The 144,179-nt window shown below is 34.2% G+C and overlaps 1 protein-coding gene across 1 annotated transcript; it reads right to left on the minus strand.

Moving 5' to 3' along the window:
• Nucleotides 1-3,653: 3,653 nt before the first annotated feature.
• Nucleotides 3,654-56,656, minus strand: LOC145680978 (GS homeobox 1-like). The gene is made up of 2 exons (XM_081752219.1): nt 55,674-56,656; nt 3,654-8,799 (listed from the first exon to the last, which is right to left on the minus strand). Exons 1-2 carry the CDS (start codon nt 56,167-56,169, stop codon nt 8,198-8,200), a joined length of 1,098 nt encoding a protein of 365 aa, XP_081608345.1. The 5' UTR covers nt 56,170-56,656; the 3' UTR covers nt 3,654-8,197.
• Between the last annotated feature and the right edge of the window lie 87,523 nt (nt 56,657-144,179).

The following is a 144,179-nucleotide window of genomic DNA, read 5'->3' on the forward strand; positions in this document are numbered from 1 at the left end:
TTGCCAACATTCAAATGTTGACTGTCATCAACTTCAATTCTCTTCTATTTCAGCTCTTGATGGAGTAACGGAGTAAGATGTCAAGACACCGTTCATATATTTTTGGACTTAACAAATGTTTAGAGCCAAAGTTCTCAAAAATGTGTTATAAGAAACTTTAAAGGCCATGTAATTTTTTTGGTTGTTCATTTAACAGTTAGTAAATAGTATTTATAGTATATTTGATTTATTATTTTTCCACCAATTTTCTACCAAAAATGCTCCTTTTTCCACCTTTCCAGCCACCAAATTGAGCATTTTTCTCCACTAAAAATCCGGGCCCCAGTCATTACTTTAAGATCAATTATTATTATTTTGTCCCCATGTAGGGTTGCCATCTCTGAAAAATAAAATTCCCGGCTCCCACTCATAATCCTCAAGACAGATAACAAATAATTGAACTTTAAACCTTAAAATATATAGTTGAGCCTGACTAAAAATACTGGTCAGTTGGCAACCTTATCCTCATGTCATTCTACAGCTCTTTTCAGACGAGATACATCATGAGCAGTAGCCAAAGGTACGCGATATTTAGCGCAGCGTTGCCAGATTGCGGAATCCTCTTTCCCTTCAAGCGCTTTCTCCACGTAGCGTTGTACCAAATGAGTTGACAGCATTATTCATAATATCAAAAAGTTATTCGAATAAAATTTAGAATATTCAATGTCTGAGCTGGGAATATGAATATGAACTAAATTGTCTTTTGATATATTCGATTAGAACTGATAAAAGCTTGTCGTTTATTTCATCCTCTTATCACGATAATCTGTGATAGTGTGAATTTTGTCGCTGTGTTAGCCTGACCCTTAAATGTATTATAGAGTACGTTTGTTTTATCTTGGCACGCTTCCCACCTAAAGGATGTATCTGTCTGCAATGCGTTCTTGCCACGCCGGAGGTACGTTGTGAGTTACAATACGCTAGGAAACACAGCAAAACGCTACACCACTCACAAGTCACTGTAACATACTTGTTCACGTGTGGCAACTAAGCACTTCAAATACACGCCAAATAGCAATGACCTCATTTGATGGGCTGGCTGACAACTAACGTCACCTACTCTAACAGGTTATAAATTTTGTTAATCACTATTTCATAAAATCTTCTCTTGTAATTGTTTTATACTTTGTGCAGAGGATCATCCCCAGTTTTTCTGCTACGAGGTCAGCCTCCTCCTTGGTTTAGAGAAGACTACAGATGAATCACACAAACGAAATATACTCTAAATCCCCTGCTTTTATAGTTTTGGGAAATTAAGTTTCTTTGTCCCTCTGATTTGAATTTCTTACATTTAAAGAAAAAATGAACTCTAAAAGAATTATTGGAACCACTTATAAAACTAACAACTATTTTTAAATACATTTTCTGTAGCTCACGAAAACACAATACGAATTTTATCTACTAAGAAAGAATTCGAGGAACATTATAAGATTGAAAGTAAGAAGCATTGTTCCCTCCTAATTGTATCAGTTCTCCGCATCTCGATGAAGTCAAGTTTGTTTTGGGTGCAATAATGTATGATACGATTTAGATGCCTGTGCATTTGTTCAGCAATCATGAGCTCACATGTTCAGTATAAGGAAAGAGATAGGGAGAAATGGATGATACACGTAAAATAGTCAAACGTGAAACTCGAAGAAAAAAACAACACATTGCCTATACAAGATAAATAAATATTTGTTTCAAAAAATGTTTTTCGAAAGAAACAGAATATAATTTCCTTGTTTACAGTACTTGTATTATTTTATGTATATGAAAATATTTGTTTAAACACGTAGTTACATATACATCTGCAAGTAAAGAGATTCTAAGTAGTGTTAGTAAGTTATTTTGTTTACAATCATCTCACAGGTTACGGGTTCGATTTCATATGAGAGAGAAATATTGAACAAACCTTGAATCAAAATCTGCTAGGAGCTATAAAGACAACGTACTCTAAAGATTTTTATACGGAAACATTTAAAAGTCTGTATCATAACTAGTTGATATAGTACAAACATTCGGTTTAAACATATGTATTCATAATTCATTTTTCTACTTGCAAAAGCTAACAATTAATATAGTAAAACGATATTTCTAGTCACTATATATTGTCAATTGCCACAAACTGACAACACTGTGTAACTGCGATTCGAGAAAAAAAACAGCCCACTCATGGCCAAGTAACTTATCATTTGAAAAACGCTATATCGGCTTAATTAATAGGCTTCGGATTTTTAGGTTCCAAAAAATTCAAATTAAGATTTTAAAAATTGCATTTTAGGATTTTATAGGTTTTTAAAAACACCGTTTAGGATTTTTAGCGTTATATTACTGAAAACGAAATATTACTACACTTTAAACACTTCGTTAGCTATTTCATACTTAAATGGTAACCTTAATTTAGTAAGCTTTACGCTAACCAGTATTCTGCGTAATAAAAATAATAAAACTCTTCTTGCCTTGGACTTTTTTTTGATAGCTGAAATATAGTTTAACATATGTATGGCCTGTCGTACTGTAGTAGTAGTAGTAGTAGTGCTAAAAATAAACTTGCTGCCCCGCTTATTCACAATCGCAGCCGCAAATTGCAAAGAAACATGCTGTGCGAAGGAAACCTTGTTATTGCATTGTTGAAAACTGGTTGACTACGTGTTTGAAAGTATTTTTCAAGTTAACAATAACTATAAGGAATCATTTAGGACGTTATAGGTTCTAAAAGCTAATTTAGGATTTTTTAGGTCCTAACCCCCCAATTAGGACATTTTAGGTCCTATAAAACTAATATAGTTCTACTTCTAGCAACTTGAAATGTAAAGAAAACACGAATTTTTTGCATTCACTGTACAGGAATAAAATAGGTTCGAACCTAAGAATCCGGAGCCTAGTAATTAAACATTGGTGGTTTAGTTTCCTAATAATGATTAGTTTCCTGATTCGAAATTGGTAAGTAATTGCTTCTAAACACCACGACCTGTCTCCCTGACTGATATCCTTCCCAATTGTAATAGATACTGGTATTTGATAATAATTTTAGTTTATATTCGAAGTCGGTAGATATTTGTTTTTGTTTACGGTACCGTATTTTTTAAATTTACGAATCATATCTATTACTTACGGTACCGTATTTTACCAGTATCTGTTCTTTTATTAGCCTAATTCATGCAACCACTAATGGGTTTACGTTTAAGATAGTAGTGTTACTTTTTTTGGGGAGATGTGTATTGTATGATATTTTATATCAATAAAACAATTTGTAATGTTGATAATTCAGAATATCTTTTAAAAAAATTCTCAAGAAGCCTCTTGAAGAAGGAAGTTGTTTTATATTCAGAGTCACCTTATAGCAGGATAAATACGCATTTCTACACTGGCATACATTTAATGTCAATGGATTAGGATTTGGTTACAGCAATATTTTTTTTTCTTCCGAAAACTTGACATATTGCAATACTAATGACGAAATATCATAGCAGCAAATTTTCTAATAAATTGTACAAGTTTATTTTCAATAAAAATTTGACAGTGTATGTTTAAAAACACACTACTTTTATGATTGCATCATATACACTGTATTTGATAATCAAATGTACTTTCTTTATTTTAGGATTTTGGAAATAAAAAGAACTCCTTAATTACTTTCTAAATGTGCTTCTAATTTTTCGTGTCAAAAATATCAATTTACATATAATATAAATACAATACATAAAAATATGATTTTCATCTTAAGATTTATGTAATCCCTGTACAAAGGAAAAGTCATTATTATACATTCATGAGAACATCTAAAGGCCACTAAATTTACAAGCACTTCAACAAGGCCTCTAAATAATGCTATTGTTTAAGAATCTGCCAAATTGCAGGCTCCTATGTAAGACTTTAAAGTTACAATTTCATGTCATTATTCATAGTATAAACATGATTAAAGGATTGTTCGCACGAGTATTACTAATGGCTTTATCAATTATTATTGGAAATGTTATCTAGTACCATCATAAAGAAAAGTATACGGTGTAATTAATAGAATTTCTTACAGTCCATTTAATAACTTAATCATTAACACAAATTATCTCATTGCAGTATTTACAAAATTGCAGGAAACGGCATGAATATTTCAATGATTGATTTTGTATGTGTGTTCAATTGTGTTTTATCTTATTTTAAATCCACCAGCTTACGTTTCGAAGAATCATGACTGTTTAGAACTTTGACCAGTGGCGTATTTAAGGGGGCTTCCGGGCTTAAGCGCCCCTCGAAATGTTATTTACTATTTTAAGTAAATGAAATATTTTGCAAATTTTCACACTTCCTAGAATAAAGTTAATAAATCCCCCCCGAAATAAAATCGTAAATACCCTACTGACTTTGACGATAAACGCAGTTAGTGCGTTTTGAACGTAAGTTATAATAAAATAAGTAAGACACGGTAGAATACCAAAAACTGATTTTATTTAATTATAGATGTTGAACTTGTTTAAGATATTAAAAATTTCAATTACGCAATTGTTAAACAACAAACATCTGATAAATTATCAGCGATACAATTTCAAGAATACGTAATAATTAGTGACTATTACATAACTATGGTGTCATAAATTATTAGGTTTAATCCTCCTCCTTTGTTCAATATACAAGTATACATTTTGATCCGAATTATTTCACGTATTAGTTTATTATATGATTTCGTAGTTTTCTGTATTACTGATTAAATGAACCAGCAATAGACAAAACAACGAAAATCTTATGAATTAGTAAGATTTTATCAGTTATCTTAAGAATAGGTAAGAATCTTGGGAATGTGTCTTCTTGTGAACATTTAGGTATATCTTCAATATTCCTTGGACCTATTTTGTTTTGTGCGGTTTGTTTGCTATTATGTTGACTAATTTTCCTCTGTTCTTCACTGAACATTTTCGTAGGTAACATACAGATATATTTTACAATACGAGTATATTGCTCATTGATAGTTTTCCGAAACGTAAGCATATAAATTTAAAATTAATTAGAAACACAGATAGAACATAGAAGTCATGTCAATTATTAAATTATTATTTCCGTGAAAAGTTTACAAACCATATTATGCTTTTCTCATTCATTTAAAATTTTTATAGTAAATTGAACAGTGTTCGTACATTTCTCAGTATTACATTATTCATCAAATTTAAGCTTTAAAAATAGTATTAGATCCTTCTATTTTCGTATAGTATTTGTAACTATAAACGGTGCCGGCCAAAACCAACACAGTTCAAAAACTTGAAAGATCCCTGAGAATAGAACAAAAAAACATTACTTTTAAAAAAGATCTTTAATAAATTGTTATTATTGAGTGATTGTTTCCCTTTTCTAGTTGCTATATTTAAAATTTCCTATGAAAACATTGGAATGCTATTATATAATCTGCATCACAATTTTTGGACTATGTTGGTTTGTGCCGTATCTTTCAAATATCCTATATTAATGATTGGTTGAAACCTTAAACGATGTATTTGGTGTTCTATTCCAGTACTACGTGAGAATTAGTCATTTAGTCATCACTTCAAATTGATATAAGCTTTACATCTGTGCAAAAGTTGTCTAACATTAAGAAAGAAGAAAGCAGTTGCTATGGTTCATACATAATAATAATTATACGTAAAAATGTACATTATGAAACAAATTGTAGTTTAAATATTATTTTGAATGTTTTATATCAACCTAATTGGAACATCATTTCGTTAAATGATACAGTCCATATTATTTGTATGTAAATTATTCTCTGGTACAATTGAAATTTCCGGGGAAATGACTTACCTAACAAATGACCGATATAAAAGTATTTTAATATTTTCCTAGAACTCCTTTGACAAGTAAGTAAACAGCTTACAATTACATTTCGGCTTAAAGTTCAACAAATAAACAGAAGTACGACAATGCTAAATAAAATTATGAGTACATTCAAAAATCATAACTGTTTTGTCGTTTCTTGCTTATCTTATAATTAATATTATTCTAAGATATGCACTAAAATATAGTTGTCTTGTGATGTGATAAATAACGATACAGTCCACATTATTCATAAGAAGATTCTTAGTCCTGAAGACTATTGATAATAACTTTCTTACGTGTTTATCTGGTTGCTAGAGAGCTAACGAAAATAGTAAAAATATTATTCTTATCGTTTGCATGTTATCTAAATACAATTTGTTACACCACAGACTAAAGAATAGTTTTATTATCTAGTTTATAGCTTCAAGATATCACAGACAAGTGAAAAACTACTTTGTTTCAATTTAATATGAAAATACTAATGAATTTGCGATTAATATTTCCATTCACTCTAAGTCCAGGAAGAATGAAACACTTTTTCGAGCATTCTGTACTCTCACTTTGTAGCTCTAAACATAAGTCACAGAATAAGAGCCCCAATCAATCTTGAAGATCATTTCAAATAATTACATAAAAGAAACCCAAACTGAAACATACATTTGAATAGTGGTAGTATCAATAAATTTCTCGACGAAAAGGATATATAGACTCAGTATTGAATGGCTTTTAAACATACAGATAACAGAAATTCTCACGTTTACAATTATTGCTATATTTCTTCATACAAATTACATCGGTGAATCGCATGTCACAAAAACTATGAAATTGCTATACAAAAGAAACAATAATTATTACTTATCTTTAATTTAATTTCAATTTAAAAGATATAGTATAAAACTGATTCTTTTAAATTTTAACAGCTTAATTGAAAGTGCCTTCAGTTCTTATCAGCGATAGATCTTTCATAGTCGAGAACCATCCCTGACGGTGATTTTAAATTCTGTCTAAATGTATAAATTGAATTTAGTCATTGAAAACTATACAACTCAAATAATTTGGCTACATGAAATTAATTTTGATAATATCAATTTGGTAGCAACTTCTGCTGATTTATTTCCTTTGTTTACCATTAATTGTTTGCTACACAATCTCTTTCTGAAGAACGATAAAGGCTTCCTCAAGATATTTGCTCCCTTAACTTTGAAATAAAATCTATAAAAATTATTTGTAATTTCATTACATTAATAAGGGTGTTTTCATCTTATATTCTATTACATTTGTTCGTGTAACATAAGCTTCATTTCTTTGGAACGGAACAATAAGGTTGTATTTGGGAAAAGCACGGAAGAATGGAATAATATCGGATGTAATATAAAAAAAGAGAGACTCTAGTTAAAAGACTGAGAAAAAATGTATTTAAAGGTACGTGATGAAAGGTACAATGAAAGAAAAGTATTAAAACTGGTAGAAGTGAGATTGTTAGTGGTAACGGAATCATAAATGCCTTAGGAATAGAAGCAAAACACATTCCGACATATTGTTTCTGTTCACAAAACTGAAAACTATATTTCGTTTCGAAATTAAAATTAAATATTTCAGTTTCACTCTTACGGTTATGCTATAGGCTAAAGGAGACAGTGATGATGACAATGAATAAAATGGTAGAATGATGAAAGTAGGAGGGAATGGGAGAACCGCGAGAAAATCCACGCACATACGACGATGTCCACCACAAAGTCAATTTCGAGCGAGCTAGGGTCGAACCAGGGATCCCATGCGTCAGAGGTGAATACCGTATTCTACCACTGAGCTACCGTGGCCCCTCGATGGGTTTCGAGGAGAGAATTGAAACACATTTTGACATCATTATTTGCCAAAATTGTTACATTCTACAAATGATGTTGAGTACAAAACCTAGTCCGCTCTTCTCTATATTTTTGCTTCCATTTTAATTCCAATATATTGCTTCCGTTTCAATTCCATTTTCTCACAAAACCAATTTTGGTTACAAGGTTGAATTTCTCGGAAAATTGGTTTTACTACAGAGATTGAAAAGGTTTGTGTTTAAATCTATTTTGGTTTCGATTCCAGAACCGAAACTCAATTCGATCTATTTACGCTAACAACCCTGAGAAGTAGAGGATACTAAAAAATATAATTGTTACATCAGGACGAAGAGATTAGAAAGGACAACAGTTCCTCAGTAACTTCTCGATTTTGGAGGCGAGAGATTTGTTAGTAACGGCAAAATTCTTACGATTATGATATGTTTTCGTACTTTTGATTATGTTTAATTAAAGTGACTAGCTCCCACGTGCGTACATCCTTTCTTTCAGTCTTTGTTTCAATTTTGTAGAATATTGTAGTTTCATTATCACGGTTTCATTGAAGATTGACTAATAAGGAAGTCTCGCCTTTGCAGTTTATTGTCACTCGCTTCTTGTTCACTCATTGTAAGAGCACTTATAGTATGAGCACTTGTGGTGACAGTGCTTCTGTCCGTATCACTTGTGCTACTGGCAAAAGTTGTAGCTAATTTTTGTAACAACATTGAGTTCGGAGAATTTTCCACTGGTGAACTTAATCCTTTTGGAAGTTTTTGAATACAATTTTCACTTTTACACTCATCATCTTCCATTGGTTGGCTTTGGTCTTCCTGTTTTGTTAGAGCTTGTTGTTGGGATCTTCTAGAAGATGAGCATGTTCTTAGACAACAACATTTCTCACGGCCAATTCCTGTCTCTTCTTTCTTGTATTTTACTCTTCTATTTTGGAACCAAATTTTGACTTGTTTCTCCGATAAGTTGAGGTACGTGGCGATCTCAATTCTTCTTAGCCGTGACAGGTACATGTTACATGCAAATTCTCGCTCCAATTCCAAAAGCTGCGTGCTGGTGAAAGCGGTGCGAATTCTCTTAGAACTGGATGGATCTTCGGGACTACCAGGGAGGCTAACATCACTTGAACGTTTGGAATCTGTAAAATAAATTAAGCAAAATACATTGTTAAGCTTAAGTAGTTATAATTGAACAAGTTATATAAGGAAAGCTAATGTTATGTTTAAAATAGCAATATCTTTGAATTGTAAGTTAAAACCAAAGCTTGAAGTTAAAAAGTACATAGGGATGTATCATATACTGTATATGTTATTTATGTTTTCTTATGACTACACATTTCAATGTGAATAGTGTGTGAACAGTTTGTGTACAATATTATTTTTACACTTCAAGGAAATGAAATGAAGTCTAACGTCCCACGATCATGTCCTGTAGGCTATGGGAGACAGATTATAATGTAAGTGAGTGATGATGAAATAATTGGTGGAATGAGAGTGTGGGAGGGAGTACCCCGAGAAAAGCCAGACACGATGTTATCCATAACCAGGGCCGTGCGGTGGGGGGTGAGTGGGGCGACGGCCCCGGGCGCCAAAGTAAGGGGGCGAAAAATTCAGGAGAGAAAAGGAAAAAAGATAGGAAAAAATGCTTGGAATATATGTATGGGGGCGCCGTCGTATACTCCCGACCCAGGCGCTGATTTTCCAAGGCACGGCCCTGTCCACAACAAACTTTCTTGGTTGGTCATGGACCTAGGGAACCCACATTAGAGGTAAGTGCTCTACCACTGAGCCCCCGTGTCCCCATTATTATACAGTTCACTAACTGAATTATGTGTGTACGGTGGCTGAGTGATAGAACGCTCACCTTTGGTGCGAGGGATCCCTTATTCTTTCCCGGAACACTCGAAAATTGTGTTGAATAACATTGTACTTTTTTCGAGTTTTCACGCTTCCTCCTACATTCTCATTCCACCAATTATTTCATAAGCATTCACTTTCACTAATTATTCGCATCCTTTAACTTAAAGATCATAATCTTTGGTTGCAAAACTTGAAATTTCATTTTAATTATGAATAGTGAAATGATTGATAATGTTTTGTACCTTAAAAATAAAGATATTGTTACTTTTATATATAAGATATTTTGGAATATTATTTATGAATATTTCGCTATTAAATATATATGTATATTGAAATAAAAGGGATGATAAAATGTTAGCTAATAAATTTATTGCATAATATTAAAATAATAATACAGTTAACACATTTTGCTCTTTACTATTTCAAGGCACAAGTAAAGGGGAATGTTTAATCCTATTAATAAAATTAGTTCCATTAGCTTATGCAAAAGATTATTTACATAGTTAAAACAATAAACACAACGTTATTGATGGGAGCCTTAACAATTTAATAATTTTAAAGCAATTTAGTGATTTTAAATAAATTTAATTAATGTATAACTAATAATACAAATGGGTAGTAATAGTGGAGTATCAAATTTACACATTTTGGTGTAATAATAAATTATTGATTGTCGAAAAAAAAAACATCCTAATCACAATCAACCATGTCTAAATCAAAATATCAGTCCACAAACATCTAAAAAAAAAAACACGTTATGCCAAATAAAAAGTCCATAATGGTGGTAACTATTCTTGTGCGTTCTAAAAACAATTCGCTAAAAACCAAAATGCAAGCTCTACCTTATGATCTCTAAGCTCAGTATTTATATAACAAGGCTACGCACTTTTACTTCCTTATTCTATACATCACATGTTATTGTTACGTTTCAATATTCCTATCTGTTTTTAACTTTACATATTTTATTTTCTGGCTATAAATTATTTTTTTATAAAAAAATATTTTTTTTAATATTACAAATAATTATTTTAAATCACATCATACTTATATTAAACATAACAATAAGTTAACTTCTCTCACAGCATCCTTACTGTTTTGGCATGTTTCTCACTCTTGAGTAATTCATCGTCTGGATGTATAAAGACATAATTCATCTAAAGAGAACTTCTGAACTTCATGGATACATTTTGAAGATTCTTGATATTTCAGTCAGTACTATTTTCTAAATATTAGTAATTTGTGTATTGTAATGCTTCTTTGATTTGTGAAACACTTCCTACAGTTGTAAACAATGAGTACGGGATCAACTAGATAAAACTGACGTACTTTTAAGTTGTTGAATTTGTATCCTGGTTCATTGTGACTGCGAACAGGGCTTAAATTAGGTGCAGTTGGCGTGTGCACAGATCATCATACATAACTCTTACAGTATACTTTTTTTTTTCAATACACTATCTCACCTTCAAAAGAACCGGGTTACAGGACCAAATACAATACTCCGGAACTATGCTTGTTCTAATAATGTATTATTATTGTTATTATTAGTAGTAGTATTATTAATATTATTATTATTATTATTATTATTATTATTATTAATAATAATAATAATAATAATAATAATAATAATAATAATAATCCTTTAGAAATGAAGGAAACGGTTACAAGTAAATAGGAGACAATTAAGGCACTATTAAAATTCGTACACTATGGTCTATTTCCATATTTATACTTCCCAAATTAAAACATTTTCATTAAAACTTCTTTTCTATAATTCATAATAGACCTAATATATTTTTTATTCTTTTTTTGTTTATGTATTTACAGCGAAGTCACGTTAATCCGAACTAATTGGAACTGAACCCTCTTCGGATTACATGATAGTTCAGATTAGCCGGAAAAGAGTAAAATCGCGGTTTGAAGCGAGTGAAAGGGTTTATTATGTTGTAATACATAGTGTATGGTATTTCAGAACACGTTTTCTGTCTACAGTATATGTACTGCGCTGGAAAAATGTAAAAAATGTTGGAAAAACTTGATGCTTTATTTTCCCCCGTGTAGTACGCACAGTAGATACAAATCTTTCTGTTAGGGGTATTATTATCTTTGTGTAGTTCACTCTGCAGCGGTCGGCAATTCGTCAGCTGTTGGTCATCCTTTTAGTTATTAATTTCCTAAAACTGCATATTTTCGCAAACAATAAATAAATAAATAAAACTTTCCTCTCCGACCTGTTCGGATTAAACATGTTCCGATTACCGGATTCCACTGTATTTCTTTATTTTGCTGTAGTGAAACACATCATTCTATTTTAAAATATTATTGTTATAATTTTATATGTTCAAATGAATTGATACAAACTAGTTACATTTGTATATGCCCTTTCTTTTACTTCAATTTGTATGATTCGGTCATGAAAAGAAATGATATCTTTAAGTTTTACGTCCCACTGTTATGCCGGCTAGGCTAAAGGAGACGGTTATGATTAGAAATGAATGAAATGGTGGAATGAACAAAGTGGGAGGAAACGGGAGAATCCCGAGAAAACCTACGCACACGATTCGGTCATAAGAGCCTATTGTTCCATATAAGTTTACCTCCCTTTCACTTGAAGTTTAATTATTGAATTGCCATACTTTGGAAGTCTGCCGCAGTTTCACACTGTGAAGCAAATCTAACTTGTTTGTGGTAAATGCCTGAAGTTAATAATGCTATATACAAATCTAAGTGCATGTTCATGTTATGCTGATTGATTTAACATATCAACAAGATTTTACTACTTCTAAGTGTTAATGTGGAACTAATTAGAAAACAAAAGTAAGGCATGCCTCATGAACAATTTTCAATTCATGTACTCTGTGTATAACTAATGTAAAACTGAAGTACATCAAGAAAATGCTATCATTTCTATAATTTACTTCATATAATTAACTTCATTTAATTTACGTTTTATTTATTAACGTTTTCCTAATTCAAACAGATATAAGAACAAACAATTATCTTTCTAAGAACCCAAGTTAAAAATATTTTAACTATTTCTTTGAATGGAAGCGGCACTAAATCAGGTTTCAAACAATTTTGAATAAATTTATAGAAAAACAGTTATTGGAAGTGGGTTATTATTAAACAAAGAGAGAAAGTTTGAAATGAAAAGAATTTGACAGAGAGCGAAAGAAGAGAATCTTAAGTTTCCTATTGTATTCTTTACTAACTGCTAAGATGAAAACAGAAATTTTATCAGATACTTTTTTTTTAAAGGGACTGCAACCATAGTACAGCTTAAGCTATGGTTGCAGTAAATTATTAAGATCAAAGATAGAATCTGTTCCTCGGCGCTGAATTCATATCAAAAAGCCATTAGGCCCTACTCGCTAAGCCGTACTGTTCGTTCTATGGCGATTAGTGTTGTAAAAGAACGGATTTTTTTCTGTGATTTTTTTTCAATAAAAAACATCGTTCTTTTTTCTGTTTTTTTTTTCACATGTCTGTGTTTTTTCTGCCAACTATTATTTATTGATTTATGTTGCAGGTTATTGAAATAATCAACAGAACTTTAGGCGGAGCCCTCGTAACTTACAAATCGTTTGTTTCTTTGTACATATACGAGCAAAATTGTGCGATTATTCCTTTCGGACCCAGGTCATTTTTGGCTTTTTCCTACATTTCCTGTTAGTGACTTAGTGTTCAAAAATTATTTACCCGATTTATATGGTTAAGGCCTTGTTCTTTAGAAAAGGGATGTGGTTATTTTTTGGTGTAAGTTACATTGCAGTATTGCGAACGAGTGGTAAATTATTGAGGGAAATGTAGGGGTGAACAGAATTTCCATAACAGAATTTCAAGATTTTTTTGTATCTAGTATCACTGTTGCCATATGGGTCCAAGTAACAGAAAAATTCTTTGATGTGTTGACAAGATACAGTAAAAACCTAAAGTCACTGGTTGCCATACAAAGAGAGAAAGAGAAAAATCTCTGTCATGAAATACATGAAATTTTGACACTTTTTACGCATCAGAAGCAAAAATCAACAGATATGCCGGGGCTACAGCTTCTCTAATTATCCTATTGAAACTTTTGATGGTGCGTTCTGTAGGCCAAACAGGAGGCTTTCAGGTAGTGGTACGTTTGTTCCAATGTAGCCAGCAAGAGGGAAAAGGAAAATTTTCCGAATATTTCACCAAAAATCGGGAATTAATTGTTTTGGCTGGAAACACTGCCATCAGACAGAGCAAACTATCTGAAAATAAACCTTGGTACCCCAGGAATATATCCTACAAGTATCATAGCGATATCTAACAAAGTAAGCATGAAATTTTAAAAATATATCTCATTCTACCTCAGAAATTCACCATTTTCTTACCATTTACAGAACATCGTTTATTATAAACCTCAACTGTACTTTCCCTAATTATTCTACTGAAACTTTTTATGGTTCGGTGTGTAGGCTAAGGACAAGGCTTTCAGGCAGTGGTACTTTTGTTCTAATGTAGACAACAAGAGGGAAATAACAGAGACAAAAAGGAATGTATCTAAAATTTATAACGATATGTATTTTTAATATTATTACTTGTATTTACGGGCAATATGTGCTATTAAAATATGCACGAGCTAGCTAAAAGAAGAAGAAGAAAATATAAAAAGAAATTTTAATTAATTTCCTTCAGATATTATTATTGATGTTTTGATGTTCTGTTAACATAGCAATCTGACGATGTGTCTTATTGGTCGTCATAGCAACGAGAGATATATGATATAACAAAGGATCCATCTTGTATAATCTACATGTATATTATTTAAAATGTGTAAATGGTTCCTTCATTACGTATTATAATAAAAGGTAATATCAAGATGGAGTGTTTAAGTGAATTTTGGTAAAATAGTAAATTAGATTACAAATATTCGAACTGTGGGCTATAGTGTAACGCTATATAAAATTGACAAAATAAGTTACATTACAAATTGGTGGTTTCCGACACGAATTGCGTTACATATAAATTGGTGGTTTCCGCCGCAGGATTTCTGGAGATTTGTGAGAAGATAAGTAAGCAATCTCCTAAATAACTAACTTTAGATTGATTTTAAGATTACGTAGCAGTTTTATCAAATCCATCAACATGGAATATACCTTGTTAAGGAGTGGAACAAAAATTTTCAGAAATATCAAAATGAGTGTTAATGGAAGTGAAAATACACATGAAGCAAGTGGTAATATAGAAATGGATTTATCCTCAGAGATAGCTAATACATCCTCAAAGATAACTGAACTTTTCGAACAATTTGCTCAGCGACTGACACTGATTGAGCAAACAAACCCGCCATTAGCCCAAGAGATTGCGCAAATATTGAGGCAGGCTTTACATCAAAATTCCGTAAAAGTTGTTAAAGCTAAAGTTAATGAGCATACAGAGCAGAGTGCAATGGATCAAAACAACGAGAATGCTGAGAACGATGGTTGTTCCCAAGACAATCAACATGACTCCAGAATTTGTCTCAATATTCCATCCAGTGATAGTTCACAGACAAACAATGACTCACAGTGCTTTGATTCTGTTCCTGTTTTGCAAATCCTTGAAGCAAGTGGAAATAAAGAACTTACTTCTGATAATGTTGTTAGGCTAATCATGGAAGGCAGCGACGATGAATATGATCGCAAGCGGAGAGATAAGTTCCAGGGAAAGAGAACGAGGTACAGAAATGGAAGTCAAAACAATCGGCGAAGAGAAGAGTGGGTTGACAGAAAAGGAAAGAAGTCAGAAATTATCAACCTGACAGCGATGAGACTATTTCTAAGAAGAATGACAGAGAGACATCGGATGGCCCGAGGAAGTCTTCATGGAACAGAAACCGTGGTAAGACAAATTACCGTGATTATCGTGGAAAGAACAAGTACAGCTTTGTTAGGAGAAATGACAATTCGCCACGAGTAAAAAGAATGAGAACTGAACCTAATTTTACCGGTAATGTAACCAAACCTAATCTTAGTAGCAACAGTAATAGTAATCGTGTAACCGAACCTAATCTTAGTAGCAACAGTAATAGTAGTCGTACTATACTTAAGAAGCATGTAATCATTAGATCTAGTTTCCCATGAATTGGATTTCGTAGAAATTTCATAGATGGTAAAAATTCTCAAAATAGGAAACAAAGAACTGCGGAAGCAAATAACGCGCAATACTGTATTCCGATTTATGACTTTCAATACAATTTAAACGAATTCATTGGTCATGTAACTTAAGCTAATGCTGTGACGTCCGAAAGAATATATTCAATTGATTCTTGTTTTATTTCACTGTAAATATCGTTATGATTTCGTTTGTTATTTGCACTTTATTTGAAATCTATAAAAAAAATAATGATCATTCATTTCAGAAATGTGTGAACGAAATTTCAAATTAAATATCACTGATAAGAATTTCATAATATATAATAAAAGGATTTAGAATATGAGTAATGCTTATCAAAGTTCTGATAACTGTTAATTTTTAATGTGGTAAAAGTCCAGTGTATAAGACCATATTTATGTAGCAAACAAAATAATCCAAAAGTTTTCGAACTAATGGGCATGAAAACTGGTAAACTTTTGGGTTTACGCAATATTGATGAACTTAAGTTTTGGCGTCCTTCAAAATGTACTAAAAATAAATGGATGCAGTTAGTTAAAACATTGGTTCCTTCTGAAGTTGTTTCCAAAATAATCATGAATGACATTTAATCTTTAAAATTAATTCTTAATATAATAATTTCTTTATTTGTGTTAGTTTTTGTTATGATGTTGATTATCTTGTTTTGGTTGTAAACATTATCGATATTTCGTTTGTAATTTGAATGTTGTTTGAATATATATTTCACTGTAAATATCGTTATGATTTCGTTTGTTATTTGCACTTTATTTGAAATCTATAAAAAAAAATAATGATCATTCATTTCAGAAATGTGTGAACGAAATTTCAAATTAAATATCACTGATAAGAATTTCATAATATATAATAAAAGGATTTAGAATATGAGTAATGCTTATCAAAGTTCTGATAACTGTTAATTTTTAATGTGGTAAAAGTCCAGTGTATAAGACCATATTTATGTAGCAAACAAAATAATCCAAAAGTTTTCGAACTAATGGGCATGAAAACTGGTAAACTTTTGGGTTTACGCAATATTGATGAACTTAAGTTTTGGCGTCCTTCAAAATGTACTAAAAATAAATGGATGCAGTTAGTTAAAACATTGGTTCCTTCTGAAGTTGTTTCCAAAATAATCATGAATGACATTTAATCTTTAAAATTAATTCTTAATATAATAATTTCTTTATTTGTGTTAGTTTTTGTTATGATGTTGATTATCTTGTTTTGGTTGTAAACATTATCGATATTTCGTTTGTAATTTGAATGTTGTTTGAATATATAATGTATTTGATCCTTCCTCGTTCCAAAGAACAATTATATGAATGTCTTCATAATATCTTTTTTAAAATCTTCTTAGTTATGCTCGAGAAAATAATATAGATTTTGTTAACTTCTGACTTATGACAAGTATTAATGGCCTTGAAAGAACTTAAAAATAATAACTTTTATACCGTATTTTGAATGTGCCTTCACTTTGCATCGATGGATTGTATGAATATTTAAAATAAAATTAATTATAAGAACTAGAACAAATAAGAAAATGATATTAATATAAAGGAATATGATATATAATTGTATGAAATGTAATTTTTATATATACGAGTGTCATTCATGAACTTAAGTAATCAATATGTAATATCTAGCGGTCCAGGATTTTTTTAAATTGTAAACAAAAAAGTCCCATTGTTCGGGCGACATTATATAACGATATTCTGTATTTTTAATATTTATACTTGTATTTACGGGCAACACTGCCTACAGGCCCGTCCAATTGATGTCAACAATTAGGTATCCATTCGAGGTATCTACGTGACAAGTCTTAAGTCGGTCTCTCTACAACGAAGGAAGCTACAGGGGAAAAAGAAAATTCGAAATTCAACAATTCTCGAATGTTTGACTGGGGTCAAATTTGAGAAAGAAATTCGACACCCAGAAGAAAAAGAAACTAATATGATAAACTATGGTCCAACCATATTTGGCACAAAAAATATCCCGATATCTTAATTAGTGTCCACACAGGAGCAGATTAAAAAAGTGACAAACCCGTGGGTGCCACTTTGGCCACTGGGTCCGAAAGGGTTATTGAACATTTGATTAGTTACATTTGATAACGTACTAAATTTCTGAAGTGTCACGTGTTCATATCCTTGTCAGACGCCGGTTTTTGTATGTGGAAGATTGAATAGCAGCTTTTTCAAAATGTGCATTTTAATAATTTATCTGTCTACGAAAAATATCAGGAAAGTTTACTTCCATTTAATTTTTGTGTTTCGAACGATGAATATGAGTATAAAAATGTCGTTCCAAAACTGGTATACTATATATTTTATTACATATTATTATCTTCTGCTTCATTAGTAGACTATAGCGCAAATCAGCAACATGCATTGTCATAAAATTAAACTACTTCTATTAAAACAGAATTCAACAAGATAAGGATAATGTTATTCAGTTTAAAATATTTATATTATCTCTTAATATATTTCGACATTCTCTGTCTTGTGATGTATTTTTATTTATAATTATTATTTTTTGCTTGCATATTCAAATATATTTTTATTTATTAATAATAACCTAAATTTTATTACATGTTTACAATGATGTGATTACAAATTCCATATTTCTGCACTTATAGTTGCATTACTCTTTTTTAAAGCATTGCAAATAATAAACTACTATTTTAAACAATTAGATAATTATAGTTTTTCTTCTTAAATTAATTTATATTCTCATTAGAGAAGAAAACTCGACCTTGTTAGTTTGAACGAAATATAGAATGAATATTTATACTACTTTTATCAATACAAACTATAATTTTGCTTACTTTAGTCTGAAAAATTTCCAAATCTTCCCTATTCTTGATTTGTTCACGAGACTTAGTACTAAACCTGCTCTGAGCTTGTATAACACAACGTTGTGTTCGTGTGATTGTCTTAAAGTTGTCTGTTTCGTCCGTTCTCCATACTTAATAATTATTCCATCAGAATTTGTTTGTATCTCTCATTCGTCTACAGGGACCTCCCTAATTACTAAATACTTACTGATCCTATATTCGGTGTGAGAGATGTGGTTCGATTCTCGATGGAACTAATTCAGTTCGAATTCCTTGTTAAGTTGTATGTCAGGTCTCATAAAAACCTAGATTCAGAAAAGGAACTGCAAAAATCCACGTACTTTGCATATGAGGCACACCAATTACATGAATAAAGACTTTATTTTCCTTTGTGATTTTATATGAAAAATTCTTAAAACTGGATTTCGTAATTATATTTTCTTCTCTTTTCTTTGTAGGTTGCTTATCGGAAGAGAAGAAAAAATGTCTGGCCTATGCTTTTTAAATGTACTTGGGCTATTTTTCTTTTTTTTTTTAAAAAAAAAAACTTACTTCCGTTGGATAGGAAGTCTACTAAAAACGATGCGTGGCGTTCGACATGTCAGAAATAGCAATCTCTAAGGATTAGTATTATACTACTTTGAATTAAATGCTTCTTAATATATTTTATTGATTGATCACATGATTAGAATTTACATAACCATCTTCCAAATTTATTGTTGTTATGCCATTGAATAACAAACTTTAATCTATTGTGGTATTTATAATCTTTCTAAACACGGTATCGTTTCCGATACAATGAATGCTACATCAATTCTACTGTTTGGACTCTTTCAGTTGTTTCGATCGTGCAGTAGAGAAGAGTCCTTTGAAGAAGTAGCTTGTGTTTTAAACTTTTGTAAAGTTAAGTCTAGATTTAATTATTATTATCAACACAATACTTTAATGCTTCAACAGATTAAACACTTTACAAACCATGCAATGTACCATCATATAAAAGTTGTCATACAGTATATTTAAATCTTCAATTTTCATTCAACTATATAATAGGCCTACTATTGTTTAATCAATTTTTATTGTTTCACGGCTGAGTTATGGTTAGTACTATCTCTATATCAGCCACAATGCAATATCTTGAGATTTTATAGAATATGAGAATATATATATATATATATATATATATATATATATATATATATATATATATATATATATATATTTACAGAGATACATCATACGAATAAGGAAACCACCCTTGACGAAATTCTGCATACGTCACTGAATGTGTGCAGTAAGTTTTAATTAAAAAGAAAATAGCTGAGGTATAATAATATAATTGCTTGTTGTGTTTGAAATATACATTTCTAGATCGATATTAGCTACATACACTGAATTTATTTCACTGAGTAATGTTGTTTCACAGACATGTGGTGGAAACAAGCAATATTATGAGTAAAAAAATACTATGTTGTGATTTAGAAACAGTCTTTCGAGGTATAGTATTTATTGAATGACATTAGGAAAAAATAACCTCTGATGCTTGTTACGTAAACAATTAAAATAATCATAAGTACTTACGATATATGTTGTAATTTTATTTTAACTTCTATAATTTATCCATAATGAAATGGTATATAGAACATAGATCAAAGTAGCTTCAACAAGCAATAAACTGACAAATGAAAATGTATATTAATGACAATAAAAAATAATTATAATAATGTCCCACAGTTTTCTTAAGGCTCTTTACCACGCTCCTTACTTTTTGTTTCTGAATATTTATAAATAACTCATCAACAGCAAGTAATCAAACAATTTGGGAAAACTTTTCATTGTTAGCATTACCACTTATAATTAGTGATGAGCGCAAGAGTCTTGGTCTTGCAGTTTTTGCAAGAGTCTTGCATGCAAGACCAAGACCAAGACCAAGACCAAGACCAAGACCACGAATAGCGGTGCAAGACCAAGACCAAGACCAAGGTGTGCAAGAACAAGACCAAGACCAAGACCATACCTGCAAGACCAAGACCAAGACCAAGACTCTTGCGCAAGAGTCTTGCACAAGTACTGGTACTACTTGAATTTTTTTATACAATATAAAAAGGAGAAAATTCATCACATCTTTACTTGAATATTTTGACTTCAGTAAAAGTGACACTAGAGTGAATGTGTTCCCAGTAGTATTATGCAATCCGTGCGAGTCGATCTGCCCCTGTAGCATATAGCTACAGTATATCGTTTCCTGAATTGGTTGTTCGCGTTTTCTGTAGATATTGCTCGTTCTCAAGCCACACAGGTGTCATCTTGCGCCATGTAAGCTATTTTAGTGGACAAACATCGTGTGCGTGGGTTTTCTTAGGTTTTTTCCGTTTCCTTCTAGTTTCTTCATTCCACCATTTCAGTCTTTTTTCATCACCATTGTCTCCCTTAGCGTTGGTGCATTACTGTGGGACGTTAAACTAGATACTTCATTTCATTTCAAAGCATACTAGTGGTGTTCTTCTTCCAAAACTGAAGAGAAATGTAGTATTGAACATCGGTAATTCCGTACACCATAGGTGCTGACTACATGAGTATGGCCTTGGCTATGAGACTCAAGCATCCGTTGTAAATTTTTAATGTGTGCTCATAAAATTAATATCGAAATAACATTTTCATGACATTGACAAAAACTTAGTGCATGTGACCGCAAGTTTGATTTCATGGGCAGATGCTTATACGTTGAATAATTGTTTATTCATATAATTTTTAGCCTCCTTAGGTATACGGCACATCGGGGATTGAGCGATATAACATTACACAACAACAGTAAATCTATATTATAAAATTGAAAGTGACTATGCTTGTGACTCCCAATCTCTTGAACACTCTTGAACCACCAGCTCGAGATCGATCAAATTTTCAATATAGATCAGGTTTGGGCCTGGAATGTTATTTATCAGTTCACTTTGAAGGAGCAACGTATGGGAGGAGGAGGAGGGGGAGGTATACAAAAATCAAAATAAATAAAAATAAAAGTGACTAAGTTTGTGACTTAATAATTCTTGAACCACCAGACCGACCTTAATCAAATTTTTAACATGTATGAGGTGCCTAACTGGAAAGTTTTTTATAGTTTCATTTTGATGGTAGAACCTAGGAGAGGAGGAGGGGAGGGGGAGGTATATATAAAAATAAATAAAACTTAATAACTCTTGAAACACCCAACCGATCTCGATCAAATTTTCAACATAGATGAAGCTCAGACCTTTCACTATTTTTATCATTTTACTTTGACGGTGCAACATAGGGGATGGGGAGGAGGGAGATATATGTAAAAAATAAAAGTATAAGTGACTGTATTTGTGACTTCATCACTCTTGAACCAGCCAATCGATCTTAATAAAATTTTCAACATAGATGAGGTTCGGACTTGGGGTGTTTTGTATCATATCACTTTGATAGTAGAACTAAAGATAGGAGGAGGGGAGAGGAAGTGTACAAAAATAAATAAAACTTAATAACTCTTGAACCACCCAACCGATCTCGATCACATTTTCAACATAGATGAATTTCGGACCTGAGATGGTTTCTGTCATATCACTTTGACGATGGAGCTTAGGGGCCGGGGAGAGGAGAGATATTTAAAAATGATCGAAAATGACCGATATTAGAGTGGAGTCTATAGTTTTCGGGGTCGCTGAGATAAACAATGACACTTCCGATGCTGTTTAAATCCAAATTTAGCCCCTAGCTTGGCGGTGGGAGGAGAGATATCTAAAAATGATCGAAAATTAATATTAGTGTCGAATTCATAGTTTTTGGGGCCACGAAAGTGAACAGTGATACTTCCGATCCCGTTTAAATGCAAATTCAGCACCGCAACTTGGGGAAGGGGGAAGAAGGAGATATATAAAAATTATTGAAAATGACCATTATTATAAATGTCAAATTCATGGTTTTCGAGGTCATTGAGATGAACAGTGACACTTCCGATGCCGTGCCTTGCAACATGGGGGAGGAGGAGATATATAAATTTATTGAAAATGACCGATATTAGTGCCGAATCCATAGTTTTCGGTGTCTCTAAGATGAAGAGTGATGTTTCTGATGCCGTTTAAACCCAAATTCAGCCCCGCAACTTGGGGAGGAGGGGGAGAGAAATATAAAAATAATCGAAAATGACCGATATCAGAAAGCGCTTAGTAATAATGAAAAGTGACTGATTAACGAAACATATTATTATTATTATTATTATTATTATTATTATTATTATTATTATTATTATTATTATTATTATTATTATTATTATTATTATTATTATTATTTAAAATTTAACCCAACGAAGTTTGTAATTGATGCTAGTAATCCATATTCACAAGTGAGACTGATTTTATACAGTTATTTTAAATAACTTGTAGTTTGATGTCGTTATTTTGTATTTCTAGTATAGGTCAAAAGTATTTATACAAATTGAGTTTATAGAAAAGACATAGACAGACAGACAGATGAGTCGTTTTTAGTTTTCACTTAAATTATTCTAAAATATTAAGTTTTGATTATAATAATTATTTTATTTTTTCTCTCTTTTTTGTCGATATGCTAAACATATCATCATAACCATCACCAAAGCTATTCTGCCATTATCGGCTGGTTGCTTGCTGCAACTGAGGAACCTCGATATACAGTGGTCCTCAGATAGTCTCTTCGTCTTAATATAGCAATTTTCTTAATATCTTCCTTCAACTACAATTTCCTTTTCTCCCTCTCTCTCTTTCCTTTCACCATACCCTTTAGCACGTCATCCACAGCCAATATCCCAACCAGTTCCTCTTTCTCCTCTTATCAATATCTAAAATTCTTCTTTTTTCTCCTACTGCTAACATTTCTAACACCTTCTCATTCGTTTTCCGTTCAACACAGCTAATTCTCTCCATTTTTCTCCATGCCCAGGTTTCGAAAGTCTGTAATTTTTTCCATCGCTTTTGCGTAATGTCCATGTTTCTGCCCCATTGGAATCAGTAAAACAAAATCTCAATATTTAATTATAAGTTTGTTTAACACAAAAATTAGTTAATGTGGTTGAAAAGAAAAACCTGACGCCTTTAGAGTGTAAAAATAATTTTGCATTTCATGGTATTTCAATTATCTGTACCATTTTGATTTTCTTTCATTCGTCTCAGGGGTAGCCTCCCCAGTTTCGGAACCTGTGGAGTGTTGGATCTGTTAAAAAATGTAAAAAGATTAGCGAAGCGTGGGCACCCAATAAAAAAATAAAGGTCATCACTTATGTTGTACACTATTATCATACTTACACGAAGATAAAGTATGTTACATTTAAAAACATATATTGTATTTCCGTTACTATTGGAGCATTGTAGAATTTATTATCCCTTATATCCAGAGTAAAATTTACCTATGAAAAACATAAGATTTCTTAAAAGCAAAACTTGCAAGACTCTTGCAAGCAAGACCAAGACTGGGTGTGCAAGACCAAGACCAAGACCAAGACTGGGTATGCAAGACCAAGACCAAGACCAAGACCGAAGGTTCCAGTGCAAGACCAAGACCAAGACTGGGTGTGCAAGACCAAGATCAAGACCAAGACCACCCCGGTCTTGGTCTTGGTCTTGCATTTGCTCATCACTACTTATAATTATGTACAATAAGGTAAATAAAGATTACATTATGTCAAGATATTATGTTTCCTTTATTATCTATATTTTATACCAAAACAACGAAAAATTGAATTATTATTATTATTATTATTATTATTATTATTATTATTAGTAGTAGTAGTAGTAGTAGTAGTAGTAGTAGTAGTAGTAGTAGTAGTAGTAGTAGAAGAAGAAGAAGAAGAAGAAGTTCTAATACATCAAACTATCCCATAACAAAGAACATCATCTAGACCACTGCTTTCTTAGACTTTCCTTATGGTGAAATTCTATTCACACACATGTTTCTTGCACAACATTCATTCACTAATATTACTTATAGTACATACTTGGATATTCTATTGCAACAAAGATGGTTTATGTTAAAGAATATTAATTTTTAAAGATGGTTTCTCAAGTATAATTCAGTAAGCATATTTTCCACAGGTACAAAACTTTATACGAGTATTTGCACATTCATGACAATATTGTAAAGTTTTATCTTCATGTGACAGTTGAATGACTCATGTTGGTTTGGCGATCATTACAAACTCGTACTCTCGCGGCTCGCTTGGATGCCGAGGCTCAATAGATAGTTTTAAAAAAGTACCAATAAACACCATCAATATACAGCAATATCTAATATCATCATTGAATGTTATTCGAACAAAATCATAGAAATCAACATCTTGATCACGTTGGTAGTATATCTACTATTCAGTATAACTAAGGATTCTACAGTATCACAAACTTCAACAAAATACTCAAATTTTGAAGCCTTTATAACAGTAATAGCGCAAGTGAGACTGATGATGCAATGTCCATCCAATGTGCTTTATTGTTAATCATGATATTAGGAAATTTTAATATATACAAAGTTACAACAGATTTGAAAAATTTACTTCTTTCAAAAGGTTTCACTTAGAGAAACTACTTCGTTAAATGTAACATTCAATCACATCAACACTCTTCAATAAATGTAAAGATCATAATGCCGTTAAGAGCAATTTGATGTCTCAAACCGTTTGTAACATTATGAGCAATATTGTAAAAGTTTGTAACACTGCTTAGAATTAGGTAATTTCAATAATTTGTTGTAATCATAACTACGATAAAGTATTTCTGTAATATTTTAGAAGTAAAAAATAATAATAATAAGTTCCCACGAATGCGCCAATTTAAGCAGTATAGCAATCTCTGCTCATGTTTTTCATGTTTTCACAGTGGTTTGAGATCTCAAATTGCTGTAAGCGGCATTATGACCTTTAGGCTTATTGAAAACCATCTTTGTGATTTGATGTGAAACTTAACTAAGCACTTTTTCGAAATAAAACCCCTTGAAAACAATCAAATTTTCAAAATCCCCTAACCCTCTTTCCATGTATTCGAAGCGCATCATACTATGACCCAAGTGTATTTGATACTGAGATACTTTAGATGTACAATGCCCCGTCCATCTTACTATTGTTATTACTGTTCTAGATGTTTCCAAGCTTGAAATGTTTATGATGGAATATTAACTATTCAGTGTTACAAAGTAAGAGCGCTATAGTATCATAAACACTCTATAGCACTCTTACTTTGTAACACTGAATAGTTAATATGGTAATATAAGTTTTCATTTACTATGTAAATTTGAAATATTTAACAATATGACGTAGTGGGATTTGAAAACAATAACTTTATGTTGAGTTGGCAAGACTGTTAATCTGGTGGTATTGCAGAGCATAATAAAAATTTCCCTCTACCAATGTTTGCATCCTGTAAAATTTTAACGTTTTCTAGTTGTTATTTTAAAAGTTACAAAGGCATGTCAAGATAAACAATGCACCCTTACTTTGTATAGTTTTTATTGTGCATAACAAAGTACATTTACTTAAAGAAGAAGGTATAAAATATGATTAGGATCAAATTTAAAAATTTGAACAATTTTAAAAATTAACTAGTGCTAATAAACATAGAATGATTCCTTATTTGAGTAATAGATTCTTCAGATATTAGTTATAGTGAGTGCTAGTAAGTGCAGGACCATTTTATAAAATTACTTTTGAGTACGCTTAATTAAGCATCGTGGTTTTAAGCAGTTGGGTCCTTTTGGTTTAATTAATCAGCTTATCTTAACCTCTACAAGTACCAAAGAGGATTAATTTTGCCCGGACATTCAAATTTTCAATTTTTTAAAGGATAAAGTTTTCCTAAGTGTTATTGATCTTTAATGTTGTTTGTTTGAATGTAATGTCCAATTTTGTGAGTTTTACGTTATAATAGTATATCGTCTATGCTATTTTCATAAAATAAAAATAATTCAATTGGTGTGGATTGATTTACCGCCCACCCTTTCTTCTTCTTGATACTAAGTGTAACTAAATTTTGTTTTCGCCATTTTTCTTTTCAGTTTTGTATTTAGTCCACAACTTTTTTGTCACTTTTGTCTCTTATACAAACACTCAACTTACAAGAAAATTTTCTAGTGTTAGTAATATTATTAGTTTCGTCTTATATGTAACATGTGAATGGTGTCATTTATATAACTGTTTACGATAAGTGTAAAGTAAAACTACTTAAATATTTGTTGCTAGTTTAAAATAATTTAAATTCATTAAATATACTGTAACAATCACTTGAAAATACCGCGAACAACTTTGATCCTCACCCCTCTTCCTTTGGTAGTACACGTAGCAGGTACTTCTAGGGTTAAGTGCTACAAAATTACAGTTTCTGAAGTGTTTTCAAAATTCAGACCAATACGATGTAAATTAAACGAGTAATCTAATGATTGTATTTTTCCTTACTTATGAGAATTGCCAGTTTTACATATAATGAGGTAAAGTCCTATATATCATCCCAGAAGTTGTTTCAGATATTATCGACTATAATTATAAGGGGACAAAATCAAATATCGAAATTACCGGTTCTTCACACGTGACAGAACTCTCACAGGTAAATTAGTAAGTACTAACATCTTGGATGTATTTATGTAGTGGAAATATATAACAATTAAAGGACTCCTTTATTCGTAGCAGTGGTAGCAAATAATAATTAGATATTGAGATAATTACTTGCATGCGTATTAGTTTTCTGTTTCACATATGAAATATATCCATGATGTCCTTTCTTACGATGCATACTGTTATATGACTTTGATTAGTCTATTTGCATTTATTGCATCTATAGGTTATATTGTTTCTTTGCACATTTATTGTAGTTAATTACAGCATGTGGAAAGAGTTCTCTGATATACGAATCCAGACAAAGCAATTACATTTACGCCTGGATATGTACTTTCTCTCCCATATGATAATGACCTAAATACCAATTATCAATCATTATCAACATGGTGGCACGAATGTCATGCATGTGCATAATAATCAACATAAGTTTGGAGCCTATGTAAATATACACACACACACACACACACACACACTAACCCTCGCATATATATATATTTGTTTATTAATTATCTGGTTATTAATATATACCTCCTGCACTTACCAATCCTTTCTCGCTGTCTTGGAGAGACATACTGAGAATGAATGATGCGACGCATTTAAAACCCATTTTGTACATAGAGAAAGTTCTCATTTATATGATTAAGCATGCTAGAAAGTGAATTAAGCTTCTTTTCTTCGGGAATATACTTTCTTCTTAACCAGTACTCTAGCCATGTTACTTTCATTTTCTTTAGATATTCCTAAAGTTTATTAAAATTTAATTCCTTCAGAAATTAATTTCCTAAGTTCAAAGTTTAAAACTCTAAGAAGATATAACATCATATATATCATATAGACTCAGGATGTTATATGGGATATAGTGCCCCCTTGAAATACAATTTTACGTTGGACAAAATAACATTTATCGCACTTGAGCGTACTTTACAATGTTTGAAGAACAAATGTATGTTATTAGCCCTCTCTGAATAAATTCTTGGATCCATGCCTGTAAATTGATAACTCTAAGCACTATGAGCCTTTACAAAACTTCGAAAACTAAACTTTGCTTAAAGTAGGTCTATAGTTTTAATTATATAAATATGCAATATGCATAAGGTACATGTATGCAATTAAAAGTCAAATTTTCTTATGGAAGCTCATGTGGTTCTGATCCCATGTTAAGCTGTAGATCCACGTTTCATGCAATCTCGCTGCTGAAAGGGACTGTAAACTACAATCCAAGTAACCAAATTAAAATCCTAAAACTTTATGCTAAAAATATAAGTAGATACAATATAATTCAAGACCGTAATTCTTATGTATCTTTAAGTTGTATATTGTTCTAGAAACGTCATTTGAGGAACTTCATATTTTCATGTCTTTATCCACAAAATTTGAAAAGAATATTACTGTAAAGAATTATATCAAAGTGGATATTGAATTTTCAGAATTCTTGCAAATGAATGCCATTTTTTTTATTATATGCAGTTATATATAATATATGTGTGTTAATTTTCGCTAGTGTAGTCCAGCAGTAGCACGTAATAACAGTCAAGATTTTTCCTCTTCCATGCGAATCATGCGAAAAGTTGAAACCTTGCGACAGTTTAAAACAATCTGTGAACAAATTACGCAATTTCTCGTGCTATTGCAATAAATTTGTTTTAAGTTCTTTAAATTTTGGTCTTTTGATTTATTTCTTACTCTCAACCTTTAGGGAAAACTCGGTGTCTCAATGGTAGAGCCCTTACCTCTGGTGTGTGGGGTCATTGGATCGATACCCGGCCAAGAAATTTTGTGGTGGGCAATATCGTGTCCGTGGGTTTTCTAGGGATACTCCTGTTCCCTCCCACATTTTCATTTCCCCGATTCTTTCATCATCATTCACTCGCCTTAACCATTCGTCACCCTTATGGGGCGTTTACACTTAGTCGATTTAGTCGCACGACTAAATCGACTCGCTGCATTTGCCACTAAATCGAAGCAACTAGGCCGAATCAGATTGATGGATGTGTTCAATTATTTCAACCGCAGAAAATAGAACGTCTTTTAAATCAGTTGCCAGTCGATTAGTCGCCTTCGATCAACAAGCGATTAAGTTGAAGTCCCGTTTACACGGTCGATTAAGTTGAAAGTGACGTCAATTCAACTGAATCGAACGCAAATCGACTAAGTGTAAACGCCCCATTAGTGTAAAGAACAAAATCGTGGGACGTTAAACTAAAATATTTCATTTCTGTATTTTCCACTTTCAATGTAATGCAAGATAACACACAAAAAACATGGGGATAATATAATGAATGCAGGTTTGAATGAATTCGTGTTTACGATACACTTTTTCCATTTGCTATAATAATCTTTGTAAAAAGAAGTGTATACAAAATCCAGATTGATTGAGAAGATAATCATTTTTAATATTAAGTAAATATATTTTTGATATTATTTTATTGCAGTACTCCTTTTCCTATGTTATAAGCTTTATTTCACGTTTTAAAAATTTAAATATAGTCCGAAAATGTATACGTATTATATTTTAATATTTAAATTATAAAGAATGGAACCTACTACTCAGGACCGTACTGGCTTGGCGGGAAACCGAAAAATTCCCCGGTGGGCCCTGGACGGTGAACTTTTAGTGGATCCTCCGCATCTTATCGTAAGTAACGGTATATGTACAAAAAGGCACACGTCACGCACTCCTGGCATACGGGAGTAACTGAACGGAGGATGATAACACGTTGAGTATTGGTAATATAATCAGCTAATCCCAGACCAGCGTTGCCAGCCAATGATGTTGTGAAAACAGCCTTTCACATTTTTCGTAATTCAACCCTTGAAAGGTTCCTGATTTCCCAATCTGCTTTATAACTTTGCTAATATTGAAGTATTCAGTTAAATTGAAATGTCAAATGATGCCATAACTTGAAACTAAATAATAATTTACATTTTACAGCACCGTTGTTTTCCATATAGAAAATATACAAGGTCGAATTAAGACCATTGGAGGCCCTGGAGCCGGAAAATACAAAGGGGGCTATCAAAAACTTTTATGATGGGCCCTCTCTCAACATATTAAAAAGGGTCCATGAATTATATAGGGGTGACTCATGTCATGCTTTTTAAACTTTTAGTAAAAATGTTTTCAGAAATTTTAAAAACTTTTGCGCCCCTCATTGGTCACGGAGTCCTGGAGCAAAACATGTAAACTCAACTCGATTTTTTCATTTTTTTTCAAAAAAGAGGAAAATATTTATATCTTTAGAAGAATGGGGGATTGGGCATTATGCCAGACCAGTCACTGTCAGGGGAGAAATTCCTGCCTTAAAAAAGTTTTAAATCTGCATTTTAAGACTTTTTAGCATAGTTGATCCAAGTGACACTTCCGAATTCCCTTTTATTGTCAGGGGAGGGGGCAATACGTACATGTGAGTGGGCTCTCTAGAAAGTACCTTCCTTGTGGACCTCTGGGTTGCAGTACGACCCAGCAACTACTATAATAAGATAACAAGTTAGTATTCCATTTTGGATTAGAAACATTATATCCGCACAAAAGACAAATTAAGGCACAAGTTAGTTTTCCTAAGCAAATTTGTAATAATTATAAGTGCCTGTTGTAAGTGTTAAAGTGTATATGATAATTGGTAAAGATTTTATTTAGATGTACGAGTGCTTCATTTTATGCGTTTTTGATGAATTTATTGAGCAACATAACTCAAGTACTACCGTAGAATATCCGTTTATCTGCATATTGAAGGATAAAACGAAAGTTCAACTTCGATAGGCCTATTAATGGTAGTTAACCCATAAGAAGTTACGGGTTGCGCCAGAAATCCTGAAGTGCAGAAGTGTCCAACTGTATTGAACATTATAAGCACAAGTTCTAAAGTTCAGATGTTCTAAAAGTGATTAACAAGGAGAAGTCCTAAAAATCATCTAACTGTAAAAGTTCTAAAAATGGTACAAATGTATGAGTTTCAAAGTGCAGAAGCCCTAAAAAATCATTTAGCTGTAGAAGTTGTAAAAGCTATAGAAGTTGTAAAAATGGTACAAATGTACAAGTTTTAAAGTGCAGAAGCCCTAAAAATCATTTAGCTATAGAAGTTGTAAAAATGGTATAAATGTACAAGTTTTAAAGTGCAGAAGTACTAAAAATCATTTAGCTGTAGAAGTTGTAAAAATCGTACAAATGTATAAATTTTAAAGTGCAGAAGCCCTAAAAATCATTTAGCTGTATAAGTTCTAAAAATCGTGCTACTGTACAAGTTTTGAAGTGCAGAAACCCCAAAAATCATTTAGCTGTTGAAGTTGTAAAAATCGTACAAATGTACAAGTTTTAAAGTGCAGAAGGCCTGAAAATATATTTAGCTATACAAATCTTAAAATACAATTCTACTGTGCAGATATTGAAGCCGTGACTTTCGTTACTGCACAAGTTCAGCTGAAAAGATATTGAGAAACTCAATAAAAACTGAATATTTGTCGGAAATGTGAACTTGGAAATCAGAATTCTTTCATACTTACACTTTGCTGAATAATAAATGTCACTAAGTATGAAAAAAAACCTGATTTCCAAGTTCACATTTCCACAACAAATATTCAGTTTTTATTGAGTTTCTCAATATCTCTTCAGCTGGACTCATGAGGTTATGGAATGCACTTCTTCAATTAAATCCTGAAGTGCCAAAGTACAAAATTTCAGAAGACTGAACAAGAATTAGAACTTGTGCTCATATTTTCAGGACTTCCGCACTTTAAGACTTATATAAACGTCATCTGTAATGTTTACTGTACGAATATTACTATAAAAGACTAAGTTAATTTCTTGAGGTGTCAGAAAAAATGCAATAATATTAGCTCTACTTGAGATGTCTGTTTGCTACTTCGAAGACATCCATAATTGGGATGCTGGAGTTCAACCTAAATATGCATTCGCTATGCAACTATCACAAAATAAACTAGTTTTTTTTTTTTTCAGGTTACCAACGAAAAGGTAAAAATTTATAAAATTCCTGCTCCAGAGTTAGTTAACCTCTTTCTGCATGATTTTTTCTTTTAGCGAAAAAAATCAGTATTGGAAATCCTCATATGGGAACTTGTAAAATGAATTAAAACTTGAATTTTATATTTTTCACTTAATTCCGACGAGAAACAAGTAAGTGCCATATATGACACACTTACAACTCACAAAGAACATGCCAGATGACACCAAAATCCCTTATTCATATACGTCAATATCTCACACAGCAGAAAAAACAGCCATTTGATGGCTTTGTTAAATCACAAAAAAGCTAAAGAGAAGAAAGGGTATGGCCCGGCATACGGTAAGGGGTTAAATAATAATAATAATAATAATAATAATAATAATAATAATAATAATAATAATAATAATAATAATAATAATAATAAATATTGCAGTTCCTTACGGAGTTCCACTTAAACAATCTACAAATTCGAATAACGTAAAATTCAAGTTACGTAAAGGTTTACGGAACGCATTGCTTGCATAAATCGAGGGCTCCTGCAATGTGTTTAGTAAAGCTTTAGACCAGAGATTCTTAACACGGTACACGCATACTTCTGGTGGTACTCCTCGGTCTTCAGTAGTGCAAAATAATAATTAGTGATTGCAAAAAATATCCTTTGATAATTTTTTACGGAACAAACCATGTATAATAATTAGAATTCGGATAACATTTTAATGATCAATGATAAAATTTTGATTAAATCAGAATGGAAATGAGTCCAAACTACCATAGATCTATCTCTACTAATTATTATACGTAATTTGCTTTTTTTATAGTATTTGGTGTGAAGCATTAAATACTGGTTTAATTGTTTAAAAAAATTTTCATCTGGACGTGCAATCTAGGATAACGCAATATATAAAAGGTTTTGAACCACTGCCCTCGATATTTATAAAATGTCATTGTTTGAATAGTTATATGTCATTCTCGAGATTAGACGGTTAGAGTTTGAAGTTTGTAGCAAACCACTACACCATAAATTATAGTGTGCTATTATTATTATTACTGATATTATTATTAAAACAAATAATAATAATAATAATAATAATAATAATAATAATAATAATAATAATAATAATAATAATAATAATAATAAATAACAATACTAATAAATAATAATAATTTCTTCCAAGAAAATGATATTTTGCTTTTACAAGTTCCCCATTGTTCATTTTTCCTTCTTTGTATGTTGTGTTTGCTAAAGATCAATATTGTCACCATTAATTGATGGATGATTTTCCTGGAAGGGGAGAAAGCGTCAAGACGATGAAAGATCAGATTAAAGTCCAAAATACAATATCAAAGGCTAACAGAATGATGATAAAAGAGAGTAAAAGCTTTAATTGAAATTGGTGTCAGTTCTTTCATTCATGATTCATTGATTCGTGTTAAATATTACAATACAATTGTGTTGATTGTAGATAACCAAAAAAGAAAAAGTCTTCCTTTTAACTTATTGTAAGATCAGGAAATACTTGTAATCCAATTCGGTCCTTTGATTGTTCATTATTTACAGTGAACTTCGGATGAGAATAATATCAGTAATGATGTTGAATACCTGCACAATCTTTGACTTAGACATTTAGACTTAGGTGGGGAACTATTTTCTTGTTGTCTTTAAAATGAGTTGAAATTTTCTTCTTCAAATCTTTTAAATGTGTTTTACTTTGTGAAAATTAAATTTTGTTAGATATAATTTCAAAACTTGATAATTAAAGGGCCTTTCTAGTAAGGTAGTGAAATCGGCCCTTGATTCAAATTGGGTCGTTATTGACCCAAAATGTTAGTTTTGAGCCAAAACCACCCCAAAAAAAGTTTCGATGCCTTACTTCCACTCCTTACTGAATTATCATATCATACAAACTCAAAATTTAAGATATATATATATATATATATATATATATATATATATATATATATATATATATATATATATATATATATATGGGCGGATTCAGGATATGATCAAGGGAGGGGCTAAACCATATTTTGCCGTTTTATCCAGTGTAAAGCAGGATTGAAGTTCATTTTATCCAGTGTATACCCGAGCGTCAAGGGAGGCTATAGCCCCTATAGTTCCTCTTGGATTCGCCACTGTATATATATATACAGTGGCGGATCCAGGATATGATCAAGGGAGGGGCTAAACCATAGTTTACCATTTTATCCACTGTAAAGCAGGATTGAAGCCCATTTTAGCCAATGTAAACCTGAGCGTCAATGGGGGCTATAGCCCCTAAAGTCCTCCCCTTGGATCCGCCACTGTATATATATTTAAATTCTGGTAGAGGTGGTCCACATAATTTGAAAGTTTGTAGATACTATGCACAAACTATGCATAGTACCTACACACAAATTGTAGATACTATGTAGATGTAAATGTGGACATGTTTTCAAAAAATCGATGCGTATTTTTTTTCTGTGTTGAAAATTTCAAAAAATCGTAAAAAAAAATGGAGGGGATACGTCCTTGATTTTTTCTTCAAAATGTTGTAATACCCTTAGGTAGAAGATATATTTTTTCAAAGTCCGAAAGTGATGGCAGCATTGTCAAAAAAAATTAAAGTGAAAAAAGTTTTTTCACAGTTTTTGACCATTTTAGGGCCCTGTTTCTGACCATTTTAGGACCCTCAGGGTGAAAACCCGAACATCTCTTCGCCAGAGTTCGCGATCTTTCTTTCTCTTTCGTCACTAATTTATTTAAAAGAGGCTCTAAATTTGAAAATATTCCAATCAACGAAGAAAGCTACCTTACGAAAATTAAATGAATTGTCGTAAATTATATTGTGTTTGGTTTTTGATTTGTTCTCATTATCACACAATATTTGTGTGTTCCTGATTGCTTTGTATGTTGAAATAAATGAACATGTATAGTAAATAAGTATATATAATATACAAAATAATATATATAACGGAAACACATTAACACAGCTATATTCCAAATATTGTTTTCTTTAGTTTTTTTTATTTAAATGTATTTTTGATTTTCAACTCAAATTTTTGTACATTAAATCTTTAATTTCGTGATTCTTGAAGTTATAAGATTAAATTGAATCTAAAATTGCAAATTGGAAAAACGCAACTGCAAGTGTATATAAAATAGATTTCAAATTGATCTTCTGTAAAAGAAGCATTATAATAAATAACAAGCAAACTTGGGGGTGGATTGCGAAACGAAGTTCGATACCCAAAAGTATGGTACAAGGAGCGTTTCAAAGTATCCTTTTTAAATATTAAGTTCGATTGAAAGTTTCGACATTGAGGGTCCTAAAATTGTAAAAAAAAAAAAAAAAAAAAAAAAATGAAAAAATGGGGGGAAAAAAGTTTTTTTCAGTTCTAATGTTTTGACAATGTTGCCATTACTTTCAGACCCTGCAAAAATATATGTCGCATTAAAGGGTATTACAACATCTTGAATAAAAAATCAGGGACGTGTCTCCCAACTTTTTACGATTTTTTGAAGTTTTCAACGCGCCAAAAACAAGAAAATACGCATCGATTTTTTGAAAAATTGTTCACATTTACAGCTACATAGTATTTACAATCTGTGAAACTTTCAAATTATTTGGACTACCCCTACCAGGGTTTTAAAAGAATAGATATTAAGTTTTGAGCATGTGTGATACGATAATTCGGTAATGCGTGGGGATAGGAGGTCGAAACTTTTCTGGGGATGGTCTTAGGTAAAAAGTAACATTTTTTGTCAGTAACGACTCAATTTGGATCTATGGACGATTTCACAATCTTTCAAGGAATGGTCCTTTAAGTAATATTAAATTTATGCATATAATGGAAATTATATTGAGAAAAGGAAGGAATATTTAACACCAGACTTAAGGAATGAATCGGTAAAAAGATATAAATAAAATTTCAGTTCATTTCAAAGAAAACAAAAAAATCATTCCCCATTTTAATGAATGAAATAAAACTCAAAGATGGCGTAGGTAGTCAACATCGTTAAGAGACAAATTACATTTCATGAATCATGAAGTGACGAGTTGAAATAGTAAGAAATAATATAACGGTTATTAAACTAAAATTTCATAAAGCCTTAAAGAAGTACTTCTTTATCTAAATGAGTAATTCTATTACTGTCTATAACAACAGATGGTGAAACGATTGGTTTCCTTCTAGATTATTGCTACGCTCATTCCCATTTCTTTTTTAAATTAGTAATTAACTTGAATGAAAGAAAAAAAACATCAAAAAATAGGCCTTGTAATATCTGCAAACTACTACTACGTGAATTAATGGTTATTTTCAGAACTTTTCATATTCTACGTATATTTGAAAGCCCAACAATTTGAGCGTTTAGAGCACAACAAAAACAAATAAAGTTGGGAGAAAATGAGATATAAAGTTTGTACAGTTCGCTTGAGTTCATGGTAAAGATAACACTGTTCGTTACATTATAGGAGTTATTTGCAATATTTGGACATGAATCTTTCAATCTCGCAAACGAGTTTAAGATAGAAACCTTAAATATGAAATATGTGCAAAATGATCAAAAATTTGACTTGATTTCCTTTTTTACTAAACACACTAGTTATAACGTGATAGATTTATAGTCCATAAGAAGAAGCCTGCAAACGGTTATTACGTTATTTATTATTATTATTATTAACTCGATGAGACATTGCCTGTCTTTACATAAGTTACTACATTTCAGAAATAACATATGTGTTATTATGTTTAGAAAGAGAATAATATCTAATCCACAACATTGTAAGCGTTTCACGAACAAATATTTTGTCCAAACATGACACATATACGAGCCGATAAATTTCATTAAATTGTACAAACTGATATAAATGAGCGTAAATCATCAAATATAGAGAAAATTGGGGAGGGGGAATTGTAAACCCGAAAATTGATGCTGTAAAATAACCACACAAAACTATTAAGATGAAACTGATACTAAAATATATATATTCTCTTCAATGTTTTCATTGTGACATTAGAGAGGCAATAGTATGCAGTGTGTTTAATGGATTTATCATGAATTGTATTTATATTCAAAGGATGGGTTCATTTATTATTTTCCGTATTTATACTGACAAGCTAGGATTTACAAGTAGTATGTGCATAAAGAGTATGTGTGTCACCGTTAGCAAATACAAACAAGAATATGTTAGCTAATAGTGTATTTGCTACATATAGCTAACTAAATGGATCAATGGCCTTTGGAACCAGGGGGTTCAATGATGGGTTCACTAAAGCTCTCCACTGACTTCTATCCTTAGCCAACTGGACCCAGTTTCTACTTCGTATTCCTATTTCTGATCTTAATATTGTCTTCCATCTACGTCTAGGTCTTCCTAATGGCCATTTTCCAATTGCCTCCTAGATTTAATGACCCTAAAATGTTTGTTAAACGATATAAATCATGTAGTTCCTCGTTATGAAGTTTCGCCATTCGCCATTCCCGTTTCTCTTGGGTCCAAATATTCGTCTCACGATTTTATTCTCAAACACTTTCAGTCTGTGTTCTTCCCTCAGAGTAAGCGATCACGTTTCGCTACTACACAGCACAACAGGCATGATAATCTTTTTATGTATTTTAAGCTTCAAATCCCACAACAGTCGACGAACAAAAGATTTTAAACTAGATAACAACACGAATTCCCTGCTTTTAGTCCATATTTAATTTCTTCGGGATTGCACTTCTGGTCCGTTAATATTTATTCTAGATATTTGAGAAGTATCCTATTTGTCGAAAAAATTATTTCATATTTTAACGCATCCATAATTTTGAGTATTGCAGTCCCGCGCAACTTCCATGTGTTTAATTATCTCTTCATTTACTTCTAAATCCGTGTCAATGCAAGCGTTTAATGAGACCTCTGCATATCTTTCTATTGTTTTCCTATCATCTCCTATTATATTTAGGTTTGTTTACATATGCATAATACATAAATAAGTAAACAAAGAATCTGTTACTACAGAATAAAAAACTAATTATTATCATTAGCAATAAACGAGATATCTTTTTAGTTAAATAAAATTTCGATTTTCTCGTTCTTACGAAATCTACGCATGAAAATTAACCCTCGAACATTTTATTTTGTTCAGCTTCATATGATCTATCATTGATATATGCCTCATCTTTGTACAATACCGGTATTATAGATGAACAAAAGTTAAAGAGTTACTTACAATTTAATGCTATGTATCATCAACCACAATGTGTAATATAACCATCTTACTAGTTTCCCCTTAACAGATGGCATACATTTTTCATTGTACAGCATCAAATTTTAGGTTTACAAAAAAAATTCCCCTTTCTCGGAAACTACGCATCCAAATTTTCATTTACCCATATTATTATATTTACACTAGTGAGTTTTATCCTTTGCATGTGTCTCATCTTCAGATGTTATTTTCAGTTAGCCCTTTTATTGGCAAGCGTTGACAACATTGCTGTTAAAATATTTAGTTTGCTTTTATGGTTGAACCATGTCTCTCTCTCTCTGACCGTAATCTCGTAATTTTTAAAGTATTTTTGTACTTTGGTTACAAAATACAGGGTGTTTATTTTAAAGCAACATTACTATAAAATATGTCTTATGTGTAGCTACTGAGCAGCATTGCCCTATTATGGTAAAATATCATAAGAATACTCTCAGTAATTAGCAAAAGTTTCGTTGAAATATTTTTTCCTACAGAGCAAGAAAGCACAAATATAAAAGTAAAAAAACTTTCGCGGAACATAGGAGATAAAGCTTCTACAATACTAAATTTGACTGTCCCCTGTTGACGAAGATTAGAAGTATCTAAAGACGCGATCCACAAATCATGTATCTAAATATTGCATGAAAGCCATAATGCCAATTAAATTATCACTGAAGTTATAATTCGTACGGATAACGCAGTAGAATGCGATGTTGCTTGAGAGCAACACTGCCCAATAGAGGATTAATGGTAATGATATTCTAAAATTTTGTTATATCGCGACACTTTTTGATCCAAGCTTTATATTAGTATGGGTAGATACAATAATTATCCCCTTTTAAAAAACTACTATACTTTCTTTGTTTTCAGAAAACAAGAAGAAAAGAAGGTCATAAAGGATAAGTTCATTTAAAAGAGGTAAACATCCTGAATCTACCTCTGCTCTCTATATGCCCAGAAATCTACTTTGAATGCTTGCCCATCTGTTTCTTCCTATGTCTTTAGGCTATATACACCCAGCGACCACTCACCCTAATCAACTTTTTTTTAAGGAACTTTTTCAAGATTTTCTTAAATTCTTTATATATATTAAAATAAATTACTTCAGCAATTGAACATAAATTGAAAATTAGTATAGTCGCAAACGGTTTCGATCAAACTTCATAAATTAATTTTTGACATTAATGATGACATACTGACACCGCTATGTCTGAAAAATCCAGAAATGGTATTTTTCTGCTGACCTAAGTTTTTTTTCTTTTCAGAGTGCTTCAAAATGAATATAAATACAGGGTGTTTCAAAACAACACCCACAACGTTTGGGAGGTAATTCCTGGCACCAAGATAAGACAAAAAGTATAGTCCAACCTGGGCACGCAAATGATTTCTTTCGGACTTATAGGCTGCCGAAAACGCGAAAAAAAATTAAATTTAGAGATCCATGGCTCTAAAATTATGAAACCTACCATAGTCGGACCAAGACTTCACTTAGGAACTAGTATGTGCCCGATACAAATATCCATGTTTCAGAATCCTGGGGTACTTCCGCAATAATTTTTATAAAGGTACGGTAGTTGGTGAGTACTTCAAATTAAATGCTCCTAGCCAAATTCCCTCTATAAAAATTGTTGCCTCAGTACCTTAAGATTTTGAAACTTGTATATTTGGATAGCGCACAAATTAGTTCCTAAGTGAAGTTTAGACTCGACTACTTTAGGTCCAATAGTTTTGTAGCTGTGGACCTTTAAAGTTCATTTTTTGTTTTCGGCAGCCTATAACTCCTAAAGGAATCAATTGTACACCCAGGTTGGTCTATATTTTTTGCCGTATCTTTGTGTCAGGAATCACTTCCCAATCGTTGTCAGTTTGTTTTGAAACACCCTGTATATTTATATTTTATGGATTAATACGGTACTAATAATTCTACAATCTGTCTTTATTATTTCTGATAAAACAAATGAAAAAAGAATAACTTTTATATGTTTGAAAAATTACAATATACTGAGAGTTATGTAATAATATAATATGTATGCGTATAATATACATAGGTTATACCGTATTCTGCTTAAATGCATTGATTATTGATGTAGCACAATATGATGTAATTAAATAAAAATAAACACTCAAAAAACACTTTTTTCTTCTTTTTATCTTCTGGTTTTCTGCGAATACGAATGAAAGGTACAAAGGAGTTCATTAAACTTTCTAGCTCCCATCTCTTAATCTGCCATCTCATGCTACGGTTTTAATTGAATTATTTATTTATGAAATATGAACAAATTAATATGAGTCGTTTTCGAGAAAATCTCCAAAAAAAGTAAAACTTTGCTGTGGATAAATGAATAATACCATATTATACGTTTGTTAATTAATCATTTATTTATGCAATATTAATCATTCATTTATGAACAAAATCGTCTAAATCTTTTTGGAAAAAAGTGTCCAAAACGAATTTACTCGAAAGAGTAAACTATCCTTTCTGGATTTTTTTACAACCATGTAGTGATTTATGAAGTATATAAACAAAAATGTTTGAGCTGTTTTTGCGAAATTCATATTTTTTTTTAAAAAAAAAATTAACCTCGAGTAAACTACCATTATTTTGGAGAGTCATAAAAAAATTCGAAATATCGATCCTCTGGAGAATCTTAATACTGAGTGCACATACTGTACATTAGGACCGACGAAGAGATGAACAGATATCTAAAAATGTATATTTTTGGTATATAAGAGCTACGAAGTGAAAATTCGTTGAAATCTCTAACACGAAATCTCTAATACGAATGTTTGCCTGATTACCATACTTTCTTGTTCCCTATTGTCTCTCGAAAGTAAAACTTAAAGAAGGCAACTAATATAGAGCATACAAAAACCAAACATATAGAAATAGAAACCTCAGCTATTACTATGGGCAATATTTTGGGCTCCCATCTCGCCCTTTGATTCTTCACTGCACGTTCTCACATTGTATTCGTTCAAATAAATGAACCAAAACGTCCTCACATACCAGAGATTGCAATAACAATAGAATTCCTATTTCTCTGAGATGCTAAACAATATGATGTTCAAAGTTTCTGCAAGTCAATGACGTGATCTTATTGTATATATCCAAAAACTGCCAATTCTAAAATTCGTTCATATATTCGTGTGTAGTGCCAATAGTAAAATTCGGAGGTGGTAGTGTTATGATGTGGTCATGTTTTTCTTGGAGCGGGCTTGCACCCCTTGTTTTGCGTGGCACTCTCATAGCGCAGGCCTACATTCATATTTTAAGCACCTTCTTGCATCCCACTGGCGATTGCATCTTTCAACACGATCGAGCACTTCTTCATACTGCACGGCCTGTGGCGGAGTGGTTACACGACCATAACATCCCTGTAATGGACTGGCCTGCACAGAGTCCTGACTTGAATCCTATAGAACACCTTCGGGATGTTTTGGAACGCCGACTTCGATACCTCTCCTCAGTTCAGCACTCCGTGAAGAATGGGCTGCTATTGCCCCAGAAACCTTCCACCACCTGATTGAAAGTATGGCTGCGAGAGTGGAAGCTTTCATCAAGGCTAAGCGTGGACCAACACCATATTGAATTCCAGCAGTACCGATGGAGGGCGCCACGAACTTGTAAGTCATTTTCAACCAGGTGTCCGGATACTTTTGATCACACAGTGTATATGTTGTTGGCTGCTCCTTCCAAGATATCACTTGTAAAATTTAGCTGATTTTAAACAAAGTTAATACCTACTTTGTTCCAATCTTCCGGAGTGAAACAATTTTTGGAATAGAAATCTGTCAAGAATATGGAATGATAGGAAGTAAAATCCGCTCCAGACACACATAATTTGTAAGAAGCTTGTGAACACATATAATGTAATAAAAAATACGATAAAAATGTTCCAGTATAACATCCCTAAAAATCATTCCATTTGGCAATATTTTTTAGGACTTGGCGATCATCCTCATTGCTTGCAATTGAAATCGGTTAATAATAAGGGGATAAGGGGGTAAGTTCCCCTGGATTTTGAAATTTTCCTCTTATAAGATTCTCCAAAGTTATTCGATTTCGATGGAATACGGCATATGTTTTCTTTATAGTTTTCCAATCATGCTTAGGTTTTCGACTTGCAGTCTGTTAAGAATGAAATGGGGAATTTATCTCCTCTGGCCGACTAAAATACGATATATATATATATATATATTGCGATAAAAAAATTTAAAAACAGTATTCGATTTAATGTAATATGGCACGTACTACTTTTAACATTTCTTCTCAATTATTCCTAGAATATAGAATTGAAATCGGTTGTAAATTAGAAGTTGAATTAACGACGAAGAAGATGTGAATTAGAAGTGCACATACGCTCGCTCATTTCTTTGTTGTTCTTTCCTTATTATTATTATTATTATTATTATTATTATTATTATTATTATTATTATTATTATTATTATTATTATTATTATTATTATTATTATTATTATTAATAATAATAATTTTTCAAGTTGTGCGATTACTTTATTAGAATTTATTCGATGTTAATGCAATATTATGCATATGTTCTTCGAGGCTCCCCAATAAAATAAATATATATCTGCAAACAAGAAGTTTAGGAATGATCTCAGAAAATGGATCAAAAGATTGCGATATTAGCCTGGATCAAGGGCCACAAAATTTTTGAAGGGCCCCTAAATCGAGTTTTCATATTTTCTACGGAATAAGAACATCATACTGAGTTAAGTGATAGTTTGGGTTAGGCTACACTAGAGACCTGCACAGGCCGAATTTTTCGGTCCGAGCCCAATCCAGCTCGAATGTACTTAGGCCCGGCCCAGCCCAAGCCCGAAAAGTTTTGGTGATTTTCGGCCCGAGCCCGGCCCGATAAGTTTTTTTAAAAAATTCTTGGCCCAAGCCTGGCCCGAGCCCGATAAATTTTAAAAGTTTCTTTTTGTAACATTTTTCACGGGCACACTTCTTCAATGTTTGCCTTTATTCTAATTATCGCCTAACGAAAGTCAATAATTACTAAAGAATTGCAATTAATCGGCCCCAGCCTGGCCCGACCTGAAGAGAAATCACTGTCGGCCCGCCTAAGCCCGGCCCGTGCAGGTCTCTAGGCTACACTATATATAGTTCTCCAGATATAAGGCGTACAAGAAAATTTTTGATTGAAATAATAATATTGGACCTTTTAATCAAAAAAAGAAAATAGAAAAAGGAAAAGAAGAAAGAAGTTAACAGCGTAATTGCTTAATATGATTTTTTTTAGCGTTCAAGGAAAGGGGGACGGAGGGATGCAAAAGCGCTTCTTTTTCCGTGTTTCTTTGATTAACCTATTTGATTTCCCTTTAGATTTAGAAAATTGGTGAAAGAAAGATTTTCATTTTAAAATACACAATACAAATTAACTAAGAATTCTTTCTGAAAAAGAAAAACTTTTCCTCCTTCTTGTGGAAGAAAGGAATGGAAATTCCCACTACTTTAGTTTAAATAAGTCAAAAATAAGGGATATATTACTCCCCCCCCCCCCCTTCAATAAGAGTTGAATTATCTCCCGGTTAAAAAAAATATATTATCCACAATAACTTTAGTAGAAAAAACATAGTATAGTTGATTTTGTTGATATATCATATATTTTTTTTTAGATTTTCCAATTGTCTCTGCTTGCGTTCAAAAGCATTCCAGAATGAAGAAGGGAATTTAACACTTCTTCCTACTTCTCCTCTCCCGATTTAAAAATATATTCACAGATAACTTTCGTAAAAATTACTCGGTTTGAATATAATACAACGTATATTTCCTTTGAGGCTTTCTCGCAATTCGCACTGTTTCGAATTGAAATTTGTGAAGTATAAGGCCTGAATTTATTATCCTCAATTTTTTTAAAAAATGTTCCAGATAACTTCTGAAAAGTAATTTTTAATGCAATATGGCTTTTATTTTTCTGAAGCTTGCCTGTCATTTCCACTGCTTGAAGCTGAAATCAAACAATAATTAGGAATTGAATTTAACTTCCCCTTCCATCCAACTGACTTTTAAAAATATATAGGGGCCTATAAGCTTATATATGTTTCGCGAAAATATCGTAAAAATTCTTCAATTTTTATTAATATAATGTGTATTTCGATTCAAATTACAGACTTAATTCCAATCTTTGGGGCTAAAATTAGTCAGCGTGAAGGGGGTATCTGATGAAAACGCATTAACCATCTCATGAAGCATATTAACCACAGATTTTTCGAAAATTTCCCAATTTTCATGAAACATTGTGTGCATTGCCTCTTAAAAGCAAAAGGTTGGAAAATTCATCTTAATTTTAAGATCACGTTTCAGGATAATTTTTATTAAAACAAGGATATGATTTCCACTAAATGATTTATGTGTTTTCTTGAAAATTTACAGTTTACTATTGGGTTGGATTGAAATTTGTGAGAGATGTAAGCCTATATAAACTTTTGCTGGAACTGTAATGCATAGGAATCACTTGTATGTTGACGGTTTTAATATTATTTGTCCGAACACAAACAAAATACTTTGTTTTCAGTTCATCTCTGCCAAGTGAGATATGAATTATTTGTCTCGATCCCAGACGCATGTATGGGAAAGGAAGGGGACTTATTGATAACATCAATCAACGCTAGCGTAATTTAGAAACAGTTTCAAAGTTTTCCGTTTTCTATTACGTAAATTCCCACTTTTGATCTACTTAGAATTTCTGTCTGGAAAAACTGAATCTGAATTGTTCCATGATAACTGCAATCCATATATTGTTGTTACATTGTGACATGGAGAAGTGGTCTCGCTGTTGACGTCCCTATCAAATATTTCAATCAATCGATTATTATTATTATTATTATTATTATTATTATTATTATTATTATTATTATTATTACTTAACGGCCAGATTGAAAAATCAACGCCAAACAGGTTAATACATACTTGTCATTAATACTGGTCAGTTAAAAAAAAAAAAAAAAGCTGTAACTTATCCGATGTTTTACTCTTTTATGTAAATCAAAAATTTAAAATTTTAATCTAACGTTAAAAGCTTATGTCCTTAAGTCAGTGATGTGCCGTAAACTATAATTTTACGTCTACTCGATTGTCTACTGTAATCTAAACGTAATCTACATTACACCTTTTCCCGTGTAGACGATGTAGACAACCACTATCAAATGTAAGGAAGAATTTCGTTGCTCGTTTGTTCATATTTCCTCATTCAGTTGTTTTGCTTCGGTGCAGCGAAAGATTAGGGAAACGACTAACATATAAAAAGTAGAGGGAATTATCTAATCTGCATGTTTACTTTGCTCTGCACATACCACTTCCTTAGATTTTTCTCTTCTAGCACAGCTTTTATAATGAAACTTACAAAACTAATTCTCACCTGTGGGCTTTCAGTCTTGAAGCTGTTGTATTTGCCAATTTTTTCTGGTATATTTTACAAAATGCATAATATTTTTCATTTTCCTTCATCAAGACGAAACGAAGTATTCGAAAGTTACTATTCGCTGGTCTAGGCATTTTATTTTGTATGCAATTTCGCAAGGTAACGACAAAAGAAAGCTCCTTTATTGCCCACGACACCATATTAAATTACGTGTTGTTGACATATTCTACATAGTCTACGTTGTTTACGTTGTCTACGCATAGTTGACACGTAAACGTAAACTATCGTTTTTTACGCGTAGACGCACATCTCTGCCTTAAGTGAATGTTTATATATAAAAAAATGATGTGATAAGAATGTTGGAGAAAATAAGAGGACCCACGGACACAGTGTTGTCCAACATAAGCTCACTGGCGTTACGATCAAACCAGGGACCCTTCACAGTACAGGTGAACGTTCTACTACTTTAAGAGTCCCTATCACTGCGAAATTAAAATACCGTTAATTTTACAATAATTATGTGATATTTTCAAATAGATAAAAGATAATCGAAAAGTGGATCAAGACCTCCCTAGATGATGTTATTTTGCATGTGGTACCATTATCATGAGTCACCTAGTAGCTTTCCGTATGCAGTTATTTAGAAACGCGAAAGTAAATACCGATTTTCTAAATGGCTGGAAATCGAAAGCAGATAAATGAGTCTTTGATAACTGTATCTCACGCAAAATAATGTTGTCTAGGGAGGTCTTGTTTTACTTTTTTATTATCTTTTATCTATTTGAAGATATAACATAATTACTGTAAAATTAGCGGTATTTTAATTTCGCAGTGATGAGGCCTCTTAAGCAAATCAATGAACACTTACTTACAGAGAAGTGAATTTAAGATTACAACCAATGTGTTTCTTCAGTAGCTTTGTTTGAGAACTTTTCTTTTAAAACAGTACAAAACGAATCATACGTTCTAACTTCCTTTTTACATGCTTTATGTTTTTTAATTCACTGTGGTTGAACTCAAATCTAGGAACCTTAATTTAATTCATTTTCCGACGTCATGCAATGAAGAAATTTTGCACAGTAACATAAGTAGGGTGGTAATACAATATTCCATTACTACATTGTTATTTTTACATATTTTTATTTTATTGATTAAGTTACTAATATTGCTGTCTACTAACTATATATTCTATATCATTATGCAACCAAAAATGACTTGGAGATGGTAAGTTCAGTAAAACGTTCAGATCTTTGTAAATTACGTTTCAGATTGTGAAAATTCGACAGACTTTAGGAACTCATTGAATGTAAAAAAATATAAAACAAACAAGTAAAAAAAAATCATCAAAAAATATGCGTAAAAAATATAAAATTAATGTTTTCATAAAATGTACACAAAAGGGAATTCTTACGGGAGTAAAACAAAGAAATGAATCTAAGACATTCTTAGCAATTAATTATAGTAGGTTATAGCAAACCACTTAAACGCCCAATGCTCTTATAGTCTTAGTGTCATTTTTTCAGTTTATTCTACCACAAAAAATCAATTTTCTATGTAATTTCTGAATATCAGCATGTAAGAAAGAAAACAAACAAAATTCTACAACTGTGAAACTGGATTTAATTATGACAAATAAGTAGAAAATAAGATAAAATAAAAAATATATTTTAAAAACGTGTTTTCTCTAAAACATTAAACAAACAAAATTAAACAAATTGTACTAAACAAGAATTTTAGGAATTGTTCAAAACAAGTGCGATCTTGGCCAATAATTAATTTTTGGATCAGGGCCCACAAAATTTGTGAACGGCCTCTAACTCGAGTTTCCTATTTTCTACGGAATAAGCACATCACATTGAGTTAACTGATAGTTTGTTTGTTTGAGTTTGACTACACTATATGTAGTTCTCCAAATATAATGCCTACAAAAAATTTTTGATTGAAATATGTTGGATCTTTTGATACATTTTTGGATCAGGAGTCACGAAATTCTTGAACGGCTTCTAAATCGAGGTTCCGTATTTTCTACGGAATAAGCACATTATACTGAGTTAAGTGATAGTTTGGGTTTGGCTACACTATATGTAGATCTCCAGATATAAGGCGTACAAAAAATTTTTTGATTGAAATATATTGGATCTTTTTATCCAAAAATTAAAAAAAAAAGTTATTCAGTTCTCATAGAAAATACTTTTAAAAAATATTTATTAAAGTTGAGTTTTAAGAAATTATCATAATATACCTTAATATATCTCAATAATAAACAAAAATGTTATAATAGTAACATTGTACTATAATACAGTGAAACCTGTCTTCAGCGGAATCGAGCGGGACTCGCAAAAATTTCCGTTAAAGACAGGTTTCCGCTTAATGGAGATAGACCTTTCCGTTAAAAAAAATATATATATGCTTATAACGGACATAATGAGAAAATATATTGATGTACGCAACTTGTTCAATTACAGTACTTTTTCCTTCTACGGATTAATACCCAAAAAAAACTTAAAATAAACACAAAATATGCTGTGCACACTTTCCTTTATTTTTCCTAATAGTCAAGCAGGATTTTTTGCATACATTGCTACTACTTGGCTGCGGTATACTTCAGGACACAGAAAAACTTTCTCTGGAATTTTGAAAGTCCTCTGAACTCTTTCCTCCTTGGTTTCACGACACGTGATGGAGATATATAACTTCTGCTTTACCTCAATTCCTTTTTTCCAGAACTTTGTTTTGTCAGTTTTCTTCTCATTTTTGTTGGCTGTCGCTAGTTGCTACACAAGCGGAACAGAAGTACGCCTACAAAGAAGACTGACAGCTGACATGCTACGTAGGACTAGCGAAAAATTGTGGGAGCTGAATATGAGTAGTGATTGACGAACGTCAACACTGCCCATAAAGATTTAACAAAAGAATGAAGTATTTATCGCAGACAGTATATGTTTACCCTCTCACAGGATGTTTAAAAATTTTCTAAACGATGTAGTCTGAAACTCAGAATTTTCCCTTAAAGGTTTATTTTGCTTTCCGTTGTCCGCATAGCACAGTTTCCGCTTAATGAAGGGACTTTTACATGTCTTTTACTCCAAAATCCATGGGACCATGAAATATTTCCCTTTAAGACAGTTTTCCGTTTAATAAAGGGTCCGTTGAAGGCAGGTTTTACTGTATTACATATTTGAAGCATTTATCAAGTGACTGTGTATCAATGCGCTCGACATGTTTCATTTTTTAAGTCATGCATAAAGAGATTTTTTAGTGTAATTTTCTTAAAAGAATCATTTTTAAACTTCTTATTATAATTTGTTTTATTTTGTTTGTCAATTTTTTGAACAAAACATTTTAATTTTTTTTATTTTTTTTTACCAGAGATGACTTTTTTCTCAACTATCTCTTGAAATAAATGTAATATTGGATTCGGCACATTAAAAATAGAAATCAATGCTTTTGCTTGATAAAATTGTGAAAGAAAATTATCATTTAAAAATATGGAATGTTACTTCATTATTCATAATATCCAATACATTAATTATATCGTTGTGTGATACACATATCGAAGGTATTGTTTACCTAATTTTTCACGTCCTTGATTTTTTTTTTTTTTTTTTTTTTTTTTTAATCTCTGAAAACCAAAACTTAATCACAGAACAGAGTATATTATCTTATGAGGTCAAACCGAACACATTCGACCTTGACCAATGAAAACATTTTAAGCTTTGTAAGCTTTTGACTTTCAAATAACTGGCCATCAAAATTCGTGTTTGGACTTCGTCAAATTTGGAAAAGGAAATCACTAATTACTATTCAGAACAACAATCAAGGGGAAATAGTTGAAACAAAGGTATTAAACGTTAACCTAAGGTTTCTTCAAATCAATGAAGGATTTTTTTCGCAATCGGTAACAAAACCACTTTCCTTACTTTATTTATTTTTTAATGCTTGAAAAGAAATGAAATGAAATCTTTAAGTTTTACTTCTCACGGCTATGCCGTCTAGGCTAAAGGAGACAGTGATGATGAGAAATAAAGGGAAAAATGGCGGATTGAAGAAAGTGGGAGAACCCCGAGGAATTCCACGCACACAGTGTTTGTCCACTACAAAGTTCACTTGGCGCGAGCTGGAATCGAACCAAGGACCACATGCACCAGAGGTGAACGCTCTACCGCTGAGCCACTGCGGTCCCCAATTTTAATACTTGGATCCCATATTACGAATTCAACTGTTTCCTCCACGGTATCCCCGACACTTCGGCTGCTCAATACTGCTTCATCATAACCTGTCTTCTGATATTTATTTTTAATCATGATATGCAGAATTTTCCAGATACAATGAAACTTGTAACGGACATCTCTTAATAACGGGCACTTCGAAATTCTCAAGCTGCTGTTTTAACACTATTATAAGTATATAACTTCAGAATAGCAACAATTCTCATTCTGAATGACGGATGCAAACGTTGAAAATTATATTCCTAGTAACATTAAAAACTTCTAGGTAATGGACATGTTGAAAAAAAACTTTTGTAATTTGCGAAAGTATAAGCAATAATGGACATGTATTACCCGATTTTATCCTCTATGCCGTGCATGTATCTAATAAAAACTCGAGTAGTAGTAGTTCGGATCTTACATGAAGCAGTAGATTCCGCCTTAGTGATAAAAAGGGGCTTTAGACTCCAAGTAACCATCAATCTGTCTTGCATGCTGTTGTTCTCAGAAGCCTATTATTTTGTGCAGCGTGTGACGTCACGCCACAAAAAAAAAAAGTTTAATGTTAAATGATCAAATGGGGAATATCACTGTGTACGGAAAGGACAAATTAGTGTTTAAGACAAGGGACCACAAAGTAAGTTGATTGATTGCAATGCCATATAGGACAAGGCGTACCACTTAAATCTGGATCAAAACCACTACTCATGTTTGTATTTAATTTAAATACCCTCACCGAGAATAAGACCCAGGACCACCAGTATTAAAAAAAAACATGCGTGTTAGCAATTTTTAAAGTAAAACAAAAGTTCGTCCCCGGAAATCTTCCTTCTGTATTGTCCTTTAATTCATCATATACTGTAGTCTACTTAATCCAATCCAACAGGGACACAAACTGAAAAATTCGAAGCTAGTTAAAATCCACCATATTCTTCACTGGGACTCGAACCCTCGATGGATTGCATCTTGCGACTTGAAACTCAAGTCCACTCGGCTATTGCTATCAGTAGACTTAGCAATCAAGAAAGGGCACTGATAAAACAAGTGTTTTCAAATGTACCGGTACATCTCATTAGTGTATTGAAATAAACACAAAAAACTTTTGTTCATAAATTTGTACTATATATTACAAGTTAGTTTCCTTTCCTTAGTACATTCTAAGGTTTTTTTCCTAAATACTGGATATTTGTTGAAAGCAGACAGCTTTATATTTCTTAAAGGCAAAATAAGACGTAAGTCAATGGATCTTTTTATGCATTTAAAAATTAGTAAGCTCTTGGACTTTTTTTTTTTTTTTTTCAGAAAATGATCAATTCTTAATCTGGACTTTGACTACTTTTTAAGAAGTTCGTTTACCAAAATCTTTTTCACATATTTACTCAGTTTGTCCGTCCGGGAGACATAACATCTCAAAAACTATTTGATAGATCACCGTCAACTTTGACGAGGGTGAAGAAGGTCAAAGGCTAGGAGGAGGTGATCTATCCAATTGATCCCAAAATATAGACAGTCAAAAAACGATTCCCATGGAATCCCTATGGAAGTGATTATGGATAGATTGTCCTTGCTTGATAGATTATCCGAAGCAGTCTTGGACTGGGGAGTATAAGGCCCCGGCAGGAGACTCACTTTGAGGGCCCCATCTTCCCTTTCTACGTAGCATGTAGGAGCATTCATGGGGCCCCAATACACATGTAATCAATACGATGCTGAAGGCCCGTTCTTCATATTGTCTAAATATATTCTTACTAGGCCACTAACAAAGGGCCCCAAGCAGGACTTTATAATACTGTTAGTTTCATTTCAATAATGGGATCCCAAGATTCAATGCTGGGGCCCACCAAACTCTGGGAACGGAACAAACTACAAAGAGTATCTATGCTCCACTTCAACACAGCAGATATGTTTTATCTTACTTTCCATGTTATTCAATATTCATTATTATATATGAAGAGGGCTCCGGCAGGCAAGGGTGCCGATTTCTCTGTAAATTTGGGGGGGGGGGCATTTAGATACAGAAGGTACCGGTATATATATGAGAATTTTAAGACAAGTTGCATTCAAATTATGCCAAATATTGTATATTCATAAATTCAATAGGAGGCCCACATGAGCTTTGAGAAACCCGCCCCCCCTGGCCCCCCAGGATCAGCGACCTTGCCGGCAGGGATTTCTGGCCTCCTGTTCTGGCCAGTCCGAGCCTGATCCGAAGTACTGTTGAGATTAGCGGGTTAGTACAATGCTCAGGATACATAATACTAATTTACCTGTGAAGTACAGTGCTAAAATCAAACTATCATAAATTACGTTCTACACAACAAATCTAAAAACTTTAAATGCTTTCTAACCAGAGTACACACACTGGTTATTATTAAAACCAGGGATGGCTTTTGAACCGGTTCAGGCACCAATAATCCATCCTAAAGATAGGAACCTGTCCGGAGCGTTTTCACAAAAATCGGTACATTTTCCAACCCTGATTAAAACTAAAATAATATGTTACAGTCTCAAACAACTTCACGTTGTCTTCCTCAGACACTCAATGAAAAACACACCTTGGAACACAGATATACATAACATTTATTTTTGATTACATCTATCTGTGTTCTAAGATGTGTTTTTCATTGAGTGTCTGAGGAAGACAACGTCCAGTTGTTTGGAACTGTAACACATTATTTTAAACAATAAAATAAAATACTTCAATTTAACATCCCACTATTATGCCCTTTCGGCTAAGGGAGACGGATGATTAAGGCAAGTGAATCATGATGGGAAAATCAGTGGAATGAAAATGAGGGAGGAAACGGGAGTACCCCTAGAAAACATGCGGACACGATGTTGTCCACCACAAACTTACTTGGCCGGGAATCGAACAAGGAACCCCGCGCACTAAAGTTAAACGTTCTACTACTGAGCCACCCTGTCCGAAAATATGCTATTTTAGCTTTAATATATAAGTGTATTACTCTGGTCAGAAAGTGTTATTTAACTAATAACTTTATGTTTTCAAATATTCATTCACCTTACTAAAGATTTTGAGTGGAAGATGGAGGATAAGAGGAAATTTTTAAAAAAACAGACTTCAGTTATATTACATTATGTAACAAACCAAAGTCCTTCACGTGGTGTATACTGCTAATTGTCATTTATTAGCAATTAATTTCAATTGATGTAAAGATTTTGAGGAAGATACTAATAATAAAAAAAAGAACACTGAAATTCTGTGTTAACACTTGATCCTTTTTGTATCAAATTGTAATCTATATAAATACAAGTGAAATTGACTATGTTTGTGACTAAATAACTTTTGAACCATTCGACCGATCTCGATAAAAATTTTCAACATAGATGAGGATAGATTTATATTTTGTTCAGATGATCGGGCCTGAGATAGTTTTTTATCATTTCACTTTGACGGTGCAACTTAAAGTAGGGGGAGGGGAAGATATATAAAAATGATCGAAAATTACCGATATTAGTGCCGAATCCACAGTTTTCGGAGTCGCTGAGAAGAACAGAGTGACACATCTGATGCCTTTTAAATCCAAATTCATATATAATCGAAATATATATAATTGAAAATGACTGATATCAGAAACTGCTTCAGTAATAGTAAAAAGTGATTGATTAAGGGCACATAAATAATTTTTCTTATTTTAACCCATTGAAGCGGGTAATTAGCGCTACCTATGTAGTTCTCTATAAAGCATTGTAAACAATCTTCGTAAAAAAACATTACTTCTTGAGTCTTACTATCACCCGACCCCACCGACGAGTTCAGATAAATTGAGATTATATTGTCGTTCTGTAAGCACGTTCTTTAACAAATAGTAACAAATAGTGTCCCCGACTCACAAAATTTTCTGGAAGAAATCCTGATTCCAAAATGCTGAGCTTTTCGCACAAAGTGACTTCTAAAATTTTGGATTACGGTACACAGCTACTAAAAAGACAACTTTTCAGTCTTTAACACCTATTATTTCTTGTTTGCATTATCAAAGTTTAAATAAAAAAAAGCAAATAGAATAATCCTAAATGTCTTTTAAAATATGACTGTCCTAGCAGCGCCTGTAGCTTGTAACTTAATTTTTCAAAAGAAATAATATTTAGGCCTTTAGAAAAATGTGAAGTTGCCCCCTAGAAAAATACGAAATTTGAATCCTCAAGTAAAACATGAAATATAAATTTTAGATCCCTAGAAAAATATAAAATATTAAATTGCCCTCCCGTGGAATTTAAAATCTTAATAAAGATTTTTATTACTTCTAGGGGCTCCATTTGGTGTTTTAAGTATGACCCATATTACATTTATATTTAATTTTAGGGAAATATATTTTGTTCATATGATGGGGCAGCAGCAGCAGCAGCACCTTAAATTATTTTCAGTTCTTTTCGAAATGGAATTGTGGGCCAATTCCATGCTTCACAAGTTAAAGTGAAGACAATTTTTAAAATAATTTGAAGTCTTACGAAATATAATATTGTTACTGGGAATCCTTATTGAAGACAATTTACTGAAATAGGCCCTAATCATGTTAATGCTTCACATAGTTTTTTTTTTTTTTTTTTTGTTTGTTTGTTTGTTTTCTTTCTTATAAGGATGTGGTGAACTTATTCCACGCTTTATTTATAAATTCATGTTCGTATAGTATTATATAGAATTAGAAATTTCTTGCATTGGACACTTGAAATTAACAAGGAGCTCAAATGAGAGGAAATTAGCTGTCCTGCCCCTCCCCCTGTAAGTTACGACATTGTTCTGAAAGCATATGGGATTTCTTTCGACATATGCTTTCAGAACAAAACATGGAAAATGACTGAAATTGTTTGCAACGTGGATATTGAGAAAAATAGAAAAAATTAACTGTGTGAAATGAAAAAGCAATGAGAAGTGTTTAGCAAACATTGGATTACAGAAGAATAATACCTATATAACTATGTTTCACTGATGTGCTTGAGAATGCATACTATTCCACTTTTATAATACAACTAGATGGAACCAATCGGACAGTAAAGTATACTTAGGGCGACCAGTTCCTTTCTCTGTTATTCAAAAAAGTGTGGCAAACTGGAAATTGTTAAAATAAAGAAATTAAATGGAAAATGAGCATTAGGAAAACTTCATATATAATAACCCCGTAATAATGGCTTCATTATACATCCTTAGGGTAGCGTACGAGGAAACAGTTGATACTATCTCGTATCGAAACAGTGTCGTGAAAATGGTGTCTTGTCGCGGAAAAGTGTAACTATTTCTATTGCGAGAATTCTGTCTCGTCTCATGATCAACCGTACTGACACACATGAACTAATATCCCTCCAGCTGCTGTTGCCTACAAGTCGAGACGAGACGAGACGAGACAGAATTATCATGACAAGATACGAGACGAGACAAAGCGTTTCTAATAGGAACATATATAGTTTTTGAGACGAGACAGCATTCTTACGACATCTTTTCGAGATAATTCCAAATATGCTTTCATAAGCAGCACTACTTTCGTCACAGTGACTTCCTAAAATGTCTTTCCAGAGGGAAGAATAATAGACCTACTGAAGGAGTAATATCTAATTTTAGAAAATAATTATAAGTTAAATAAGAAGTTGAACACATATTTCAGTTTATTATTTCTTGGTATTATTAAGATCAACTTTGCTATTAGAGTTTTACGTTTTACATTGATATATTATTATACTGTTGACTAAAAGTGTATATATCAAAGTCAGAGACCAATTGCCCCTTCACCTGTAAATGACGCCCCTGATCAAAGGATGTAATGTTTTGAGCATAGCAAAATTTAAAGTACTATACATAATATACTGTTTAATTTAATAATAAATTCATACCATACCTTTCGATATTCCTAAATTCGATCCTCTTTGTTGAAGGAAGTGGGAAGTGTCGGGCGAAGGCGAAGAAGATGCTGATTCTTTGGAAGCAACAGACGGCACGACGCCATGCGACGCCAATGCAAGATGCTGCCTAAGAGTACTTGAAGTAGTCACAGGAATTGGTTTGATCACTGGCGTTACCGTTGCCGTGGTTTGCTGGGGGCTGAGAATCGCATGTTGAGACGTAATCACAGGTGTCCTAAATGATACGCATAAAGGGCAGTTGTATAAACTCAGTAAATCAGTGTGTTTGCGGGGGTAACAAGGTGCTCCAGTTGTCTCTGGGAATGCGTGTGGAGGTCTTGGTCCAAAAGGAAATAAATAAGGTAGCGCTGGATGATCAGTGGCACATGGAAAACCAGCAGTCACAGCTGATCGAGCCGGGGGACTGCTGGATCTTCTGATGTCGGAGTTCTTGCGCGTGATCAGGGAATCCACCAGAAAAGACCTTGACATCCTCGTGGTCTCTTCTAGATGTCACTACTCATCACCTACACCACAACTGCCACCACTAAAGAAACTACGGTGTTTTCCAGCTGTATTTACTCCACCTGTCCGTCCGCCGAGCTACCCGTATTATGCGAAAAAGACGAGCGACAAAATCATTCGACCCGGAAAACCCCCGATGATCCCTCTTAGATGTCCCACAACCGACTGAACTTCAGGAGTGCTTTCCATCATCCACATTCATTGTTGAGGGGGACAAAACATCCCCCTGCCTGTCGCTCCATTATAACCCCACCACCACCGCTCTCGTCAACGCTTCCTCCGGATGATCAATTGACGAAGGTTTTTAATTCGTAGCGCTACAACCCTGAGGCCAATTCCCATTCGTTCTTCAGGAATACGTTTCCATAGTAACGGCGATAAACAGTAACGAACAAGCTTGCCTTAGTTTCGCAAAAACATCCACACATGCATACCCCCTCCTCTCCCCCCCGTGCAAACATTACCTCCTGTCTGTGTACTATGTATTTATGGAGGTTCCGTGCTAATTTGCATAAACTCTCCTAAACGTAGTTCTTTGTGTTATTCAAAAGCACTGAACCATTTAACTTTGCTTGGCGCGGTGTTGCCTGTTGCTGCTGAATCCACAAGTATCATAAGAACTTCCTGTTCAGTCATAACGGAGAAAACAATGAACAATATTGTTTCAGGTAACAGAGACGCCCCAGTTGATAAGCCAAAATCCGACAACAGTGGGAGAGTTCTAGATTGCAATTGGTCATCTGGATGAGTTTAGAGGCGGTGCTTCGCCGTTGTAGCAAAGAGGCACGCGACAGATCCCCCGCTCTTCCGTGCTGAGAACCCGTCCTCAGAGTTTGTATATGTATGCATGTGTGTGTGTGTGTGTGTGTTTTAAGAAAGAATTCAGGAGGGTTAAAAACCCTCTCCTTAGGTCAATAGGCCCTGTTTTGCCGGCTTCCGATTATCAACATAATTAAACGTGTCCGCTATTGATAGTGGGAAGCCAGTGAAAAGACTTATGAATAACTGAAAGGATAGGGACCGACATTGAATGTCTTCAAATCACGTGGTACAGTTGCAGCTGGGTATTATTATAATAAAAAAAAAGAAAAAAAGCAGAAAGAGGAAGAAGAGAAAAACATGCTCCAATGCCAGTCAACAGCGATGACCAAACAAGATTTCGCGTTCCACTATGACAAGATACTCATTTCTTCACCATCAGAACGTCACTTTGAATCTCGTCAGCCAATGGGAGATCTTCCTTTTATTTTCCTCCCTACTTTCATCCCTCCGCCTCAGTTCAATACGCATAACTTTTTTTTGGGGGGGGGGGACTTTGAACAGATAAAGTAAAAGCTTTAAAATTATTTTTACATCACATGCGGTTGCCGGTTTTCGTATCTGGTTCTCTGTATTCAGAGATTATTAACATTTAACATGATAAAAATTACCAGTAAAACGGCTCCTTGCATGAATTAAAATATTACATGATACGAGGTATTTTTAAAATTACGTACCGGTACGTTACTGCACTTGGATAAACTCATATAATCTGACTTCCATTTAAAATAAAGTATCGGCCACTGTACTAAACTTTTGTTTCCCTCAATTCTGCAACGGTAATGTTTATGTATATTTAGTTTTAGGACAACTTGGACAATAGTCCGGTACCTTATGATAACAAATCTTGTGGACAGACTTGTTTAAACTTGTTTTATATATGCTGCTAAAGATATAATAAGTGAGGAAGCCATAAGTGATTGAAGTGTATTTTTAATTTCTGCAAAATGAATGATAAGTATTACAAAGTTTAAAAGTAAAAAAATAGTTTAATTTATTGAAATAACTATTGTGATAAGTTTTGGCGAATATTAAAGTAATCTTAATCGAACTGGGACCGCAATATTTAATTATATATGTGTGTTACAACTCTTAAATTGAATCATTTATCATTCTATAGCTTTTACCCGTTTATTTATGAAATATGAACATAATTATAGGCCTAATAGGCACTTACGGAAAATTGTATCGAAGGAAACATCTTCAACAGCAAACTACCCCTTGTGGATGTTTTCATGAGAAATTATTCATGTAATTCTTTAGGATTGTTACCGAAATATTTATGTATGAAGTTATGAACAAAATTGCCTAAGATGTTCCTGAGAAAATCGTCCGTTAAAAAAAAAATCATATAAAATATAAAATTATTTATTCCTATTATAGAATCGTAAATTAAGTATTTATTACTAAAGCAAAACCAAATCAACTGAATAATTTTTGAGCAAATTGCCCCCCACCCCAGAAAAAAAAAGCTTATGTTCGAAATTAAACTACCCTTTCTGAATCTTGGAATGAAATAATGTGATTATATTATGGGACATTTATTTATGATAAATGAATAAAATTGCCTAGGAGTCATTTTTTTAGAAAAAATTAAATCTTTCAGTTTAACGTCCCACGATTATACCCATTAGGCTAAGGGAGACGGAGTAGTGCTCTGAGAAAATCCATGAGCACCATGTTATCCACCACAAACTTCCTTGGCAAATTATCGAATCAGGAATCCACGCGCCAGAGGTTAAGCGCTCTACTATTGAGCCACCGTCACCCTCCTTTTGAGAGAAGAATCCGGGCAAACTCACTCCCAAGAAAAAAATACCCCCTTGTGATTTTTAATGAAAAAGTATTTATATAATATAGTAGGCTTTTAATGCTATATTTACTATATACATAGTATTTTATATCTTTAAAGGGATCATGTAAACTAGAAATTTTACAGGAGAGGTTCTTTTTCTCCTTGGTTTCCGTATCATGTTTTACAGTCCATAGTAATTTAAATTATTATATTGGAATTCCATAGACAATCTAAATTACAGAATAGTCTATAATCAGTAACACATGGCACGAAAATCAAAAAGAAAAATCTATGCCAAAATTTAAAATTTGTTACTTAGGTCTTATCGAAATTAACCTTTCATTTGCTAACGATTTATTGTGTTACGCAGTCACTTCTACTAATGCTATCTATGTTGAAAATACTATTGGCAGAGTTAATGGTTACCTGCAAATTATAGATAAGTTAGTTTTGCAAAAATTCGTATTGGCAAATAATTAATCAAATGTTTTGCTTCTTCTTTGAATAATTGTTCGTTTATTTGATTAAAATATTCAAACAACTAGACAATTTGAAGTACGCTATGTTTTCAACATTCGAATTACAAATAGAATATTAACTAACCCTATGGACTATGGAACCAGCAAGTTCAATGCCACGTATTATATGTTTCCAAGTATTTATTCCTCTTAAAGTATAAACCCTGCTTCATTTAATTTGACGTAGGTAAGCTAGGCTTAATTTAAGCCTAGGGTTGGTAAAATTTAGCTCGTTAAGAGGTTAGGTTTACCAAAAACGAAACCAAACTTCTTCATGTGGTGTACATTGCGATACTATTACTTCCTGTTTTACGCAATACTTCCTTGTATTCTTTTCTTCTGTTGTTTCAGATTATAGAAAATTAAAAAAAAAAAAAGAATTAGGGTTAGAAAGGAAAACATTGAAAACCTACAAAATAAAGCATTACAACTTTAAAAATATATTATAAATGAATACAAATTATGCATTTTTTTAAAAAATAGGAAAAATGGAAATGCTAAGTCTTTCAAATCATTATGAAGGTAAAATTCATGTTTTTTAAACGTTTTTGAAGCTAGAGCAGCATTTCCCAACCGGTGTGCCGCGGCACACTGGTGTGCCGCGAATGGGCTGCTGGTGTGCCGCGAGGAAATGAAAACAAAATTATTAATTATATAGCAACCAAATTACAAGATAGGAAAAATTTGTATTTTTGTTTCACATTACTATGAACCTGTACAATGGAAAAAAATACTGTAATTGTAATATATTAATGTATATACATACATTACTACTACACAGACTGTATTTCGAAAACAGAATTTTATTAATATTTAAAAATTGTGACGTATATTAACCATGTTAATAAATTATAAGTTTCACACTGTGTTACTTGTCTGTACATTTTTAATGTTCAAAAAAAGTATTTATTATCGTTGTTATGACCATTATTGCTTCTTTATTGTTACAGGTTATTTCGTAACTTGAAATTTTAAAATCTCATTCTACCTTTTCGACAAAGCAAACACTCATACAAATTACCTCCATCTGTTTTAAAAGTACAAATGATTTGTTTGTTCGTTTGTTATTTAGTGATCTTCCTTAGTTAAAGGTTGGATAGTCTTCAAAAAGTAAGTTTATTTTTAAAAGCCTGAGTCCTATATTTCATTGGAATTGTTTTCTATTTTTGAATTAGAATGAAAAATAAGTATAATGATTTACGATGGAGGAAAACCAGTGATCGAGCTTTTTTCTCTGTGAAAAGGTGGTCAGTGATCACAGAAAAAATTACGACGGTATTTTCTATTTACTACTACTACTACTAATAATAATAATAATATCTATGAGTGTGCCGCGAGAATTTAAGTTACACCCGTAGTGTGCCGCAAGTTGAAAAAGGTTGGGAAACGCTGAGCTAGAGAGTATCACACTACCGATGATTTCGTATAATTATTCTGTAACCAGATGAGAATACATTTGGATTTTTCAGAGCTTATGTCAAAGTCACTAACTCATCGACAATTTATTTGTGTCCTGTCAAAATTAAAATAATTTTATATTTGAAAGTTCGAATACTAAAGTCCCGTGTAATGTAGGTTGCTATCACCACGGCATGGTGCGTTCTCATGTTTGGATGTTTGGATCGAGCGGAAGGTCTCTAGATAGAATACGCGACAAAACGTACTAGCGACAAAACGTACCATCGACAAAACGTACCATTTACCCTGAGGGCTGCTTGTGAAGGGTTTTCTAAAAACACTTTAAATAATGACAAGCGACAAAACGTACCACTTGCCTGCAGGGCTACTTGCGAAGAGTCTTCCAATCAGCCATCAAATAATGTCAGGCGACAAAACGTACCACTTGATAGGACAGCATATAAGTATATATATATATATCGGCCAAAATAAGGTTAAAAGTTGAACAGATTGGTGGTGAGAAAAGTACCGATGCAAGACCAAGACTAAGACTAAGACTACGACCATGCCTGCAAGATTCTCGCCAGACCAAGACCAGCAAGAATCTTGCATATGCAATATTTGAATATTTGCTGATTTCCATCACACTTTATTCAGGCTTTGGACCAGAGACGGATAGGCATTATTAGAGGGGCGCGGGTGCTTTCTCCCACAAGGGCCAACAGCATCTCAATGTCACAAATCATTTGCATAGTTTTCATTTTACAGGAAGTCAATAGTATTAACAATTGACAATTAAAACCTGATATTCTTTCATCAGTATATTATTCCGAATTGTTCAAAATATTATATGAAGTTCAAGGAGAACGTATACTATATTACAAAATTACCAGATGTTTTAGTGTACTAGTTTTTGATGCTATTGTATCTATCACTTTTGCATTCGAAATATTTTTTTAATAAATCTTTTTCAATAGACATCAACAAAATGTTTTCAAATGTTCCTGAGACATGGTATTCGTTAGCCTATTTTTAATGTATTTCAGTTTATTTCAATTTTGAAAAATTTCTTTCACATGTTACCTGAGTTACGGGCAAAGTCAATAAAAATTTGTATGCTGGAAATCTGGATAAGTGTTACTGCACAAATTACGATTCTGCAAAATTAAAGAGCAGCACATTGGACAATTCTGCAACATGTTTTGCATTTGCTTTCCTTGTAAATAAATGTATTTTCTCCTAATTCTGAATCACTTGCACCATCAGCACAGTTATTTTTCCTCGGTTGTGCTCGTTATCAAGACTGACTTTCAAGGATTCCACGTCCTTCAAAAGTCCAAGAGAATACATTTATAGTATCCTTGGAAACTTCTTAACTGAAGTTTTTCAGAAAATATGGAAGTTTATCGAAAGGCACGCCTGGAAGTTTTGTTACTTGGTTGAAGTGTCTAGGGTCCAAATAATCCATAAAGGAGATTGCTTCTTGAATCTTGAAAAAATACTCAAAACGACCATGTCCAATATTGTGTTGAATGTTTCGATGCAGTACCTGGTCATTGGATAGAAGCAGCTTCATCTTTATATTCACAGGAAAAATCTTTGTCCATCTCTGAAGGCGAATTGTCGACAAGTCAATAGAAAAAAAGAAATCACGTTCTTCAAATTTGTTACTGGCCCATTCTGCAAAGCTTAATGCTGCATTCTTAACGGATTCAAAATAATCTCTCTATTCTTTCAGTTGGAACAGAGTACTCTGCACCATCCGATAGGACTACATTAGCAGCACCCTCTATTTGGAGATAGTTTGACAGAGAGGTCGTCACTTGAAATATCTTAAAGAACATTTCTATTGTCCGAATTGTTTTGAACTTGAGAAGATCTTTTATATATCCTTTCGCTTTACACCTAGCATTTGGTTTGATATTTTCTGTAGAAGCAATTTTCTTAATTGTTATGGTCAACTCTATATACAAAGCACTTTTTGGGTTCGAAAACTGACCAACCTTTTTCTAAAAAACAGTGTGTTTTCTACCATCTTGTTTCCGCAATAACTGTAAGACGCCTTTGTTAACATTTGATCTTCCAAATGTACATTCGCTGATAAGACTCACGCATAAATATCGCACAGTCATTCAGCAGAACAACGACACAAAATCAATGCAATTTTTTGTCAGATCACATATGACATGATTGAGTATATGAGCGTAACACCACACGTGTAACTGAGTTTCTTAGTAGTTAAGCGGTTAGCGTATGCGCCTTTGTCGTGGGAGACCTGGGTTCGATTCCCGGCGGGAACTCATGTGCTTCGGATTTCCCATAAATCAATATGTCCCGTCTCATATAGCCTCGCTGCTAAAAGGGCCGTTAAACTCAAAATCAACTGAATCACACGTATAACCGATCATAGGTGAATTGAAAAAATCCGAATATTGTCCTTGCATGTTACTTGAGCCATCGGTTGAATTTCAAATACACTTCTTAATATCAAGGTTCAACTTCTGCAGAATATCCAGCAGTAAACCGCAAAGACACTGGTCTGTGGTAGATATGCATTTTACAGTGACAGCAATACTTTGTTTAACAACCATTTTAACAGCATACCGTAAGACAACAGAGCGCTGGCCTGAAACTACTATATCTTGAGTAGTGTCTAATAGAACAGAAAATATTGAAGCTTGAGAGACTTCTTTCGAAATATCTTCTCTGATAAGTGTGCTGATAATATTCAAAACATAATTCACCGTGTTTAGTAAAAGTTATGCGACCACTATCCTGCTTAATGCCTCGTATATGACTCTTCTCGGTGCCCTTATCTAAATTACTTTTAAGTGGAAGATCAAATTTGCTTAAGAAAAGAATAATATCCAAAAAAAAGTTTCCATGATCTATAGCTGTGTCTTTCAATTTATAGGCTGCTACATTTCCTCTGTAAATGAGCCCTCTTTTACCAATGAATTTGACAACTCGATACATTACCTGTGTGTTCTCCTCAACCTTATATTGCCGTTGTTTTACCTGTTCATGAGGAATGGTTCCTTAACATGAAGTAGTACGTTTTATCGCGGATTAAATATCCGAAATGTTTTAATTAGTCCATGACAGGTTGTAATTTATATAAGTGGTACGTTTTGTCGTGGAATAAATATCAGAAATGCTTTAATTAATCCATGATAGGTTGTCATTTATGACAGGTCGTCAAAAGTGGTACGTTTTGTCGCGAAAATTCAAGTGGTACGTTTTGTCGCTGGTACGTTTTGTCGGGACACCCTCTAGATATATAGGTTAGCTGCGAATATATTGAATAAGCAGTCGCAGATGACAAGGGGTGGTCCTCAAGCTTCAGGCCAAGGCTAACAACCTCATCGTGTAAAAAAAAAAAAAAAAAAAAAAAAAAAAAAAAAGAACTTGCTCAGAAATATTCAAAGAAACCTCGGATCAGGATTGATAACTTGACGCGACTTACGTTACCGTTAAACAGAAGCTATTTTTAATTCTATTTTTTACAAGATGGCTTGAGTGATTATCCCGGCCAATTAAGTCAATCCGTCAATATATACACGGGTAAAGGTGTTTCTACTTTTGAAGCAAAAGTAGTATAAGTTACATATTTCGTCATTAAATGGCAGCAAACATCTTCTAGCAGTTGATATCTATTTGACGACTTCTAATGTGTGTTCCTTTTCAGCGTTTATCAGTTATTATTATTATTATTATTATTATTATTATTATTATTATTATTATTATTATTATTATTATTATTGTTATTGTTATTATTATTATTATTATTATTATTATTATTATTATTATTATTATTATTATTACACTCTCAAGGTACGCTATGCTTATGTACGGTAAGTCTCTTGTCTGTTGGAAGGTATCAGAACAAAATCGGTAATAGCTCATAGCAAGAAATGGTTCTCTGAAAGGAACCTAGCGTTCTTATTTCTCTATTTCAACCAGAAGTGGTAGAATTCTACTATTTCCGGTTTTATTGTTAGTCGCAATAAAACTAAACCGATAAAAATACCGAGAAGATTTTTTTTTTCATATGGATTCAGCATCTTAAAAATATCTCCCTTACTCTACCAAAACCAGAAAGGGTAGAAAGCCACTACAACTTCAACTTTCGATATTGATCCTCATGAAGCAAAACCGATCAGAGATATCGAGAAATTGCTTCTTTTTATATAGCTTTAGAATCACATAATAGGTTCTATCTCCCTCCTTATGCTTCTATACAAACCGGAAATGATAGAAGTCTTTCACTACTGCTTCTAGTATTGAATTTTCAGAGAGCAAAAGCGGTAACAGTTACTAAGAAATTGTTTCTTAATATGGACTCATCCCAAGAGTAGGTTACATTTCTCCTTTCCTTCTCAACCTATTGTGTCTGGAACTAATTAATCTATGAGAGTAGTGCGAACGAACTGTCCACTTTGACTTCTGGTAAGAAAATCACCCCAGCAACACAACACAGGAAGGACTAAAGTCACAGTGTCTAATGTCACAAACTTAATACATATGAAGCAAACATATTGATACGCAGTCAGTCAGCAGGCAGTAAGTTGTTAAACAGAATCGTATGAAAGTGCACAAGGAGAACACACAATTACGATTGATTTTTTTTTCTTTACAAATTCAAACTAGGACATTATCCACTGCCAACCGCAAATAATACCGTAATAATAATAATAATAATAATAATAATAATAATAATAATAATAATAATAATCCATTTAAGCCATAAATAGCAAATAAATGCACGATTCGTCATTGGTTTATTAAATTCCGTTCTGGTTACACAATATTGCAAAATAATCCCCGTGAGTATCGACCAACATCATGTTGAGATAAGCTCCTCTGGAACACTGTGTAAAAGACCCTCGGATTCTGCTTCGTGATATTTCAGACCAGTTAGGTATACACTATACGATTGTCATTTGGTTTCTCAGTGCCGTAGGGACGGTTAAAAACTTTGACTCGTGGGTGCCACATTCGACCAACAAGAGTTGACATGGACCAACATGAATTACCATCTGAGTGTAATGAATAACCCAGGGTAAAAACCCTGAATCAAATGTCACTTCAGATATATATATATATATATATATATATATATATATATATATATATATATATATATATATATATATATATATATATATATATATATATATATATATAGAGAGAGAGAGAGAGAGAGAGAGAGAGAGAGAGAGAGAGAGAGAGAGAGTATATATAATATGTTATGATAATAGTAAACGATCAGTACAATGGTTGGATTGTGATCAACTGATCAACGTCCAGAGTGATTTCCTAAACCACTTCTCCACTCACAGAAGGTTTTGTTGCTGGTGTGGTTGTCTATGGTAGGAGTGGTCCATCATGTCTTTCTTAAGCGAGATTGAATTGTCTATGCAAATCGTTGCAGTGTTGAATTCTATGTAATGATCCGCAAAGTTGTACGCAAGAATCCAGTCGTGGCCCACAGACATACTGTCCTCCATATTGCACGACAATGAACGCCCACATGTACGCACGTTGTCTCCGTAAGTTGCAGAGTGAAACTCTTTGCCACTCACCTTATTCTCCTGTCATTTCCCTCACAGACAACAATCTCTTCCTGTATCTTGATCAGTTCTTGGCGAGGCACAACTTCCCTAACGGCTGGGCACGCAGAATGGCTGAACGATAACAAAAGTGTGTGTTTGCAGATGGCGCCTGACGCATCTCGGGTGGACATTTCATTTGCAATAACGTAACATGACTTCCAGTTAGGATATTGAACTACTACAATTTCATAGTTCATTGTAGTTTCAAATTATAAAACGAAATTATTATTATTTTTAATTGTCCCAGGCTTCGGAAGTCTTCGGGTTACTTTTGAACGCCCTCACCGAAGTTACTTTGTTATTTCAAACAAACTACAAAATATTCTGCAACAAAAATTCAACCCAAAACCTCCGAAGTGGAAGAAAAGTACACCACCTAGTGTGTTATTCCCACTGGACTTTTGTAATAACTACGTAATACGGAGGGAAGATTTATTTCGCGTGTGTGCCTCGACTGAAACTTACGTCAACTTGTCAGGTATTCCTTTACAACACAAATAGGCTTCCATCTAAACAGCTCTCTCTGCCCTGTTTGGGATCAATGTTTTTCTCAATGGAATCCATGACAGCTGTCAGGTGCAAAGAGATCACAGCTATACTACTGTCCTAAGGATGATGCTCACTCACAGTCAACAACATGGGAGTTGGTGTTTAGTAGTTCTGAAAAGCTTTCGGTGGATAATCTTCTTGTCTTTAAGCCTACTTACTCGGAGTCTGACTTCCAAAAGAACCTCCTGCTGACACCACCGCAGAGGGTGAGACCGAATTTTGGCACAGATGCTCTTTTGCTTCTCTTCTTCTCAATACGTAGACAAGGTGAAATGGGTGGGCTTCACAGTAGAAAATACATTTACCGCTGAATACTCTTTCTTTTACCTGGGTACTGAAAAATCTTCTACCCCCTTGGTAGTTACCTTTTCAACAAGCGTAACGAAGCAGATAGGCCAACACAAGAGGTGCTTTCTTTCAGAGGTAAGTTATACCTCTCACGTACTTCGTCAGAAACCGCAAACTGGCGGAAGCTTTGTGAAATTGTGTATATATATATATATATATATATATATATATATATATATATATATATATATATATATATATATATATATATATATATATATATATATATATATATATATATATATATACGCCATATATTTTGACTGGTGATGCATAGGAGGTCTGTTAAATAATGATTTTACGTATCAAACAAGGTTTCAAGAACCTCTTTGGAAGGTACATTGAACTACGTCGGAAGAGAAAAGTAACAAAACGAATTCTTTATGAAACTTCACTCACTGCCATCTTGATTTGATTCTTCTTTCCTAAAAAGATAAAAGAAACTCATCCTCCGACATTGGTCAAGTTGAGGATGATGGTAGGTGTTGACAAGCTTAAAAAATATCATAGTGTGAACACATTTGATTGCGGGTCATCAAAATTGTGATTTTGACTTAGTCACTTTTTACAAGAAAAAAATTGTAATCGCTATTTAGAACAAACACATATAAAGAAAAAGTGCAAGAGAAATGCACATACTTGTCCTCCACTTGAGCAGGAATAGAAGCAGGGATCTACAATAAATTTTGAATAGCAAAAACTAGTGAGTTCGTGATCCGGCGCATTCAAATTGCTAACCTTCTTACCTTTAGTGCTCAAGATTCCAAATTCAATTCTTCATGAGGTCAGTAGCATATCAAAGGAGGATTTCGAGGCTTTAACTCCCCTTTTGATTCGACTCTTGCCTGAGGTTTTGAACAAGATTTCTGCAGAAATAAACATTTATTATATTAATACCTGTATATCTATAACACTTGCAATCATACCGAAATCATATTAATTTGGGAACTTGAACCCCTTCCATGATGAACTTTCGTGTGCACCGCTAGATAAGGTTACCATTTCTGATATTAGCCCACCATCGTAAGGCAATCGGGAAAATACTTAAATTGAAGTATAAAAGTCCAGTCTAGAAAGCGAAAAATAACGGCGTCGGAAATCGATGTACTAAAGAACATAATTTCACTAAAAATAGTTTGATCGGACTTAATGGATAGTAACGGTGTGAATTTTATTAAATTAATGGAAATAGGATGAAATATTCAAATGCACGAACCACGAACAAAGTTATTCCTGCAGGCAAAAGGAGGATGAATGAAAATGAACGATTATGATAAGTTTTGTGAAATGTAATATGGGAGAAAACGGGGGAAGCTGAAGAAAATCGACGGACAGAATGTTGTCTGCTACAAACTTACATAGCCTGGGATCAATCCAGAGATCCTTTGCAGAAGAAGTGAGTGCTCTACCAGAGAGCCACCATAAAGCATTTATAGTAGTAAACCGAGTAGATTTCCAGATACTTTTGTCAAAACAATATTAATTTTGTGAAATTCTGTTGTTAGAAGTACGGTCGATAGACAGCGCACGAAGTTACAAGTTGAAATTTCAAGGTTCTTTGCAAATTATAGATAATATATCATTGTAAAATATAGATTTAAAATTATTTATATTCCTTATATGAAAGATTCAATATAGAACACATTTCAACTTATATCTATGTTTTTGATTTACTTTGAAGTTCTTCCGATGTGTTGAAGGAGATATAGTGCTAACCATAAAACGAGACAAGACAAGAAATAAGGTGTTCTCGTCTCGTCAGGTAAATTTTGAACCTAACAACTTTCTCATATTATTTTGTATGTACAAAATGTATGCTTTCTTTGTTAATTTCATTCTGAGGTGATCAGAATCCATCCTTATCCCGAAGAGTATGATATAACAACACTTAAACCATAGGCCCTATTTATTGTTGGGATTATGTAATAACTTGTGTGTCTTTAAACGTTAATAAATGTACTTTATTGTGTTCGTACAATCAGTTTATCTATTTATAGTTTTTATACTATGATTTAATTAACAAAAGAGTGTTTGAAATCTAACGTAAGACTTGGGTGACCTAGGAGACTCGTGAAAATTCTGGTTACACCTCGAAAACGAGAAGAGAATTGTAATGTTTTTCATCTTGTCTCGAATTTTAAGAAGAGTTCCCTCGTTGCTAAGTGGTTAGCGCATGCGCCTTTCGCATGACAGACTCAGGTTCGATTTCAGGCTGGAACTCATATGATTCGGATCCCTAGTTAAGCTGTAAGTCCATGTCTCATATAACCTCGCTGATGAGAGGGACGCTAAACTCAAATCAAACCGAATTTAGGAGCCGTGGAAGCTCAGTGGTAGAGCGTTCACCTCTGGTGCATAGGGTCCTTGGTTCCTTCCCAGTTCACGCCAAGTGAACTTTGTGGTATACAAACATCGTGTGCGTGGGTTTCCTCGGCGTTCTCCTGTTTCCTCTCACTTTCTTCATTCCACCATTTCATTCATTTCTCATCACAAAATGTTCATTTCATTTCATTTCATTTCAAACGCATTTAAAAAGGTATGTACTTCTCATCTCGTGGGCAACCTTAAAGACATATCATAGTAATAGTACAGTACATTATCAGTGTAAGCTGCTGAGATGCCCTTGCACAAATAACAAGTTTCAAATTAAGCCTTTCGAAGTGTGAATATGAAAAAGAATAACTAATTAAGCAAAAACAAAAAAAAAAAAATGAAAAATTGTTATGTTAGGAGGTTGAGGGTATGGAATATTGGAAAACATTTATTAAATATGTTAAATCCTCAATTTTATCTTGGGGCCACGATGGCTCAGTGATAGGGCGCTTACCTCTGGTGGATATGGTTTCAGGTTCTATCCCCGGCTAAGTAAGTTTGTGGTGCACAACATCGTAGAGACCTGCACGGGCCGAATGTTTCGGCCCGAGCCCAATCCAGCCCAAATGTACCTAGCCCCGGCCCAGCCCGGGCCCGAAAAGTTTTGGAGATTTTCGGCCCGAGGACGGCCCGGCCCGATAAGTTTTTTTTAAAATTCTTGGCCCAAGCCTGGCCCGGGCCTGATAAATTTTAAAAGTTTCATTTTGTAACATTTTTCATGGGCACAATTCTTCAATGCTTGCCTTTATTCTAATTATCGTTTAACGAAAGTCAATAGCTATTAAAGAATTGCAATTAATCGGTCCCAGCCCGACCCAACCTAAAGAGAAATCAGTGTCGGCCCGCCCAAGCCTACTTTCTCATTCTCCGCCAATTCTGCCATCATGATTCACTTGCCTAAATCATCCGTCTGTCTTAGCCTAAAGGGCATAATTATGGGATGTTAAACTGAAAGATTTCATTTCATTTTTCAATTTTACCTTAACTGGGATGGGTGAACCTATAATTCACTTCTTGTAGGCGAGATAGTGTAATGGGCCTCAATCAACTATGATATTTGATCTTGCATGGTAGTTTATGTACCGGGCAATAGCAGCAGATTCAAGCCTCCCGTCATGGTTTCAAGCCTACCTTAGTAGCAGGTCCTCATGCTGATAACGTCAATGTTGCACAAGAATGAAAAACAAAAACTCAATTTAGTTTTATCTTATTATAGGTGTGCTATATATGGTAGAAGATAAAAGAGGAGGAGAAGGCCATTGTTGAATTTGAATGAAATTTCTAGTTTTACGTCCCTTGGTTATACCCTGTAGGCTAAAGTAGACGGATGATTAATGAAAGTGAAATGATTATGAAAGAATTGTTTAAATGAAGAGTAGGAGGAAATGGAAGAACTCCCAAGAAACATACCAACACAATATTAACCACAACCACTGGCGTAATTAAGGGGGGCTACCGGGCTTAAGGCCCTCGATATTGTATATACTATTTTAAAGTAAATAAAATCTCTTGCAGAATTTTCACATTTCCAGGAATAAAGTTAACAAAGCCCCTTCCCCCGATACAAAATCGTAAATACGCCACTGACCACAACACTTGAGATGAGATTGAACTAAGTACTCCTACTACCTTACTCTACCATTTCTGAGCCAGCGTGCTCTCCAAAAGGGCCCATATGAATGCACAATATTGAGAAGGGTAATTCTAATGTCAAAGAGAAAAGATTAGTGAAAGACAGAAATGAAGTTTCTAAATTAGAAGGAAGAAGGCTCCGAGCGCTCCACTGACCACTAAAAACGGTAATAGGTAGGGAGAAGAGGTTTTCTGTAATCAATTGTGTCCCAAGAATAATGTTCCATCTCGACTCTAATCTCTTTACTAAACCAATCGTGGTATACATCTACCATTTTTGGTTTCCATACTAATTTGAAAAAAAAAATACTGGCACTATCCTCTTTATTGTCTTTAGCAGAATAATAACAGGCCTAATAATAATAATAATAATAATAATAATAATAATAATAATAATAATAATAATAATAATAATAATAATAATAATAATAATTATTATTATTATTATTATTATTATTATTATTATTATTATTATTATTATTATTATTATTAATAATAATAATAATAATAATAATATTAAATCATTAAGGAAAGAAGTAAAGACGGAAATATGTTGTTGACAAAACCAAATATATATTGAAGGGATTCTTCGTGGCTAAGTGCTTATAACTTTGCTGCCCTTGCAGGAGGCGGGTTCGATTTCCGGTGGCAGGTACTGTGGTTTGTAGATCTACGTCCCATATAGCCCAGTAGCGTAGGTGTTGAAATGAAGTTGAACTCTAAGTAATAAAAATATATAAGCAAAAATATTGGTAAGTGGAAGAGTATTACCTGCGTCTAACGAAAGAATATACATTGAAAAATTAATTAAAAAGTTTATGTTGACTTTGGAGCATGGAAATTGTATGGAAATAATATGCATATGTATATATAGTCCTTATGACAGGATTGCTCTTATGCAAATCCTCCTCTAAGACGAGCCTCTTGGCAAAAAGAGAGCCGTCCTGCGAATCTTCAGGAACCTCATTCAAGCTGGTTCAGGCCAACTGTCATCCGGGGAACCTAAAATATCCCCCTTATCTCGAACCATGAATGGCTATATGTGTGTTTCTGCGTGTTCCATGTATTTCTATGTGCCCTGGCAACACCATTCATAACTTGGGCAATAAAAGTGGGGGGGGGACAGAAAAGAAATATCTGCTGTCGGTTGCCTGTCTTTTCACAAGCAGTGACGTAACGAAGTCACGTCACTCAGTGACTGCAAGCGAAGCGACCCTTAGATATTGGCCAAAAAAGTTCGGATTTCGGGAGATTAAAGAGCCATATCTCGGGAACCGTAAGTCATAGCTATTTTGAGCATTATAATGATTAATTTCATATTCTTTAAACAGCCGTTTTACATGTTGATTATAAAATTCAACACCTAAATCTGTTTGATGTTAAAGACAGGCAACTTTTTTTTTTTTTTTTATGTTATTGGTTTTACAATTTCAGGACCTTCCTTTGTTTTAACGGAACACAATATGCGTATCGTGAAAACATATCAATACAACATAATATATTTGTAATTATTATTATACTTTGCAATATTTTGCATATCTACTAAACCCATTTGTAATGTGTTGTCGTCTTCGTAAAACAACATATCGTAGAACATTTTAACAGAACTCTTAAACAAAATACGTGGAAAAACTTTAGTACTCGAGGAAATTATAAATGAATAGATACGTTACAAGAATTGTTTAATGAGTATAATAATAAAGTACATACAGTAGGACAATTGGTATAAAGCCTGTAGAAGTTAATAAGAAAAGACAATTCTTTTTTTGAGCATTCTCAACTGGTTATACCTGTGTACGTGATGATTGATAGCTTGGAAACCTATTAAGAAACGAAAAAGCGATAAAAAGTTGAGATTTCTGATATTTTCCGGACTTAATAATGAAGGTAAATTCGTTGAAGCTTCTGACAAAGGTTGAGCTGTGTCCATCACACGTGCCACCTGTCAGATTAGAAAAAGACAATAGATGGGGGGAAAAATATGACAAATGTCTCATGGCACCCTTGCAGACAGTGAGAAAGCGGAAGTGCGATAATGCATCAAACCACCCTCACGGAACAAACATAGTTAACGATCACGCGATCTTATCGTTAATGGAAACGCTATTAATTGCCTCATCTGAATCGTCGAAAACCTGTAATTACTTTGTTATTGGACTTTAATAAAAGACTGGGACAGCCATGTTGGGAATTTGTTTTCTGAGAATTGAACCAACCGATAAATTGTTCCTAAATTACAAACTATTATATGGTAATTACATACAACGAAGGACTATTTACTCTACTTATATTGAACAACATGAATGTAAAATACTGTAGCTATATCCCTATGTTTATATATAGATAGCACGTTAGATCAAAATAGACAAAAGTACAGATTACGTATAGAACATTTATAAAACACTCTGTGAATTCACTGACACTATAGACCAATTGTTAAGTTTTTTTCTTTTTTTAAATTTTCTGTAGTACAATATTTCAGATTTCATTATATTTGATTTCTGGATTACAAAGTTGAAAAAAAAAAGAAATTTTAGGCATGAAAATATAAGTACCAAATGTATGTGAGAGTGTGAGTGGCCCCGGGTTCGATTCCCGACAGGGACATTCAGTCGAAAAAGTGTAAAACCTTTTCCAGGCCAGCCATCCTAAGTGCGTTTTTCCTGGGTTTTCTTCATTTACACCAGGCAAATGCAGAGATGGTACCTAAGGTCCCAGGCAAGGTGACCAGAATTTTCACTTGAGAAAATGGGACGCATACGAATCGTCTACGGGGGGGGTATCTGACTTCCAGATTGCATTTTGGGACTCAGCAGTGTTCTCAGTTTACAAAATACACAAGTAAGAGTGATAACACACCGTTTCTAACTTTACGTGTACCATACAACAAACAATGGTTCCCGATTGCAAGTTCTACCCAACAATTCTTTCAACTAGTTGAACACTCAGAATTCCCACTCAATTCCCACTTGAACCACGAACACTCAATTCCCATTTGAAAATTCAGAAGTTCTAGACACGGCTGAACCTTGGCAACAAGTGTTGGTATGGAAGAGAGTAGAATTTGCATTGACGATTTATATTTTGAATAATAATTACGGGACACCTAGGTCATTTTTACTTAAAAACGGGACATTTAGGCGTCCCGCTCGAGAATCAGAAAAAAAACGGGACAACGGTTGGAAAAAGGGACTGTCCCGGCTAAAACGGGACGTCTGGTCACCTTGGTCCCAGGCCACTTCCTTCCATTCCCAATCCTTTATTCCTTCTCTTACTTCGGATGGTGTGATCGAGAAGCTACGTCATCCCTCATACTAGACGGTCTAACATGGTTATAGATCCTAAAAGCCCAGAAATCTAAATTGTAATCCTAAATGTACGTGAGACAAAGTGAAATTAGATTAGTTTCGGAGCTACGCCAGTAAGTTTCAGAGTGCAGGAAGATAAAACTTTTCTACATTAGTTGAAAAAAGAAAAATAACGATAACTATGTCTCCACCAGACAATAGTTTGGAAGATGGAGCATTGGGGTCACTGCGAAAGATTTCTTTTTAACTATGAATAGGGATTTCTGTAACAATATTGAATCTAATAATAAAAAAAAAAAAATACTTTCCTTTGTCTGAATGTTCTAATTTCCTCTACGTAGCAAGACCACTAAATTAGTAAATAATAATAATAATAATAATAATAATAATAATAATAATAATAATAATAATAATAATAATAATAATAATAATAATAATAATAATAATAATAAGTGGCCAGTTTTATTTTCCTAAGATTTATAACGGTGAGTGAAGAAAACTATAGATTAAGAATTAAGGAGCAGAAAATCATGAATACCACTATACAAGAACGGTGTAGCCTACTTTTTTGTGTACAGACATTCACCTGACACGTCAATTAAAATCTTTCCAATACAAGTCAATCTAGTTTTTTTAATATTAAGAAGCTAAATCTTTCATATGGGTAAATTAAAAGCATAATAAATTGATATAGCTTTTCAAAATTCTTTTTTAAAGGTATTTCTAACTATTACAGATAAAACTCAGCGATATGAATAAATAATAGAATTTTTTGTGCTTTATTTAATTTTTCTTCAAGAAAAATAAAATCCCAAGGATGGTAGAATGGCTGCAATGAAATTGCGCACACTTTTCCAGTTTTATCAGTTTTATTTGATAAACCGTTGAGAAGCTGTCATAATATACAGGATTGCGCACAAAAAAATTAAGCAATGTTGTCAGATGGAAAATATTTAGTGGCTTTATTGACAAATGAAAGGTGTCTTATGGGAAGAAGTGTTTGTATCTTTTTTGACTTTGTGTTATGATTGCCTTGTCTTTACATGGCAATGGATAATGGCGGATTTCCGAGTAAGTATTACTGAAAAAGAAGTTACTTGTGTGATTAAAGATGGATTTAAGTATAGTCGATTTCGGGAGAATAAGAAAGGATCACAGTGGCGGTAAGTAAAGTATTTGTTAATTATTTATTTGACGAGGAAAAAAGCATAGACTAAGTATAAAAAAGCCTTTTATTGTAATTTTTAATAATATATAGCAACGTAAATTCGTTAAAGATATATCACATTTCTTTGACATCCTCGACAAAATTATTTTCCAGGTGTACGTTGAAATCATTTTGTGCCGTCATTATCTCCCATTGCAGGAGAACTGTTATTTTGGAAGAAAGAGGACAGCACAATCAGTTCAGTAACTTTTCAAAGGTTAACATGTGGATTGTAAATATAAAAACTTGGATTTTGAGGTATCTTGACTTGTATTTACTGATCAAATTATATTTAGTTAATCCTCAATATAATTTGTATTTTATTTCTAATTTATGTTTCTATCCTAGTCAAAGGAAAACCTTGTTTGCGCACAGATTTTAAAGCTACAATTGTGACAACATTGGACAAAAATCTGTGTTCAAAAAAGGTCAAAAGAGATTTGTGCGCAATTTGGGATCTAGCGTGTGCGCAATCCAGTTGCTCCCGGTAGAATACACTATTCTGTATGCGATTAATGAAATTCATCTGTTCTCAGCCAAAGTTGTCATTGTGGTGGATCCCTACCCATTCACAGGGAAGATTACATGGAAGGAAGTGGTTCACGTGTTCTAACTTCCCTATATTTTCAGTTGTTTGCACAGTGATCCGAGCTGTGTTAATAACAGTATCAGATTTTTCTCTTGTTTCTTAAGTTATCATTGTAATCGTATTATCAAGTTACCATTGTAATCCTATTATCAAGAAATTCTACTCTCATTATCTTCAGTTTTAGAAGCTATAATCACTCCCTTACAATTACCACAGTTTTTCTCACTGAGTACAAGATACTGTGTCATCTCCTAATTTCCCACAACCTTCCCATCTAACTTCTCAAATCCTTACCAAATGTAGAGTTTTTATAAAATCAATTCTTTATTATGTTTCAATTTTCCTCCCTGGAATATTGTATGTGGTTCCATGGCCTGTCCCAACTCTTTCGCTTTTTGTATAACTCCAGATAAGAGACAAGTTCTTGCTGTCCTGCTTTTCTATTTACGCGACATTAGATCCGGAGATCCGTTTCCCCCGAACTTCAAAATAAAAGATATTGTGAAATTTTCCTTTCCAGCAATCAACATTATTTTCCCCAACTTCACTATCTAGCTTTCTTGTGGTTATGTGGTTACTATATGCGCAAGGACGCGGATTTGATTCCCGGTGGGAGCTCATGTGATTCTGATTCGACGTTAAGCAATAGGTCAATGTCTCATATAATGTGGGTGCTGATGCGGGGACGTTAAACTTCAAACCAAAATGCAACTATAATAGTGGAAGATATCCTACGCAGGGTGTGAAATCATAACAGTCGAAATGGAGAGGAGATGGATATAGAACAGTTAAAAAAAAAAAAAGCGACCTCTTCTCACTGGAATGATTCAACAAAGAGAGTTCACATATTTGAACATTCTAAATTATTAAACTTTCACATATTATTTACATATGAAATATATGCTAATTACGTATGAATTATTGTGATTAATTTGCAATAGTGTCACCTTTATTCATCCCCTAGCTAACTACTAGTGGGGCGTATTTTCCTTCAAAAATATTATCCCTCCCAGGATTTTGCACCTATATCCTACCTTCTAGAATACTTTTCCGTTCAACTACTGCATTTAGGTCTATTCGAAATGGTGAACCTTTTGATAACAAGCTACTGTCGTTACAATCCTCTGCATCTTGAAAAGGGTATAACTATAATCGATGTCTGCGGCCTGTTATATATGACTATAATCGATATAATGATATTTCACTATAATCGATATCAGGGGCGGACTGGCAACCATAGGGCCCACACTGCTAAACTGAAATGAGGGCCCACTGTATAAAAATGTAAAAAATGTACTTGGCATTCTTCATATGTATTACATATAAAAGTCCATCTTCGAACCCATAAATAGTATCCCATATATTCATAAAAAAAGCAAAACATTAATTACAAAAAATCTGAAGTAGGAACATTTTAATAGTAACTCATACAATGTCTAATTGGCATTATCATTTTTTATTGTGAACACACACAATACCGGAATTGGTGCTTTCAGTTATTTATATAGTGCTATTGTTTTTTTATGTAATGAATTTAAATCATTTATTTAAACAAATGAATGTCATGTTTTAGAAAACCCAAAATATATACATGTGCAATAACTAATCTCACGTCAACTTTGAAACACTAAATAATTAAAGCACTGACAGAAATAATGTAAGTTTCTTTCCTCATAAATCAGTTCTAATATCAAATTGATTGAAACTTTCTACTGAATTGCATACTGTAACTTAATATAACATTAATATGCATGCCAGAAATGTATCCTAATATTAATACCTTCATTATGCCCCAGTTACACTCACAATTTCAAATATCTACCTAATTCTTTGGAGCTAGATACAAGATCGTCAATCATTTTGTCGTAATCAAATGTATATGATCTTTCCATGTATAAAAGAATAAAGTCTTCCAACAAATCTTGTCCAAGCGATGAACGCAACCGATCACTTTCATAATCGAGAATTTTTTTTCACATGATACTTGGTTACACGATAGAGTTAGAACATACTTATACGCTTTATACAACGATGGATATAATATACCATAAAGATTTAATTCGTGAAGCAGATGCAGTGCACAAACTAGACACACTTTACACTGTCTTGCAGATTTGCATTTCCATTCATCTTCCTCCTCACTCTCAGTTTCATTATCTTCCTCTTCTTCATTTTCCTCTTCTTCACTACTAAGCATATTACTCGCCGCCATGCTCATTTCTTAAAATATCCTGCTTTTTACATATTGGTGGAGTATAGTCCCTATAATGACGAGCAAATTGGAGCAGTTCCTCTTGAATTTGTTCTCTTTCCACTTTGCAATAATGTGGTAGAGTATTGAGAGCTGAATCAGGTAGTTCTTCTAAAGTACTTATCTCAGTCGAACCTCCTTGGGTCACAGGTCGGGTCAGGGCTGCTCTAGCCACGGGTCGGCTCGGGTCAACTTTCTTATGCGTCGTTTCGGCTAAAACCTATTCGGGTCATGAGTCGGGTCGGGTCGACGTTGAACTCGACCCGAGAAGGATTTAGCCGAAACGGCGCATAAGAAAGTTGACCCGAGCCGACCCATGGCTAGAGCGGCCCTGACCCTAATGTAGGTGACCTGAACCGACTCGTGTCTCAAGCAGGCTTGACTCGCCCCTGACCCATGAAAGCCTGATCTGACCCGTTTGAAAGCACTACGCGGCAGCAAACAGTTCAGTTAATTTCGTGTTCGCCTGTTAAAGTTGTGTAATTTCAAGTAAAAAAATGCCCATAAAAGATAAACTACAATTGACTGAAATCATCCAAAGACGTGGTATATACATTATAATTTATAAACACCTTAGACAGAAAAACAAACAAATACCCGGCAACTGTCCTGCAGTACTCGAATGAATCACATCACGCTCATTTGTTTCTTGGGGTTTCACAAATTCAAATAGCCTACGTTGTTTTGGGTCAGATGCAGCTTTTTGTAAATCACATCTTCGTTTGTGTTTTCGGTATTTAGCACCACTTTTATATTTTTTCTTTACAGTAATCTTACAATCACTCCTACCATCCATACTGACACAACCACATCTGTCTTCCACGACAAACGACACGTAACTGGTGTTCCAATAATTGAATTGCTGCTATCGGATTTGCTCTTCGATGTAATATACAAATAAAACACGAGCCGAGGGCAGCAACTTCATAGTAATTGTTTGAGGTTTGTATAAAACAATCGTTGATAGTGGCGACTAATTTCTTTTCGCTTTACCGCACAAAAAACCGAAGCCTGATCCGATTTGTTTCTTCGAAGCTTGGTCTGAGGACAATGTGAGTTCAAAAGCGTTCCGGCTCCACTTCCACTTTCCACAATAACAATATCTACGAAACTATTGTTTCTTTAAAACATCGCCACTCGCCGGCTTGTAAAAGGACCGGAGTAGGCAAATCCAATCCAATAACAGCCTGAAATCTACTGTGTTTCTTATATTTAAAAAAGTAGTAGTTAATGTGCTCGTTTTTAGCAGCTGCTGTATCACAAACCCCGCAATGTTTTAGGACCTGATTGTCTCATAGACGGAACCTTTTCAAGTCGATAAACGTGAAGAAGAAAATAAGGTCTGTTCATGAAAGTTTAACTTTACGTCTTTTTTATGCAAAACACAAGTTTGCGGGAGTTACCCTGCCATATTTTTGATGCTGGTAGGTTTAATTGAACATCTTTTTAAAATTGGTGGAGGGGGCCCACCTGTTTGGGGGGCCCACCCTGCATTTGCAGGGTAGCAGGGTGGGCCAGTCCGCCCCTGATCGATATAATCGAAAGATCATGACTATAATCGATGTGATCGAAAAGGCATGACTATAATCGATATGATCGAAAGGGCATAAGTATAAGTATGTCTAGTCATATCTTGACTAGACATAAAGTACGCGAATACTTAATGGTTCTTTTCTGTGGAAAACCGGGACGAATTGTTCGTGTCTTTCTGGAACTTTCAGGGCCAGCTAGAAACAAATCTGTGAGGGAGGTTTTGCCCTTTCCTCCGTTTCTCTGCGGACAACATTTTATGTATGTATGTATGTATGTATGTATGTATGTATGTATGTATGTATGTATTTATTTATTTTATTTTTTTATATCTACTATTGGTGTATGAATTTTCATTTTAATTGTTCCCCTTTCTGTGGATTTCAGCACTGGTTAGAAATAATTTCAGAATGGGCTTATGCCCCTTTAAACCGGTTTTCAACTGAAAGAACAATTACATGTTCGCTTATTTTGTCTACTATATGTGTGTAGGGGGGCGCGGTGGCTCAGTGGTAGAGCGTTCACCTCCGGTGCTTGGGGTCCTGTGTTCGATCCCAGCTCACACCGTGTGGACTTTGTGGTGGACAAACACCGTGCTCGTGGGTTTTCCCGGGTTCTCCCGTTTCCTCCCACTTTCATCATTCCACCATTTCACTCATCTCTCATCATAACCGTCTCCTTTAGCCTAACCGACATAAGCGTGGGACGTAAAGCTTACAGATTGCATTTCATTTCATTTTATATGTGTGTAAACTTTCGTTGAATTCAAGAGTGCACTTTTAGAGGTTATGCTAAAGATTGACGAAAGATATCACTTCGCGTGAGCTATTTGGATGGAGCCATCAACCGTTTTCCCGCAGGAAAGAAAGAAAAAAAGTGTTCACTCATTTTATGTCTACTATTCTAATATAAAACTACATGAACTGACAAAAAGTAAAGGGATACTTCTTGTTGACGTGAAAAGTTGAAACTTGGCATGATTGTAGCTTTCCGGAACTAACCGATAGGAAAATTGACAGAAGTTAATATTTTTAATTTTTAGGGAGTCTAAAGGGACAATAAAGAAATTCCCCATGTTATTTAAAGGGGCTTTTAACAGGACTCATAATCTCATATTTTAGGTACCTGGAATTGGAATAAAACTTGAACTTCGGAATGCTTGTATATTTTTGTTAGTTTTACCTAAATAAATCACACACACACACACAAATCCAACTTTAGAGTGGTTTTATGGGGAACTGAAAAATCTTTCCCACTCTCTACACCCCAAAATGTTTAGAGACTTCCGGCAGGATTAGAATGATGAGAGGCATGATTGTAGCCTTCCAGGACTAACCTACAGGAAAATTGCAAAAAGTAAATATTTTTTTAAATTTAAAGGGTCTAAAGGAGGGATGAAGAAGTTCCCGTGTTATTTAAATGGGCGTTTTCTTAGGATACAAAATCTTATCTTTTAGATAGTTGAAATACGGAAAGAAACTTGAAACTTGGTAGAATTGTGAGTTTAAGAGGTGCGAGGCCGTAGACCGAGTAAACGCGGGGGGTCAGGGGACGAAGCAACCAGCTGGGTCAAATTCAGGAAATATTAAGAGGAAATGCACGAAATTCACTCTTGATGCAAAGGAGAATACATAAAGAGACACGAGGCCGTAAGGCGAGGAAACGTGGTTGTCTGGGAGCGGAGCTCTCAGCTAGTTTGTGTATAAAATTTAATTTAAATTGTTCATGTTTTTCTGTGAATTTTAGCACGAGTTAGAAACAATTTCAGAGGGGCGTTTTCCCCCCCTTAAATCGTTTTCCGTAGAAAAGAAAAGACCCGTGTTCCCTTATTTTAGGTCTGCTCTCTACCTACAAAGTTTCAGGAAAATCATAGTGCAACATTTTGCAAAGCTTCCTTGTAAGAAAAGATTTAAAGTTCATTGTTCCCTATTTTTCATTAAATGAACTTAATTTGCACACGTCTCTCGCTCCAAATATTTACCAATGTTATTTATTTTTACTGTTAGCGTGACATAATAACCAGTAATAAATTTAAACTATTATTTGTAGGAAGGGAAGTCCATTATTCCAGATTTAGAGAAATAGTTGAAAATGTATTACGTAATTTCTTATATTTTTACCTCACTAATTTACTTACAGAAAGTTTATTTACACATCATTGGTAATAATTCTAAATTATTTACTCTTCTTGTTCGTGAGGTATTCTGTAAGTTAAAAGTTATTACCTTCAACTGTTTTGTAATCAATTTAATAACAAAGGAAAGTTGAGCGGAACGAGGATTAGAATATTTCATGAACTAAAAAAAAAAACTCCGATAATAATTTTCCACGTCAGAAACCATATTACCAGTACATTTAAGCTTCTACTTTCCATGCTACAACGCCAATTTTTATTACATTTGAAAATGTTTCTGATGTGGATCTGAAAACTTTGTAAATGTATTGTGGGAGGTTCTATATTAGCGTTCTTCGCAACCGGAAGTAAAGGGACGGGAGGATGAATATTGCATTTCCGCTTGATGATGTGAGTGTTCATACATGTAATTAAGTGTGAGGGGAAAGAGAAGAAGCTTTGTTTCTCTCTCTCTCTCTTTCTTCCTATTTAAGTATTGCTGAAAATGATGACGCTACCATATATTTGTCCATTTATAGGCAATTTCGCTTTTTTATGTGCATACACACACCTTCATATACGTGTATGTGGATTGCATACAGAGTCTGTTGTTTACCTTTCTCATGAATGGTTTTCAGGGGAGAATCACTCACTTAAACATGTACGTACGTTAGAAAGGTAATTTTGCTCATTGAAATCTGTTTTGTTCTTGAGCCAAAGTGAAAAAGAACTGTAGAAAAAAAAATATGTTTATTTAAAGAACGGAAACAAGGGCGGTATATTACGGCCCAGGCCGCAGTTACCAAGAAGGGTCCTCAGACTATAACACCAATTTCTAAAATAGTGTACAATGAACATCTGCGATGAGCCATCGCGTTATACAGTTGTAAATTCGTTGTTACTTGGTAGTTTTTGCAAGCTATGATTTGTCATTGGAAATTTGATGTCACAGCAAGCTTTAACCAAACAGCAAAGCACAGGATTTCGTGAAACATAAAATCTCGAGAGAATATTTTATAATTATTATTGTATTGCCATATAGTAGATGAAACACTAAACAAATAATAGCCAATAACTTTTTACTGTGGAATGAACAGGACAGCTTACTGAAAATTGAAACACTAAACGACTAATAATAACTTTTGACTGTGGAATGAACACGACAGTTTTACTGAAAATGGAAAACACTGCTGAAACACTAAACAACTAATAATTTTAAAATGTTAAGAGTCTTTTCAGTTCAGATGATGAACTAGAGTTCCTGAATAACTTCGTCCACAGACACTAAAAACATGTCTCTTTCCATATTCATTAGTAAAAATGTGTCCAAAACGCCTTCAGAAAAACTAGCTCTGAGATTTGTTTTCACCAACTTTAACTTTGAGAAGCACCTTTCACATGTCACTTGTGTGCATGGTAAAGACAACGCACAATGTATTTGTACACAATGTATAAATTATTAAAATAACTAGACTGACATAGAAATTGGTACAAAATTTTCCCTGCACATGACAAACAATTTTACACACGGTGTTCGCAGCATCATTATCACTCTTGCCATGAATCCCGTCCGAAGATGTACCATCTCACATAGCAACTGTATTCAGAATTTCGTTGAAGATTTTTATTCTGAATAAATCATATTCACTACATGTAAGTTCTTTCCCAGTTCATCTTCGGTAGGCCCGTATGCAAGGGGGGTCTAGGGGGCACCCTCTAAATTTTTACTGGCCCCGCCTAAAATTTTCACGATAGGCTTGCAAATGAACCATAGTATGGTGATGAAATATAATATGGTTGGATCGGCCCCCCAAACTTCTACCGTCCCCCACATTTTTGGGTTGGCTACCGCCCTGATCTTTGGCAGGCTCTCCTGGCATTTTCTTCTTCTTTGAGATACTTCTGGGCAGAAAGTCTTTTTTCATTTCTATCTGTACACCAGATTGCTCAAGCTGTTGATTTATCTTCTCACAAAATATTTTTGTATTCTCGTAAAGCATTAAACTGACAGCTTCTTTTGCGTCTATTTTCTTCTGAAGCTGCTGCTGCAAATTGTCGAAGAAGTCTCCAGGCCGTAAGATCGTCCAATCCGTGAGACTGCAGGTATTGTGAAACAGGCTCAGCTTCTGTAAACAAGTCCTGATATACAGGACACATCATTACAATGTTAAATTCTGTCCATTTAGTCAGCAAAGTCTCAGCTTGAAATTTTGATTTCGGATCAAAGTGCCTTTCTTGAACATTATTGAGGAACAATAAAAATATAAGAAATTTTGATGATGATGGACAGTCGTCCTCGTCTTAGCTTCCTGTTTCGTAGCCAGGACCGGCTCGTTCATATAGACAACCTAGGCGGCTGCCTAAGGCGAAAACATTTAGGGGCGGAATGGCAGGCTTTTTTTTTTTTTTTTTTTTTGCGTGCGGTTTATCAACATTAGGCAGAACGTGCGTGCGCCAGCGCTCTACACATTTATGAAGAGGAAGTTCATGAAAAGTGGGATTATCCAATATCAATTACCGCTCACCTATACGGAGCGGGGGAACATCTATCTGGTCATAGTACGTTTCCGTGTTCCCACTGGTCATTCTATTACTAAAAAAGATCTGCATTATCTGAATATCCAGACTCCGGATGCTCGCAGAGATGTCACTGGCTTAAAGTTTCTGCATAAGGTAGTCAATGGAAACTTAAGGTCTGAAACCCACTTCAAGAATTATTCCATCATATTCCTACCCGTGTAGCATCAAATATCCACCTTTTCCACCTTTCCTGCCCTAGACTGTCGATTATTCAAACACCCTTCTTTCACAGAGCACCAAATTTATATAATCAGATAATTAACGTGCACATGTTAAAGCTCCCCAGCTTTTGACAGAATAATTACACAAATTCAAAATAATTAAAAATGAATTAAGAAACATCATCTATGATTTGTCTTTTTTATTATTATTTTTATTTTTCTGTATTGTTAATGTTTCCCTGTGTAAGTGGCACTCATTATGCTGTATCTGAGTACCTGTTGAAATAAATAAATTAAATAAAAAATAGACCCGACAGTCCTAGTGAAAGAAAAAATGAAATACAATCTTTGAGTTTTACATCCCATGGTTAAACCATATAGGCTAAAGGAGTCGGTGATTATGAGAAATGAATGAAATTGTGGAATGAAGAAAGTGGGAGGAAACGGGAGAACCCCGAGAAAACCCACTTACACCCTAGTGAAAGACATTGCAAGTATGAAAACAAGGAATGTGAAGTTAAGGTTATAAATGCTGTTGTTCAATTTATCTCAAACAGTGGATGAGAGACTTATGGAAATATTAAAATGTACTATCCCAACATCACGAACTTTATGTTGTTTTTACACTCGTGCAAACAGAACTGATTTTCTGCGATATTTGTTTAATGTAAATAAAGCTACTGGAAACAAAAATATTTGTAAGTATAAACGTATAAATTGCCTATGTACAAAGCTGTTTATGGTGTACGTCTTAGCTTTTGATTTCCTTAAACAGGCAAAAGTTAAATTTTTGGACACATTGTAGTTACTAATCACGTTTTCTATTGAATCTTTTTAGAAAGAATTACAACTATATTTAATTTTATATTTACAACGGACATCGACATGGTTTACATTACAATTTAATTTTTTGTTGCCTTGTGGTTATATTAGTGAAATTTCATTCCAAATCCCACAGCAATATTTTTTTAAACAATTGGCTTATAGATTTTTTATTAATACCATAGAGCAGCGTTTCCCAACCTTTTTCAACTTGCGGCACACTACAGGTGTAACTTGATTTCTTGCGGCACACTCATATAGATATTATTATTATTATTATTTGTAAATATAAAATACAGTGTTATTTTTTTCTCTGTGATTACTGATCTCACAGAGAAGAAAGCTCGATCACTGGTTTTCCCCAGTGGTAAATCATTATGCTTATTTTCCATTCTAATTTAAAACTTGACAACAATTACAATGAAATATACGACTCAGATTTCTAAAAATACAATTCCTTTTTCGAAAACTGTATCCAACCTTTCACAAAAAAGGAAGATCACTAAATAATGAACGAACAAACAAATCTCTTTTACTTTTAAAACACAAATGTAGGTAATTTGTATGCATGTTTGCTTTGTCGAAAGGATTGAATGATATTTTAAAATTTCAAGTTATAAAATTGTCTGCAACAATAAAGAAACAATCATGGTCATAACAATGATAACAAATACTTTTTTCAACATTAAAAATGTACAGAAAAGTACTCAGTATGAAACTTAAAATTGTAGATTTATAGTAGAAGTTCATTGTAATGTGAAATACAAATATACATTTTTTCCTATGTCTTGCAATTTGATTGCTATAGAATTAATAATTTTGTTTCAATTTCCTCGCGGCACACCAGCAGTCCACTCGCGGCACACCGGTTGGGAAACGCTGCCATAGAGAGAGGCATTGGTAGTAAGTTTTACTTTATTTAGTGCTTAAACAAATGGTAACAGTGTGATGATGTGGTAACAATGTCAGGGACGACAAGGCTTTACTTTGGTTTAGGTTTGGGGGAGAAGGAAATTATGGGGGCGCAGACATATTTTTCGCCTAGGGTATAAAATATCCTAGAGCCGCCCCTGTTCGTAGCGAAACTCATTAGTGTCGGTTATAGCATTCAGTGCCTTGTTTCTGCTCCACCATCGTGTTTCACCAACTTTCTAAGATTTCATAGTCTGTCATGTCCCTCGAGGCTTGCATCAATCATTTTCTTCCAACCATCCATTCTTTTGTAGGATTCAGACAGGAACACAGCACTGGTTTGAACTAGTGATGAGCGCAAGAATCTTGGTCTTGCAGTTTTTGCATAGGGAGTAGGATTTAGATTTCTGGGCTTTCGGCATCTAAGGCCCGTCACGTTTTGAGGGATGACGTCCCTCGGCGAGCACACAATCCGGGGAAAGGGAAGGAAGAAAGGATTGGGGAAGGAAGGAAGCGGCCTGGGATCTATAAGTTAGGTACCACCCCGGCATTTGCCTGGTGTGAATGAGGAAAACCCAGGAAAACCTCATTAAGGGTGGCTGGCCTGAAAAAGCTCTTTTTTTTACACTTTTTCGACCAAGTGGCCCCACCGGGAATCGAACCCGCAGTTTTTGCAAGAGCCTTGCATACAAGACCAAGACCAAGACCAGGAATTTCGATGCAAGATCAAGACCAAGACCAAGGGGTGCAAGACCAAGACCAAGACTCTACTATTACTTGATTTTTTTTATAGAATGTAAACAGAAAGGGGACAAATCATCTTATCTTTCTCTTGAATTTCTTGGCTTCAGTAAAAATGCCGCTGGAGTGAATGTGTTCCCAGTAGTTTATGCAATCTGTATGAGTCGATCTGCCCCTGTAGCATATAGCTACATTATGTCGTTTTTTCAATCGGTTGTTCGCGTGCTCTGTAGTTATTACTCGTTTTCAAGCCACACAGGTGTCATTTTGCGCCATGTGAGCTTTTTTGGTGGACAAACATAGTGTACGTGGCTTTTCTAGAGTTTCCCGTTTTCTTCTACTTTTTTTATTCCACCATTTCAGTCATTTCTCATCATTCCGTCTTCCCTAGCCTTAGTGCATAATCGCGGGACGTTCAACTAAATATTTCATTTCATTTCAAAGTATATTAGTGGTATTCTTCTTCCAAAACCAAAGTGAAATGTAGTATTGAACATTGGTAATTCCGTACACCATAGGTGCCGACATGAGTATGGCCTTGGCTCCAAGGCTTAAGCATCCGTTGAAACTTGTAATGTGTGCTCATAAAATTAATATTGAAATGACATTTTCATGACGTTGACAAAAACTTAGTGCATATGACCAAAAGTTTGATTTTATGCGCGGATGCTTATACGTTGAATAATTGTTTATCAATATAACTTTTAGCCTCCTTAGGCATACGGCACATCAAGGATTGAGCACAATAATAAATAATCCATATTCACAAGTGAGAATGATTTTGCACAGTTAGTTTAAATAACTTGGAGTCTGATACCGTTATTTTGTATTTCTAATAAAGGTCAAAAGTATTTATATAAATTAAGTTTACACAAAAGACACAGACAGTTGAGTCGTTTTTAGTTTTCACTCAAATTATTCTAAAATATTAAGGGATTTGATCATGATTATTATTATTTTATGTTTTTTTCTCTCTCTCTCTCTTTTTTGCCAATATTGCTAAACATATCATCATCATCATCATCATCATCATAGCTATTCTGCCATTATTGACAGGTCACTTGCTGCAACTGAGAAGCTTCGATGTACGGTGGTCCTCAGCTAGTCTCTTGTCTTGACGTAGCAATTTTCAGTTTGAATACCTTCCTGCAACTACAGTCCCCTTCGCTCCCTCCCTCTCCTTCCACCATACCCTCTAGCATGTTCCTCTTAATACAGTTCCTCCTCAGCCAATATCCCAACCAGTTCCTCTTCCTCCTCTTAACAATATCTAAAATTCTTCTCTTTTTTTTCCCTACTGCTACTATTTCTAGCACCTTCTCCTCCGTTTTTCGTTCAACCCAGCTAATTCCCTCCTTTTTTTCTCTCTCCATGTCCACGTTTCGAAAGCCTACATTTTTTTCATCGCTTTTGCGTAATGTCCATGTTTCTGCCTCATAGAGCACAAATTGGAATCAGTAAAACAAAATCTCAATATTTAATTGGAAGTTTGTTCAATACAAAGATTAGCTAATCGTGGTTGAAAAGAAAAAAATAATCTGACGCCTTTGGAGTGTAAAATTAATTTTGCAATTCATAGTATTTCAATAATCTGTGCCGTCTTGATTTTCTTACATGCGTGTCAGGGGTAGCTTCCCCAGTTTGTGAACCAGTGAAGTGTTGAATCTGGTAAATATATATATATATATATATATATATATATAAAGATTACGAAACGTTGTTATTTACCTTATAAGTAATGAAGCGTGGGCACCCATTAAAAAAATAAAGATCATCACCTATGTTGTACACATCATCATACTTACACGAAGTTAAACTATATTACATTTAGAAACACATTGTATTTCCGTTACTCAGGCACGTATCCAAGGGGGGTCCAGACCCCCCCCTTCGAGACCAGAAATGAAAAAAATAAGGAAGGATAAAACGAAATGAAATGAGAAAAGGAAGAATTGGCGTTAAAAATTAAAAAAAAAAACTACAGAAAGATTTTGGTTACTCTTTCTTATAAGGAGATTTGTATTACTTGCAATACATGGTGGCGAGGTGAGTGGGATATCCTGTAAGAGTCAGGGAATTTGAAATTTCCGGAAGTTACGCAATTCTTAGAATTTCTGCTACTAGTCAGGGAGATTTCAAGCTTCTGAAAGCATAATGCTGGTTGTGTAACAGCGTAGACATTTTTGATCATAATTTTTCGTCACCGCATCCTTGCAGTATCAAACATGTTATTTCAAAAACAATTTTCTACTACTCCTTTAGCCTGTCATTTGGAACAGACAGTTGAAGGAATAATAAAAACAAAAATTTATGTGAAAAGAAGGTTCTGTTTACATTTGATTCAACAGAGAAAGGAACGCAGATATTGTAAAATATTTTACAAGACATTATTGAGTTTGTACACTCATGTCCAAAATTATTGTCGCATGTCTATAAATGTGTTGTTGTAGGAGTATAATTTGATAACGAATTCGCCCTTTATTTCTTACAATGTTAGTATGTGTATAATCGGCAAAGACATGTAAGTGGCAAATTTTGTCAAAAGAGCAGTAAATTAGAACAATAAAACAAATATAAAACTTTCTTGTCCATTTAGCAACATTTCGTTTTACCCACTCTAATTTTCGCATTTATAATTCTTTTCCTATGAAATTGACCACAAATAGGGTCTATATATATCCCAATTATACACATGGTATCAGTATTAAAAGTACCCTGCAAAATCATTATCAAATTTTATTCTTAAAGAAGACAGTCATAGATAATGCGACAATCATTTTGGACATGAGTTTACTTTTTATAATAGTGAATAAGTACTTTTTATAATAGTTGAGGCCGTAATGAAAAGAAAATTGAATGAACAGAGGAAGAACGTAAATATTGTAAAACCATTTTCAATACGTTTTTTTTATTATTTTCCTCAAGATTTCTTCGTAGTTTGTTATTAAAATGCTTACCAACATCAGGCCTTCACTGTTTTATGTAACTACCCCCCCCCCCCGTTTGGAAATACTGGCTAAACTAACTAGTATATGTTCCAGTAAAATAGTTTAGAATGATCGAGCCCCTGGTGTGATGACCATAGTATTTCATGTCACGTACCCCCCCCCCCTTCACGAAATCCTGGCTACGTGCCTGCGTTACTATTGGCACATTGTAGAATTTACTATCCCTTTATCCAGAGTAAAATTTACCAATGAATAACATAAGATTTCTTAAAAGCAAAACTTGCAAGACTCTTCTTACAAGCAAGACCAAGACCAAGAGTTCCAGTGCAAGACCAAGACCAAGACTGAATATGGAAGACCAAGACCCGACGGGGGACCTTCGTTCTTAAGTAGTACTAAAATCTATCTATGTGATATTACAGAGGTTGTTCAGTCTACATTTGGCCAATTTCGACTTACCTAAAAATTTAGAAGAATCCATGGCGCCAGGTCCGTAAGTGCTCGATATGTTTCCCTTGGTTCCTAACAATAGCCCGACAGCGTAATTTCCAATGTAATAGGCTTCTCTGAAGAACTGGGAGAGGAATTTTGTCCCATTCCCTTTGCACAGCTTTCCAAAGTCCTTCCACAGTTGTCACACGCCGTTTTCCCAAAGACAGCTTCAGCAATCCACATCCACAATAGTCCATGCGACTTGCACCTGGAGATTTAACAGGTACCTCATTGAAAGGTATCACCTGTATACCACTTGTCTCTATCATCTCCCTATAGAATGCGAGGGACGATCGTGTGGTATGTGATGAGGCCTTGTCCATGTGAATGTGCACCAGATTGGCGTCATTTCCGTACATTGTTGGAATCTCATGCTCGTAGATCGGACGCATGACCTGCTCCTGAAAATACTACGATTTTATTTTGCAGTTCTTCGCCACCCAACGAATCTTCAGTTTACCTCGATAACAGTAGCCAATAACGACCATGAACCCTTTTGGGAAGGATTCTTTACAGACACGGACCCACCTTCTGAAGTTCTTGGCGCCTTTCTCTCGGTACATGATGGCTCAGGTTTTGCCGCAGTCGGAAAGGTGAATCCATGCTTCATCGAGCGTTATGACGTACATCCACCTGTTTTGCCAGATGCCGTTCGTACAGCTTCCGGGCGTTACAATTTCGTTCCTTTTGGTGGGCATCTATGAGAAGATGACCGCGAGCTTTCATGACTTTTTCCAGCTTGAGTTGATGGTGTAACGTCCGGCTCACAGTCCCCAAAGACACGTCAAGACGATTAGCCTGTGTGTTGGCGGGTTTTCTTGCATTGCCATTTTGCGAAGTTTCCTCTGCATGGTGGAGGTGGCCTTGGAGCATTCCTTTTCCTAGGCAACTTCGTTGGTCTTGTACTTTTTAATAACATTTTTCATTCCACTTAAACTGGTGTTGCAACCATTTTTCTTGCACTGTTTTCTAATGACAGAAACACTAAAGTGGGGTCATAAAGAGCCGCAATATATGCCTTCCCAAAACCGGCTTAGTTTGGGCGGCATTTTGGTCACAGAGCGGAAACCCACACACTTGGAAACAAATTTAACACAACACTCACAACAATGGTCCTGTTTTGTGCGTTATTATCGTCCGCGTGGAAAAACAACTCCGTTCCCAGGAAGCCACTGCACAACAGTGCAGGACGCCACGAGCCAGGTCGGGTGAGTCCATTCTACCCGGGAGGGGGAAGGAACGAAATCGGCCAAACGTAGGCTGAACAACCTCTGTATATGATTAATACATTACTTTTCCATTTAACACATAAGTACATGCTATTAAATGTAATGAAAACTCCGTCCATGCGAATACTAGTTGGTTTTGCTCATTGCGAAAATAAAATTGTTATTGCATTAAATAAAAGTACGTTCGGCTTTCTCAAACTAAGATTACCTATTACCTGGGGCCCAGAACATATAGTGTTGATTAAAAGTGAATAGTCTACATACATGAACAAGGATTATCTTCAGTACAGGAAAACTCTTTTGCATTTGACATAAAACCGCTTAGGCCACTGTTTGTAATTTCAGAAGGTTCTTTATTTCACGATCATCGAGAGGCTTCACAACTGAAATAAGAAACAATAGAATTTATTCATATAACTAGAAAGAAATACAAATGATTGTCATTGCAACACTGATCACCAGTTGCCGATTTACGGGGCAGGAGTTTTGGTCTGAAGTCCCAAAATTTCTGGTATTTCCAAAAAAAAAAAAAAAGAAAAGAAAAAAAGAAAAGAAAAGAGAAAAAAAGAAAAAGGAAAAAGAAAAAACTAAATATAGTCATGCCTATAATGATAAACTTCAAGCGCTCCGTTTCAAAAATTCCGGAATTTCTGGAAAAGTGGAAGTATTCCCAAGCAAAGACCATTCCCAAAATATTTTCTAAATCTGCCACTGTTAGAAATGACACACAACTCAGAAATCGAAGAGAACAATTAAGATAGAAATTCCATGATTTAGTCTAATGCAACATGTTTAAGCGTGAACATTATAAAAACAAAATCTAAATTGAAATATAGCACAATATGAAGCCAATGATCAATTTGTAGGTAACTTTCTTTCCTGTGCCAACCTGAAGTTCACACAAGTATTAGATATGAATCAGACAAAATGGATTAACACTTACTTAGGTGTACATAGCTTCAAAATAATAATAATTTATTATCTGCCGTGCTTTCTTTTTAATTAGGGAAATACCTCTGGTTTCCCCCCTCCTGTCCCCCTACTCCTCCAACTTTGAAAACTAAATTTGACTTCAGCAGTAATGTAAACATTCAATAATGCGGACCCCCTAAGAGACATAAATTTGAAAGATTTTAATAATTAAATGTTACGCGTACATTAAGAAAAGTATTTATCAATTAACATTTGAAGCTCGGGAGCCAGTACCCCGTATGCCAAGCCCCCTGTATCACTACATGCTTTAAATTTGCTTTTGTATAATAATTTAATACATTTTATAAACATTTTTATTTTATATCATAAAACGGGTTATACTTTCATAAGAATTTGTATTTTATACCCGAGGTGCACGTTTTTGGACCTACACTAAACACACGTGTAGTTGAAATGCTACTATGCAGACCAAAACATATAAAATTGCTACTACTTCTAGAAGTATTAGGCACATCTCTAAAAAAAGTTTTGCCTTCAAAATATTGAAAATAATAGAAAAAAATGTTTGGCTATTTGCCTTCCGCTCCACCGGAGCCATCTTGACAGCATTCATAGAAACAAAACAAAATACATGGGAAAACAAAATCAACAAATGTGCCACAATGTGACAAAATTTTCAATTAGAGAACTCAGTAATGCGCTTTTCGCGCACAGATACCCAAGAATTACCAATGTGTAGGAGCATAACGTTCCAGAACTCAGGGTCCTGTGGAACGAAGAGGTTGTTCTTTCAGTACAGCATAATATTCAACCACTTATAAAACCAAGTTCAGGAAGTTCTTGTGGTTGATATTTCTGTCATCCAGTTTACCGCAGATTCAGTGTTTCCTATTCCCCCATAAGATAAATGTTGTCTTCCAATGAACAAAATACTATCAAATAACCGTTTAATCACAGTTCGCTTCTTCTCTACGTGTTTCTCATGCAGACTTCTTGCATTAATATCACAGAAGAGATGATATATCCTTCTTTGTTCCAACGGCTATGGCTGCCTTTGCAGCCTGAACATGGAACCACCAGGCCATTATTACTCACCATTATTTTCAATATTTTACATTAAGAGCATTATCGTCTACTGAACATGATTGTGATTGAACATTTTTATTACAGAGCTGGATAGAATTATGGTATTTATGTAATGAAAGAAGGGCCCCAACTGCCCAATATAATGAAAGACTGCCCAACATAATGAAAAAGGGCCCCAACTGCCCAATATAATGAAAGACTGCCCAACATAATGAAAAAGGGCCCAGGGGCCCAACTGCCCCACATAATGAAAAAGGGCTAATGTCCCCAACTGCTCAATGTAATGAAAGAAGGACTCCAACTGCCCAATATATTGAAAGAAGGCCCCAGGCACAAACTAAATCATAGTTTCCAATAATAGAAGACTATAGTGAAAGATAGGCCTAGCCACAAATCAAGTAACGAAGAGGCCCTAATGAAAAAGTTAACTTACTGATGGAAGGATGAAAGAGAAGGGTGTGTTGGCAGCATCCAGTGATCTACCGGATTATTTAGCTTTTCTCTCTTTATCTTTCTTTCTTCATTGTTTTCATTAATATTTTCCTGAGAGGGCCTAGCGATCCGCCCCTGAACGGAAATGAAAGCTCGTTTTCATACTTTATAAAAACATAAACTATTCCATTATTGGGCAAATTTAAGTTAAATTAACAATTAATCTGTAAATTTAATTATTAATTGCAATTAACAATTGAAGTAAGTAATAGTCAATTATTAATTGTAGTTAGCCATTAATAAATGAGAATCAATTGCAATTAATCAATCATTTGAAAGTATTTGCTGTGGAAAGTAATTGCAATTAAATTTAGTCATTCAATTGCAACTAAAATTAATTGACAATTAATCCAATTGCAATTAATTTGTACAACAATCACTTTCAATTGATTGATCAATTGTAATTGATTTTGATTTTGTGCAACACTGAACTGTTGAAGTACCGGTAGTTCCGCCTGAGTTTTAGACCCACTGTATTCTATAACCTAAAATCGTTTTTAATTTAAAGCTCTAATTGTTTACACTTAACATACTTGTTTATTTAAGTTTGCTTACTCACCTCGCTAGACTCCATACTATTTTTATACAATTATTCAAGGGCCTTCGTCATACAGGCAAACGATAACGCAGGTAGGACATCTATTAGCGTGTAGAGCTCTCTCGTAACTAAACGGTTAGAGTACGCGCATTTGGTGTGTAAAACCCGGATTCGATTCCCGGATTGAGCTCATGTGGTTCGAATTCCAAGTTAAGCTCTAAGTCCATGTTCTATATAGCCTCGCTGCTCAAAGGGACGCTAAACTATAAATAAAATAAAATCTATTAGCGTTTAATATTAGGTTTAATCTGACACAAGACTGAGATGGTTACAATTTACATATTAGAATTAGTTTCGCCAAATAAGAACAAGAAATCTTACACTCTGTCTCCGAATAAATTCTTCGATAAGATTATTTATTTTTATTTTATTTACTTAGTTAGTTAATTTAACGATCCACAAATATCTAGCGAAGCTGATGGAGAAGGTGATGATAAGATAAATGATAATGACGGAATGAAGAAATTGAAAGGAAACAAGAGAGTCGCTATAAAATCCGCTCACAGGTGTTTTTCCAGCACAAAACCTTCTTGGCAAGAGCTGGGATCGAACCAGAGACCTTACGCGCCAGATCTACCACTGAGTCATTGCGTCCCACAATAGGTATAGTTGTTTAAAATCAAAATAAAGTGTGGGATAATTGATGCGAATTTTCATTAGATCGCTTATTATAGAAGAGTCAAGTTTAATTTAATTTATATTTTTTGTTTAATGTTTTGTTATCAAACGACGAAAATTCTTTATTTCTTTTATTATTTATTTATTTTTACACTTTACTTTTATTTATTTATTTATTTATGCATTTATTTATTTATTGTATATTGAACACAACAAGTGTATACTCACTGACAGTGTTCAGCAATATACATAAATGGTTACATTACATAATATTTGTTCTGCATGCTAAACTATGTAGTCAAAGTATTCTTTTATATGTACATCAAATATATCTATTATAGGGCATTTTATTTGGACACTATTATCTATATATTGTGCACATTCTCCTAATAGGCGATATACTTAATGCATTAGTACGCTGGGGTGGTTCATGAAATGTTTGTAGCCGCGAGCGCATTTTCCTCTTCGGAACATTAAGGGACATTTCGAACAATAACATTGGCGAATGTATCTCATTATGTGTAAGTTTATGCAGAAAATACAGAAGGAAATTAGCTTTTCTTGCTTCATTGAGCAGCTTGGTAAGAGTTCAAGATATTTTTCGTATCGAGGATAGATCACGGTGTATTTATATATTAAATAGCGAACAAATTTTGGTTGAATTGCTTCTAATTGGTGTGTATATTTTTGCGCACTAGAATTCCATATTATGGACGCGTATTCCAGTTTGGTAAGTACATATGTAGCGTATAGAATTTTAGGAACATTAGTGTTCTTGAATTCACTTCCAAGTCTCATTACAAATCCCAGATTTCTAATCGAGATTTATAGTTCGATTTAGGTGAATATCAAACGAGAGATTTGATCTAATTGATACGTCAAGATCAGTTATTTGGTCAACTCTTTGCAGTGGTATGTCATTAATATGATACTCAAATTCAAGTAATTTCTTTTTCTCGTGTAAGATATTACACTGCACTTCTCAATGTTTAGTAGTAACTTGTTAATTTCACACCATTCATGAAGTGCATTGATGTCATTCTGCAAATCAATGCAGTCTCTTTCCGAATGTATGATACGGTAAATTTTTAAATCGTCTGCATATAACAGTTTGTGTGACTTTATTACTTCAGATAAATTTATTTATTTATTTATTTAACAATCACCAGATACAGCTCAGAGGCCATTTTACACTGGATATCCAACAACAACAACAACAACAACAACAATGGAAAGGATTTGGGAAGGTATCGGCCAGGACCTGTTTAGTAGGTACCATCCCGGCATTTTCCTGGTAGGACTGAGGGAAACCCTGGAAAACCTCAGTCAGGATGGTCGGCAGCGGGATTCGACCTCCCGAATGCGAAGCCAACGCTCTACCACTTGAGCTATTATTAATATATAAGAGAAACAGCAAAGGTCATAAGTTCGAGCCCTGTGGAACACCTGAATGAACTAAAAATTCAGTGGTAAGGACATTTTTGTTGCGAATATTATGTCTGCGTTCACGGAGATATGACGATAAAAATACTAGCTTGCCAAGAAGAATATCGTGATTAATAGCATCCAACGCCTTACTGAAGTCTGTATAAATTGTGTCAACTTGATTTTTATTGTCAAGTTCTCTTGCTAATAAGTGAGTGAACACGGCAAGATTAATTACTGTTGATTTTCTGGGTAGAAAACCATGCTGACTTTGCGAAATAATGGGAGAGACATGGAAATATATAATAATAATAATTTCAAATAGTTTTAGCAAGTGCAGAGATTATAGCTATTAATCTATAACTTTTTACATCAGTATTATTTCTACTGGCTTTAGGAATTGGACAGATATCAACAACTTTCCATCTTGTAAAGAAGTTAGAACTAGCTAATGATTTATTAAATATGGCCTGTAATGGATGTTTAAGTAAATGGCAGCAACCCTTAATTATAAACTGTGGGATTTCGTCAGGTCCTGGGGAGGTTCGAGGCCTAAGCCGCTTAATAATATCTACGGCTTTTTCGACTTCAACAGGAGAGAATGTGAACTGGTTAAGCAGATCAGAAATGAAATGAAATGAAATCTTTGAGTTTTACGTCCCACGGTTATGCCGGTTAGGTTAAAGGAGACGGTGATGATGAGTAATGAATGAAATGGTGGAATGAAGAAAGTGGAAGGAAACGGGAGAACCCTGAGAAAACCCATGCACACGGTGTTTGTCTTAAGCAGATCAGAGCTACCATGATGTGATAAAGGCTCCAGATAATACTCAGACTTGAAAGTATTGCATAAATGCATTAGCAATATCTATTTCGGTGTTTAATTGACGTTCTTCATAATTCAGAGTTGTATTGTCGGAATTACGGTTTTTGTTTTTAACGCAAGTCCATAAAAAAATTTTGAATTTGCAAGAATATTGGATTCGCAATCGTTTATGAATTTTTTATGATTGCTTGAAATTTCCCGTTTAGATATAGTCCGTAATTCTTTAAATTTATTTGAATGATGAGTAATATTCCGATTCCCTGTCTACATTTTCTTCGATGATACTCTTTACTCTTTATCAATTTGATCTTGTCAGGCGTGAACCAAGTAGGATATTTGTTATTAATTTTCTTACGTGGTACACACTTGTCAAAAATATTCATTATTTTATAGAAAACATCAACAACCTCGTCAGCCGTAGAACTATTAGCTACTGTTTCCGAGTTAGCATATGCCACTTCCCTATATAATTGCTCAAAATTAGCTTCGTAAAAGTTATAATCTGATTTACTACGTTCACTTTTAGTACGGGTTCCCTTACTATAGCGAAAATCAATAAACGATGCAGGCTAATGAGCATCTTCAGGTAATAAAGTTGGGATTCACATGTCACTTCAATACCATTTATATTTGCAATAACTAGATCTAACGTTCTGTTAAGTTCATTTTTAATATAATTTCGAGTTTGTAAGTTATATAAATTCATAAAATTAAATAATCCCCGACAAGTGCTTGTAGAATTAAGAAAACTAAAATCAATTCCTGTTATTTGAGGTTGATTCCAATCGCCTATTAGGAGAATATTAGCCTACTTTCCGGCTGCAAGTAGCTACATACGTAATCAATATAATTTTGATATACATTGTTATTAGATCCAGGGGGAAGGTACAGAAGACCAAGAAAGAGACAAGAGACATTATTTACAGTATTTTTTTTTTCAAGAATAGAATCCAAGGTTATATCTGGTGGTGCTGAGGGAAGTGACTGAACTTTGAAATCTTTGTTTATTGTTAATAGAACACCATTGCCTGTTCATCAATCATCATTCTAAACTGGCTAAACTGTCCTAGTTCATCAATACTTATCTCAGTAATTCCCTCATTGTAATGAACTCGCGTCGCTATACGATTAGCATACACACCTAGTCGCGAGAGAATTGATTCGATTCTTGATGGGAGCTCATGTAGTTTGGATCCCATATTAAACTCTAGTTCCATGTCTCATAAATAGCCTAGATGCTAATCGTGTTTACAAACTCCAAATCAACCAACTAACCTCTAAACTTAGAGACTGTCAAGTTAGTGGCCAGCCCGTGTACAAGACTCGGGTTTTAGAGTCAAGACAGGTAAAGCTAATGCAGATCTTCATATCAATTACTACACGCGTTAGCTCAGAGTCTGACTTCCAGTTCTGTTATCTTAATCATTTGTGCACAGTAATTTGTTGCCATCTTGCATGAGAGATCCCTAGTTCGAACCCAGAGCATGGGCGTTTGTGATGGACGGTATCGTGTTCGTGTGGTTTCTCGTAGTTCTCCAATCCCCTCAACCTTAATTACTCATCTCACTAATTCTTGTGCAATTATTTACTTGCATTAATCGTCCGTATCTTTTAGCTTAAGTACAAGGCATAAACGTAACACGCTAAAGATTGAATTTTATTCATTTTTCCATCATGTACTGCCATCTAAAATATTTTTCAGACTTCGTAAAGTTTTCCGGCTGTATAAAATTACACCAGTGTAAGATAAAATATAATAAACGCAAATGTTCTTTTTCTAACCTTCCTTACAATTGTCATAGTATTCGACTATTCCTTGTATGGCCAACATTAGAACGCATTAAGCAATTATCCGTGCTACATGTTAATTCTGTCAATATAGTTTATGAAAGGTTATGATCATCCAAACATCCTTCCATTTAATAATGTGTGGTCAGAAAATTGTAATCTTTGTCCTTCTACACTCGAGTTCACTTTCTGCTTAAAAAAAAAACTGCATCATATTAGTGTTACCAATATATGCTTTCAAAAATTAGCAACATTAAATGACCCACAGAATCTACTTAAATGATTAAACTCATAAAATAAAATTTATGGCAAACTTTATAGCTATTAAAAACGGCAAAATCTGTAGCTAACAGGAAATAACAACAAAGCAAACAGAAATTTTCATGATTCTACTGCACTTACGTAAAGCGTACTGTAATATTCTTCCTAACATCCTTAAATCTCACTGTTTCATATTTAAAGTATACTGATGTGCAAAACTTAAGCACGAAAGTAAATTTCACATGTTGTGTCACTCCCAAATGATATAGCTTCCTGAAACTCGAATCATACATAGAAAGTAGTGGTAAAGTATAATACAGGAAACAACAAAAACATAACACGTGATTACAAGAACAGAAACGGCACTTTTATACAAAGGCAATAACTTACTCTAAAAGACTGCGACTCATGATGTCGCCCCCCTGACATTACAGAAGAAGTGAAATGGCCTTTAAAATGATGTGTGATTACCATGGACAATGATGCATGCCCTGCAACAAACTCCCATATTGTTCACAAGATTGGTAATGAATTGTTGGGTGTTATGGATTTTTATTAGTGCACCAGCGCTGTTGACAACTGCTGGATGGTCAATAGTGCATCTGGACGTGCTGCAAGACGTCTTCCCACAGCATCTCAGATGTGTTCAATGGGATTCAAATCGCAGGAACAGGTAGGCCAGTGCATTCGACGAATATTCTTTCATTGCAAGAGCTGCGCCAACTGCGTTATTCGGTGCGGTCGTGCATTATCATTCATAGAGAAGAAATTGTGGCCGACTGCACCTCTGAAACGTAGCACATAGGAAAACAGTATAGTGTTTACAATAACGTTGACCGGTAAATGTACCACGTTCAAAAACTTGTAGATCTGTACGCCCACACAACATTATGTCTCCCACACAAGAACATTGGACCATCAAAATGATCATATTCGACAGTGTTCCTGGACTCATTGCGTGTTCCCCTCTCATCAAATGAGTGTGCACCCAGAAGCACTACTGAGACTGAATCTGCTCTCATCGGAGAAGAGAATGCGACCCCACTCTTTCTCGGCCCAGTCCTGGTGTTCTGAGCACCACTGCAAACGGTACCGCCGATTTTCACGTGTCAACAGAATACAATATATTTGTCGTAGGGCAAGGTGACAATCCCCATACAGTCGACGTTCCACTGCTGAGCGTGAGTTTGGGTGACTTGGAGTCTTCTTAAATGTGGTTTCAATTGCACCCTTGTTTGATGTCGGTCCCTTCTTGCCTGTTTCAAAATGCAATGGTCATCCTATGCTGAAGCTGACCATGATCGACCATCATATCTCCTTCGCATAGCATTGTCACGCACGTGAAACAATGCTGTGGGCAATACCGAAATCCTGGGTCAAACTCGCCACACACAGTTTCCAGACCATTCTTACCCGTGTGAAGTCATCCAAATGTTATCTCCAGGCCATGTAATATCACCACCACAATTTATCTTTACAGCTGTTTGACTGACAAACTATCTCGTTCCTTTCATTCAACTGCTTCGTGTTGATAAGCAGACCCATTCGGCGCTCCGATCTTGCTGACATCACGCTATGCGACGACTTGCCCTCTATGCATGTGTGGGAGACCTCTGGCGACATGCTGTGAGCTTTCATATTTCCATTGAGTACGCAGTAATTTATGTTACTTTACATATCTCGTTCATAAGTTTTGCAGACCAGTGTATTTATAGTACACTTTCTTCACTTCATTGTTTAGAGATGATAACTATCCTTTTACATATTTCCTTTGCGGCAATTCTATTATACACTACGGATCTAACACAGCATCAAAACTACACAGTTCCGGTCAAAAATACTCATATATAAATTAACTACATGTTATATGGCGAAATATCCGAGAACCACACTGCGATTCGTAAGCAAGAATTTAGACTGTAAACAAGAATTCGGTAATGTAAAAGAGCTAGAGGGTGAGTAAAATAATGTCTCATACTTATTTGTTTTAATTCAAGTTTTAATTCAAAAAATATAACTAGCGTTTAAAACAAGTGATTAGAAATAGGTAATTATGCGTCAAAAACATAGCTAATAGTTTCAAATTACATGAGTTCCACACTGAGAAAAATCCACTCGACGGACAGCGGTATATTGCACAAATATACGGATCCTCTTGCTTACTACAGAAATCAGTACGGAGCATACATTATCCGTATGCTACATAGGCACTGCCAAGATATGTAGTAGACTAGTCTAGGGAAATAAAAATTCCCTAGGAATAAGAAATAGGCAAAAGGGTTGAATTTATGGCTGTTACTAGTTTACAAGAATTGATGCTGAGCGCGGTAATAATAAGCTAAAATTCTCAAGAATAGCCATTACATTATTGAAATATATTTTTTTTAATAGTTTTCGAGGGGTTTGCTTACAAATGGACCTTTCAAAATTCTAAGATATTGATGAATCAAACATTTTTGTTTGCATTTGTTGTTCGTATATGGATTTTTCAACGCTTATTCAACGCTTCAACGCGTATTTTACTTTAGCGCTTCAACCTCATATCCATTTTCGTGTTTTTTATATTTTGTGTTATGAACGTGCTGATACTATATGACTTGATGATTTGCTTGATATGTAACGCTGTAGAAAATATGTGTAGGTATTTATTTCAAAATTATGATTTTTTTTTATTTTTCCATTATGTATGTCGCTTTTACAAGGAAATAATTGTAGGATTAGAACTTGATGGAGTATTTTAAATAAAGAATTTTACGTGCATAGTAGCCTTGGTGTAATATGTAAACATTCCAAACAGCGTGATACCTTTGTTAAATCAATAGGAACCTTTTGTATACGTAATTGAGAAGCTCTTATGTAACTGTCACGTAATTTCATCATTCTGTCATTAAAAGAAAGAAGAAACTGTCACTTAAAAGTGACATATAGATGTATGAGAATAGTCTAACCGTGGGAGGTGAGAAAAACATGTGAAATAACTTAGTTTCAAAATGTAAGCTAAGAATGGTGGGAGGGAGAGAACCCTTTGATGCGTAGTAAAGAAAGGAACATAGACACCTGTTTGTATGTGTGTGTTCCAGGGTGATGGAGGGGGCGAAGTGTGCTCTCCTGGGGAGTAAAAGACCTTGTTTAATTTGGGCTGTGACTTCTACCTTATGGAGACTGAAAATATGTGAAAAAAAAGAAATAGCAGTCATTATTCTGAGGACAGAGATTTTAAGAAACAGATAGTTAAATGTTACGTGTCATTTTGTAAAAAGTTAATGTATTGCCCCCATACTGAGGGACCGCACATAAGATTGGAGGGAACTGTGTTTTTATTTTGAGCAAAGGGTTGCTTTTAATTGGCGTGTGACATGTTACGCATTTTGTTAAGACCTTGCCACATAGAAGGAGAGAAAGACTGACCCTTCTTACCTGACTTTGAAAGGGGAAAAAGAGTGAATGAAATTTTTACGCAAGGGAACTTTCCCTTTTTTTGCTTTTGGAAGAAGTCTTCAAACAAGATTTCTTTAAGGTATTTCCGCATAAATGATTTTATCCTTTTAAAAACTAGAGTATTGAATTAATTATTTATGAATATTCATGAGATGATAATGAATATTAATGAGGTGGTAAAGAAAGGGTTACAAAGAATGATTTTTTGTGTTTTTGGTATATTTAGAGGTATATTGGGATATATGTAATATAGAGCACTACATATTGTACATAAATGTATGAGATAATGTGGGAGGGAATGGGCGCAACCCTAAGAAACATATTTTATGTATTGATATTGTATTTTCAGTAGCTGATATGTGATTTTAGCATAGAATATCATCTTTGGATACTGTATGGGTCTAATGGTGTACGAAGCTTAGACGAATGAGAAATTACATGTATATATGAATATATGATTAGTTTGTAAGTGGGTACATGTATGTGTAGCTGATATGTGATTTTAGCATAGAATATCATCTTTTGGATACTGTATGGGTCTAATGATGTACGAAGCTTAGACGAATGACAAATTGCATGTATATATGAATAGTTTGTAAGTGGGTACATGTATGTATGTATGTATATTGGTTTTTTGATATTGGGACAGGAATATATGTATCATATGGTAGACATATTATCTTTCGTTTGCATGTAAGTGTTTTAAGCATGTGTTGTTGGGTTGCGTAGCTTTAGGGGCTATACTAGGCTGGGTAGCTTGTACCTTTTGGTTGTATTGTATTAATATTGGATTGTAGCCTTATTTTATCGTAATGTAGAGCTGTATATTTTGTTCTGCTGATATGCTAGATGAATGCAAACACATGAACTGATTGTATTATATTAATATTGGATTATATTGTAGGTTTATATTCTGACTCCATATGTATATAAGTGTTTTAGATTACCTTGAATACCATGTTAGGATGTATATATTGTGATTTTTACGTACGTAGATGTTTGTTAGACATGTCCTAGTGGTATTTTAAGCATAAAGGATATCACTGTGGTATAAGCTATTTACATATAGATATCTTTTCACTAGAGTATTTTAATGTCATATATTGATATCTTTACTTACTTCTAAGATGCTTGTTCACCCTGTAGAAGACATTATGACATCAACATGGTTTTCAACTTAGAATGATTTATTGTAGGAACATAAAATATGATAAATACGTATAAATAACCTTATATGAAGCATACGTATTCTCCCTTTATCTTATATAGAATACAGATACTTCGTATTATATCAATATTTGTTTGTATATAGTCATAGGAATAAAACATAATATCGTAAATTGTAACGCTTTATTATATTTATATAGTCTACAATATTCTATTTTCAATATTGGCATATTTATATACATATATAGATAAGATATTTACTATACTTAGAATATTCTTAATAACTTATTGACATATTTACATTATATATACCTTATTATATATCATTATATAATAAGAATAATATATCATTATATAATAATATTATTATACCATTATATATTCTTGGAGTTGAATTTATTCCCAGTGAGTTTCTCAAACACGACCAGTTGGCAACCCTGTATCTCGACAACGAAGCTAAATTCGAAAACTACAAGAGAATCATTTGTCTCCTTTTGATGTCACGAATCATCTCAAAGTTTGTGGGCATCTTTCAGGTTCACCCTTAATGAAGCTTCTTTTCGAAAAGTTAACTATTAACTTTAGGCATTATCTTTTTTAAATCACAAATACCGTTATTAATTTTAAGGCAGAGAGCTATTCTGAGAGAATAGATCTTGAAAAATAATTTTAAAACTTAGACTTTTGTTTTCGAGACATTCCAGACAAGACGAGACATTTTACAAGGTATCTCGTTTCCAAAACATTTGTCTCGTCTTATCTTGGATGCCACAAAGCGCGTCGCGTCTTTCTCGAGACATGTTTTATCTCGTGCGCATTCGTTAACACTTGGAAAGGATTATCTTTCTACTCAAAGCATTGTTTTTATAATGATTGCATATTTATGATAATTGCTGTCAACATAAATTACAGTCCTTTCAGTTGAATTAATTTTTATTATTATTATTGAAATTAAAATTAAATGCAATATCTAGTTTAACATTGCACGATTATGCACCTACGCTAAGGGAGAATGATGATGAATGAAATGGTGAAATGAAGAAAGTGGGAGGAAAATGGGAAATCCCAAGAAAACCCATACCCATGCACACGGTATTTGTCCACCTCAAATTTCACTTGGCGCGAAGTGGAATCCGGACATAGTAGCTAAATTAGATTTTTAGCTAAACAAAAGTTTTATGCAGCAACATTTATGGAGAGGTAGATCGCACACTGTATATTAGTGCTAGCTACAAACTTCAAATATGAAATTACATTTACATATATGAACTTATTTGTAAAATGATGCAGCAATGCAATTTTTCTCCTTGTTTATGATTTATGACTACTTGCAAGAGAAATTTCTGAAACTAATTTTCATTTTTATAAAACACTGAATATAATATTATAACTGCTTACATGGAAAGTGCTAACGCTAACCAATACTAAATACACACATGAGTCCATCTAGTGAATAACATGAAATACCTGATATGAGGGTACAGTTAGGTTTGGTGATGTTTTTATTTATATGAAATATACACAGTTAATCGATACCAGTATTGTTTCCATTATATATATATATAGATAGATAGATACTTTACACTAGAAATAAATTAAATACTTGAACCGTCAGTTATTTTTATTTGAATTTGTTCGACCCGTGATTCAGGCTTGGGTATATAGATGTACTCAGAAGAATTTTACTTACTTGCTTTTTGTTGACTTGACCCTTCGTAACCCATATTATTTTATATAAGCTACAGGCTACTAATATTCATTAACTGCATTATATGTATGTAAAACTATACACTGACACTAGATATAAATATGGCTAACGAGCATAGGCTTTAAGAATTCATGAAAGTTACAAACATTTGATAATAGTTGGAAATATTAGATGTTGTTTAGCGATTGTATTTTGTTTTTCTTTTATTCCATTATGTACGTTGTACATACAATAGGTTGTTTTATATTTATGAAAGAAATATATGCAAATATTTATAGCACTTCCATGTTTATACTCGCAAAGTTGATATTCAAAATCGGCACAGGTAGAGATATTGTCTTCCAGACACTTACAGTGATATGATTAACCACCTATGTTTATTAACAATCGTTTGATATTTTGTGCTTCGGATTTTAATATACTACATATTGTAGACATATATGCATTTTTCCATAGAACTTTAAGTATTTCTTAATTTTTCTGACTACTATTTATGGCTGATCATTGAAACTAACTTACCCTACCATATATACACATTTTATTTCCCGTTTTATTTGCTTTAACATATATGACTATTTTCAAAATGTTCCACAGAATTTATATTGTACAGACAAGTATGATTCGACGTAAACATGAATTTCCTGCTACAGAATTGTATGTACATAGTACTGTTTAGAGGCGTAGTGCAGCATACCTTGTGATCCTATAGATGTGAATAGTTCATAAACTTTAAGTCTAGCCCACGTCTTTGCTATGTCATTTGTTTATAATTTAACTGCTCATTAAGAAACTTGTTTGAAAAATTCAAACTGTGAACAATCCATATATTTTGGCTTTTGACATTTCATTTTTGTTGCGGAAATTACTTCCCTATTTGTAATTACATTTGAGTATTTCAAGGCTTGTGCCTAATATGTTTATATTTTAAGTATGAGATTTCGCTAACCAATAGACAGTTTATTTTTTCACTGCATACCTCATTGATACTACACAGTTTTATTTTTAAACTTTGGAACGGTATCAACTTTTAACTATGATAGTCACTGGAGAAGTTTTATGAACGCACCATTGAACTTTTCGGGTTCCATAGACCATAGACTTACACCTAGTTAATTGGAACATTTCTTTAACTGAATTTTACGAATATTTCACTAATATGGCTCAGATCCAACTTTTACGTGTTGGTTTATTGATTTAAGAAACTGGCTTTATGGATATAACATTTGGGATTGTATTTTTGCATGTCTTCTGTGCTCCACCATTAAGTAAGAAATTCAGGGAAGATTCAGGGATTCAGGGTGATTGAAGACTGAGTTTGCCTAGATGTCAAACAGACTATTTGAATTTCCTTAGGATGTATATTTTGAATTTTTATATTTTAACCTAGGTGTATTTTACATACATTTTTAGGCGATCTATAGAATTTGGGAGTACCGTGTGTATTATTGATATCCGTAATTTTTTTATTACAATATATATATATATATATATATATATATATATATATATATATATATATATATATATATACGTTTGTTGACATTTCTTTGACATATAGATGGGTTACAGACCAAAAATAACAACCTTTCCACCACATATGTTAGAATTGGAAATATAACTCATTTCAGACAAAAGGATGCATTTAAACACTCCATGAATTTTACCTTCATATTGTAAATTGTAGGGCTCCCATGATTTTTTTCTGACAACTAATCATATAGAATTATGAGACATTTCTCCAGGAATAAACATCTGTATATTTAATCATGAATATAATACGGTTTGTCACTATGGTTACGTATGCTAAGGAAATACGCAGAACGTTTTTCCCATTAAATGCATGTTTGTGGATAATTTGGAAACGAGTTCTAATAATTAAACGTTGTATTTACCATACAGTTTGTTTATAGGATATGTGGAAGATATAAGAACATATCTTTTTTAATCAAGACTTACACCAGTTTTTAAAATTTAGCTATTTATTTTTGTATGCATGAAATTAATTTTATTGAATTGAACATCAAACTATCATAGGAATTTTGTTTTGAAAATCAGAGCTCCTTTTATGCATAGAGGGAAAACTTTATATGTTTTGATTAGTTGAAAAGTTTGATACTACGTTTGAATTGAATAAATGTTTTATTCTGGGATAATTATTGTCCTTGTAGATGAAATGAATATTTAGATGGACTTTACAAAACTATACGTCTTACCAATACTTTTATCAGGAACCGCACCATGAATTTTATGCGTCAGATGTTAGAACTGAACACTTAATAAAATGTTTAAGTTTAACGTTCTACGATTATGACCTTTTGGCTAAGGGAAAAAGTGAATGATGAAAGAATTGATGGAATGAGGTTGTGGTAGAAAGCGGGAGAAACCCGCAAAAATCCACACACACGGTGTTTGTGTATACAGAATTTGACTTTTTGTTTTCTGGCAGAACGATTTCATGGGAGTTGGGCTTGAACCACAGACTCTACGCAACAGAGATGTCCCTGTAACTAAGAATAATGAATAACCAAATGTTTAAAATTAATTCATTGAGAAATTGTTGAGAATTGTAGGGTTGAAATCTTATTCACCTTATGTGACAGATGTTGCTGTAGAACTATATACATAAGAGAGTAGTTAATATTTAAAATTAATTGAGGTACTAAGATTACTTATTTAAGCATACATTATAACCGAGAAGTTTTATAGAATGGTTTTCAGCAAGAAATCGTTGATGATGCATACATTAATACAGTTATGAAATATTATACTAACGATATTTGAAAACTTTTACCAGAATCGGTTTCGAGGCTAGAGCATTTTTCGATTAACAGCTGAACGCATTACTTGATTTTTATTTCCTTACCTGTTGACCCATTTTTGGTGAATATTTAAACCACTTTTGCCAGAACATTCGAAAACTTCTCGCAGCATTTCGTGTGACTTGTTTGAATATGTTATATCATAAGTTTTGGTTGTGCTGACATAAAACATTACCGAGGAAACTATATAGGACTTTGATTTGTGTAAACTTAGAATATATCTTTTTAGATAGAGTATTTGACATATATTTAATAGAAGTCAGAGGTAGAGATGTACATAATAAGACTTATTATATACACCTAAGTTCATTGTGTGGTATAGAAGTATTTTATTTTACAATATTTCAGAGATCAAAATTTTAATACCCAAGTTTGCTTAAATTATACTTATTTTGTACAGGTGTATTTCCTAGAACCAGTATATGAAGATTTTTTAAATGAACCGTCAAAGATACGATGCAACACAGAATCTACATGAAACATACACACGAGCTACATTGGATCCGAACCATATAAGCTATTGTTGACAATTGAAGAAGCGTTTTCCTAACGTTAAATGGCTAACTGATCTGAAAATGAAATGAAATCTTTGAGTTTTACGTCCCACGATTATGTCGGTTAGACTAAAGGAGACGGTAATTATGAGAAATGAATGAAATGGTGGAATGAAGAAAGTGGGAGGAAACGGGAGAACCCCGAGAAAACCCACGCACACGGGCTAACTGATATGATTTTTAGCATGAATACTATTTTTGCATTTTCTATTTCTCTTACAATATAGTGTTTAGAGTTTGAAGTAAGGAAAAATTTAATCTTTGAGTTTTACGTCCTACACTTAGGCAAAAGGAGACCATGATGAGAAATGAATGAAGAAAGCGGAAGGAAATCCACGGACACGATGTTTGTCCAATACAAACTTACTTTACTTTACCGAGAATCGGACCAATAACTTTACAAACCAAATGTGAATTATACTTAAACAAAAAGAAATAATGTTTTTGGACTGTTAACATTTAAAAGAATTGTCTGGAGGGTCTGCGATCAAATCTGTGACACCACACACCAAAGGCGAATCATACTTAAAAGAAAAGAAATATAGTTTTTGCTACTGTTAACAATTAAAAGAATTAACTCTGAAACATTGATATGAAGTGTCTTGGAAATGATAGTATAAGTGTGAAAAGGAAGGAAGGAAAGCGCACTGTTACTTGTCATGTAGGTAACCATTTCAACATTTAATTGAAGAAAAGCTAACTTGTTTTGAACTTGGGACTGCAAGCACGAAAGGCGAAAATAATTTTATTTTATTTATTTATTTAACATATTCGATATGTATTTATTATAGCATTTCTCTGGTAGAAGTGAGGAAAACTTCATTTAAGATAACATGTGTTGTAAGAAAAGAAGGAATTGAACCCCCATTATCCGAAATGTGAGACTAGTGCTATATCACTTAAGCTATTCTGCTCGAAAGTCCCAATGAATATATTCGTTAGGGAAACAAATGAATACCATTCAAAACACATGGATAAGGGGAAAACACTTTACTACTGAACTAATGCACCCTCGAAAAAATCAAGGTAAAACAGAATAATTGTACTTCGGCATCATGTTGGTGCGATACCCAATCTTATATTTGATAACTTGCACTTTATTTTAATTTTTTACCCAACAACAATTTCATAGCTCACACTATGATTTTTTAGTACTAGTACGAAACGAAACAAGATATGGATTGAATTAACACGATTTAAACTGGTTACATAAATGCATGTATGTTGCTCATGAACTTCTGAATGATTTTGTGTTATTCAATTACAGTTTTTTTTTAAAAAAACGAGGCGATCGATGTTAAAACTAAGAATGAATAAGAGATAGGAAATGATTCATTGGGTAATTTCTTACAGTGAATATTCTAACATTGTATAAAAATTGAAACTGTATTTTATTTTCAAGAGTATTATATTCAAGGAATAAATAATGTATCTGCTTCTGTTTTGAAAATACTAAGGGAATAAAGTTAATTTCACATGCATTGGAACATTCTTCAGTATCCCCCATACAGAACATATCTACCTACATTTATATATTAAAAACAACAGGTTTTTTCACAGTCCTTCTGAGAATGAAATTTCGAAAAAACCAGAAGTGTTAGGATCAATTCCGAATTTTGTGTAGATTATTTACTAGTCATTTTTAACGTCCGCTTTTGAACACATTGTTGCAGTTAACAATCATAATATTGTTAAGTAAGCACTACAGAACTTACGATTGATGGACATTGTACGAGGGCAAGTCAGGAAAGACTTGGACTGATTTTTTCCCCGGCAGTTCTGTTAACGCTGGAGCTTCATAGTTTGGCATACAAGTAGGGTGGGTTTTGCTGTGCATATATATAAAATGTTGTTAAGGAATCATTGCATGTTTGGTAACCACGACTTTTTATTGCAGGTGATGTTCTGTCGGCATTTTGAAAGGTTTGAAAACGTAATGAGGCATACTTGAACTCAAATCTTTGAGTTTTACGGTCTTTTCAAATTTTGAATGAAAGTGGTAGGAAAATCAATGCACACAATGATTGTTTTGTCATGATCTAGGATTTAACCAAAGCCCTTCTCATCAGAGACTAGCGCTATATCACATAAACTATTTTGCTGAGTACTTCTTTATACCTTTATGGAACATTTATATTACAGTTGTTTTTCACAAAAAGAAGGCTTTTAAATATGAGTTATAGGAGACTTTATAAGCTTTATATATATATATATATATATATATATATATATATATATATATATATATATATATATATATATATATATAATTTCAAATATATTCTGTTACACAACATTTCGAAGGCATCAATTTTTCATTATTTTTCTTCTATTAGAGTTCATGCTTCACATCTATACAACGCCACACTTCATGCATATGCACTCATTACTCATTACTCAGTTCTATATCGATGTTTCCAGCTTTTTTTTTCTTTGAATGCCTTTTAGCACGAGTTATTGAACCATTTATACACTGTTTTTCAACACATTTCATACACCCCTGCTTTACCACCCAGCGACTTTTACATTTTTCCTAAACTGAACGGTACCCACTATTCATTACATGAGAACATCCGCCGTGCTGTATGATCTTGGTGTTGCTTCAAACGCAGGGACGTGATGCAATGGAAAGGCTGCTTCGCCGTTGGAGTAAATGCGTGGAAGTGGATTGTGATTATGTGGAGAAATGTTCCAGAACCGAAGCCTAGATGTCAAGGTACACATTATTTTTTATTTCATTAAATTGTTTACTGTAGCCCGAGATATTCATGAGCAGGCAAAACGTTTCAACCAACCCTCATACTATAAGTAGTACTGTGAAACACAATCACACTTACAAAATGATCAATACATTGTTTATCTTCACTTCCTTCTTTCTTCTTTAGTCACTGAAATTACCTTTGATCAACAATTTCGGTATGTTTCTATTGTTTTTATCTATCAATAGTAACATGACTCAAATTCTGGTAAAATATAATTACTACTAACATGCCAAATCAACACCGCCGAATTTCGGATCCAGATTTCGAATCTAGATTCAGGTTGCATATTTAGATTCAAAGGTTCGAGATTCCGATCTCGATCCTGTTGTGAATCAGAATCCAGGATTCAGTTCGGATCAGGAACTAGGTCTTAGACCCGGGTCCGGATCCATGTTCGGATCCGCATCCTTGGGAGTTATCCAAATGTAGATTTGCCCTGCCCTTACACAGCACACTTGTCCTTTGAGCAATCCTCTCCGCTAGTCTAGTGGTTAGCGAGTGCGTCTTTGATTTATGTGGAATCACGTCCTATTACTAGTAACAGAACCCCAATATTTCAAAGCATTACGATGGTTCGGATTTCATCTTAAACTTTTAGGTCCATATCTCACATAGGTAACCTTGTAACGCTAAACTTCAACAAATAAACAAATAAAGTAGGTTTTGTGTCAGTAGTTGCGCTTGAGAGAAGTTACACCGGTAACATTCTAATTTTTACCTATTAGATAAATTAAACCTATTTAATATTCCTAACTATTGTGTATGATATGTATTGCACTTGAATGTTAATTATTTCTGACTTTCTGTCTTTTCCAATATTCAATTTAACAAAATCACAATGGTAGATCTCGAGGACCATTTGTGGTCCACAAACCACAGTTTCTTGTATCGTCGCGTTAGAAAATTTGGGAACACCGATAAACACCACTTTTACGAAGACACTTATGTGTCGGGTGGGGAGGATTGCGTGCTACAGGAAATTTAGAGCTTTAGTTCACTACCAGAAGGGCCATCCCTATCGAACTGATCTAAATGGTGTAGCCAGACGAAGAATGTTCTGGGAGAAGGCAGCAGTTCTCCAGTAGCCAAGGTAGCGGAAAACAGAGTAATTGGTATGGCAACTTGGATCTTAGTTTCAGGCTTGGTCAGAGTGACTTTATCAGCTGGGATATTGCGAGGTGGAAGGCAACGGAAAACCACACTCTCTTTGTTCCTTGTTTGCTCACAGCAGATGAAAAAGACTGGAAACTTTCGAAATGTAGGTGTGGAGAAGAATGGAAAGAATTAGCTCGGTCGAGCGGAAAGCAATGAGAGCACGTTAGAAATTGTGGGGAAGAAAAGAACAATTTTAGATATTATTAAGAAGAGGAAGAGAAACTGGTTGAGACATTGGGTAAGAATGAACTGTATCATGAGGGACGTGCTAGAGAGTATGGTAACAGAAAAGAGAGGGAGAGGGAGAAGGAGACTACAATTAATGGACGATATCAAAACAGAGAAATTGTACGTAAAGGCGAAGAGATTAGCGAAATATCGTGGAGCATGGAAGCAGCATGCAGCAGTTGCAGCAAATGACTTGCCAATAATGGCAGAATACTTATGATGATGATGAGGACGGAATTTTCTCGAGGAAGAAAACTGAAGTACAAGGACATCTAGTAACTGAGCCTTGGGAGCAACTTTCTCGTTTCCTCTCCATGGCTAACATATTGTAGCCTAGACAGATTTCCCGTACTCTTTAGTCCGAAGTATTGGAAGCTCACTGTAATTAAAACAGCACGAAATAAATTAGAAAGCAGACCAATAGTCGTGTTCTTCACAGTCATCAAATGAAATAGCTTTATGATTGTATTGGACGAATAGCTAAAAGGAAGCACCGCTGTAAAGTATTGAGTCACACTCACCCTGGAACAAGGAGAGGGGTTTCAATAAAGAAAAAGTAAAAAGGAAGATCGATGAATTTGCAATTCCTATCTCAACGGAAGTCATTTAGAACTAGAGTTCTCATCCTTTCTATCTATGCATTTTATTTCATTCCTTCTTTTTTATTTCTATCACCCGTAAACCAAAATTAGTTGCTGGGAAAAGAACTATTCAACATATTTTCCCTTCTTGATATCATTAATCACACAGCGCGCACGTGCTTAATGATGGGAGAAAATGCGGGATGCATACGGTTTACGCGCCGCAAGCAGCAGTTTGGCAGAAACGAAAGAGAGAAAAAAACGGAGAATAAAAGAATTATTTTTATTTGTTGCTCTCGTCTCTTCTCTGATTCGTTTTCCTTCGTTTCTCTTTTTGTACTTCAAGTGCCCAGCTCTACGTAAACCATCTCCCTCTTTCCCTCTTTAGTAGAAGAGCTCTGAGGCACAATCGTAAACCGCTCACCTCTAGTACTAGCGGTTCCAGGCTCGACTCCAAGCATGTGAGTTTATGGTGGGCAGATCTTGTCCATGGGCTTTTACAGGGCTCTTCCCTTTTCTCGCACATTGCCATTCCACCAATTATATTACAATCATTCATTTTCATTAACCCGTAACGGGTACACATATTTTTGTTACATTAAAGGAACAAATGGGTCCCTGGGACCTAGCATAAACTATTTATGTTTAACATAATACACATATATTCAAAAATGATCATAATACTTGTGCATGCACATGTGACTTTCTTGAAAATATTGACACTCTTGTTTTCTGAGCTTTTAACAAAATTTACAGATTAATGTTCTATAACCTATTTATTAGTACTCGAAGGAATACATAATAAAATGAAGTGATTTTGGCACCATAATTTTACTTTAGGATTTATAAAATTATTATTATTTTGAACTAGACAGTCCATTATCTCATCTTACTGTAATAGTTGAATTGAGTTCTTAATACAGTAAAACACTGTAATATGCTCCGAAAGCAAATTAAAAAGTAGTATTTGTAAGGGAGATGACAATTCTGATTTTGATATTTCAGTGCTTTTCCTATTGAACCAGGTAAATTGCATTTTATTATATTATGTTGTGGTGTTCTACCGCGGATTGAAGGCTTATTTGTCCAATTTTATCGATTCTTTTCATAAAAAAAAAAAATGTGACTCAGTAACCACTTGACTGTCGCTTTCGTCTGTCTGTACTTGTTTCAGACTCAGTTTCATGTTCACTGCACTCAAACTCACTTTTAGATCCATTAATGTCTTCATCGTCTCTTGACACTTCACGAAGTACACGTTTTACTTCTTCCCCTACATTAATCTTAGCACAAGCCATTTCTCTCAACCAGTGTTGGGAAGTAACGTAACGCAAGTAACGCGTTACTTTTAAGTAACGTTTCCTAGTAACGCGTTACATTTTTTCAAAAGTAACTGTAACGGTAACGCGTTACAAATTTTTAAGTAACGTACCTACTTTGCGTTACTTTTTCGCGTTACATTTCGGATGAGTAACTACAATATATGTATATGAATTTTTTTCGGAAACAAATGTTTCTTTCCTGTTAGTGAATTTCTCAGAATGAAACAATCGAGCATGAACTACGTACGTCAATGACCGACTGTCACAGACACAGAGAAACAGATAAGTTCGTAGTGCCACTTGCTGTTTTTTGAAGATGAGAACAGCTTTAGGGAAATCACGTGTACTGATTGCAATCACCTGGAAGATTTTGTCGCAGATTTTGACAGCTCGAAATCAATTTATTCAGTGAGTAAACAATAAATAGTGCAATGATACCGGTAGTCTATTTTACTTTGATTGATGTTGTTTTTATAAAGATGGAGAACGAAAATATTTTAAAGTTCGAACATTTGAAAGAATACTTTTTTCTTAAGAGCTGAGGATGATGGTGGACAGAATTTAAAAATAAAGTGTCTGAAGTGCCCCGGCGGAAAATATTTATCAACAACTGGGGTGCCATAATTAACGATTTACAGTAAGGGGTTAATATGAATAAACTGTGTTTTGATGAGTAGGCCTACTTTATTACTAGAAAATAGTTTGCTGATGGTATGTAATATTGGAGTTCTTTCAGATCAGTTTGCTTATTCTAGAGCCTCGTTGATTATAGAGTAGTGTAATGTTTCTCTATATTCTTTATTTTTAATTTTATATAACAAGATTGTTATTATTATATAATTAGTTTAGCAGAATAATAATAAGCAACCATCTTTTCTAACGCATAGGGATGAACACGAGTCAAGCTAAAACTCGACTCGACTCGAATTCAAGTCGAGTTTCGAGTCAAGTCAAGGGTAATATCCTCGAGTCGAGTTCCGAGCTGATTCAGTTTTGCGCGTCGAGTTTCGAATCCAGTCGAGTTTGATAAATGGCTCGTTCGTTTTAAGTCGTCTTGAAATCATGGCCTGATTACACTGGAAAACGAAAACCATGGAATACTTTTAGTGTTGCTCACGAGAGGGGACACTTCTCGCATCTCGTCTCGTCTCGATAACGAGACCACAAGAGATTTTTTTATAACAAGCTCAGCTCGGCTCGGCTCGACTCAACTGAGAAGATGGCTCGAGCCGGCTCACTTGGGGTGACCCATCGGCTCGAGCTGGCTTGATAGGGATGAGCCATTTGCTCGGTTCGGCTCAACTGAGCCGAGGTCTCTAGCCGAGTCGGTTGGGTGAGCTGTTGGCTCGGCTCACTTCTCGGTTCGGGTCGATAGTGAATGAACTGTGAGTCGAGTTGCCCGAGTCGTTGACAATTCTAAACCCGGGCCGAGCAGTTTTGAAGATATTTGGCCAGTGCCTTATAACTTTTAACAGTGTTTGAATCGAGCCAGAATACTCAACCTAGACCCTCAACCCAAATTCAGAAGCTCGTGAACAATGTCCTTGACTCCTAGAATTTACGACTACCGAGGTTGGCAATCAACTAGTTTTTTAGTATTCAAATACAAACCGCCTATCTTTCTTTTTATATACAGTGTTGTTATAATAAGACTATTCATGGCTTTGGATTAATTGTTTACTTATAAGAACCAAAAATAAAGAAAGTGATTAATTGGAAAGTGAACACGAAGACTTACAGGATGGGCTGAAGGCCTCGGTAAATAAGAAAAATAAATAAATAAATAAAAATAAAAAAGTACAACAATGACTCTATATATGACTGTTAAAAGAATTTAAAATTTTTTATAACAATGAATATATATATATGACGGTTAAAGAATTTAAACTCTGTTATAACAACATTTATATATATGTCTGTATTTTCATTAATTTCGATCGTGTCTGAAGAAGGATATGCTAGATATCCGAAACAGTTACAAATTATAATTTAAAATAAAGTAAAGTTTTAAGCTTTGGTCAGTGTCTCTTTTGTTAAAACAATTAATCCAAAGCCATGAATAGTCTTACTATCGAAGTGACTCCAAGACTGAAAAGGAGTATATACATATGGAAAGATAGGAGAAGAAGGGAGATAGTGAAGATACAGCAAATATGGTTCCTGAAAACGTGTTTGGAAGAAGAAGTAACACCAAGAGGTCTCAGGATTATGAAGAAAGGAGTGGAGCACACATCACTGAGATTTAAGAAATTACTAAAAAAGGCCGAAAAAGAACTAGTGTGGAGTGTAATTAGAAGAAATAAAGAAGAAGAAAGAAGGAGTAGAGAGAATACGGAGAGAATAAGAAGTGAAATAGAAGATGGACTGACAGTGTTTGTAAGAGAAGTGGTTATGGAGAATTTGGAGAAGTGGGAAAGAAGTTTTAAAGAAAAAGTGAAAGAGAGATTGATGAAGAAAGGAAAAGCTTTAGGATGGAGTAGAGAAAAAAAGCAAAGAAAGAGAAAAAATTAGAGTAGTGGTCTTGGGAGACGTGAGAATAACGGAAGAGGAGGAAGAACTTCTTAGTTTAGGTCACAGATTCAAGGTGAAAGAAGGGGAAATAGACTTTAGAGAGCTGATTTACTCAGTGGAAGAGGCCTTAACGGACGTTAAAGAAGAAGAACAGAGAGAGAAGATAAGGAGAAGAGCAGTAGCGTTAGTGAAGAACAGCATGAAGAAAAGGAATAAAGAGAATTTGAAGAAGAAAGAAAAAAGGGGTCTTATGATGTTGAGAAGTAGGAAGGACATAGTAATAGAACAGGCGGACAAAGGTGGAGCAGTGGTAGTTATGGAGAAAGAATGGTACAAGAAGAAACTGGAAGATTTATGTGACAATACATATGAGGTTATAGGGGATAAGGACATGAAGGAAGAGGATCTATTGAAGAAAGTAATGAAAGAAGGAAGAGGTTTCAAGAAATGGATAAATATACAAGGAAGGATACCAAGAATGAAAGGTTTCCCAAAATTACACAAGAAAGAGGTGAAGCTTAGACCAGTACTAGACTGTAGAGGCAACTACTGGGAGCCACTAGAGAAGGAGTTGAAGGAGATTTGTGAAAGCATAAGAGAAGGACAAGAATCGTGCAGAGTGAAGAACACAGAAGAAGCCAAGGAATTGTTAAGAAGAGTGGATCTTATTGGAGGCAGAAAACTTATGTTTAGTCTTGATGTTAAGGCTATGTTCCCGAGCCTTAGTAGAGAAGCAATAATAAGTGTCATAGAGGAAGAAATGGGTAGTAAAAGTATAAAAGGATGGACAAAAGAGAAAGTAGTTAAGGCTCTGAAGTTAATATGGGAAAACAGTTATTGTATAATCGGTGAGAAAGTGGTAAAAATAAGAAAAGGAATCAGTATAGGTTCGAGGCTGAGCCCAGTACTGGCAGAAATAATTATGAACAAATGGGAGAAAAAGGTGAAAGAAGAAGGGTGTAAGAACTTGATCATATTTTGCAGGTATGTGGATGACTGTCTAGGCTTGTGGAAAGGGACTAGGAGACAATTAGAGAACTTAAAAGATAGTGTGGAAGATAAAGAAAAAGGCATAAGCTTGGAAATGGAGTTGGAAGAAAATGGAAGAATAAACTTTTTAGACATGACCATAATAAAACAAGGAGAAGGCCTGGTTACGAGGTGGTACCAGAAAGAGTGCTCAGCGGGAGTGTACTGCCATGAGAGGAGCGACGTGGATAGGAGTACAAAGAGAAATTTCATAACAAATATGATAAGAAGAATAGAAATGTTGGAGGACGAAGAGGAAGGAAGGAAGGAGAGCATACAGAAATTCTACAGACAGTTAGAGAAGAACGGTTACAGCAAGAAAGAGTTAGAGAAGGAAGAAGAACGCAGGAAGAGGAAGAGAGGGAGAAAGAAGAATGAAGAGGATGAGAGTGGAAAATGGCATGGCATAGAAAGTATGGGAGAAGAAACGGAGAAACTGAAGAATTTATTGAAGAAAGGAGGGGTCAGAACTTATAGAAAGAGTGGAGAAACTTTATTAAGATCAATAAAGAAGAAGAATAGAAAAGGAACTAAAAAGATTAATGAAGAGGAAGAAGGGGTCATTTACAGGGTATGGTGTGAGGACTGCGATATGTCATATATAGGAGAGACAGGAAAGAGAATGAAAGAAAGGATAAAACAACATGAAGATGATGTTAGGAAGAAAAAAGATACCAATGCCATATACAAACATGTTAAGGAGACGAATCACGCAATTAATTGGGATAAGACGGAAGTATTGGAGATGGAGAAAAGAATGATAATAAGGAAGTGGAAAGAAGCGGATTGGATAAAGAAGGTAGGAAGAGATAAACTGATGAACTGGACAGGGGGCTTACCAATTAATGAATCATGGCAAGGAAGTTTGAATAACATAGAGAAGAAAAATAAATAAATAAATAAATAAATAAAAATAAAGGGCCCTTATAAGAACCAAAAATAAAGAAAGTGATTAATTGGAAAGTGAACACGAAGACTTACAGGATGGGCTGAAGGCCTCGGTAAATCTATATATATAAAAGAGAACGTACAAATCCTTTGTTAGCTCATCACGCTAATACGGCTGAACCAATTTCTTTCATTTTTGGGGGGTTATTAAGATTTGGACCCTAGATGGTTTTTATCATATCACTTTAATTTTCAATTACCAGTGTCTTGAGATAATTGACCATTCAAGTGTCCATAACGTAGAAATCCTTTGTTAGCTCATCATAGCTAAATCTAACCGTATTTATATGCAACCCACATGACCGTGTCACTCGGCGGGTTAACATAAATGACAGGCGATATAATGTTAACATTTACTGCAATCTTCTATGGTTTTTATCATATCACTTGAAAGCGAAAAAGTAAAAATTATCTAAGTAACAAAGTTTATTGCGTTCCGGGGTGACCCCAGCGAAGCGGGGTGAACGCTGCTAGTAAGAAAAATAAATAAATAAATAAAAATAAAAAAGTACAACAATGACACTATATATGACTGTTAAAAGAATTTAAAATTTTTTATAACAATGAATATATATATGACGGTTAAAGAATTTAAACTCTGTTATAACAACATTTATATATATGTCTGTATTTTCATTAATTTCGATCGTGTCTGAAGAAGGATATGCTAGATATCCGAAACAGTTACAAATTATAATTTAAAATAAAGTAAAGTTTTAAGCTTTGGTCAGTGTCTCTTTTGTTATTATAAATAATAATAATAATAATAATAATAATAATAATAATAATAATAATAATAATAATAATAATAATAATAATAAAAGTTGTAGTAGTAGTAGTAGTGTCATTGATAATAATTATACTGTCTATCTGATATACTTGAAGAATATACTCGAAACTACACACCGGATTTGGCTCGAGTCGACTCGGAACTCGACCCCAATTCGAGTCGAGTTGGAGGAAATTTTTCGAGTCGAGTTCTCGGGTGGAGCTCAAAGATGTCTGTTTCTAGTCGAATCGAGTGTCAAAGAAAATTCGCTCGAACTCACTCGTGTCCATCCCTATAAGTAACACAGTATGGCATTTTATCAATGTTACATTATATGAAAATATTCATATATCAAGTAAAAATTTGTCCTTGCATTTACATAAAGCGATTCAGAATGTGCAATAATAATAATAATAATAATAATAATAATAATAATAATAATAATAATAATAATAATAATAATAGGCCTAATAATAATAGCGGTAGTACTAGTGGTACTGAAAATTGAAGTCATAGTTTTTTTTTAATTTTTAAAGTTTCGGACTTAAAAGTAACGCGTTAGTAACGCGTTACTTTCGAAGTAAAGTAACAGTTACTTTTTGGGGGCAAGTAACGCGTTACTAACGAGTTACATTTTAAGAGAAAGTAAAGTAACTTGTAACGCGTTACATTTTTACAAGTAACTTACCCAACACTGCTCTCAACTTTTGAAGCACTTGTAAAAATGTTACACAAAAGGAACATATGGGTCCACAGGACCCGAACAAAGCCAAGAACAACGTACCTTATACTGCCAGAACGAGAACTGCAGCATACACAAGTACTGCGATAATCACTGCAGTGCTGCCAATACAAGAGGAAATATAGTCAAGATAAAATTGGCTTGGGTTCCGAGGACCCACGTATTCCGGTTACGGGTTAATCATTTTTTCCATTAGCCTATAGGGTATAATAGTGAAACATTAAGTTTTTCTATCAGGTCTGTATTTCCTATTATAAAATTATGATTTCTACAGAAATTTATTAGGCATTAATCGGTTTAGCTAGGCACAAAGTTATTTTTTTTATTGATAATAGTAGTGTTTTAGCGCTTTTTAAAATTATTTTTCATTAGCGCTTTCTGGCCTTGGTAATGTGTTGCAGATGGTGATGATATGCTCTTTTTTGACGTTGAACCGATTGCTAAAAACCGCTTGTCAATACCTATTACGATTTTTATTCTATGGCGATAAACATTGAAACCGGAAATAGTTTATTTCTTCCAGTTCCGGTTTGAGTAGAGGGTTAGCCTAAGGTATTAAATTTATTCTCGGGAAGCTAAATCGATTGCAAAAACAAGTTCTCGATATCTTTTATTGTTTTTGCTCTATAGAAATCAGTATTGAAACTGGTAGTAGTACTAAATTTGAATCATTTCCTGTTTTGAAGAGAGTTGCAGATGGCGACGATATGTTTCCTCGGGATGCTGAATTAATCACAAAAAGCCTCTTGTCGCTATTACTTTTTTTTCTGCAGAAAAAAAGGTTCGAACTGGCAATGGCTAATTTCAATTATTTTTGGTTTGAATAGAGTCAACGGAGGAATTGGAACATATTTTGGGACGCAGAGTCGATTGCGAAAAACTGCTTCTTTAGTATCTCTTACTGTGTTTGCTCTCATACCTGCCGAAAGACAGACATAGTATAGTTTGGAAATCTAGAAAGGATAGCAGTAGCTATAGGCTAATACTTTTAGAAATACATGAAGAAACAAGTCTGCAATTCATTATTTGCATATGGGTTGCCCTATTAAAAAAAGATCTGCAGAAATTTAGTTTCCTTTGTTCCTTGTATTTAAAGAAGCTATTTCAAAAAAGCTACTGGACTAAATATACACTAATGCGTAGCTCTAATTGATGTATCAAAAGAAACATGGAGCCGCGGTGGTTCAGTAGTGTAGCGCTCATCTTTGATATGTGGGGTTGTAGGTTCGCTCTCACCTCCGCCAAGTGAGCTTTGATGGACAAGTACCATGTGGGAGTTTTCTCCTACGTCATTGCATCATTGTCATCCATCTCACCATCACCGTCTCCCTTAACCTCAGTGCATTATCATCGGACTAGAAAACAAAATGTTAACCGGAGTAGATTGATTATAGAGTATACAATGTGTAACTCATCTATACAATTCGTTAAAATATTTACTATTTGCAAAACTCAAACATGTAACAATATGTAACTCTTTCATAAAATTATAGCTGCAATAGTTAGTCACTAAGGTGTACACCCAACACCCTCTATAATGAAAGCCTACGAACTGATTTTGTGACATCACTAATCGAAGTCATAATGTCTTCAATGAAGAAAGAAGAAGGATACAAAGGAGCTGAAGGTAAGATACATTTTTATTCGTAAGATAGTTCATTTAATGTCCAGAGAGGTTAGAGTAATTTATAAATGTACTTCATAGGTTATTTGAGAGTTTGCAGTTGAAAACAATCGAAACAACAATACATTCACTATAAATTTTAGCTCAAAATGAGACTTATCAATGTTACTTAAGTGTGGATTAGGAAGTACAGCGTAAACTATTAAAATTCACGGTTTTCGTACCGTGCTTGCTTAAAATAATCAGAATAAATGTGTAGCTTCTTGTTGATAATAAGACTATTTTGTAGTAAGCCCCTATGTGTATTAAAAGATTGGGGGGAAATAGAAACGTATCTTCCTCTCCAAAACACCGAGGTGCAGTTCATTGAGTGAAAATGTTTTAAATAATTAGTCCTACACATATTCATTTATGTGTAAGAGTACAGAAAACCACAAAGAAAGTTCTTAGTTTAATCTAATTTAATGTAAGAAAACTGTGAGTCCCGGTATTTGTAGCGCCAGACGCTTCAGGGAGCACATGTCCAGCCTTGCACTAATTTTTTCCATAATAGTACACATTAATTTGTGTGGAAGTTTGCACATTTCATTTTAAAGAGACATTTCCCCCATGTTCTTGTGTTTAATACACATTGAAGCGGGTAACATGCTTTTCCCCCATGTGACAAGAGTTAATCATACTAATAAACAATACCGTGCAGGTTTACTTTTGGCGCACCACTCGAAATAATTGCTGAAAAATTATAATTCTTTCACAGATTTGCTTTTTATTGTCTCCTAAATGAATTGTACTGGGTGACATGAAAATATCTCACTTAGCGTAGTTGAAATTCAAGGGAACCATTGTTGAATAATTACAATTTTTTTACGATTTGCATATGAATGGCATCCGGATTGAGGACATAAAAATTATATGCAAGGAAACACAAACCATCATGTGCCAGGTGGCCACAAAAGCACGAATGCTATATAACCGTCACGCAGCTAGGACCCAAGATGTAGCGAGGGGGTGCGTTCGAAGGTGACAGGCACGTCAGCCACGGTGGGTATACACGTAAGTGAGGGTTGTTAAACCAAATATATTTTGGCAGTAATATGAGTTTCAATGGCAATTGTCATGGTTTCACACTAATCGCACTCCGGTTGCTCAACCTCCGCTACAAAAGTAGTCCTTCTTGCACATAGTAGTAGGTTAAGTTAATGTCAGATACCGTATTTTAGTGCTATACACTTATATTCCGGGGGCAAAGTTAGCAAAGGCGGCAGAAAGGCGGCAAAATTAGCAAAATTTACTGATTACTTACGAAACTTACTAACTTAACAAGTTTTCATGCAATTGATATGAACGAGAATGTGTTGTTATCAGTTAATCATAAGTTTAAAGCGAATGAAGTTTTTAATGGATATCTACAAATCTTAAAGTAAACAGGTTAAAGTTCCGTAGATGGCATACCTCCTGCAGTGCCTTCCGCGATGCATTAGTAACCACAATTATATAACAGAACAGAACTTACCCTAACCTAAGCTAACCCAATCTACTACTACTGCCTGATATTGCCGAAATGTCTTTATACAAACAACTGAAAACAAAATATTAAGGGCACTAACTATAGTTTCATTATTAACAGAAAACTGCAATTTCTTTATCTGACACCGTTTAATATTAGATTTATGGATGAACATACTACGACTGGAACGAAGAGTATTGTACAGAGTGAAAGTGAAGAGTTCTGCATTAACTATCTATTCTGAAATAGGTCAGAGAAAATGAAATAATTATTTAGAACAAAGTGCTTTTTAATATCATTAATACGAAAAAGTTTTTCTACCATACTGCAAGGTGGAGCCTATAACTTTTTAGCACATTAAGAAGATATGAAGTGAAAGCGTGCAGTTAGTGCTGCAGTCTTCTTATGATACTGACTTAATGAAACAAATTATTAGGTTATTGTCATTTTAAATATATAACGGAAATTCAGATTTGATGTTCTAGCGTGTCTCAGAATCCTTAATTTCATTCTTGAGCATTACATTAATAATAGCTGACGCTGTTGTTGTTTGAAGGTAAATGGGCTCTCCTTTGTATATGTAATGCATGTGGTTGTTTCTGTATAGTGTTACTATAAATTAACCCTCACTCGTATAATTTGACGCTAATATCGGTGCCCCTTAGTCTTTAACTTTCTTTATACTTTTTGCCAATTTGGATACCAGGTGAATCTTTAGGGTTATAATATATTTATTGGTGGGGTTTATTCCATATATTAAGTATGTCCTCCCGGCTGGTCCCGGTGCACATACGCGCGCCTCAGTCGTGGGTTGGATTCCCGGAGGGAGAGCTATGATAATGGAACACATCACAGTGATTCGGGGTTTACCTGAAATTGTAGTCTCGCGTTTCAAATAGTTTCCGTGTTGAAAAGGAATGCTAATAGTCAACATCAACACATAAATGATTTAGCTTTTTTCCCATCTCAGTGAAAGTTTGGTTATTAAAGATTTCCAAACTTCCGCACGATTAGATGTTCTCACCATTGTTCCTGTTATCCAGAATTTAATAGCAATTCTAAGGGTTTGTTTACGTGCGTGTCTTTGGAAAAGATGGAAGGACGATTGGATCTTTCCCTGGTAGTAAATCTATGAATACTTTTAAATTTAAAGAATATCCACTTTTAAGTTATATTATCAGATCAAACTATGTGTAAAAAAAGCATGAGGCATCTTTAATGTTTATAAAGTGTTCGTTATTACTTTTTTTCAGGTGTTAACTATGCCAAATAGATGTTGCGTACCCCTTTGCAAAGGGAACTTCCCAGGTGGTCCAAAAGTGAGCGTTTATTCATTTCCACCTGACGAAGAGTCTAAAAGGAAGTGGTTATCCCTAATTAAACGAAAAGATTTCACACCCTCACAGAACGACAAGGTATTTTTATCTTGTATATACATATTATATGAATATGATCAAAGGACATCGTATATTAATAACCATGGATAATAGTTTTGGCAGTGTAATATCACCTCCATCAGGCATGTTCTGAAAAAATACAATCCAAAATAAATATAAAGTGAGAGGTGTCAGTGAGAGTACTATACCAGAGTAAATAAAGTTTTCATTGCATTTTTTACATGCACATGTACAAATGATAACTTCTGAAATTACGTGCTTGTGATTTACTTAACGAATTTTAAGCACATCTATTCATAATTTTGAATACCTGCTCACATGACCGTTTCTCTTTGCATTTTTCTCCTTTTATCTATTTATCTAAAAAGGTGAAGGGAAATCTTCATTGGCTTGTGACATTGGACGTGACCTTTCAATTACTGTTCATATTTAAGTTGTTACCTTTTTTCTTCAAAACATGTCTCATGAAGGTGATGTTATATTGGTGAAATCGTTATACAAGGTTATCTATTTAATGAAAATATCTAGATAAAATACAAGAGCTCCTTCGTAGCTAAGCGGTTGGCGAGCGCGCCTTTGGAGTGTGGACCGGGTTCGGTTCCTGGCGGGAGCCCATGTTCGGATTCCACGTTAATCAGTAGGTCAGTCTCAATAAGCCTCGCTGCTCAAAGGGACGTTAAACTCAAAATCAACTCAAAGTACAACTAATAAGATTAATATGATGTTGGGCAACAGTTCTCCCTCAGAATAGCTTTAGTGCAACGTAAAATTGAATCATACAGATTGTAAATGCTAACAAGTGGAATATTACACCACTTTGCAACCGGGGCATCAGTCACTTCCTGAGAGAGAATGGAAACTGAAATTGCACTTGATTCGAGTATCCTAAATGAACTACAGGTATTCAATTATGTACAGGCTCGGAAATTAGTAAGTCAGGGGAAGTATTCAACTTCATCCTATTATTCCTCATACCACGCCGTAAATACTCCAGCTGTGTAAATGGGCATATTATCACCTTCCAATCTAGCGTCACTGTTCGGAAAAGGCATCTGGGCCATAGAATGCTCATGGTCTCCTAACATGGAGACATAATCACAGTCAGTGGCGCAACCAGTAAAAACTAGAACAGGATCCATTGAAAACCAAATATTGCGTCACTCAGCAATACAAAGCCGCCGCCGTGTTTCACAGTTGGGCGTAGACACTGCGGATCATGTGCTTCTTTGAGCGTGCGTCACAATTAAGGCTTGTGGTATTAAAAAAAGGTGAACGATTACTTATCCGATCATAACACGCGTTTCCGGTCAGTAGCGGTCCATGTTGTATTGAAGTGAACGATTGGCGTTGTACTAAAGTGTTGTCCCTTATGACTGGTTTTACTCATGCAACTAGACGCCGTACTAACTAAGATTGTGTCAGGCTGTGAGAAGTGCTTCTTGATATCCTCAGTCACTTGAACAGTCGCACAACATTTCTTTGTGACATTGCGCTTTCATACGGTACGAGACATGTCTGAGAATTTTGTTTCCACCATGGTTCCTCTTTGACGATGTGGTTCTGTCTTGACTTTATTGTCCGCCATTAGCTTCGACACTTCCTTTCGCGTTAGCCAACATGTGTCAGTTTCGTCACATTTGGACCACTTAACCGAGCACTAACTATATTCTCTCTTTCGAAACAGAGGTTGCCTATTTTACATTTCACTGTATGCTTACTTCATTGCACAGTGCCGTTCTAATGCTCTCCATGTAATACAGAGTTTACAATAACACCAGAACTGAGCTTGGCGCTGCGTTCGACGCTTGACAGTTGTAACTTAGATATCTGGCGTTTTTCCAATTCAAGGCGCTTTCATTAAAATGATAAGCATCGGTACTAGAATATCCTTTCGTTTTCATATTCACATAGCACAGGGGTTTGGAAATTTCCTACACACTTCGAAGGTATGTCTTGTCAGTGGAATGATGAAAAATCTTTACGTAAAATGTTATTGAATGATGTGTGTTGTATTGGGATTCTCATTTAAAAAAAAGTAACAATTTCCGACTGAAATATTATTTTAAGGTAATAAGTTGTTGAAATATTGAATTTAGGTAAATGGAATGTATTTTAATTATATGAAAAAAGGCACTTTTTGTTCTCTGTAGTTCAACAAAGTTTATCGTAGAAAGTACTCTGAAGTCCCGTCAGGCAGTTGGGTTCGACTCAATTCACACAGTCGGAATAATATTTGAGTAAAGAAAATGGGACTTCAAAGTCCCTACAGTTGGAAAAGAGTTAAATTTCTTGCTACTGGCATGTGAGATGGTCTCCTTGATTCCCTAACTTTCAAAGCTATGAACGTCGCTTTGTAATTGTAGTGTAGACATTCGTTACAGGATATTGCAGTTATTGTGAAAAATTAAAATAAAATAATTTTTGCCAAGTTACAGACAGAAGTCCTCGGTGTGTATGCAAGGGGCCGTACAAAATTTGCTCTTATCGCTTTATTAATAACTATTTCGATTGTAATTTATTGCAGATTTATTTACATTTGAATTGATTATTTCTTTCATTATGTAATGCATTTAATATGTATTGTTTCAGGTTTGCGAGAGGCATTTTAAACCAACAGACTTTGAATATGAAACTTCTGCTTTTGACGAGAAGTCAGGGAAAACAATATCAGTTCCGCTAAAGGTTCCTAGATTAAACAAGACTGCTGTCCCGTCAGTTTTCCCCGGATATTCCTCTGTTTATTCTAAGGAAACCAAAATGAAACATAGAGAAGAATCACACATCCAGAATGCTTTAGCGGCAAGCGTAGAGGATAAGCGTATGTATGATCAACGAAGAAAATTATCTTCTCTGAATGATATTGAGAAAAATGTATGTGACATAAAAATTCCCAATACATGGACTTTTGTCAGAACTAATGAATCTGCAAGTTTCCTACATGTGATATATGAACCAGAACCTATCATTGCGTATGCAGTCAGAATAACAGAATCTCTTGACTGTTATGCATCCGTTAGAGGTGTTTCAGTGGAGAAACTTGGTGATTTTCAGTTCCCTTCCAAGTTAGAAACTTTCACATCTTTGGAAACTATTTTATCTAACGTAACCAAGTTACAGTATGGTGATAAAACCAGTGTTAAGTGCAAGACAGATCTTGTTTTATCACTACTGGACGAACTTAAAAATGATGAAAACGAGAACATAATAAATTTCGTATTAGAGCAGTTACAACTTTCGTTGTGCTTATCAAAACATAGACGAAGATATTCACCTCCGACTTTGGTATTCGCTTGCCTACTGCATTCAATATAACCCCATGCATATCGTTTCATAAAAGCCAGTGGAAATTTCATCCTGCCACATGAATCAACTTTACAGAATATTTGTCGACGTTTACCTACAGATCCAATCTTAGAACAAAGTGATGAATGTTTCCTTAGATATATTAGTTACAGATATAATTTCATCCAGGCACATGAGCGTGTGGTAATATTGCAAGCGGATGAAATACATGTTAAACCTTTCTTCGATTTCAAAGGTGGTAATATTGTAGGCATGGCTTACGATTGCAATTGTGCAGCTACAAGTGTGTATGCATTTATGGTAGCAAGTGTTATGTCTTCGTTCGAAGAAGTAGCACACATTATACCAGTGAATACAATGAAACATCAGGCGTTACATGACATTATTAAGAAGGTTATAGTAGGACTAGAGAGTATTGGGTTTCAAGTTATATGCGTTGTTACAGACAATAATGCAGTTAACAGGAAGGCAATGAGTCTGTTTTCAACACCACAATGTCAGTCTTTCGTATATCCACACCCAACTGACGCTTCTAGACCGTTATTCTTCTTAATTGACTCAGTGCATTTATTAAAAAATATTCGTAATAATTGGATAAACCAAAGGAATCTTGGTAAATGTTTATTGTTTCCAGCTTTTACAGCTGATGAAACTGTAACCGCAAAAAGTGCTTCATTTGCTTCCTTGCGACATCTCCATGAGGTGGAATCACATTCTGTTGTGAAATTTGCTTGTGGTTTAACACTGAAATCTCTGTCTCCATCAAATTTAGAGAGGCAAAATGTAAAGTTAGTTCTGAAAATTTTTAATAAGTTTGTAATTGAAGGATTACATCAGCTTGGTGAAGAATATAATATACCTCATTACCAAGACACTTCAGATTTCATTTCAACCATTCTGACTTGGTGGAAAATAATGAATGTAAAATCTCCCTTGAAAGGTATCAGACAAAAGGATATTTTCATGGAGCCATTGCACCATAACAGCTATGATAAGAAAATGTTCCTAGAGCAGTTCTTAGATTGGCTTGATAAATGGAGAAATTTAAATTTGAAAACAGGTGCATTATCAAAAGAAACTCATGAAGCACTAGAGCAAACAACACATGGGTTACTGGAGATTAGTAAATACTGCAAGGATGAGCTGGGAATAGATTACATTTTACCAGGAAAATTTCAGACTGACGATTTGGAAGATCGTTTTGGCAAATACAGGAAATTGGCTGGTAGTAATTATAATATTTCTGTACGCCAGTTAATGGAGTGCGAGAAAAAACTTAGACTACAGTCTTGTGGTGGATTAGAACTGACTTTTAATGATCAAGTCCTCGCGTTGACGGACTTTTCTACTGATGATGCTGAAGAACAATGTCTCCAGGACAAGGCCGATCCTTACGTTCCTGTAACTGTGGACGCGATTGATATTGAAAAAGCCGACGGATATTTGAAGGTAATTGCTTTTGTGGCAGGGTATTGTTGTTACTCTGTCTTGAAAAATATAAAGTGTGACGACTGTAAAGAAAAATTAACGCAGTGTACAGATATAGATGACGAGGAATTTCAGTTAATCAAAAACTTAGATCGAGGTGGACTTGTGTATCCAAAGCCAGTAGTTATTGATATAGTTTTATTTGTTTATGTTGTTTTGAACAAGTTGTGCTCGAATTATGGAGAAGTTTTCCTGAGAGTAAAAAATCAAAGAAATGTTGTTATGCGTATAGCTTTTGAGAATTTACAAGCACAAGAAATACATTTATTTGAAGAAAACTGCAGAAATGGTCACACGTCACATGAAATATGCCACAAAATTTTACGAGCTTCAACTACTACGCTTTTAAAGAATCTTTGCTCAAAACGGAATGACATTTACAAGTTAATACCAACCTATTCCAAACAATCAAAGAAACGAAAACTGAGCACGTTAACGACAGTTAGTTAATACTCTAGAACAGTTCGATGTCAATTAAATCTAATCATTCTGTTAGTTCTGATATTTATATGTATGGAGCGTATCACAATTATATTGTATTCTATTGTATGACTGTTTTTGATTGTTATCATATATCTCTTTGTTAGCTGCTTAATGCTTGTAATCCAGAAGAGAGAAAACATTTGTTTTCCGTAAATCGGATTTTCCATGAGCACTATGAAAATATGTAATCCATATTCACAGACATTCTTTTTTGGTGCATCGAAAATTCGAATGTGCATCTTATTGGGTGGCGTTCACTTCTTTGATTATTTCGAGATTATTCTATTTTCTCTGGTAGTATTTCGTTTGCCCTTGTATTATTACTATGTATACTCATGTCCAAAATTATTGTCGCATGTCTATAAATATGTTCTTGTAGAAATATATTTTGATAATGAAGTCGCCCGGTATTTCTTATAATGTTAGTATCTGTAGAATCGGCAAAGACATGTATGTGACAAATTTCATGTCAAAAGAGCAGTAAATAAGAATAATAAAATGAAAATAAAACTCCCTTGTCCATTTAGCAACACTTTGTTTTACTCAGTAATATCAGTAGTATCCTGCAAAGTAAAGTACCCTGCAAAATCATTATCAAATTATATTCTTACAAGAAGACAGTTATAGATATGCGACAATCATTTTGGACATGAGTGTATATCTTCGTTTTTGTGTGTTTCAAGAATGGTGGTTGAAAAGATACATACTTTGTTTCTGATTAATTTAGCACAAGTTTGTTTTCCTCAAACCGTTTTGGAAATCATTTAAGGTTTTATCTACCTTTTGTTGGAGTAATTTCATATATTTCTGTGTTACTAGTAGGGACGTATCATTTGCAAAAAGAGTGAAGAACTCGTAACGTCATTTACATACAGTAGGAGAATCAGTGACCCTACTACACTTCCTTGTGACACGTCGAAATGTATTTTCTTTATATCTGAGATATAATTATTTTGTGTTTCCTATTTTGTTGTTGATTCCTGTTCTCATGCATACTTATTTTGTTTTGTAAATGAATGTGTCTTATTTTTAAATATGTTGCTAGTATGCTTATGTGCGCGCAAGTTTCTCATTTATATTGAAATGAGAATAATATAATCAACTGAAAGAACTAAATTGATGCATGATTGTAACTGTTAAACTCAGGAATGCGTGTAAATATATTTTATGCGAAAATTTTCAATAGGAACCCTCACGTTCATCAAGGAGGTATTTCTTTATATGAACACACTACATATTCATCACATATGATGACTGCTCAATCAATGATGAATGTGGAGTTCCTTTGAAATATTCTGCTTTAAAATATATTTAGACACATTCTAGCGTTTGAGAATAAAATTAACAGTAATGCAGTTAGGAATTTTTACGATTGAATCATTCTAACAGATGGGATATCTCAGTTACGAATTATGAAGATATTATCTGATGTTATGTCATTATTAATATATCGACGGTGTTAAGGTAAAAGATAGTAACCCTCCAAAAATGAAAAATGTGGATTTTATCTTATTCTCACTACAGACCAGGTCATATATGAGAAAATTATTGTAAGCTTGTGTGTATTATTAAGGCAAACAAACCACTTTCTATACTTGTATCTTGGAAAGATGTAAATGGAAGTTAGAGGTTATTTTTTTGCTCTCCTGAAAAAAAAGTTGGAAGTGAGGCTTACGACTTTTTACCTTAATATTGTCGAATTTAAGAATGTTATATTGTTTTTACTATTATTGTAAATATTTCGATGTATCTAGTTTTGTTTGATTCAATAAATTGTAATTATAAAAAGAAAATTTATTTTATTAATAGCAATAGTTATGTGTCATTTCAAGGTTTCATAATTTACAAATGTAAACTTTCTTTTCCATGTATGACATCTAATTGTTAATAAGACGTGACTTTCCTACTTACAGTGGACTTTATTTCGACTGAATGAAACAATAGTGTATCCACTGAAGCATTCAAATGTTAAGATTGCATAACGACTCTGTTTCAACGATCTCGTGTCGTCATCATCATGTTTTGGAAACTGTGCTGCTTGTATAACTGGTTATTTTTATCGGTACTCTCCAATCTCTCCAGTTGTACAAAAATGTTCCCTTGAGTCAGTATTATTGAAATTTCTTGTTCAAAATTATTTTCTGTATTCCGCGTTATTTTTGTATGCAGTCTGTATAGATTATTACCGACAACAACTATATATGTCCTTCAACCTTATTGTAACCACTTTACTTCAAAATTAAACCGTGATTTCCAAAAATTGTGACTTCTAATGAAAACTTTTTATACTATTTTCGCCGAAAAATTAACATTTGTCAGTACAGTTGGAGGAAGTGAGCGCGCTAACACCGAGGAAACTGATAAGAATGTTCAGCTCTGTTCATAAACATTTTCAATTCTGGTTAGCTGTGTACTAACGATTAGACTATTGAATGTCTGAAATTTCGATATATTGCTTACATATATAATGTGGATATGTTCACGCATAACTTTGACGTAGGTGCACCCATTCTGATGATTTTTTTGAGTGTAGTTTCCCGTTTGCCCCCTATAAATCTCCACTTTCTGGAAGGTCCCCTAGAATTTGCATTGCTGTCTGATTAAAGTCTTCCGAGATTGACGATGAAATATCTCAACGGGTGCAGTGTTAATATTCTGATTAATCGACTTCACTGTGCTTATGGTCAGACATAACTTTGGTATATATGGAGACAAAGGGTCGTATCTAATTTTTTCAACTTTTCCAGGATACAAGTTTAAAGATGTTATCATAAGTTAATTTTATCTTGTTCTGTCAAAATTTAATTTTTTGATCTCTTTTGGTCAAGTTACGTATCTGACACGAATGATATCCAACGAAATTTTAAAAGAAGATGACAGAATAAATACTGAGAAAAGGTTTAAACTTGTCTCCTGGAAAACTTAAGAAAATGAGATACGCTCTTTTGTCTCGAGAGGGACGATATGCACCGACTTTTTTTTTTTCTTAAAAGAAGTATGCTTTCTTGATGGACTGGTGTAAAGTCGCTGGGACTAAATGGTAATCTTTGGAGTAAGACCATGAAACTCTTCAATGGCAGAAAGCACTGAAAATAAAAAAAGTAGTAACTTTTTCACAAAAAATCTTCATGACTTCAAAATGCACCGAGAAGCAGAAAATAATGATGATAAAACAAATAGTACTATATTAGAAGTTTTGAAGTCTGTGCCAAGCCACGCAAATTAGAGCTTCATCATATTCCCTTAATTTTGTATTAGAATTTTGTAATTAATTCATCATATTCACAGTTGCTTAGCTATCCTCTAAATCAAGAATGATCTCCGTAATAGTAAAAACTTCATGGTCTACCAAATTGACGGTCATTCTACCTAACACTAGAAGTGTCTATATTAACAGTGAAATGTGACTAAATTTTGTAGAGAAAAATATACGAGTTTTCTTATTGTGTACCGTCAATACACAGGGGTCGCCAGGAGAGTGGAAAAGCAGGCTCATGCATCCCAAGGTAGAGAATCGCATCCCTAGAGCAGGCTCTCAACCTATTTTATATCACGATCATCCTCTCTTATCACAGATTGCCACTGACCTCGGTAATTTATTTCCAGTTTGTGTTTGTAAGAGGAACTTTTCTTACTATTCCTGGCAGTATTCGACAATAAGCATGCAAGTAGGAGTATGTGTTATAAAAATAGCCTCTAAAATATTTTCCGCTTTTAGATACTAATTACTTACATCTTTCGTCTTCCTTCGCGACCCTCAGGTTGAGAAACCCTGTCCTAGAACACCCAGTACGTCTAGAAAGCCAGTTAAATTTGCAAAGCAGATATGAGAGAAGGAATGAGTTGCAAGCCGTGGTGTAGTTGTGCTAGGGCGCCACCACGGTACATTTTTGCAACCCATAGGAATGTCATGGTTATTTTTGTTACGACTATTCATTAATTTAGAAGTCTTCTTTAAAATTATATAAGCACATACCTAAAAGTCATTGACCAATAAAAAAAATGCATCTGTTTTGATTCCAACTGGCAAATAGATCATCCATGCGTTGACCAGAGAACACGGCGGCACAGTCAAGGTTCAGTATTCGAGTAATGCAACAAAGCCTCGTGCCGTCTATTCACTCGATAATATGCTAGAGACACTGCACTACAGATTCTCTCTACCACGTATTCTATCTCCCTTCATAGGTGCCGGAACCTGGGAGCTCACCCCTGCAGCCTGCCTAATAATGTCGGCCAATCAACAATTCCTTATAATATATTTATAGTAGTTGAGCCCCCCTCCCCTCAATATTTCAATTGCGTCAACGCTTAAGCCTTCCTCTACCTCTGCTGGTGGCATCTCTTATCAAGGTAAGGCTGGCACTATTTCAGAGAAATAATCAATCTGCTGGCTGCATTGTGTCAATAATGGATTATACGTGTGAAGCAAGGACGAGAAGAAGAGGAAAATACGGAAACTTTTCTGATAGATCAATAAAGAATGAACTTGTGATGCATGTGTAATTAAAAAAAAAAAAAAACATTCTTGACGTATTGCATATGTTCAAAGATGAAGTTTATTCAATTTATGAAATACTGTGCAATGAATACGGCTTCAAACAGGCGCGTTAGGGACACGGCTATGCCTATTATGACGAAACACTAAAGTAATGGGATAGCCTTGTACTACTTACGTTACCACTACATCACTGGTTGCAAGTGAAAAATTGATGTTATCTTAAGTTTTTTATGTCACTGACATTCCCTTCCTTGCCAACAACCCAGTTATGGATCATTAAAATTTGTATTTAGACTTAGCCAAGCTTCAAGAGAAAATAAAACCAATTGCTTGTTAGAACAAGTACATATGGAACATACCTTATGTTAAACGTTAATTTGAGATATAAAAAGGCAAACGATGAGATTGTTAATTAGCTATGCTGTAGAATTTGCTTTCAAAAAAATCAAGGAACGACAAATTTTCCATAATAAGGAAACCTACTAGTAAATAAAATCATACTTAACTAGAAGAATGTACGTAGATATTGTAAAAGGAGAAACTGCTAGGAACTTCCAAAGTGCCTAGTGCCAAAGTACGAAAGGAAAAGCATGCAATGTCCCTTACAAAGAGAGAGTGACTGCGAAAAGTACTATTTCTGATGACAGAAAGAAGAATAGAAGAGTTTCATCCACATATATTTTGGGGGGAAAGAGTATCTCTTTTGTAGGGCTTAATCTGACAAACAACTTAGATAGGACAACAATGAGTTCTTGAAACGAGACGATTCTAAAGAAGCCCATCGGCATGTGCGAAATATTAATAATGAAACAGATTCATTGAAAGTTTCTAGCACAATGAAATTTAATCTCTGGAGGGTTTAGGAAAAGCTACAGCAAGAGAACAGTTGGGCACAGACTAGTAGTGATTTTATAACTGCGAATAACTTGAAACCACTATTATATACAAAAGTGATTTAAAAAAGTCATCCAGTTTTCTCCTGCAATTTTCTCCTAAACCATTGCGACCGAATTGGAAAACCAGCTTTTCACAAATGTTCGGAAAAATAAAAAACTAAAAGAAAAAAATCTGTTCCTAGGTAATTTTTCACCGGAAATAGTACCTATAATCCGTGTAAGCCGAACTGGCAGGCGGCGTCAGCCAATAAGCTTGCAGAGCGCTGTTGCCAAATCACTGATGAATCGTTCGTGAATCATTAATAATTATCCATAAATATGAACATCATCAATTACGAATGATTACATTTTTTGTGAAGATATAGCAACAGAGAACTGTGAGATTTCTGACTGACGTCATCCACCAATTCAGGTGATGGAGATTATAATTGGTATAAGAAGATGTTTGTTACAACGGTGCAAGAAATTCAGGTGTTCCGTAAATTTCCATACTTATGGAAAATATTTGTTAATAATTTTTCTTTCGTATGATCAGCAGTCTCCAGCTGCTTGCATAGATTGACGAGGTTCTGTGAATTTAACCTTCCATATTCCACCACACATGATTTTTATCTTTGAGAACATTTGAAGGCCATCTATATCAGGAAAAGATACAAAACATACGTTATCTCTATGAATGTATTACCAACGACCTTACAAGCATAATTCTAGTTGTGGTTATACGTGTTCTCCAGTACTGGAAAACATACATCGAAATGTGTTTGAAAATGTTTTAGTTATGTAGAGCATATTTAATATATAAAAATAGTTTCTCAGCGAAAAATATTTATTTCTCGTAAGTACGGAAACTTATGGAACACTACATTAAAGCAAGTAAACTAAAAGCAAGGAATATGTGGAAAACTAAGGCATTTATTTTAATCACAACTTTCTAAATTGAAGCATAGTTTATTAAGTACTGTGCATGTACATATGAAATGGCTTGCTGTAATTTAGATAGAAAAACGTACACCAATATAAAGTACCTATAATTATACGTTAAAAATCAGTAACTACTATACAGTATACATATTGTCATGTAGTATTATGGCAATTTTCATTAACTTCTATCACATTTTATTTTAGTCCAAAACAGCTGTTATCGTCCCTGCCTTGTTCAAATTTGTTACATTCTCATTTATTAAGTCACGTCTTTCTTAAGTCATCCCGGTAACTGATAGTTGGTGTGATGTTTTCCTGGAAGAAGAATGATACGCATACTAAACATTCTGTAGATTAAGTACGTACATTATTAAACTACATTAATAGTAACTTACAAAAGTCTAAAAAGTGTAACTGACGAAGTATAAATTTCTAGATGAAAAAGTTTTACTTAGCACTAAGCCCTCGCTCTCCAGGTAGGTCATTATGGCATTTTTAATACATTTTGACCTGCGCTAAGAATTTTTTTAAAAAAATATTCCTGATCTTAAACTGTCATGTTATTCCTACAACCAAGAAAAACATTTCCCCAAGTAACTTGAACTTTACTACAAAAACATGTGTTACCTTATGATCAAGTTCTAGTATTAACTATTTACAGGTTAAGAAACCCTTCAAAACTAACTTGAATCCTTTGCACGAATCCTAAAGCTTTTTTGCAATTGCTTTATCTGCATACACGTAGCTCCCAGCCCGTTGCACACCGCTTTTGCCCTGCCTAAACCAATTCCAATTGCCCTCAATTCTTGCATATAGTGACCAGTTAGGACAGATTGAATCGTGTTTTCCGCAAGAACAAGAGTTTTTGCGTATACCCACCGTCAGTTTGTGCCTGCTCTCTATGAAGGAACCCCTGCGAGTACCCACAAGCTTCGCCTAGTCCCAGGGCGAAATAGATGCAATCCATGCTTCTAGTGGCCACCCAAAAGAGTGTACTTCGTCTTCTTCTTAAGAACTTTCCGTACGGTACACCAGGGCTAATATGTTGCAGAACGAAGTATTAGTAGCATAATATCCAATTTTACGATAGCACGCTTACATTCCCTATAACCGATCTACACGAGGTGTACGTTCATTGTTAACTGGCGCACCCACTATGACAATTTTAAGGATATTTCATTATACGTATTAGACCAGCAACAGAACGACAGTGACATCACAAAGGCACTGACTCTTTGTACAATAACTATGGTCACCAAAGGCGGTTCTAAGGACTGTATATGAAATAAAGCGAAGTGGGAACATATTTCACTTGCCTAACCGTTTACACGATTTCGGACTATCTTTATCGCCAGCTCTCCTACAACTTCCACAGGTTTTTCCTTGCTTCAGTAATCCACGTCGTGCTACAAACATTGTCTCCTTTACCTAATCTCCTTTACCTAATTCACACCCGTAACAAGTGCCCACCAATCTGAACTATTTGCCCCAGTACATAATGAATACTAATGTATCCATCCGTTATGTGGAAATGATCTCATTAAAATCACGTTTTAAAATATTAAATAGCTTATATAGTATTCTTGTTCATTGCAGCTTCAAGAATACTAGTTGAGCTCTGAAGTTCCTCCTGTAAATTTTTATCTATTTCTGGACCCCTCTGTAACACTTAACCCGATCTTTTTTATGGTACATTACTTAATGTCTTAAAGAAGCGATAATGTCTTAAAGAAGCGAATAAACAAGAAAAACAAAGTTCGATGCATGGCACAAGTGATCATGGGTCACCTACAAATAGTCTGCTCCACTCTTCCCCAATCGCACAACTTTTGAGGTTCAATACCCGCTGCGATTATTTAACTAAAAGTTGACCCAGTGGATGGTCCTTTCAAGATGAACGTAAACCTCGTGTAGGTTTTGTTAAAGTCTGTGTAATGTTCTTTATTATATGAATGTCAGTGTGCACCCCGTAAAATGCTGTACGGTACAGCCTCTCAGGAACAGTTGCTGAGACTATACCAATAAGAAATGATTTGGTGCTGAAGGCTTATTTTTCACGAATGCCAGTATGCACCCATAAAGTGTGACTACGCTGAATCCAATCTAACCTAAGCTACTATTACTACTGCTCTTACTACTTAAAAATAGGGCTTGATTAAATGCCGAATCACCGGCCGAATTTTTAGAAAGTTTACCAGATATATTGGAGAATTTATTTTGGTTTGTGATGAGGAGTGAGTGAAAGTCAAGCGAGGGGAATAGTTGAAGCTGACAAAATACTTGTTGTTGTTAGTTGTCTTTATAAGTGGAGGTAGATGGGACTATTTGGCGGAGAGGTACACTTGCTATGATTTATGGGAAAGGTAGTGTGGCTTAGGTGCGTAAATGACAAGATTTTCACTTATTATGTTTGATTTTTATCGAGTTGTACAAAAATAAGGAGTGCCAGTCGTTGAAATTGTCTGGAAGGCATTGAAGAATTGAAACTAGTGAAAAGAGAAACACGTAACCAAACCTAATATAGTATATTTTTGTACTTTTTGGGTGGCATTTAATATCTCCCCCAAAGTTGTGAAACACATAAGCCATGCATTCTATGACATATAAAGTACTTTTCAGTATTCTCGTTTATACTTATACCCACTGCCGATAATGCGCCTGCTCTCTACGGACGCATCCCCTCACTACCGCCTGGGCCCTGCTGCGCTCCTGCCTTGACTCGGTTAGATAGTATTCGCGTGGTTTTAGTGGCCACCTAGTACAAATTGGTGTTTTATGCCATACATCCACATTGTATTTCAAACAATCATCACTACTAAGCAACTGTGACTACCTATTTTGGAGGAAACATAATATTCACTTTCTTCTTTCGATTTTCGTGTGGTTCCGTGATACAGCAGTGAAGACATAAGCCCTAATTTTTTCACTGGATGCTGGAACGTATGATCTGTAGAAATACCTACGATCGTTTCTATGGTACATTATGTTGCAACCACATCTGACGCAATTATTTGGAAATGTGCTAAGAATATACGAGTGCATTATACCTTAGACATTCATTTAAAGTAAGAAAAGGGAAGTGAAATCCTTTACTTCACGGCATATTAAAAAACAAGACCTAAATACCATTTATTACACAATGACCGCTTATTAGTGCAAGGGTAGATAACATATTCCATTTTAATATTTGTTGTGTTTGCTTTAAAGGTGAGAGAAATAGTTATATGCAATAAACACTGCAAATATTTATATATGCTAAAAATATACGTAAATCTTCAATGTCATTAATAAAATAGTTGGGAACACGATCTCCGCCTTCATGAACAACTTAGTTCAACATTAATCAGGCCTTTCTAAATAAACATTTTTCTTATATACTTAAATAAAGGGTACTCATTTCCATCATTCACTAATTCCCTTCAAATGTATATTTAATCATTACACAATCTTAGAAATATAATTGTAACACCACTTTGTAAACAATAAATCGTTGCATTTTAATACCTTTTCATTATCTGAATACTTACTTCAGATTTTTCTTCTTAAAATTATATTTTTACGAAAATAACTTGAAGAAACTTTAATATAGAGTTTCACACATATATGTATACAACCAATTTTTGTTGTTCATATCCGATTTTATCAAGTTTAATCAAAATAAGTACAGTACATTTCAGTATCCTGCCCTTGTTTCAAATAGCACAATATTGAAAATCTATGACTTCGATTAGTGACGTCACAAAATCGGTTTGTAGGCTTTCATTATAGAGGGTGTTGGTACACCTACCAACAGGGTTGGATTGTTGATGTGATGTTTGGAACTAATTTTATCTTGGTTCAAATGCGGCTCTGGGGTTCATCCAATCTCTTTCAAGTGGATACGTCGCTGAACAATAACTAGATATGCTCCTCTCAATACCAAGATTATGGAAGTGTGAAGCCGTACGTTCACACTGCCCGTGGACATTTGGCCTGCGCCGAATGGAAAGCGTACCTATACTGGTACCCTCTAATTTATTAAAAGTAACTTTCTTTGTTGTGTATCTGTTCTGAACTACATCTATTCAATTCATAAAGTAAGTTCTTTATCATATATGTGTTCTCAATTGTAACTACTAAATTAGGCACTAAATATATTACATACACGATAAACATTATGAATACTGTTAATCCAATGTTCTCGGGATTGCTGCCAGAGTGAGTGTTGCTGTGCTGAGCTTTCGTTACCATACAGCGGCAACATCTTCACTGAAGATGTTGCCGCTGTATGGTAACGAAAGCTCAGCACAGCAACACTCACTCTGGCAGCAATCCCGAGAACATTGGATTAATAGTAGACGCCAGCAAAGCTTCAGGATCATATTATGAATACTTTTTATAACTTCATAATGTAGAAAAATCTGTTACCCAATGAAGTTATACCAATTTAACTTTTTTATATCTATATGCATTTATTTTTAAATGTTTTAGTTATTTTAATGATTGCTTTCTTTTTTAGAAAAGAAAAAGTAATATGTATTAATATGCAGTTTGTTACGTGTTTTTAAAGAACAGTTGCAGTACAAGAGCAAGAAATGCCAAACATGTCTTTCCCTGGATGATTCCTGAACTGTAATCAGAATTGAGATAATATCATGTCAAGAATTGAGACTTCATGTGTTTACTTCACAGAATTAAGTTTCGGAATATGTTGGCAGCATGCTATTTGAGTACATAGTAAAATGGCTGGAAAGATAATAAAATATATTGAATATGAATTCAAAATTGTATGCCCTTTAGAACACCTGCGATATACCAAGCAGTGGCGAATCCAGAAGGTAAAAACTGGGGGCCAGCCAGTACCCAGACTATGATAGGTATATATAAACTTTCAAAAATATATAAATAATAGCTCAAATTATTTTGTCACTGGAAAAACTGGGGAGCCTAGGCCCCTCTTCCCTAGCCTAGATCCGCCACTGATACCAAGTTATCAAAATTGGCATTTACTTCCCTCCCTTTTTTCCCTACATACACCTATAACTACAACCATCAAGGCCAATCGTACCACTATCTTACATAAAACTTGACTATACGATGAGATCGATACTTTCGAGACTGTACTTGGTCTCGTCGCGAGTCACAAGTGTCTGTCTCAATTTCGACCTCGTCTCGAGCAAGTTTCGAAACGTTGATGTTTGGTCTCGCATTGACATATATAAACCGTCTCGATCTTGATTTCGGGGTGCTATCCCTAATCCTAATTAATTTTATACTAAACCATCGCGGAGGCATATTCTTTAAAGCAAAAAAGAATAATAAAAAATGGTGCATATATTTAGTTATGAGTGGTCTTACCCACAATTATATATCTACTTGTCTTCGATGTAGTTTAATAATTACATCAGAAAGCGTTAAAATGTTGCTATAACTCAAGTAACCGTTAAAACAATTTAAATCACATATATTGTTAATTTTCTATGTAAAAGTATAATGAAAAATGTATAACAAATGACGTTAAATTGATTTTAATTTAAATTCTCCCCACAACAAATAAACTGATCAATCACATTTAACGAATTGAAGTTAAAACCATACTTAAAAGCTCTTCGAACGGCCTCTGAAGGATTTACATACACTTTGATCTTCATTTCACCTATTATTTAAGAATTTGTTGTCGACTGTTGCCCTAAGAGATGCACACGAGACAAGAATTTAGGCTCTTTCCTCTCGGAAATGTATCATGAAAGTGATGACCTCTTGGAATGTAGAGTCTATCTGTTATTGGAAGAACTCTGTATCTTTTTGTCTCCTTCGCATCGTCGCTCCTTCTGTTTCATGTGAATATCGCTCGCGGCAGGGAAGTAAGCGAAACAGGAAGACACCGATTCAGTGATTTCTACTTGCTAAGAATTTCGTTTAAAACGTTAGGTGAGAAGCGCAGTAGAATTTTTGATCATAGCTAACGAAGTTTGTCTATTTGTTAATCAAGCTGATCGTCCAAAGAACGACAATTAGTTTAGAGAAACTGGAATGATCGCAAGCTGACATATATCGACAGTGGCGGCGGTTGGACGACAAAAGTAGGGGGGGGGGGGCAAGACATGATCTCAATATTTGTATATCAATGTTAGTTTTTTGGTTGCTTCTAACATTTTGTTTGACGAAAGGTTGTATAACTATTAGGA

This window comes from Thermobia domestica, chromosome 3 (genome assembly GCF_964235325.1).
Source record: "Thermobia domestica chromosome 3, izTheDome1.hap1.1, whole genome shotgun sequence".
Lineage (NCBI taxonomy): Eukaryota > Metazoa > Arthropoda > Insecta > Zygentoma > Lepismatidae > Thermobia > Thermobia domestica.

Coding starts and splice junctions, on each gene's coding strand:
- LOC145680978 (XM_081752219.1), bottom strand. CDS start 56,169: ATGTCAAGGTCTTTTCTGGTGGATTCCCTGATCACGCGCAAGAACTCC. Junction 8,800..55,673: donor GAATTTAGGAATATCGAAAG/GTATGGTATGAA, acceptor TTTATTTTACAG/ATTCCAAACGTTCAAGTGAT.